The following is a 144,179-nucleotide window of genomic DNA, read 5'->3' on the forward strand; positions in this document are numbered from 1 at the left end:
GAGTTAACGCGCTGCGCTGCTGTGAATCAAATTCCACATCAGCAGTTCCATTGGGAAAGTATCCTGTATGAGCTCTGAAGTGCCAACTGTTCATAAAAACGGTTAAAGAAATGACAACAACAGCTAAAAGTGCTGCAGCACACAGCGGGCCGCCCATCGCGGACATGGTCGCTTCGCGTCGTGGGCTGTGGAAGACGCGCTGGAGGTACAGTCCACTCCACTCACGCGAAAACCTTCTTCTGACAGGACAATTAGACGGCAAGGTTGAGCTGCTTGTTTGCACCTCCCGGGGCACGCCCACCAGAGGCGTGTCTTCCCGTACATTGACGCCCCTTGAGTTATTCTGTAGCCGCAGCAGCATCGACATGATTTCACCAGATGTTTCAATAGTGGCCTAATGTAACAGTACCGAAGAACTAGAAGAAAAAAAAATGTTTCATCAAAGTTATTTATTAGACTTTTTTATTTTATATTTCATAAGTGTAAGACAAAACATTATTACACTATACATTTCTCTAAGGACTGTAGATATCAATAGACACCATAAAGTGACATTACTATAATTACTGTAGAGAGTATAGAAGACTACTGAAGTGGTTACCTACCTATTCTCATCTCTAAATGACCAGATAACTGAGGCTACAGTGAAGCGGCTCAAATTCGGCTGGACTCGCTGCCCAGCTTCGGTCATTGTTAGCCCATGATTGAGTACATGGTCAACCAAAGTTGTGCAGATTTCATTTGACATTAGCTGGCCTTCCTCTTCCTCCTCCTTCTCTTCCTCTTCCTGTTCCTCTTCCTCTTCCTCTCTGTTCTCCATGCTGCTCCATTTCCCCCCCTACACAGTAGAGGTCACCTGAGGCCTCTTTTATGTTCTGACACATGATTGAAGTGTTTTGCCAAATTAGTTTGAATAGATGAGATGTGAGTGAGACCAATTGGTAATTAGGGTGTGGCTTTTTGAACACCAGTGTTTTCCAGGTGAACAAAGTGTGCTAAATTATGTGATTTGTGCTTAGAGTTTTGCAAAAAATTTTTTTTTAGAATTGCTATTTGAGTGAAAACAAGCAAGAGTTTAGCAGTCTGGAGTCTTGTTGTTGATACATGATCTTCAAGTTTTCAGACTTGTGTGCATAGTTCCATTTTTTGTGTGTATACAACGGAGAAAAACTGTAAACAACACACAAAAAACAATAACACGCCTTGTTGCTTTCTGCTAACTACATCACATCAGTTAGCAGCGTCATGGCTTGAGGCTCCTCCAGTATCTTCTCCTCTATATTAGAGCGCATCTTCCTCCCAGTCCTGCGCTGCATGCAGACCAGAAATAACCCCTTTCCCTCGCTTCACGACTCACTGGGAGAGATCTGCCACAGGAAATTACCATGGTTGTCTGCTGAGAACCACCCCTAATCCAGTGCAGACAAAGCCTAGCAGGCAGGGAGGAGGCTGGGGCTAGGGGATGTATGGATGGAGGACAGGGAGGGATGGGGATGGAGGGAGCGGCATGGGGCATTAGCTAGCTACACTACTGCAACATGACCACAACTTGCAGGATTATCTTAAGACTGGATGTAGCGACAGTAGCCTATAACTCAATGCTAGCAGATAGGGAAATACAGAATGTAAAGACATCCGTGGGGAGGCTGGTGGAGGCAGAAGCTGGACAGCAGGCCCACAATTAGGCCCGAATTCTGCTTTAATTTGACAATAATTAGATTATTGTTTACTTTATCTCCTTATCATGTTCAGTATGTTATTCTGAATTATGAGCATATCACACAAAACTTCACAGCAGTACCTAAAATGGCATCCTGTTTTCGCATTTGATCATCATTTCTAATGTCATAAGCAGTTTAGTTTGGGCCTGGTTTTTAGTTCGAAATTAATCAAATAGAGCATTCAGCTTAAAAGGTTAGCTCTGCGTAGGTTTCCCTAAAAAATAAAACTGAGAGCAGAGCACAAGAGAACACATCAGGCTGCTACAGAGCTAAAATAGGATTTCTATTGTTTCCCTAAAACAGGGACTGCTTGGAACATCATGATTCATTCAAGATTCAAGATTCAAAGACAAGTGCTTGATTAAAGAGGCTTTCAGATGGTATAATCCTGAGACCACAGCGCCACCTCTGTCTAAAGAACCATTGATCATGTCTCCTCTTCCCTCTGACTGTGATAATGGATGAGAGGGCATCATTGATGAGGTGTCTGACCAGTGGAGGCTGGAGGCTGGTGGCGGCAGAAATCAGAGGACGGGCTCATTGTAATGCATGAAACGGAATGAGGAATTAATATGACCCCGTCCAATTTCTGCCTCCCACCAGCCTCCTGTCTGAGTGATGATTTATCAGACCCAGACCAACTGCTCCAGTGAAGGCTGGATGAGTCTTTATGGAGACTGAGTAGCAGCAGCACTCTCTCCCAGGTGTCCCGTTTCACTGGTTCTCTATCAGCAGATGGGCTTGGGTCACCTGATGGCTTCACTGCCTGGGAGCTGCAGCCATAGCTCTGTTTTAATGCACAAGCAACACCAGAGTATAGTTACCATCGCAAAACACTGATAGATATCACTGAGATCACTGTGTAAGTAAGTGATAGGTGAGTTATCATTTAATACATGGGCTTGCTCTGAATTTTTGTTCTAAACCTGTTAAATCTTACTAATGCAAAGGCTTAGGCCTATACTTACTGTGTCCAGAATCGTTATGTGACTGACAATACTGCATTTTTTCAGCTTTTATAAATTATTCAGACCTACAAGTTCATGCAATGCTGTCTCAACAACTGTCTTTAATTTGTCGAGGACTGTTCTATACTCCATTGTGTGTTTTTTGTGCTGCTGCAATTGCAACAGCTAATGGGGATTCTAATAAACTAAACAAAAACGGTCAGTTCAATGATAATCAATAGAGACATGTTGTTGCACTTTAATGGCCATAGTAGTACTACACGGTTACGCCCAGGTAAGAACAAATTGATGATACGTCTATCTTTCACCCACCCGCTAGAAGCACCGTCGGTGGGACAGCGACCGTTCTATTGGCGGGCAGTGTCCTCAACAGCAGAGGAGCGCATCACACCGCATCGACCAATAGGAATCCAGCTTGTGGTAGATGTACTCAAACATCCTTTTGTCGTTGAGGCATAAGAACAGATATCACAATTCCCCGTGTCGTGCACATGACTGTCATTAAAAGCATTTTCTATCTGGTGGGTTTTTTCTGAGGTGTTATCGGTGACAGAGGTGTGTAAGCGAATAGAGAATGGATGATTGTTCTATCACCGGGGAAAGCACCGATGCTATAGTCATGGATTCTCCTGCACGAGCTGAGAGACCTGCACAAGAGGCTTGTCATCAAAGGTACGTCTATTCGTTAAGTGCTAGTTATCCTTTTAGTGCAATAATTAGTCCGGTCAACTGATTTAATATTAGGCTACTGTATTGGAAAATATAAATGTATATATGGGGTTATTTATTCCACAAGTGTGGTCGCAATGTCTCTGGTCAATACATCAATCAATTGTTCTGTGTGCTTTATTTGGCATCTGTGTCAGTTGTGATGTTTTTGTTTCACACCATAAAATATCTGATTTCCACCTGGCATGATCAAAATCACGCACTTTTCTCACTGCTCTCCTTGTCTCCTATGGGATGTGAAACAAACAAGAGAAGCCAATCCCATATGCTGGAGAGGGATCTGTCTTGTTTTGCTTGTATTACTTGTTTGTGTACTGTGAAAATCAATGCATTCCCCCCCCCCCAGATATTAATTATTAGGTTTGCGTTCAAACGACTCCACCACATCAACAGCCATGTATTGATTAGATGTGTTGATCATAGTCACACATGATATGAATGAAGTAGCATGTGATTCGACCCGCAAAGAGAAACATTTCATCTTATCAATTCACCTCCTCTGTTTACTTTCATCCATAACCTCCTGGGATCCAGAGATGTTTGGTATTCCTAATCTCTCTCCTGCAGAACCTCTCAGTCAGCAGAACGCTGCTTCAGTGGGAGGTTGAATCCCCAAAACGCAGCCTCTCTCTACACTTCAGCGATTTTACATAGCAACAGCAGATAATACACATCAAAACATGACAGTTTGCTGACACGGCCGTGGGAGTTTATATCAGATGAAACCACAACAGAAGCCCACAAGAACCTCCACGGTGCCAGAGGCGGTGGGGTTTGAGCTGTCAACCTGTCAGTCAGTGTGTCCAGAGCCTTCTCCCCCAGCCTAGCGGTCTTGCAGGCAACAGTGGTCATAGGAGGTAGCTGGCTACAGTAGCAACAACAACAACAACAACAACAACAGTAAAGAGGCTGGGTCCAGCAGGCCTCACATGCCTAACCCTAACCCTGATCCTTCTGTATGTCTTCGGTCCCTGCGACTCTTGGCTTCATCAATACTTATTTGATCAATACTTATCTGATCAATACACACACAGTGCAGTGCATACAAGAAAATGACACAGTGTATGTGTAGTGTAAACATAGTATGGTAATGTTCAGTGGAGGCCGGTGGAGGTAGAAATCGGAGAACGGGCTCATTGTAATGCATGGAGCGGAATGAGGAACGGTATCAGACACACGTCGTTGTTGTCGTCATACCAATCCTACACAGTTGCGTTCCTCTGTGCCAGGCTCCTTTGTGTGGTTATCAGAGGAGAGAGAGAGAGAGAGAGCAGACTTCACTGAGCCAGACTGGCAGACAGGTGTCACTCGTAATCCCAGAACCCATGCACAGCCTCATCACAGCCTGCTACTCAGCACAGGCAGACTCAACAGCCTCCCTCTAACAGGGTGTCACATACACCAGGGGAGGCTGGTGGAGGTAGAAATCAGAGGACGGGCTCATTGTAATGCCTGGAATGGAACGTGGAATGGTATCAAATGTGACAGGGCATGGTTAAAAAGTCCTCAACTATTTTTTTCCGGATTATGAAAGGGTAGATTGTAAGCTTTAAAATGATGTGTCATACATTGAAATCTGAAACAAGTTGAAGAAGTCATGGATAGTTTAATGGTGATACCCCCTGAACCACCGTACTGAGATATCCAGCCTTCCAAGTCTTCAGACGTTTTTCACAGAGGTAATGGGTGGGAACAATAGCTGGTTAACTCCACCCTAATCACTCCCTCGAGACAACCACACCCTCAAGACAACCACTCCCCCATTACACTACCTGTCATTACCTACCTGTCATCTGTCAGTGGGGTTGTCAGCTAACCCTCAGGAAGCAAAATTGCAGGGCTGACACGTTTAAATAGCTAAATAATAATAATAATAATAATAATAATAATAATAATAATAATTCAAGATTCATGATTCATCATCATTTTATTGCCATGTGTGCCAAAAGTGTATTACATCCCATTACAAGTACAAGAGAGTAAAATTCATGGCAATGGAAAAAATTTGGCAAGATACAATTGAGCAATACAATAATAGAATGGTAAAAAAAAAAAATGTTGTCCGTGTGCATGCATTTATCATTATAGTCCATAAAGCATCTAGTGGGACTTCGGTGTAGTTCCTTCCCATCCCATCTGCGCATCAAAGCTGTAATAAAAAAAGAAGACAGTACATTTCAAATGATTGCCCACTGTTACCAACACCACTTTTACGAAATAGCCTACTACTATCTTCATAAAATAGAATTGCTTATACAATGACAATGACAAATACCTGAAGTGCTGGTGACTCATCAAGGTGTCATCTCTCAGAACCTCTCACCTCCTCATTCTGTAACACAAATTTCAGGTCAGAGGTGTGGACACTTCTCTAGTGTGGGTTTTCCATAGACTCAGTGTACTGTACTTAGCTAGTGAAATCATTTCAATTCACAGTATTATTCTACAGCAAATCTACATATCAATGAATTAATCATTATTTTTGATTCCACATAACATTACCGTTCATTACAAAAGCATTTACTTTTTCTATAATCTATTACATCTCTAACAAAGCTAGCTAGCTAGCTAGCTAACAAGCTAACACTTGTTTGGCTAGCTGGTACACACAAACACACTAAAATGGTGCATGAAACATACTCTGTACAGTATGTTGCATGTTTAGTAGGTCTGCAACAAATGTATTTATTCATTATGTTTTATCTTTGACAACCTATTTCTACCTCCCACCATCTCATTAGTTTTGTAGAGGGGTGGCATAATTGTGGTGAGCAGTTTCAGTGGTCTGATAACTGATGCTAACAAATCTACCTTACTCACAAAACAACAAATAACTGTTTGTCTATCCTAAGTAAACAACACAAAATCCTAGTAAACAACACATGTAACTCACTAAAACTTACCCAAGAACACAGCAGAAGGTCTGTCTGCAGACGACTGTCCCATGAAAGTGAAGTGCAGATCAATGTCTGAAATTCCGTTGTCATCTGTCATCGTCAGATTCGGAGTTCGGAGTTCCCGTTCGGAGTTCCCATTATGTATAGTCCAATATGAAGGAGTTCATTAATTGCCCACTGTCGATATTTCTGCCTGCTTATGAAATTCTGTTGATAGCATTAGCGAGAGGTTCAGCCTCCATTTTGTAAACTTGTAAACAAAGGCAGGTGGCTCCTTACATACAGCTGGGGTGGGCGTGGCTACACACACTGCCACACTAAAACGAATAATACCCCCCACCTGACTTTGCTAACTAAATGTAGGTATTTAGTGAATGTAAAACTGTTGGATATGATATCGAGTGGGTTCTTCATCGCTTCGTTTGTCGTCCTATGCCAAAAACCGGAAAACACATTTTTCACAACAAGACTTGTTTGGCTCGATTGTGAGCTTTCAAAATTGCCGAGATGGGGACCTATTAATCAAATCCTGTCACAAATGGTCCATTCCATGGATTACAATGAGCTCATCTTCTGATTTCTGCCTCCACCAGTCTCTCTGGACGTTCACTTAATAGCATTATTCCTAGATGTGATTTCCACGGTGAGGCCACTCATACAATAGTGATACTGATGATGAATAGGTGTTGTACTCCTCTGTGGATTAGGTAACTATCGGCAGATGATAAGATAAACACTTCAGTAATGACCTGCTATGAACTACTTGGATATCTCCTATACCTCTTGTTTTATTGTATTGTGGTTTATTTACTATTGTTCAGCACTTGGAGTTGCATTCAATGAATGACTTGTGCTACATCTATACAGTTTGATTGATTGATTGATTGATTGATTGATTGATTGGATATTAGAAGTGTTGTAATTGAGAGAATTAAGGAAAAGGAAGTGATTGAATTGATTGAATTCGGATTCAGTTAAAAAGGGAAAGGGATTCAAAGTTTGTCATTGCACAGAGTACAACGAAATGCATTTATGTTCTAGAGGGGGCATCTAGGCAATGGGTCACAGCCATTGAAGGCCACCCCGGAGCAATTAGGGGTTCAGTGCCTTGCTCAGGGACACTTCAACACATGGCCAGCCCGGGATTCGAACTGCTGCAAGCTGCCAACTTTGCTGGCTCTACCGGGTTGAGCCACAGCCGCCCGTAAAGTTAAGCTGATAACATGAATACAATTTGGTCTTCTGTGCTTTTATTTCCAGTGGTTAAGTGTGGCAAGAGAGAGGAGTTAAAGATAACCATGTTCAAAAGACATTTGAACCCCACATTTAATAGCATACTAATGTTGTGCTGTGGGTAGTGCTCTCCCCATGTTAACTCAGTTGTGAGAGAGGCTATTTCTGAGGTACTTATTTCACAGCTTGTGGGCAGCAACTTGATTACCCTCTCCGTGAGGTATTTTTGTACTGTTCCTTTCAATAATTAATCAGCTCCACAAATTGCCCTTTCTGTGCTAGTGTGCCGTGGCCCTATGAAAAGCTGTCATTGAGAAAAGCAATATTTTGGTTGAATGATACCTTCCACAGCGACAGAAGTAATGGCCAATGGCTAATAATATCTACCACTACCCCTGGAGTAACACCTGTGTTTAATTCTAGCACTTTCCTCTGTAGTAACACTGTAGAGTGAGACAGGTATTCAAGAGACGTCTGTGTGTGTGTGTGTGTGTGTGTGTGTGTGTGTGTGTGTGTGTGTGTGTGTGTGTGTGTGTGTGTGTGTGGGCGTGGGTGAGGGTGGGGGGGGGGGAGGGGTTCACACACCCCCATAACAAACCAGCTACTCCCATAGCAATCTTGATATGTTATTTTTTTAACCTTTATTTTGGCATTGAGTCCAATTGAAACCAAGGTCTCTTTTACAAGTGTCCTGGTTGGTGTGGTTGGAGTGGTAGTACTGGTTGGTGAGGTAGTCCTGGTTGGAGTGGTTGGTGTGGTAGTCCTGGTTGGTGTGGTTGGTGTGGTAGTCCTGTTTGGTGTGGTTGGTGTGGTAGTCCTGGTTGGTGTGGTTGGTGTGGTAGTCCTGGTTGGTGTGGTTGGTGTGGTAGTCCCCGGTTTGGGTGATCACGTTCAAAACGCGGCTAATGCAGGTCATTTCTAGGTGACACAGCAATAGCTCCATCATGTTTGTATGTTGGCTACAAATAGTAAACATCACTATAAATATAACTTTATTGCATTCTTTGTTGCTGAGATAATCAACAATCTCAGAGCAAACCATAACTGGTTAGAAAAGGGGTCTATATGTTACACTTTCACACAAAAAAGTCACACACTCTTGTTGTCTTGTCTTGCTGTGACTTTAATTTACCAAATTCATTCATTAAATTGTCTTGGGTTTGGTGTCAGTTTGGTAATACTTTCTCTACAAGGCACACTAATGCAACTCTTTATAATCTCTTCATAATAGGTTATGTCTATCTGTACAATGAATTTTCCATCTGATGGAAAATAAATGATAATGGCACCACAGATGATATAAGACATTATAATGCAGTTATTCTCATTACCAATATGTCGGATATGTAGCCTGGTCACCCCAGAACTGTTTGTGCTATTAAGCAACAACTCAATACTGTTGTGGTCATGCCCATCATGTAATAGGAGTTGGCTTATATTACAAACAGATTTGAGGGAACCGAGCTGAAGGACATACTGTATATTGCAATTGGAAAAACTCAAGGTGCCGTAAAACATATATATGTATAGCCAGCCACATTTGTAACCAAATAATTTGCCTGTGCAAATATTTTGTCTTTGCCTACGGTGGACATTGTGAAGTAAAGGGGTGGTATATCAATAGAGTTAGTTGGTCACAGAACCTCAATACCTCAAATTAACCTAGAAATTAAGAAAAACGACCGTCTCCCCTGTTCACTAGGCAGTCCTGTATCTCAGAAGGAAGATAAGGGTGTGATGTCATCAGTCATGTGATGAGGTGAGGAGGTGAGGTTAGGCTGCTAGGCCCCTGATTAGACTGATGAATACAAGGTTAAACAACAGCCTGGTCCTATAGATTAAAATATGAAGAAAGAGAAACATCAAGAGAATGTTCCTCTGACGTCCCTCAAATATGAAACAGGAAAAAACTACCATGTAAATGTTTAATGACTAACATCTAGTGGAAGGCCTTCATGTTACAGTTGGATGAATCTAGCTTTAAAATACAAACTAACTTTGCTGAGAAACTACACCACACCAGGTTTTTGAGATCAAATGTTTATGTAAGACTGTACCAAAACTACAGTCCTTGAACATGTTCTATAAGTGACTTCTCACTTCTCTGTATTCTCATTTCTGTCAATACAGTTATCTATCATACCTCATGCAAGGCTATAGCTATCTATTCTTACTGTAAAGTTCACTGTATGAAATGTACTATGTTTATAGACCTTGGCTAGAATGTTGGGACTTGTCAAAAAGTCAGTGGTATGTGTGTGTGTGTGTGTGTGTGTGTGTGTGTGTGTGTGTGTGTGTGTGTGTGTGTGTGTGTGTGTGTGGGTGTGTGTGTGTGTGTGTGTGTGTGATTGTTGATGCTTTGAACTTCTCAGAGAGAAAGGGACCCCTCAGGACAGTCCCAATGTCAATAGAAACCTGTTACCACAGAAACCTCCATTACCATTCCATTTCCATTACAATAACATAAACAGACAGTCCAATATGACATGACAGGTCTAACTAAATTGAAAGAAACAAAAAAAAAGCTTTGGAGGTAGAAATCTGAGGACGGGCTCATTGTAAGCATGGAATGTAATGAGGAATCGTATCAAATGTGTGTTCCAAAAATTCCTCATTCCATTCCATGCGTTACAATGAGCCCGTCCACCGATTTCTATCTCCATCAGCCTTCGCTGGTATGAGGGCAAGACTTCATGGCCCTATTGGAAACGGATAACAAAGAAACGTAACGGCACGTGTTTTTCCTGTGAGTGAGTCTGGTGAGGCAAGCTGCCGGCCATGTGTCACAGCTGCCTACCACAAGCAAGACACGTTGGTTCCCTGAGTCTAAACAAAACAGGCCATCTTGATGTGCTTCTGCTCATCTACTGTGTAGGATTGGCTTGTACATAAGCTCCTGGCCTGGTCCTAGATCTGTAAGCCTGTCTAGGGGAGGCTGATGGAGGTACACATCGGAGAACGGCTCATTGTAATGCATGGGACAGAATGAGGTACTCACCTCGTGTGTTGTTGGCTGTTGACTTCCACTATGCCAAAGACATGTTCCTTAACAACAATACAGCTCCCTCTACATCCCTGATGTGTGATGTCACTCTGTAAAGCTGTGAAGTGATTCACTGCTCACAGTTGATACTCTAAGCTAACCCGTTAAAATGGTAAATGGACTTGCCCCGCGGTGGTGTAGCGGTCTAAGCACTAGCCACTAGTGCAAGCTGCCCACCGGGGACTGGGATCGAATCCCAGCTCGCCAGACCCGGATATGGCCGGGGCACACACAGGGAGCGGCATATTGAGCGGCCGCTCCCGAGGGCGGTATAGGAATATTTCCGGACAAGGATCCGTCGCGCAACAGCGCCCCCGGGGTGCCGGAATAACGGTGCTGGGCTCGAGGAGCCAGTCAGCTAGTCTGCCTGGCGGTCTCCTCTGGGGCTGTCGGCCACGGGGTCGTGCGGCGGATCCTACGCAATAGGCAGGGGATAATTGGATGCTAGGTTGGGTTCAATTGGATACCAAATTGGGTGAAAAAGGGATAAAATCTTGGGGGGGGGGGGGGAAAGGTAAAATGCCTGACTTATATAGCGCCTTATTCCAAAGCACTTTACAACGGCCTCTCATTCACCTATTCACACACACATTCACACACCAATGCCGGCAAGCTACCATGCAAGGCGCCGGCCCCGCTCATTGGGAGCAATTTGGGGTTCAGTGTCTTGCCCAAGGACACCTCGACATGTGGCCAGCCGGGATTCAAACTGCCGACCTTGCAAACCGTTACTACACTATCTATTACCTTGTGGTGAGAGCTGAATACTGGCTACTGCTGCACTGCTCAGCCATCTCTCCTAGAAGGTTGGTTCAGTAAACAAGCGACCTGAGTGGCTGGTCTTATGGTCTGTGTTTACTTAATCGGTTGCTGTGGTGATAACGCAGGAAGTAAGCCTCGGTCCACCTGGCAGTGAAACAACAAAGCATGTGTCTGACCACGGACCCCCGTCATGTCCCTTTTAGACACAGATGACTGCACTACCCATAATGGCACTTGAACCTGTAATCTGTGACAACTGCAACTGCAATACACAGTTTTATTCCGGTTTTCTCCCCCCTTAATTGGTGAGTCATATTGAGATAACACTCAACACTCTGTGTGAATGTCTGGAACATTTCCAGTCCTGTTCTTGATAACGGTAATGCTCTGAAATTAATATTACTCATAGTTCAGTGAACAATGATGCTGATTCATTGCTGTTTCCTGTCGTTAATACAGTCCTGCTCATTAGTGGTGATGATTCAGTTCAGCTCAGCTCACTAGTGGTCCACATTAGTTCCAGAATAGAATAGAACATAATAGAATAGAAACCTTCTAAATCTTTACAGGCAATTAACACTATTATAACACGACACGAGTGGAGGTAGAAATCGTTCTAATGTATTGAATGGAATGGATTACAATGAGATACCATTCCCTTCCATGCATTAGAATGATCCTGTCCTCCGATTTCTACCCCCATCAGCCTCTACTCCATAATACACAAGACAGGGGCATACTGTGCAGTACATTAAAGCGTGAGGAAGAGAAGCACATATCCACACCCCCAAACCTCTCTGCTGTGCACTTCTGCCACAGTCTTGAGTCACCCTTGATCAGATCCACACTGTACACCCCCCCACCCGCACCCCCCCCCCTCCCCCCTCGTAGACTCTGTCTTAGTCTTATGCGTGTTGACAGCCAAGGCTGACGGGACCGCTTTATCTGCCTCTAATTGGGCCTTGGAGCACAGCAACAATACGCTACACAGACCCCATTCCTCAGCCCAATTAATTCTGTTTGCCTACTCGTGTCTGGGTAAGAAATGATAGCTATTGTGAGGGAGATGGTTGAAACGTTGTCTTGTCAGAAATATTGGGCCGCTTTTATACTGGATAGAATGACAGCTGGAGGTGAGCTCAGGCGTGTCACATAACCACCAAGGAAGGCTGGAGGTGGAGGTAGAAATCGGAGGACGGGCTCATTGTAATGCATGGAATGGAATTTGGAATGGTATAAACACACATGTTCTGTCTCCTCTCTCCCCTCCCCTGTCTCCTCTCTTCTCTCCCCTGTCTCCTCTCTCCCCTCCCCTCTCTCCTCTCTCCTGTCCCCTGTCTCCTCTCTCCTCTCCCCTGTCTCCTCTCTCCTCTCCCCTGTCTCCTCTCTCCTGTCCCCTGTCTCCTCTCTCCTGTCCCCTGTCTCCTATCCCCTCTCCCCTGTCTCCTCTCTCCTCTCCCCTGTCTCCTCTCTCCTGTCCCCTGTCTCCTATCCCCTCTCCCCTGTCTCCTCTCCTCTCCCCTGTCTCCTCTCTCCTCTCCCCTGTCTCCTCTCTCCCCTCCCCTGTCTCCTATCTCCTCTCCCCTGTCTCCTATCCTGCCTCCCCTCCCCTCTCCCCTGCCTTCTCTCTCCCTTCCCCTGCCTTCCCTCCTGTCCACTCTGCTCTCCATAGTGAGATCCCAGAGGTGTCTCTGTGCCCTCCTGACAGTGACAGCGTTTCCACCGAGGCCCGGGTGACTCTGATCCAATCGGACGGGGACCCGTCTGACAGCTGCAGCAGCCTTCCTCGCCCCTCCTCCTTCTCTTCCTCCCAGCTCTACCACCAGGTCGCCCAAGGCCACGCCTACCATTCACCGCAGCCCCGACGATGTCACTGCGGCACCCACCACAAGCCAATCAAAAGCAACGCCTATCCGGACTCTCACCCAATCGCGGCTGGGCCTCGGACGGACTGCTCGATCGGGGCCGGCAACGTCAAGCCACCTGGCGGAGGTCATAGCTGTAGCCCCACCCATGTGGCATCGTGTCATAATGCTGTTCGCTGCCATTGGCTGCACGGGTCACAAGAGGGCGGGGCCCATAAGCGGACGCAACGTCACATAGTGATGGTCAGGTGTGTGTTATTAACACAGTGAAGTTGCCCTCTTAGGCTACGTTCACACTGCAGTGAAATGTGATCCAGATTTTTTTGCCGACACGCGACTCAGGTCTGATTTATGCATGACCGTGGGAACAGCGCTAGTCACATGAAATCTGACTTTTTTAAATCCGACCTGGGTCGCGTTCAGAGGTGGTATTATATAAGATACTGTACATGTCTGATATTTAGCAACGCGCCCCCGTCTGAACGGTCAAGTCGCGTTTAATGCGACTTTTACGTCACTCTAGCAGGGTTGCCAGATGGGATTGACAATTTACAGCCTAACCAGCCCATAACCGCTAAATCCAGTAGCCCATTCGGCGGTAACCCGCCCCATCTGGCAACCCTGCACTCTAGACGCAATTGCTCATATTATACAGTATCTTGCTCATATCTTTACCGGCTTCCGCTGCACAAAAACTTGAAAATGAAACCGGTTGTAACATGTTATCCTATATACAGTATGTTATCCTATATATTATATATCATAAATCTAGATATACTTGCAGTATACAGAGTAGACCTGTATCCTACAAAGAGACTTAGATTTAGATTTAGTAATCTAAAAATGTATTAGACCCCTATACTTTCTTTTATTTATTTATTTGTTTCTTTTTATTTTACTACTCGATCTTTTCAGTTTGTAAAACGTCTTTGAGTGTCTAGAAAAGCGCTATTTAAGTCTAATGTATTATTATTATTATTATTATTATTATTATTATCCATGGTTACTTCTGTAAACAGTGCGCTGCGCGTGACATCCTGACGTCATTGTTATTGTCCTTCTGCGCATGCCGGTCTGTTCAGGGCCGTGGAATGTTCACACTAGTCAATGTAGGTCAAATATAGGTCACATTTTAAAAGTCATGTGAACTGCCAAACCAAAAAATCGGATCAGTGTAATTCGGAATTGAGCATCAAGACCTGCCGTGTGAACGTAGCCTAAGTGAAATGTTTTACTTCAATCAATGCACTATTGCTTGATCCATTTTCTAAGAGGGCACGAAACCATTGAATGTGAGGCTTATCTTCACTCCAAAGGCCCGTTAGGGATGAGCGTTAGATGAGTGTTAGAGAGAGCCTCTGGTTCTGGGGTGGTGGTAGACAGTAAAGGGCTCTGCACACAGCGTGCGATTTCTGTTGCGCATCAACGTTCCATTTTGAAGTTTGAATGGAAGTCTATGAGAACATCGCATTTACCCACACACGGCCCCGATTTTAATCGCACGGCGAACATTCGATTCCATTCATTTTGAATGGGACAAAGCACACGGCGTGCGAGTTTTGTCGCACTGCTTTGTCCCATTCAAAATGAATGGAATCGAATGTTCGCCGTGCGATTACAATCGGGGCCGTGTGTGGGTAAATGCGATGTTCTCATAGACTTCCATTCAAACTTCAAAATGGAACGTTGACGCGCAACAGAAATCGCACGCTGTGTGCAGAGCCCTTAAGGCCTACTACTAATGTATCCACATCAAATGTTCTACAGTACTTCAGTGCACAATGCTTCAACCATTTTCTTCAGAAGATGTTCCTATTAGGGCCATGACAGCCCTATTTAAGGATTATTAAGGATGTGTCACTGAGACCTCCTTCTTCTATGGTGGTGGTTCTAGTCTTCATCTTCTTCTTTTTCTTCTTCTTCTTCTTCTTCTTCTTCTTCTTCTTTTTCTTCTTCTTCTACTACTTCTTCTTTTTTCTTCTTCTTCTTCTTCTTCTTCTTTGTCTTCTTATGTGGTGTTGACAGCTACTCCCAGGTGATTGTGGGGCATCCCCTGACGGTGCTCGTGGGATGTGCGTTAGTCCTCCTGGGATGTTCCCTAGCCGGCCTGCTGATTGGTCCTCTGCCAGACTTCTCTGACCCACTATTGGTGAGTGTCTGGCCAGGGCCCCCTCTGTGTGCCAGATCCCTGTCAGACTCTCTCTCTCTCTCTCTCCGCCCCTTCAATAACCCTGCAGTTGTAACATTTTTCAAAATGTCATTTACGGTTCAGCTTAAGGTTTAACACTAGAACAGCCGTGAGGTGTTAAACAGCACCAGTGAGTACAAAAAAAAATCTACCTTTGCACTCGATCAAATTTCAGGACCCTCCTTTCATGACTTTTCCTAGATATGTGCGTTCTACCACCCAGCATCTTTACATTTTCAAAATCGAGTTAGTATAAAGCGATTTTGCAGTATTTCTGTGTGTGTCTGTGTATTTGCCTTGGGATTCGGCTGCCATATTTTTCTCCAAGGCTGCAATTCTCTTTTATATCAGCAGAGGTAGCAAGGGGGCACACACTGTGCTCAACCTTCAGGCTTCAGTGCTGAATTAGATACAGTGGATAAGACTGATATTTGTAACATAATGTGTTTATATATAGGCTATATATAGCAATAGTGATACATAAGATATGTATATGTACAGACAGTTATGAAAATGATAAACTGTACAGTATGACTTTTACAATCCCTTCAGATTTGTTGGAGCTGAGGTTTTTTTTTCACCCAAGTTCCATGCAATAGTGATAAGATATTATGATATGTGTAGCCTATGTACAGTTATGAATGATACACTGCACAGTATGTACCTATCAAGCTGTGTGGTATTACATAGGTACCACAGCAAAGTAGTTCATCAACAAATATTATATAACAAACGGATATTTATAATATTGTATATAATGTCTTTTTTGATGATTATGCCTGTACAGCGCTGTCAATGTTCAAATAATGCTATAGGCTATCGGAATTATCTTGCCGTGAAATGTGTACATCAAATAACATGATGTCGGCGATCTACTAGAACTGCGGGACGACTGCAATGTAGGCTACCATATATATCTGCCATATCATACCGTTTTATATTGAAAAATATGATGGTAAATAAATACATGTGGGACCGATGTATGATATGGCAGAGGTGTGGTGTGTATCAGTCTGTCTCGTTCCAGCGAGTCAACTCGTGTTGACTCAATAAAGACATGCGCTTGATGGGGGGAGTGTTGATGGCTGTCGATCGTTTCCGATCAATGAACAAAGACATCGGGTTCCCCCCGCTCCACCACGTTTCAACGGTGTGTTTCTGTAACCATTTTCTCCTCCTTGTTGCATAAAACAAATTTAGACCACTATATAAATATAGACCACTATGTATAAATAATAATCCACAGATCTCTTTTGACATCACAACAATGTCAACACAATCACAACAGAATCTTATTTTATCCAACCAGGTTTTATATTTTGATTATGACATCATGTCTTCCAACATTGTCACACTTTTCATTACACACATTAGCGGCATCAAAAATGATGTGCTGGGCGTGCGAGGGAGCGTGCTTATTCTGGCAGATTGTGAAATATTAAAACCAATAACATTCTGAATGATTTATCATTCTGTACTCTTTCTCTCCTTTCTTTCATGTATTTTCTTTTCTTTTTCTCAATTAGTAGTCTCCTAATCTCGCTACAGTTTGAGCGAGACTGTAACTGTCATTGTTTGAATGAATGAATGAATGGTCTTTATTTGTCATTGATATAGTACAGGTACCAAACAACGAAATTTGGGAGGGGGGGCTCCCCTGGTGCTAGGAAACTAGGTGCTAGGAACTGGTGCTATAACTGTGTTCATGTTATAATGTTTAGTGAACGAACAATTGTTAGGTGTTTGCCACAAATCGGAATTATCTTGCCGTGAAATGTGTACATCAAATAACATGATGTCGGCGATCTACTAGAACTGCGGGACGACTGCAATGTAGGCTACCATATATATCTGCCATATCATACCGTTTTATATTGAAAAATATGATGGTAAATAAATACATGTGGGACCGATGTATGATATGGCAGAGGTGTGGTGTGTATCAGTCTGTCTCGTTCCAGCGAGTCAACTCGTGTTGACTCAATAAGACATGCGCTTGATGGGGGGAGTGTTGATGGCTGTCGATCGTTTCCGATCAATGAACAAAGACATCGGGTTCCCCCCGCTCCACCACGTTTCAACGGTGTGTTTCTGTAACCATTTTCTCCTCCTTGTTGCATAAAACAAATTTAGACCACTATATAAATATAGACCACTATGTATAAATAATAATCCACAGATCTCTTTTGACATCACAACAATGTCAACACAATCACAACAGAATCTTATTTTATCCAACCAGGTTTTATATTTTGATTATGACATCATGTCTTTCAACATTGTCACACTTTTCATTACACACATTAGCAGCATCAAAAATGATGTGCTGGGCGTGCGAGGGAGCGTGCTTATTCTGGCAGATTGTGAAATATTAAAACCAATAACATTCTGAATGATTTATCATTCTGTACTCTTTCTCTCCTTTCTTTCATGTATTTTCTTTTCTTTTTCTCAATTAGTAGTCTCCTAATCTCGCTACAGTTTGAGCGAGACTGTAACTGTCATTGTTTGAATGAATGAATGAATGGTCTTTATTTGTCATTGATATAGTACAGGTACCAAACAACGAAATTTGGGAGGGGGGGCTCCCCTGGTGCTAGGAAACTAGGTGCTAGGAACTGGTGCTATAACTGTGTTCATGTTATAATGTTTAGTGAACGAACAATTGTTAGGTGTTTGCCACAAATCGGAATTATCTTGCCGTGAAATGTGTACATCAAATAACATGATGTCGGCGATCTACTAGAACTGCGGGACGACTGCAATGTAGGCTACCATATATATCTGCCATATCATACCGTTTTATATTGAAAAATATGATGGTAAATAAATACATGTGGGACCGATGTATGATATGGCAGAGGTGTGGTGTGTATCAGTCTGTCTCGTTCCAGCGAGTCAACTCGTGTTGACTCAATAAGACATGCGCTTGATGGGGGGAGTGTTGATGGCTGTCGATCGTTTCCGATCAATGAACAAAGACATCGGGTTCCCCCCGCTCCACCACGTTTCAACGGTGTGTTTCTGTAACCATTTTCTCCTCCTTGTTGCATAAAACAAATTTAGACCACTATATAAATATAGACCACTATGTATAAATAATAATCCACAGATCTCTTTTGACATCACAACAATGTCAACACAATCACAACAGAATCTTATTTTATCCAACCAGGTTTTATATTTTGATTATGACATCATGTCTTTCAACATTGTCACACTTTTCATTACACACATTAGCGGCATCAAAAATGATGTGCTGGGCGTGCGAGGGAGCATGCACGCGCTCCTGTGAGATCATTCAAGTTTAAAGTATTTGTCATTATACCAAATACAATTATATAATGTAATCAAAATAAAAAGAATGAACATATTCAGCCATTCCATATAATAACATATATTATAGCAGTTGCAGGGGCAGACAGGCTGACGTTACCGGCGAATTTCACGACAAATAAACAGACTTTATCACTGTGAAGCTCATAATTATGATAACACAATATTGCAATATTTATTACTATTCTTTTTTAATAATGATAATCAATCATCATTCATTAGTAGCCTAATGAAAACTCCTGCAGTCCGGATCAATCTCCTCTCCACTTTACCGTGCATGCACGCGCTCCTGTGAGATCATTCAAGTTTCAAGTATTTGTCATTATACCAAATACAATTATATAATGTAATCAAAATAAAAAGAATGAACATATTCAGCCATTCCATATAATAACATATAATATAGCAGTTGCAGGGGCAGACAGGCTGACGTTACCGGCGAATTTCACAACAAATAAACAGACTTTATCACTGTGAAGCTCATAATTATGATAACACAATATTGCAATATTTATTACTTTTCTTTTTTAATAATGATAATCAACTTTCATTCATTAGTAAAGCTCCCGCAGTCACAATCAATCTCCTCTCCATATATATAATTTCCCCACTTCTCTGCTTCTCTGCGCATAGGAACTTTATATGCAGGGGTGCACATAACTTTTTGGGGCCAGTGCTCAGAGGAGCACCTAGGGATGCTGCTTGGTGCTCCCCGAGCTCACGAGTCACGACCCGTCCCACAGGATGGATAAAAAAGGGATACATGGATAACTTATATTAGCAAAACGACATTTATTCATAAATAAAGATGAACGAACAAATGATTGTGTGCAAAACAAAATAAACAAATGCAAAATCAAATGACTGCTCTTTAAGCATGAAAGTCTGTCAGACTCCTTTAAACACAATGAAATCAACTGACATCTCTTTAAGCACTAACTGAATGTCTGTTCTTTAAACACAATGAAATCAACTGACATCTCTTTAAGCACTGCTCTGTTCTGTAAACACTGAAATCAACTTTTCAACAAAAAGTTACAGCCTAAGCATTTATTTATGCTACAAGCTTAATCATCATCATCACTGCTCTCTTGACTGCTGTAAGTTATCACTGTCCTCAATTTCAACCATGGTAGAGGATGTTGTAGGCTATCACTTTAAATAGCTCATTATTTTGATTGTGCAACAAAGTCTTTTTTTTCTTCTAATAGAATTCCCAACCATATTCCCTGGGTCAGGGGTCTAGGTGCGATAATGAAGCTGTAAAACAAATGTCTGAACGTTTGAAAGCTTCAGAGAAAAGAAACGTGAAGTCCCTTGGTGTTGTTTTTCCTTTTAGCGACGAGTCGTTCGGGACTGAATTTTCACGTGTCGGCGTGATAACCGTGCGATACGCGATACGCGGAATGAAAGTACAAGTTACGATACTTTCCGAATGTTTTCGTGAGGGGAGTCGCCGTGGTCGTTGTGATGGCGTTACGGGGCTTGCAGTGATGCAGCAGTCAGCAGTCAGCAGGTGGATTTTGAGGAAGTAAATTCCTCTCCCAGCGCTTCCAGCTGTTGGTGCGCAAGAGCGCGTTCATGCCGCTGATCTTCCGCGCAGCATGCATTTTGGCGACGCATGCGCACTGGCGCACCAGTTATGTGCACCCCTGTTTATATGCATTTTTAGAGGTAGCCTAGTGATCTTGTCATTTTCTCTTCTTGTGTGACATCGCCATCCAGCGATCTTTGTGCGTCAGTTCACACTCTCCCATTGTGAAGAGTGGTCGTGTGATTCGACACCTCGTCGCGCTAAAAGTAGGTAAAAAAACGTCGCTGTCCTAGTGTTAATCAACAATGTCACTAGCCCAACTGCAGTCTGTCTAATGAACCAAAATGGATGGTATTTACAGTGACTGATACTCTGAAATGGGTTACTTTACCATTTGTACAATATACTGCACATCAATACATACTGGATACCATACCATGACCCCCCCCCCCCCCCCCCAGAATGAACACTGCTTTCAATAAGGTGCACTATTATTGTCAATCCTCTCATTTCCAGAGCGTCCCTCTTAGTATTACATGTCATTAACCAAGCATTAGCATAAGCCCTCTTCATTCTCCTAAAATTTCCCAAACAGACTTAATTAATTTACACCACGCATTATATCCCACATGCTAATTAATTCAGCAAATTATTTTCCATGATTCCGTGGTTACCGGGAGAGGTTGTTGTTCCATGAGCTTTGATGTTTATTGTGTGTTTATTGCCTGTTGTGTTGCAGGGATTTGAGCCTCGGGGGACATATATAGGTGTCCGTCAGTCTGCCTTGACCAAGCTTCACCAGAACACAGGCCCAGGGAGAACACTTTCTCTGGTACCTCCACGGCTCAGAGACCGGGACAAGGCAGCAGTGAGGTAAGGCCTACTGCAGGGGAGGCTGGTGGAGGTAGACATCGGGGGACGGGGCTCATTGTAGTGCAATGTCTGTTTTTGTCCAAAACATCATATTTAAATTTTCTGTTTTTTGTTTTGTTTGTTTTTAGTTAATTTGACCCTAGTCCCTAACACCGTAGGTGGTGGAGGTAGAAATCGGAAGACGGGACTCATTGTAATGCACGGAACGGAGTGAGGAATGGTGTCAACCTCTGATTTCTACCTCCACCAGCCTCCACTGGTACAGTATGTATCCCAACAACATATAGAGCCTTTTCATTGTAGGCAGTGTCATGGCCCATGGGTTGGTATTGTGTAGATGCGGAGGACAACCCCTGGAGAGAGCACAAGATGGCAGCGACAACAAAGTAGAACCACAGGACACCACACACATCCTCTGCCCAGATTCCGTAATTACTCACTAACACAGGCAGGAATTTGGCACATTTCACAGGCACGACCACAGGCGGAGCATTCAAAGGCAAAAAAATAAGAAAAGCTTTATTGTTCCCACAAACATGGCTGCAATTGTATATAATCAATCTAGAATGGAAATAACCCAATAAAACATGAACCTAGAAGCGGGTTGTTATTACGCTGGCGTTCCCACACCGTGTCTTCTCCATGTGTTAGATGTGGTCAAACAGAGTCATTGATTTAATGAATTGTAAAGGCATGTAAAGCCTGCTGCTTCTGCTGTCATTGTCATGGATCTCTCTAACCTGAGCTAACAGAAGCTCTCTCTCCCCTCACCTCACCCCACCCCACCCTCTCTCTCTCTCTCTCTCTCTCTCTCTCTCTCTCTCTCTCTCTCACGCACGCACACACATCCACACACGCGCACACGCACACACACACACACACACGCACACACACACACACACACACACACACACACACACGCACACACACACACACACACACACACACACACACACACACACACACACTGTATCTCATTCTCTCTCACTCTACCTCTCTCTCTCTCACACACACACACTCTACCTTTCTCTCTCTCTCGCTGTTTGTGTGTGTGTATATACACGTCTATAAAGTTTTGGAGACGGTAGTGGCGGGGAGGCCAGTGGAACCCAGGACCACTCCAGACAGAGGCCAAGGAGGATGTTGGACAGAGACTCAGCTCAGGACAAGTTTCTCTGTGACACTCCAGGTAGGCTACCAACTAACAATCAAATCAAATCAAACTTTATAAAGCAGGCACAATTTCAACAAATCAACACTAACCCAGTTGGTCTGGTCCCTCACATCACAAGGGGCAACAACCCTAGTCATCATGGTCTTACACCAGATATCGTCATTTAATTGTAGCGTGACGCCGCTTCGCCTAAACTACTGTCTGGGCGAAGTCATGCTATCTGTTGGAAGACAGATGCCCTAGCCCCTCATGTTCATTTAATTTCCAGTTAAACACAGAACATTAGTTAATAGTCCCCACAACCTCCTTGTTTATATCTCAGCCCAGATAATTGAAGACAGTGTTTGCTGATGAATGTGTTGTTCTCCTTCTGTGGTTCTTATTCTGTGGTGTTATAGGGGAAGGCTACGCCCAGCTGGTCTTCCGCTCAGGGAACTCTGCTAGTCTGTGGAGTCTGAAGGCCATCTACTCCATGTGTGAGATGGAGCAGGCCAGGGTAGGTCCTCATCGGCTTAGTCAGCGCACCATCTGGCATACACAACACCACCATACCCGACATCACAAGCCAGTTAATGAAATCAGTGAAGGAACTGAACTAACTGAATAAATAAAAATGTTTGCTGCAATTGATGGGCCTTGGGTCTTTGGGTCTTTGATCTTTGGATCACACACTGATATTCGTAAAATATTTAAATGGTGTGCCAGTCTTTGTTCTAACATTCGTTAGTGAGTAGATCAAAACAAGTTGAATGTGAAATGTCAATTTTCTGATTTTTATTATTAACTCATTTATTAATGAACTAATCTTTTTCAAATGTGTTCAAATGCCTATAAGGGTCTCAGAGTTTTAATATCTATACATTTGAAAGATAACACAGAAATCTGAATACATTTTTTTTAAATATACTGTATATATATTCAAAGATTCCTATGCAAATCAGAGACCCTATAAAAACAAATATATGAATTCCAAAATTACATAAACTATTATTCTTACTTATTAAGATGGACTCAATTCAACTCATTGAGTGATTTGTTAATGACATTAGCATTTCAATTCAATTCAATTCAATTATACTTTATTTATCCCCGTGGGGAAATTCATTTTGCCACGCCACTCTCTAAAAACAACACATGACAACACAACATAAAGGACAGACAATAATACTGGGCCAGCCATGTATAGTATATAAAAAACAGTGAGATCATGATAGAAAAGTGGATAAAAAGATGGCTATAGTTATTATATTAAAATACTAAAAAGTGATGATGATGATTAAAATAAATAATAAATACAAATTCAGGAGCCTTGACCCCGACTATTACTTTAGTTGCCATTGAACAGTCTTAGTGCAGCCGGGATAAATTATTTTTTATATCGCTCCGTCCGGGAGCGTACCGAAATGAACCGCCCTCTGCGGCGGCTGCTGGTTTGGCCAGCGAGGACATGATGGAGGGGGTGGTTGGGGTTGTCCCTGATGGACAGCAGCTTACTCCTAGTCCTTCTCTCCACCACCGTCCCCAGAGAGTCCAGGCTCCTTCCCCCCACTGAACCCGCCTTTTTTACGAGCTTGTCCAGCCGTCCGGTATCCCTCTTGGTGATGTTTCCCCCCCAGCAGACTGCAGCGTAGAAGAGAATGCTGGCCATGACAGACTGGTAAAACATGGCCAGCATCTCTCCACACACTTCAAAAGACCTAAGTCTCCTTAGGAAGTACAGCCTGCTCTGGCCCTTCTTGTAAAGTGCCTCTGTGTTGGTGGACCAGTCCAGTTTGTCGTCCAGATGCACCCCCAGGTACTTGTAGGTCTTCACCACCTCGATATCCTCGCCCCGGATGTTAATGGGCAACTGAGGTGGCTTAGACCTACGGAAGTCTATAACTAGCTCCTTGGTCTTGGTTTGATTAAGGAGCAGACCATTCCTCTCGCTCCAGACGCTGAAGGCTCCTATCAGATCCCTGTACTCCCCCTCCCTTTCCATCCCTCACGCACGCCACTATGGCTGTATCGTCAGAGTACTTCTGTACGTTAGCAAAATGTCAATAAAGAATGGAAAAATCTAGGTGTTCTAAAACTTTTGACCGGTAGTGTATATAAATCTTTCTTCTCTCTTTTTCAGATCCGGTCCCAAGCCCACTTCCAGGACCTGTGCAAGCAGCACGTGAGGTTGGAGGTGGACGGGAGGATGATCAGGGGAGGATGCTGTCCTAGCTGGTCACTGGGGAACTACCTGGCTGTGCTCAGCAACGCCTCGTCTTGCCTCAGCCTGACCCCCCAGCACGTCACTGAGTCCCTGAGCCTCCTGCGCTATTGTGCCCCCTACTACCACGCCGGGAGCCTGGTGGCGCCCTGCACAGAGAGGCCCAAGTATGGCAACTGTGCCTCCGTGCCCACCAGGTGTAAACACTCCCGTGCTGTGTTCCAAATACTACACTACTTGGTAGATAAGGACTTCCTAGGCCCACAGACGATAGAATACCAAGTCCCCTCACTGAAGTACAGCCTCCTGTTCTTACCTGTGGAGAAAGGAGATCACATGATGGAGATTTATATGAACAACCTTGAGGGTCGCGAGCTGACGTATAACAACACTACCATCACAGGGATGGACCTAGGCATCAAGCAGAAGCTGTTCAAGTATTACCTGGCTAGGGACTCTGTCTACCCCGTCCTGGCTGTAGTTTCCCTGTTCTTTACCATGGCTCTGTATCTGCGCTCTCTCTTCATATCTACTCTGTCTATAGTAGCAGTCACAGGGTCTCTGCTGACTTCCTATTTCTTTTACAAAGTAGCGTTCCAGCTCACCTTCTTTCCTCTGCTGAACCTAGCAGCAGCTCTCGTCCTATTGGGCAGCTGTTCTAATCAAGCATTCACCTTCATGGATTTCTGGAACCTCCAGCTATCCCAGAATCCACCTGCTTCCCTGGAGAAAAGAGTTAACCGCGTTCTCCAGGAAGTTGGGTATTTGACGTTGGCCTCAGGCCTCACATCTAGTGCCACCTTCTTCTGTGGTTACCTGAGTAGCATAACAGCAGTCAGGTGTTTTGCTGTTTACCTGGGAACCGCGTCTTTAATCAGTACTCTCTCTTCCCTGGTGTGGCTGCCTTGCGCTCTCATCCTACGCGAGCGTCACGCAGTGGCATCCTCCACCTCTGTAGCCTCTGCTCCCGCCTGGAAGCCCTGCTGCACCAAAAGCCCTGGTGGATTCTGGGATACGAGCTCACGGAAGCGATGCCTTTTCACGGTGGGGCAGAAGCTGAGAGGATTAAAACGTGGGCTGTCCGACACCTCAAACCTACTCTTCCTGAAAATACTCCCTTGTGGAGTGGTGAAGTTTAGATACATCTGGGTGTGTTGGTTTGCAGTTCTGGCCGCAGGGGGCACGTATATCTCATGTGTTGATCCTGGTATGAAGTTACCTACTCTGGACAGCAGGGCGTTCCAGTTATTCCGCTCCAGTCACCCCTTTGAGAGGTACGACGCTGAGTATCGCCACCAGTTCATGTTCGAGCGGCTGAGGAACGGGGAGGATAAGCCTCTGACGGTGACCCTAGTTTGGGGGGTCATTCCTACTGATAACGGGGATCACTTCAACCCCAAAAGTAATGGTTCTCTAATGATGGACCTGGAGTTTAACATGAGTAGCCCGGATGCACAGGTGTGGCTTAGAGACCTGTGTGGGAGAGTTCAAAACCAAAGCTTTTATTCTCCACCGTTGTCCGAAGATGAGGGTTATGTGGACAACATGTGTCTAGTTGAGCAGCTCATACACTGGGTGTCCATACGACGTTGCTCAGAGAATGAAGACGCCCTCCATTTCTGTTGTAATGATATTCCCTTCCCCTACCCTCCCAGCACGTTTGAGCAGTGTCTCAGCATGATGGTAGCAGAGAGACATGCTGAGAGCCATCTGGCCAATAGAGGAGGCCTGTACTTTGAAGCTGATGGCAGGGTAGCGGCCCTAGTCATAGTATTGAAAACGATATATCTCTATAGCTTTAACTTCAGCCAAACCACCCATTTCTACAACAACATTGTCTCATGGTTTAATGGAGAGATTTCAGGGGCACCGCAGGGCCTGGAAAGAGGCTGGTTTGTGAGTGAGTTAACACTGTTCGACATACAGCAGTGTCTAAGCACAGAGACCCTGGTCGTCGCTGGCTTCTCTGTAGCATTAACATTTGCCTTGCTTCTCCTGACCACCTGGAATGTTCCGCTGACGGTTTACGGAACCGCCGCTGTGGGAGGAACTGTCTTTGTCACTGTGGGCCTCTTAGTCCTGTTGGAATGGCAGCTGAGTGGCGTGGAGGCTCTCTTCATATCCGCCGCGGCTGGGCTGTCGATCGACTTCTTAGCCAATTACTGCATATCCTACAGCTCAGCTCCGCACTCTGATAGAATAGGAAGAGTGGCCCACTCTGTGAAGAGGATGGGTTGCCCTGTAGCAATAGGGACCGTAGCCTTCTGCTGTGTGGGTATAATAATGCTGCCATCTACTGCCTTGTTGCTCAGGAAGCTGGGGATATTCTTCTTTCTGGTGAAATGTGTAGCGTGTGGGTTTGCCACCTTCTTTTTCCAATCCCTGTGTTGCTTTTTTGGCCCTCAGAAAAACTGTGGGAAGATAACTTTGCCGTGTTCCTCTGAAAAAGTTGCTGAAGGCATCTGCTCTGCAGTGGAACCAGGTGCCTCGACCTCTGCAGCTAACGGGGCATTCGGGAGGTCTAGAGTCCGGAGGAATTTCAATAAAGATGGCGGTGGAGGTGGTTTTCTTTACCCCAACCAACAGCGCCATAGGCCACGACATGTAGGGGGCGGTAGAGAACCTGAGCAGTATGAGCTACAGCCACTAGCATGTCAACTTAGCGATAGCTTTGAGAACAGCACCTGCACAAGTAAGCTCTCCAACAGACCCTCGGTCCTCTCTGATGATATCCAGTTCTGTGGGAGGGAAGTAGAGAGAGGTAGCATTGAGGCAGACACTGAGGAGATCTGTAACAGGCACCATAAAGGCTGCCACCCACCCCAAGCTTTCCAGACCTCGTCCCCATATAAAGAGAACACCTTACGGCCTGTAGCTCCCACAGGGGACTTAGCTAAAGACAGGCTGCTGTGTAAGACGTGCAGAGGTCAGGCAGACGGGGTCAAACAATGGACCGCATCCCTGTCCTCATCTTCCAGCATGGAGGGGACCATCATCAGCCAAACCTTAGAGACCATGGAGCAGCCTTCCATCTCCAAGGAAGAGAACACCATAGACAATATTCCCTCCCAGCGCCACCACCCCCACAAACGCCTGATGTCCTGCCAGTCTCAGAGCTCCTTCGATGGGCTGGAGGACTCCAACGAGACCTGCCTGAGTGACATAGAACCAGGACCCTCCAACGCAGAGACTTCTACTGATGCGGAGGCAGAGGCAGAGGAGGAGATAGAGCCACAGCCTGGGCACCTTAACGGGAGGAGAGACACCCTGCGACTGTCACTGAGAGAGACTGTTTACGAGACAGGCTCTCCGGGATGCGCGAGGGGGCGTACAAGCCAGAGTGAGGAGCTGGTGATCCTGCCAAACAGTAAGCCGGATCTGCCTGATGTGTGGATCAAAAGAGATGGGCAGAGGGATACGAGCTGATTGTGGCTTCAAAATAAAGATTGGTAAACCTTTACATGAAGATGCTTTATACCTGTAATAATGCTGTCATTACTCTTCTGAGATTTTATATATTAGAAGGAGGCTTTGATATTATATGATTATGTTGGGACTGTTCCCATTCACATAAGGAACAGTCCCTATCCAGTTAGTATGTTGGTACAAGAGTATTACAGTGTTATTACCAAGGTATAAGAGCAACTTAATTCAGAGAGTTGTTTACGTTTCTTTTAGCATGACTGTTCAGTTCCTTGTCAAAGTCCAATCTAAGCTTGATTCACTAGTCAGAAACTACCAGGTAAAGGACATTCATTCAATTACCTTTACTTTCATCCAGATCTATAAAAAGCCACTGCTTTACAGTTCAATAACATTTCTTTCAAAGCTGCATTAGGCAAGTCTGGAGAAAGCAAGTAAGCTAGTAAGCTAGCTAAGTTACATGGAAAGCTGACGTGGTCAGTCACTTTACAAACGTCATTATCCAAAATGTAAAGTTAATGAAAAAACATTAAGCATGTTACCAACAAAAAGGAAAAGGTTGCTTCTCCCTCACACTCCATGTGCGTGTGTGTGTGTGTGTGTGTGTGTGTGCTCTCTTTTTATCTTTCCATGTGTTCTGCCTGCAGACAAAACTCCTACGAAATTCTGAATAATAAAGTAAAAACATTAGATAAAAGTAATACTGTATCTCATTATTCGGGTACATCGCTGCTAGGGAGAGCAGAGAGCTGGCCAATCGGGAGGGCAGACTTTTCTGAGATAGCAATTGCAGAGCGAGGGGCAGTCATAGAAGCTGGATCTTCTCTCAGCACGTTTTACATACTGATAGCTGACAATGTGTGACAATTGTGTGACAGTTGTGTGACAGTTGTGTGACAATTTCACCAAACTATAATGAAAAGATTTGCCTACTGCAGCTTTAAGGTTATTTTGGGACCTGGTAATCAACGTGCATTGGTTTGACATGGTTACTACACATGCTTTATTCCTGCAGTGTTACTTTGTGCCTGATATTTCTCCTGTGGATTTACAACAACACTTTGCTGAAAATCACAACTACACACCTGAACTTGGACTTGAAGGAATGATCACTGTAGTTTTCGTCTCTTGGTATGGACTTTTCTGATCTATATCCAACTAGATAGATTCATGGACTTTAATGTAAATTGGACAGAAAAGATGAACACTTTATAAGACATTTTAGATACACGTATATGAGGGGGAAAGTGCTGTTTTGTTTGTAAACATTGTTTGTGCCTATAAGTATTTCATGCTGTCAGTGGAAACCACCACCATGTTAACAGGGGAGGCTGGTGGAGGTAGAAATTGGAGGACGGGCTTATTGTAATGCATGAAATGGAATGAGGAATGGTATTGTTTGATTGCATTATAATAGGGACTTAAAGCAGTGACAGTTGAAGGGATGGCTAGGGCGCATGTGCGATCCTGTCTCAACACTGGCTGTGTTCGAAATGGCATACTAGCATACTACATACTCAATGAGTATATACTGCATACTGCCTACTAAATTCATAATAAGTATGCCAATACCAGCCGACCGTTCACACTGAAGTATGCATCTCAGTATCCCAGAAAGCCTTTCGCACCGGCCAGCAGCGGGGAATTTAAACCTAAAAAATGTTTAGACCTCCATGGGCTAAAATCTGTTGTCATTTTGGCTCTACAAGTGTTAACATGTCATTTTATTTTTTTAAGTTTTAATATGTTTTCAGGCGAGAAAGTAACCATGTATATTCCCAAAATGTGGCCAGTTTATCAAAATAACCTGTTTATATATCTTATCTAATGTTTCTTTCCCACTTCTGTTCGCTACCTACATTACCGTAGTTACCGTAGATATCTTTAAAAACGTTGGAACATAATAGCTAAACAAGTTGTAAAATGATTTGGGAGCCAATATCTTTAGCTAGCTGTTGTCTTAGCAGTTGGTAAAAGAACAGGATTAAAATATATGAGCAATATCATATAGTGCGGCTTGCTGTAGCAAGCACAATAAAAACCAACTTGTTCCTTCAGAAGCTACAATACTGGGACCATTTGTGTGTGTGTGTGTGTGAGACACGAATAAAGAGAAAGATAATAAAAGTGGCATCTTTCTAATCATGACGACGTTGACATCTAAGAATGCATTTCACCATGTAAATTCCCAATATAGTGAAAATACCACCGCTCATCCGTGATCAGACTAACACCGGGTGCACACAGGGCCGTTGCGTTGCGTTGCGTTGCGTTGCGTCGTTCTGGCGCAACCTGGTGGGATGGACTTGACGTACTTCAACGTGCGATGCAGACGCAACAACGAATGTGAATGGGAAATTGTCCGAAAACTATCAATGATTTTAGACGATCGGACGCCAGCTGTCAAAACCAGGCTTAAATGTTTGAAACATTTGGCGCTATGAACATTATAAATAGCCTCGATGACTGTCTCTGATGCCAAGATGAGACCTACAGTATATGCTGTTTGCCTGCTTGCATAAACCATTGATTGTACCGAGAGCAATAGCTAAACGGACAGATCACTAGATGAACAGCTATGCCTATAGCCGACTGATTATATTTTAAGTTGTAATGTTATAACGTTTTGTACTTATAACGTTATGTACTTATTCCAGTTGTGCTTGGCTGTATGTGAATGGGAAATTGTCCGAAAACTATCAATGATTTTAGACGATCGGACGCCAGCTGTCAAAACCCGGCTTCTGACTATTTGGTAGGGCTTGCTTACTAGCTAGCTAACGTTCACTAATGTTCAGCTATGGTTCTATGATTAAATAAAATTAACAAATGCCAGGTTTGTAGTTAAGGTAGTTAACGTTCATGGTTAAAACTAGCTACTGTTACGTTAGCTTTGCTAGTTAGCCGAGGCGAGAGCTCCGGGCAAGAAACTACTTCCGGTTGTTTTGACGGATCCAACGCAACGCAAAAGCTGACATTTTTTGACTGATTGCCGCACCCTGACGGTCAAGAAACACAATGCAGAGCAACGCAACTGATCAACGCAACGGCCCCATTGAGATGAATGACTGATGAATAACTTCCGGTGCAACGCAACGCAACGGCCCTGTGTGCACCCGGCGTTAGCTGAGGTGCTGCAGCTGAAGAGTAACAAATAGAGTGCAAAAAAGCAGCATCCGCACACTCAAACCTGCACAAAAAATGTTTCGGTCGCCAGGCTCTCGGACCATGTAAACAACAGCTGTACACAATGTTGAGTAGGAATAGTATGCTCTCGACGCATACTCAGACATTCTGGATAATCTAGTATGCATACTAGATTTCTCGCATACTCAAATTTCACATACTATACAGTGTGAACGCACTGCATACTCAAAATCTACGTCATACCTAATATTAATAGTATGCTAGTATGCCATTTCGAACACAGCTACTGTCTCGACACACCCGCCATTGTAGCCCAACTATCCACTACGGGTGAACGATTTGCCGTACTCAGTAATACATCTACAACAGCAAGACGTGTTGCAGGAGGCGTCCCTTCAACCGCAGTTAGGCGTCCCTTCAACCGTCGTTGGTTAAAGTCCCTAATGAGCCTGTCCTCCGATTTCCACCTCCAACAATCTAACAACATCCAGGAGTGGTTTTGTATGCTATGGCCTTCAGTAACATCACTCAAAGTTGTACTTCAAACGTATTTGTGTTGTGTCATGATCAGTAAACATTATGTAACAATTTTTCAATGTCTGAAACTCATTGCTGTATTTGTCAATGCCAAAAAAGTAACATTCATTTGGTGGCTTTCAAGAAAGTTCTGTATGCACATGAATTATCAATGATCAATCAATCAATCAATAACCATAATTGGTAGATAATCCATATAACAGCACTGTGCTAAGGGAGTCACATTTCTTGCAGGAAAATATGATCAATAGTTCTTTACTAAGTGATAAAAAAATGTTAATCAACAAAATGTCAAGATAATGGTTTATAATGTGCAGCATGTGCCAAATCTTTGCAATTGTCTCTTCTTTTTACATGTCAACAATGCAAGCTTGTGTGTTTTTGTGTGCAAGAAGGGACATAATCCTTACTGTGAGAGATGAAATTGTTTTCAGAGATGTGTTTACGGTCTTCAATGCGGTGTACAGTACAGTCCAGTATGCAGCCCAGAGTAATCTATTTATAAAGAAAGAGAAAGAGAGAGAATGAGCTTTGATGCTTTGACCATGACGAGAGTTGACATGAGTTGTCATACAGTATGTGCCTAGCAGGGGTATTCTGAAGCTGTCTCACTGAAAGAGGTGTTTTATTATCAGCTGACTCTGTGATCATAAGTCTTGAATGAGCGTTCACTTTAGTCACTATATAAAAATAAAAAAATTAAAAAATTCATTCTAGGCTTTTTAAGACCAGAAAATCTGGAAGGTTGCAACCACTACATTTGAGCTAATGTTTATGTATATTGTTTTTGTTCGTTTTTTTAACATGGTGGAAAGTAAAAAATAAACTGTATTTTTCCTGCAGAATGGGGTTTAATTTGTATTCAAGGTCAGTTAAGTGTTAACATAAAAAGTCTGAATACAGTGCAAAACATTGCTAATGCTTGTTATCCTTTATTTATACAGAGATCTTAAGGTACATGGGGATACAGAGATCTTGGGGACATGGGGATAATAGAAAGACAATCACACAATATGTCAAATCTATAAACGAATGAATGGAAAAAAAGAGAAAAGAACAATGATAAGCCCAAGACAATCACAACCTAGATTCAAAATAGTTCATAGTTAATTCAATGAACAAATCCACTAAAATTCTCTCAAAATGGCCGAAAGTGACCAATGAATCCAGCTTTAGCTCCACCTGAACGCCATTCCAAGAAGATGGGGCATGAACGCTAAAAGCCGTTCTCTCAGCAGCTGTGATCCTTGAGTGATCATTTGTGACCTTCCAATTCAAAAGTAGGGTTAGGTATAATGGTGGTTTCTAGAGAAGTGCTAGTTACTTAAACTAATGTAAGCTAATGGCATGATCTTCGATTAGCCAGGGAAACTCAACCCACATTCTGGTATAGAGTACAATGATATGTGGTATACCTGTTGGTTATAAACTGGAGCACGCTGTGATATATAGCATCAACAGATTTTAATATGCCAGTGGGAACACCATAATCAATCACAGACAAAATTGTTCCTTGGGGCACCACCCAAAGTATATGCATTACTCAGATACATTTCTCTGAAATTGAGAAATTAATTGCATTCATTGAAATTTAACAAGGGCATACAGAAGACCCATTATTATTTATATAAATAGTCAAAAGGATTCCTTTCTTGAAGGCTCAGTTGTGGTTGGTTTAAGGATACCGATTGGTTCAGGGGTAGTGGTTTCCTGAGCAGGTGGAACAGGGGTACGGTGGAATGCCACAGTTAAAGCACCATTGCTGCTGATCAGGCAATGTGATCATTCTAACAGCCTAGGGCTGTGTTCACTCATTAACTGATGCACTTCTTTCCCATGATGAACTTGAATTTGTTTTTTAAAAAATGTAAACAGGGTCTGACACCCTATTGTTGTTTTACAAAAAGGAGAACACAGAACTCAGTAAAAAAGCACTTTATTGATCAATTTTGCACAATGACACTCCATCTCTCCACTTTAGAAGACAGAAAGGAACAGGGTAACAAATTATCATGCATCTTGTGAACAGACAATCATGGTAAAGCAAAGTCACTGGAAACAAATGTTTGATGCAAACAAAGTAATGATGCTGAAACAGTCGTTTACCAGTTCAAACTACTTGTGGAACTGGAACCTAGGCGCAATGGGGATCCAAGTGCTGAAAAGAGGGTTAACCAACCCGAGGAGCATTACCCTTAGGAGGTGGAAACATGGGCGGTCCCGCTGTAGGGTTAGGGTACCAGGGATAAGGAGGAACCATCTGTGGTGCCTCGGTTGTAGTATCTGGACTAGGTGGAAACATGTACCAGGGATAGGGGGCAGTAGGAGGTGGAATCGTGTACCAGGGATGAGGATAAGGAGTAGTTGTAGTAGTCTCTGGACCATGTGGAATTCCATACCAGGGATAAGGAGGATACGGCGGTGGTCCCGCAGTTGTAGTAGTCTCTGGACCATGTGGAATTCCGTACCAGGGATAAGGAGGATACGGCGGTGGTCCCGCAGTTGTAGTAGTCTCTGGACCATGTGGAATTCCGTACCAGGGATAAGGAGGATACGGCGGTGGTCCCGCAGTTGTAGTAGTCTCTGGACCATGTGGAATTCCGTACCAGGGATAAGGAGGATACGGCGGTGGTCCCGCAGTTGTAGTAGTCTCTGGACCATGTGGAATTCCGTACCAGGGATAAGGAGGATACGGCGGTGGTCCCGCAGTTGTAGTAGTCTCTGGACCATGTGGAATTCCGTACCAGGGATGAGGATACGACGGTGGTCCCGCAGTTGTAGTAGTCTCTGGACTATAATGTGGAATTCTGTACCAGGGATGAGGATACGTCGGTGGTCCCGCAGTTGTAGTAGTCTCTGGACTATAATGTGGAATTATGTACCAGGGATAAGGAGGAACTGTCGTTGGTCCCGCAGTTGTAGTAGTCTCTGGACTATAATGTGGAATTATGTACCAGGGATAAGGAGGAACTGTCGTTGGTCCTGCAGTTGTAGTAGTCTCTGGACTATAATGTGGAATTCTGTACCAGGGATAAGGAGGATACGTTGGTGGTCCCGCAGTTGTAGTAGTCTCTGGACTATAATGTGGAATTATGTACCAGAGATAAGGAGGAACTGTCGTTGGTCCCGCAGTTGTAGTAGTCTCTGGACTATAATGTGGAATTCTGTACCAGGGATAAGGAGGAACTGTCGTTGGTCCCGCAGTTGTAGTAGTCTCTGGACTATAATGTGGAATTATGTACCAGGGATAAGGAGGAACTGTCGTTGGTCCCGCAGTTGTAGTAGTCTCTGGACTATAATGTGGAATTCTGTACCAGGGATAAGGAGGATACGTCGGTGGTCCCGCAGTTGTAGTAGTCTCTGGACTATAATGTGGAATTATGTACCAGGGATAAGGAGGAACTGTCGGTGGTCCCGCAGTTGGAGTGGGGGCAGTATCCAGAGCAGGAGTTGAAGGAGGGATGGGGCAGGAAAGTGTCACTGGAATACCTTGCCAAACCATTGGTAGAACATAATTACCATTCTGAAAAGAGAAACACTTGGATCAGAGCTCTTCAGAAACAGGAATAACATCCAGGAAACAAGTTGGTTTGGAGGTAGGCCAAGAAATAAAATCAGTAGGCAGGCATTGTTGTAAACATTAACATCCTATGCAAGTTACTGTAAGAGCCAATTAAACAAGCCAAGCAAGCATTTCATGTACCTCTTGCACCATAATATTGCAGCCACCATAGCGTGCATTCAAAACCAGGCCAAGGGGGTTCCTCAACATAGAGTAGCCACAGTTAGCGGACACCTGGGCCAGGGAAAGGGGGGGTGCTCTTCCTATGAAAGGATAGAAAATAAACATGTAGTCAATAAGGTGCATACAACAATAGAGAGATTCACTCCAATTAAATTCATAAAAAGGTTCCCAGTTACTTTACCTTGATCCAGCTGTAATAGGGAAGCCCCAGATCCTGTAACTCTGAGTTGCATTCCACCTCCATTACACTGTAAGGATGACCCCATGCGCCTCCATGCTGTGTCAGCAGGGCTGGGATCTATAATACATTTCAACAGTAGAAGTATGTATGCCAATTTTCAGAAGATACGAGTATTTAGGACATTTCAAAAAACCCTTTAATATCATAGCGGTATCTGAAACATGGATTGATGCAGATAGGGGCTATTTTTTTTATACATATATATCGTTTTCATTGTACCAGTAGAGGGAATGGAAAGAGTGGGGGTGTAGCACTGTTTGTGGATGAATGACTCGCATGCAAGGTTGTGGGTAAGATGTCTATTCATAGCTTTCAGTCACGTGGTTTCTTCCCTAGCAACCACCAACCTGACGGGCAAAAAGGATCATAGCAACATCGCGCAACATGGCGAGTGGACGCAAACGGTTAATAAAATACAAAGGTTCCATCTCACAAAACATAATGGAATGTCAAAACTTTGACGCTCAATATCTCTGAATTACCCTAAACGGAGATAGAACCTTCTCATTCTAAACGGAGATAGAACCTTCTCATTCTAAACGGAGATCCTTCTCATTCTAAACGGAGATAGAACCTTATCATTCTAAATGGAGATAGAACCTTATCATTCTAAACGGAGATAGAACCTTATCATTCTAAACGGAGATAGAACCTTATCATTCTAAACTCACGAGTTATCTTCAGTTGATGGATTTGACTTAGGGGGCATTCATTTGAAGTAACGTAATGAACATACAAGTAACAACAACAGGTTAATGCAGCCAGCCAGCCAAGCAAAGACCATGACTATGCCCAGTTTATGCATTATAATATAATTGTTAGATTGCCAGGGTATTCGCTACAGGTTGTTGTTTTGCTCTTGATGCTTCATGCTTGGTTCAACAGAGCCTCAAGCCAATATGTGTCCCATATTCTAAATAAGAACACAGACCAGTGGCGGATACAGAAAGTGGCTGATGGGTAGGCCTGGAAAAATCGGGGTAGGCCTGAGTGAAACTCATCACCGCACGTTTTAGACCTATGTATGAGCAGCCAGATGGATGGAACACAACCGGGCTCGCGATCATAGGCGCCGATTTATGTTTCTGCCCGTGGGTGCTCGAAACATTTGGGTACGACCAACACGCATGCACACACACGCACACACACGCACATGCAAGCACGCACACACGCAACATATTTGCAGGGACTGAAGGAGATCACTATGCAGACCATGAAACGAACGGAAAAGAAATAAAGTACCTGTCTACCCAGAGAATGCAACGGACAGCCAAACAAGTTATTATAATACACACACGCAAGGCATTCAAGCGCACGCAATAGTCAATGAATTAACCAATAACCATCAACTATGGAGGACCAAGTATAGAAATTGTAATAAGAAATGCCTGTATTATCATTTGCAAGCTTTTAACTGTGGGTGTTGACAGTCCAGTGCAAACCGAAAGCTCAAAGTGAATCATACATGTACCTGGCTCGGACCAGTTGTGGTGATCCATCATTTTATTACAAAACCTAACGCTGCTTATTAGGGGATTTACGTAAACTGGTGTATACACATATATTGTTGTGTAAAGTTGTGTGCTTCTATTGTATTATATTATTATATCCAGTGAAGGCATACACAATGTTGTTCCACACAATGTTTCCCTCTTCGTTTTAATCTTGGAAAGTCTCATAAAAAATTATATTACAGCGCTATATTACAGAACTATTACAGCGCTGTCTCGGACTCGGTGTGCGTGTGGCGTCATCATCTGTTATTGTGAATAAATAAGATTTCTAGACACGGCCTGGTCCAAACTTTCATTATTTTCACTGACTTCCAGACGTGGCTTTTTAAGAAAGCGGGACAATGTTAGCTGTTTAGCCATCGTAGTGCGCACACTGAACAACTGGTCAAGGTCAACTGAACAATCAGAGTAAACGTAAAAGAGGAAGCAATGTAAACGTAAGAGAGGAAGTTGAATATTATTAGTATTAATACATACTTTTAATCATTTCCAAGACAAAACTATTCACATTACAGTTAGTGAAAATTAAACTTGAAAAATATTTTATTATAAATAAATATGTATTTTTATGAATCTGACTGGGTGGGCCAGCTGTCAATCTGGGTGGGCCTAGGCCCACCCAGGCCCACCCATAGATCCGCGCCTGACACAGACCCAAACAAAACGAACTCCTTTTAGGTTGAGTCAGTTTTATAAAGTGTGTGAGTGTGTGAGTGTCTCCTGGCCCGGTCAGCTGGGCCGTGTCCCTGGCCACATCTGACGCTCTGACTACCTGAACACTACCTGAACACTACAGTGCACTTGTCACTTTTGGTTCCGACAGCACGTGTAGGCTAGTCGCCTGGAAGCATGGCCAAAAAGCAGCGTGCGTCTGGGTCGCTATGTATCGTGATCTTAGAATTATAAGGTTCTATCTCCGTTTAGAATGATAAGGTTCTATCTCCGTTTAGAGCTTGTTAATTACACACAACACAACGCCACCACCAAACAGGTGGCTGACTCCTGCTAAATAGCCCATATCCTGATAACAAAAAGACATTTAAAAAAAAAAAGACGGAAAAAAACCACTTGAGTAAAACGCATAGACGTTGAATAAGTGTAAGCTTCGATGTCGATAATAATAATATAATAATAACATTTATTTGTATAGCACTTTTCCTGCAAACGTCGCAGCTAACAGGCACTTGGAATAATGTGTAGGCATGCATATTCAAGTGAAATGTAATTGACTCAAACCCTTACACGATGGTCAACATAAATGAGAACAGACTAATTAATCATTGGTTCGAGTAGTGCAATTTATTTGTAATCTCACATTGCACACACATCTAATACTGAATGCATAATTAGCTACAACAAAAACAGAGAGACAACATCGAATGACAATCCATACATTAATTGTGTCAATAATCATTTAAACCAGTTTAATATCAACCAGTCAGTCATGTTCAATCATATTTTCGTTTCATTGATTTAATGTACTCCTTGCTTGGGCTTGATCCTGACACGTGAGGGTGCGACACAGTTTTTCAACCATCACGATAAACCACCACATTAGAAAAGATGTATTGTTTTGTTTGATACACGTTTTGGTTTGATACAAGTTATTTTGTTTGACAACTTTGCTTTTGAATTCCGATCGGGGATAGGCCCGACCCAGAAGTGACGCACATACAAACAAACATTTACATACGCGTACATACCACACCACACTAACATAATATATTATATTACTTTCGTTTGTTACTTTTATTTGGACTTTGGATTACAAGACCACTTCAATTCATGGAAAGGTCCAGAGTCTTTGTTGCAAACGGAGGAACTACAAACAAACAGGTGCGTTGAAACCAACACCCACTCATGCCAGGACGATGGCTAATTTGATAATTTGACAGACATGATAGCCATCACATTAAGTTGAAAAACTCTCGCAAGTTGAGGAACTCGCGCAAATTGGAAACACTGGGAAACGTTCGCCAAGTTGGACATACCTTTCATGTTGTGTTTGAGACGAAGCAAGACTGCTCGTTTGGAAGGACATTGGATGCGTATGTATAGTCACTCATTAGTTACGTCCACAAGAGCACATACCACAACACAACACACATCTCACACTTATCATGGCCAAGCATGAATCTCTGGTGAGTCTCTGCCTCTCCTCGCCGGTTTGTACACCCGATTGCACAGCAACTATCTGGCATGATTGTTTTCTAACCAATGCTACTGTGTTTCCTGGTGCGGTATGAACGCCTTTTGCCCGTCAGGTGGGCGTTTCCACTATGCTGTGACGTCACGTGAAAGCTATGAATAGCCATTGATGATATTATGGAATGTATTACGCTGGAAATAAATGTGGAAAGAACGAAAAACATTATAAGCCATGTTTATAGAAAACCAGGATCTAACATGGACACATTCATGATCAACATGGAAAGGTTATTTTCCTCTTCAAAACAAAAGATTAACTATGACCTGTTAAATCCACACAAACATGGGAAAACAGATGAATTAATTGAAGCAATGTATAGTTTGAGCCTTTTTCCAACCATTTCAAGACCAAGCAGGATAACATCCGAGTGTGCCAGCCTAATCGATAATATATTGACAAACAATCTGGAAAGTAAGGCGATAAGTGGATTAATCAATGATATCAGCAATCACTTCGCTGTTTTTACGGTATGAGTAGAGAAGGTGGTTACTATTTAAGAGGGACTTTGAATCTAAAACAGCCTAGTGTTTGTACGAAAGTATGTGCATCTGTTTGTGGGGCTTCCCTTTGGAAAGGACTAGAATAGATACGTGTAAAACTGAGCAAAAATATGAATAAATTCAAAGGCCATTATAAACAAGTGTTTTTGGACATGTACAGAACAGAGGACTCTGTAAGGGTAAGTGACTGAAGTACCTATTTAATTTCTCCCCCAGGCAGATTTTTCTGTGCATGCCCCCACCCTGCCAAGAGGCATTTATTTGGTAAAATATTACAAATGGGCATCACCCTATTATCCACTTAAGCAATGCAATAGCTGAAGCACTTTCAGAGATAATGTTTGTATAGGAAGAATTATTGGCATACCAACCACTGTTCTCACCTGCCCAATCTGCTTGATAATCGTCGTCATCTTGGAGAGAGCCATTGCTTGATTTGGCAATGTGTTTTGACCCCTCTTGCCTCGATTGGAACTCCCGTCCTCCAAACAGAATCCTCCCTGCGCTGACGCCTGTGGAGGCACCTTTGGTTGCATTTCGTTCGACTCCTCCGTTAATAATTTTGAAGCCAATACATTGAAACCGGACCGACAAGGAGCATAGCAGAAGAAGAACTACGGAGGTATGTAGAATATAGTGATGTTTTCCTTCATGCGTCATTCTCAATACACGTTGGAACATGTCAGAATACGCGATTCTCTGACATTATATTGGGTCCTCTCTGCTTAGTTAGCCGGACAATAACTGTCTGGCCAATCGGATTTCACCGTTCGAATCATTTTCACCTGTTTTCTTAATTGAACAGAGAGCTGCGTTAAGCAACACACATTCACAGCTGTGAATAGAGGGTGCGTCCCTTTGTCATCTGACAGATCTAATAACATTTAACATGACACATATGAAATATTGCTTTTAGATGATCATTGTCTAACATAATAGACACTATAATTTCAATTGCGAAACTTATTTTGGTTAAACCAATTAAAGATAGAGATTAAAGAGATTTTCCAAATTGCGGTAGGTCTACTTTAGTTTTACAGTTTACTTGAGAGTAGACATGTTTTAGGGCTGAAACTGCCTTCCCCCCCCTGAAGTCTTGTTAGCCCCGTCCATTTACATTTTAGTCCAATAAAAACATCAATATTGGGTAAATCTGAATGAATTGTAATGTCCACGTATATACTTTTACATAAGTAAAACATTAAATCATTTTTCCTGCAGAATGGGGTTTGATTATATTCAAGGTCACTAATAATTGTTTAAATAATAGTCACACTTTATTTTATTCATAGGCACAGCTCAAAACAAAATTAAGATTCTTAGATCCTCAAAGCAAGACTTTGTCCAATGGAGAACATATTTTATTCCATCCAAAGCACAATTCAGAAGGACAATCATGTATTCTCGAACTGAATTCACAATTAAATGATGGTTACAAAGCAATCAATGCAAATTTAAAATATATATTCCACCAAGATTTAGCACCTAAACAGTACTTTTGAGTACATTTTTGGAGTGAGCATGTTGTTTCTTTAATACAAAGCATTCAACGCCAGGATCTGTCACTTCAATGACACTACAAGTGTAAATGTGACACATTGCATCATTTTGGCCACTTTTTCTCCCCTCTGATCAAATACAATTTGTATATCATACATGTTCCTCTCTAGTTGTGTTGAATCAATGAACACTACTGCCTCAATCCTCAACCCAGTCATCTTTAGCCCAATCAGGAAGGCGGGTTGAATATTCAAAGTCTGGTCCTTTATAACGTAGAGCATGGAGGTACATAATCAGCTCCTTAGCTGTGGGGTCTGGTCTCACCATCTAACACTCGCCACACAGAGGGTCTCGAACATTAGAAGCATCCGAGTCTTTAAACACAGTTTGTTCCACAATTGAATCCGGTCCTGGAGATTGTAGTTTCCTAGACGAATCACCACTAGGGCTGGAGTCCTGCTTGGGACAACTGTCTGCAATGCTGTGGCCCTGGGCTGCTCCGTGTTCTACCTCACTCAGTTTACAGATAGAAGTACAGTCTTGTGGGGTCACCTCTAATTTTAATTAAATAATTTTGCCATTTAGCAGACGCTTTTAATCCAAAGCGATTTACAATTACGAATTACTCCCCAGCCTTGCCCTCCTGTGTGACAGCGTCATCAGGCCCGCCCCAGCCTTGCCCTCCTGTGTGACGGCGTCATCAGGCATGTCCGGGAGGTGACGGTGGTGACTCGCCTTGGAACGTTCTTCCTCCAACAGAGCATTGAGCAGCTCCTCATCACTAATCCCCACCAGGCCTCCCTTGGCCCTGTTGGGCCCCCAGGGCAGATTTTAATTTTAAAATTTAATTTTGCCATTTAGCAGACGCTTTTATCCAAAGCGACTTACAATTACGAATTACAGGGACATTCCCCCTGGAGTAACTGAGGGCTAAGTGCCTTACCCAAGGGCACACTAGTAGTGGTGAGGCTTCAGGCGGGATTTGAACTCACAACCTTCCGATCACAAGTCCAACTCACTATCCACTAGACCACCACTACCCCAGATGAGCCGTAGATAATTAATAATAATAATTCATTAAATTAATAGCGCTTTTCCGAGGCTCAAAGACGCTGACAATATAGGGGATATGGGAAACACAAAAACAACAAGTAACATGGAACACAGAGTCAGCGAACGGGGAGGGGGGGACAGGGGAGGTGGTTAGGGGTAGGGGGGGCTGTATGCATATCAGGGGGGTGGCAGGGTTAGGGGAGATGGGTAGGGGTAGGGGAGGTTGTATGGGTGTCAAGGGGGGGGGGGGGGGGGGGGGGGGCGCCGGGATGGGGGAGATGGCTAGGGGTAGGGGAGGCTGTAGGCATGGGAGAACAGGTAGGTTTTGAGGTGGGATTTAAAAGTGAGAAGTGAGGGTGAGTCTCTGAGTGGTTGGGGGAGAGAGTTCCAGAGGCGGGGTGCAGCTCGTGAAAAGGCACGGTGACCGAAGCCTTTGAGTTTTGAGGGTGGGACAGTGAGGGGAACAATGGATGAGGATCGGAGGGTACGGGTAGGGCGGTGGGGGAGAAGGAGGTCAGTCAGGTAAGGGGGGGCCAGGCTATGGAGGGCTTTGTATGTGAGGATGAGGATTTTGAATTGGATGCGTTCTTTGATGGGGAGCCAGTGGAGGACAGGAGTGATGTGGTCACGGGAGCGGGTGTTTGAAAGGAGGCGTGCAGCAGAGTTTTGGACCATCTGGAGTCTATGGAGGGAGCGGGAGGTGATGCCGGTGAGTAGGGAGTTGCAGTAGTCAAGGCGGGAGGAGATGAAGGCGTGGATGAGGGATTCAGCAGCGGACGGGGAGAGGCAGTGTCTGGTTTTTGCTATATTGCGGAGGTGGAAGTAGGAGGTCTTGACGATGGAGCTGACGTGGGGATCAAATGAGAGGGTGGGGTCCAGGATGAAGCCGAGGTTGCGAGCCAGGGGGGAGGGGGTGATGGTGGTGTCATCGATGGTGAGTGTGATGGGTCCGGTTTTATTGAGGGTGGATTTGGTGCCGATGAGGATGACTTCGGTCTTTTCACTGTTGAGTTTGAGGAAGTTGTGTGTGAGCCAGGTTTTTATTGCTGAAGTGCAGTTTTCGATGTGAGTGAGGGGTGGGTTCTGGGTGGAGTTTGTGGTGATGTAGATCTGGGTGTCATCGGCGTAGCAGTGGAAGTCCAGGTTGAATTGGCGGATGATGTAACCGAGGGGGTGTGTGTAGCAGAGGAAGAGCAGGGGGCCGAGGACTGAGCCTTGTGGGACCCCCTGTGTGACAGAGGAGGAGGAGGAGGTGTGACCGGAGAGGGAGATGAACTGATGTCTGTTGGTGAGGTAGGAGGTGAGCCAGTCCAGGGCGGTGCCCTCAACACCCAGTTGGCGCAGCCTTTGAAGGAGGATGGAGTGGGACACTGTGTCGAAGGCTGCGCACAGGTCTAGTAGAACTAGGATGTTGAGGGCACCTGAGTCAGCGGAGGTGAGGAGATCGTTGATGACTTTGACCAGGGCTGTTTCAGTGCTGTGATGTGGGCGGAAGCCAGATTGAAGGGGTTCGTATAGTTTGTTGGATTGGAGGTGGGAGTGAAGTTGGGCAGCGACAGCGCGCTCTAGGGTTGGAGAAGAATGGTAGGTTGGAGATGGGGCGGTAGTTGGAGAGGTTGGCTGGGTCAAGAGTGGGCTTTTTGAGAATGGGGGTGACAGCGGCAAGTTTGTAGCTTGAGGGAACGTGGCCTTGGGATAGGGACTGATTGAAGAGGGCAGTGAGGTGGGGGATGAGGGCAAGGGGGCAGGCCTTGGTCAGGGTGGTAGGGAGGGGGTCGAGGGAGCAGGTGGTTGTTTTGGAGGCGGTGATGATAGTAGTGATGAGGGAGGAGTCAACAGGGGAGAAAGTAGTGAGAGGAGTAGGGGGAGGGTAATCAGGAGGGGGGAAGATGACAGCAGGGGGGGCGGGGGTGGTGGAGTTGGAGGCAGTCAGTGAGCTGTTGATGTGAGAGACCTTGCTGTTGAAGGCGTGGAGAAAGGAGTTGCAGAGATCAGGGGAGGAAGTTGTGTTGTTGTCCGGGGGCTGGAGTAGTGTCTTGACGGGTGCGGGGGTTTCGATTGGTGGTGTTGATGAGGTTGGAGTAGTAGGCAGATTTGGCAGCTTGGAGTGCGTCACGGTAGGAGGAGATATGGTGCTTGTAGGCTTCGGCATGGACAGTGAGGTGGGTTTTGTTGTGGAGTCTTTCTAGTTGGCGGCCGGTCTGTTTCATGGTGCGTAGTTCAGGGGTGTACCAGGGGGAGGAGGTGGTGAAGGAGACAGTGATGGTTTTCAAGGGCGCCAGTGAGTCAAGGGAGTCAGAGAGAATGGAGTTGAGCATGGTGGCATAGTCTTCCGGGTTGGTGGGAGTGGAGTCAGTGGGGAGGGCAGAAGATATGGACTGAGAGAGTGAGTGGGTTGACAGATTTTATGTTACGGAAAGAGATGGTGCGTTTGATGGGGTGGCGCGGTAGGGGCAGGGGGGCAGAGAAGAGGATGCAGTGGTGGTCAGAGAGTGGAAATGGAAGAGGGTGGGGGTTGGATATGGGTAGGGAGGCAGAGCAGACAAGGTCGAGTGTGTGGCCTTTTACATGGGTGGGGAAGTTGATGTGCTGGGTGAGGTGGAAACAATCAAGGAGAGAGAGGAAGTCAGAGGTGAGGTTGGAGTTGGGTTTGTCGACATGGATATTAAAGTCACCAGTGAGTAAGAGACTGGGAAGAAAGGGAAGAGGCGATGGTGAGGAGAGAGATCAGAAAGAAAAGAGGGGTGTGGCTTCGGTGGGCGGTAGAGTAGGAGTGCAGTTATGGAGTTGGGGAGTGAAAAGGCAAGGTATTCAAAGGATGACATGGGTGGGAGGTTGAGGTCCAGTATAGTGACAGTTAGGGAGTGTTTGTGGAGAGCAGCGAGACCACCCCCTCGCTTAGAGATGGGGTCATTGAGGATGGGGGAAGCCCAGGAACTGGAGGTGGACCCGGATCTGGTGGGTGCGTCCAGTGACCGGGAGGCAGCGGACTATGCTGGAGGTTCCATTGTAGTTGAGTCTCTGGAACACTGTGCGACAGGCCTTCCCTTTGGGGTTTGACACCCTATTGGTGTTTTACAAAAAGGAGAACACAGAACTCAGTAAAACAGCACTTTATTTATCAATTTTGCACAATGACACTCCATCTCTCCACTTTAGAAGACAGTAAGGAACAGGGTAACAAATTATCATGCGTCTTGTGAACAGACAATCATGGTAAAGCAAAGTCACTGGAAACAAATTAAATGATGCTGAAACCGTCGTTTACCAGTTCAAACTACTTGTGGAACTGGAACCTAGGCGCAATGGGGATCCAAGTGCTGAAAAGAGGGTTAACCAACCCGAGGAGCATTACCCTTAGGAGGTGGAAACATAGGCGGTCCCTCTGTAGGGTTAGGGTACCAGGGATAAGGAGGAACCATCTGTGGTGCCTCGGTTGTAGTATCTGGACTAGGTGGAAACATGTACCAGGGATAGGGGGCAGTAGGAGGTGGAATCGTGTACCAGGGATGAGGATAAGGAGTAGTTGTAGTAGTCTCTGGACCATGTGGAATTCCGTACCAGGGATAAGGAGGATACGGCGGTGGTCCCGCAGTTGTAGTAGTCTCTGGACCATGTGGAATTCCGTACCAGGGATGAGGATACGGCGGTGGTCCCGCAGTTGTAGTAGTCTCTGGACCATGTGGAATTCCGTACCAGGGATAAGGAGGATACGGCGGTGGTCCCGCAGTTGTAGTAGTCTCTGGACCATGTGGAATTCCGTACCAGGGATAAGGAGGATACGGCGGTGGTCCCGCAGTTGTAGTAGTCTCTGGACCATGTGGAATTCCGTACCAGGGATAAGGAGGATACGGCGGTGGTCCCGCAGTTGTAGTAGTCTCTGGACCATGTGGAATTCCGTACCAGGGATAAGGAGGATACGGCGGTGGTCCCGCAGTTGTAGTAGTCTCTGGACCATGTGGAATTCCGTACCAGGGATGAGGAGGATACGACGGTGGTCCCGCAGTTGTAGTAGTCTCTGGACTATAATGTGGAATTGTGTACCAGGGATAAGGAGGATACGTCGGTGGTCCCGCAGTTGTAGTAGTCTCTGGACTATAATGTGGAATTATGTACCAGGGATAAGGAGGAACTGTCGTTGGTCCCGCAGTTGTAGTAGTCTCTGGACTATAATGTGGAATTATGTACCAGGGATAAGGAGGAACTGTCGTTGGTCCCGCAGTTGTAGTAGTCTCTGGACTATAATGTGGAATTCTGTACCAGGGATAAGGAGGATACGTCGGTGGTCCCGCAGTTGTAGTAGTCTCTGGACTATAATGTGGAATTATGTACCAGAGATAAGGAGGAACTGTCGTTGGTCCCGCAGTTGTAGTAGTCTCTGGACTATAATGTGGAATTCTGTACCAGGGATAAGGAGGAACTGTCGTTGGTCCCGCAGTTGTAGTAGTCTCTGGACTATAATGTGGAATTCTGTACCAGGGATAAGGAGGAACTGTCGTTGGTCCCGCAGTTGTAGTAGTCTCTGGACTATAATGTGGAATTCTGTACCAGGGATAAGGAGGATACGTCGGTGGTCCCGCAGTTGTAGTAGTCTCTGGACTATAATGTGGAATTATGTACCAGGGATAAGGAGGAACCGTGGGTGGTCCCGCAGTTGGAGTGGGGGTAGTATCCAGAGCAGGAGTTGGAGGGATGGGGCAGGAAAGTGTCACTGGAATACCTTGCCAAATCATTGGTAGAACATAATTACCATTCTGAAAAGAGAAACACTTGGATCAGAGCTCTTCAGAAACAGGAATAACATCCAGGAAACAAGTTGGTTTGGAGGTAGGCCAAGAAATAAAATCAGTAGGCAGGCATTGTTGTAAACATTAACATCCTATGCAAGTTACTGTAAGAGCCAATTAAACAAGCCAAGCAAGCATTTCATGTACCTCTTGCACCATATTGCAGCCACCATAGCGTGCATTCAAAACCAGGCCAAGGGGGTTCCTCAACATAGAGTAGCCACAGTTAGCGGACACCTGGGCCAGGGAAAGGGGGGGTGCTCTTCCTATGAAAGGATAGAAAATAAACATGTAGTCAATAAGGTGCATACAACAATAGAGAGATTCACTCCAATTAAATTCATAAAAAGGTTCCCAGTTACTTTACCTTGATCCAGCTGTAATAGGGAAGCCCCAGATCCTGTAACTCTGAGTTGCATTCCACCTCCATTACACTGTAAGGATGACCCCATGCGCCTCCATGCTGTGTCAGCAGGGCTGGGATCTATAATACATTTCAACAGTAGAAGTATGTATGCCAATTTTCAGAAGATACGAGTATTTAGGACATTTCAAAAAACCCTTTAATATCATAGCGGTATCTGAAACATGGATTGATGCAGATGGGGGCTAATTTTTTTATACATATATATCGTTTTCATTGTACCAGTAGAGGGAATGGAAAGAGTGGGGGTGTAGCACTGTTTGTGGATGAATGACTCGCATGCAAGGTTGTGGGTAAGATGTCAATAGCCATTGATGATATTATGGAATGTATTACGCTGGAAATAAATGTGGAAAGAACGAAAAACATTATAAGCCATGTTTATAGAAAACCAGGATCTAACATGGACACATTCATGATCAACATGGAAAGGTTATTTTCCTCTTCAAAACAAAAGATTAACTATGACCTGTTAAATCCACACAAACATGGGAAAACAGATGAATTAATTGAAGCAATGTATAGTTTGAGCCTTTTTCCAACCATTTCAAGACCAAGCAGGATAACATCCGTGTGCCAGCCTAATCGATAATATATTGACAAACAATCTGGAAAGTAAGGCGATAAGTGGATTAATCAATGATATCAGCAATCACTTCGCTGTTTTTACGGTATGAGTAGAGAAGGTGGTTACTATTTAAGAGGGACTTTGAATCTAAAACAGCCTAGTGTTTGTACGAAAGTATGTGCATCTGTTTGTGGGGCTTCCCTTTGGAAAGGACTAGAATAGATACGTGTAAAACTGAGCAAAAATATGAATAAATTCAAAGGCCATTATAAACAAGTGTTTTTGGACATGTACAGAACAGAGGACTCTGTAAGGGTAAGTGACTGAAGTACCTATTTAATTTCTCCCCCAGGCAGATTTTTCTGTGCATGCCCCCACCCTGCCAAGAGGCATTTATTTGGTAAAATATTACAAATGGGCATCACCCTATTATCCACTTAAGCAATGCAATAGCTGAAGCACTTTCAGAGATAATGTTTGTATAGGAAGAATTATTGGCATACCAACCACTGTTCTCACCTGCCCAATCTGCTTGATAATCGTCGTCATCTTGGAGAGAGCCATTGCTTGATTTGGCAATGTGTTTTGACCCCTCTTGCCTCGATTGGAACTCCCGTCCTCCAAACAGAATCCTCCCTGCGCTGACGCCTGTGGAGGCACCTTTGGTTGCATTTCGTTCGACTCCTCCGTTAATAATTTTGAAGCCAATACATTGAAACCGGACCGACAAGGAGCATAGCAGAAGAAGAACTACGGAGGTATGTAGAATATAGTGATGTTTTCCTTCATGCGTCATTCTCAATACACGTTGGAACATGTCAGAATACGCGATTCTCTGACATTATATTGGGTCCTCTCTGCTTAGTTAGCCGGACAATAACTGTCTGGCCAATCGGATTTCACCGTTCGAATCATTTTCACCTGTTTTCTTAATTGAACAGAGAGCTGCGTTAAGCAACACACATTCACAGCTGTGAATAGAGGGTGCGTCCCTTTGTCATCTGACAGATCTAATAACATTTAACATGACACATATGAAATATTGCTTTTAGATGATCATTGTCTAACATAATAGACACTATAATTTCAATTGCGAAACTTATTTTGGTTAAACCAATTAAAGATAGAGATTAAAGAGATTTTCCAAATTGCGGTAGGTCTACTTTAGTTTTACAGTTTACTTGAGAGTAGACATGTTTTAGGGCTGAAACTGCCTTCCCCCCCCTGAAGTCTTGTTAGCCCCGTCCATTTACATTTTAGTCCAATAAAAACATCAATATTGGGTAAATCTGAATGAATTGTAATGTCCACGTATATACTTTTACATAAGTAAAACATTAAATCATTTTTCCTGCAGAATGGGGTTTGATTATATTCAAGGTCACTAATAATTGTTTAAATAATAGTCACACTTTATTTTATTCATAGGCACAGCTCAAAACAAAATTAAGATTCTTAGATCCTCAAAGCAAGACTTTGTCCAATGGAGAACATATTTTATTCCATCCAAAGCACAATTCAGAAGGACAATCATGTATTCTCGAACTGAATTCACAATTAAATGATGGTTACAAAGCAATCAATGCAAATTTAAAATATATATTCCACCAAGATTTAGCACCTAAACAGTACTTTTGAGTACATTTTTGGAGTGAGCATGTTGTTTCTTTAATACAAAGCATTCAACGCCAGGATCTGTCACTTCAATGACACTACAAGTGTAAATGTGACACATTGCATCATTTTGGCCACTTTTTCTCCCCTCTGATCAAATACAATTTGTATATCATACATGTTCCTCTCTAGTTGTGTTGAATCAATGAACACTACTGCCTCAATCCTCAACCCAGTCATCTTTAGCCCAATCAGGAAGGCGGGTTGAATATTCAAAGTCTGGTCCTTTATAACGTAGAGCATGGAGGTACATAATCAGCTCCTTAGCTGTGGGGTCTGGTCTCACCATCTAACACTCGCCACACAGAGGGTCTCGAACATTAGAAGCATCCGAGTCTTTAAACACAGTTTGTTCCACAATTGAATCCGGTCCTGGAGATTGTAGTTTCCTAGACGAATCACCACTAGGGCTGGAGTCCTGCTTGGGACAACTGTCTGCAATGCTGTGGCCCTGGGCTGCTCCGTGTTCTACCTCACTCAGTTTACAGATAGAAGTACAGTCTTGTGGGGTCACCTCTAATTTTAATTAAATAATTTTGCCATTTAGCAGACGCTTTTAATCCAAAGCGATTTACAATTACGAATTACTCCCCAGCCTTGCCCTCCTGTGTGACAGCGTCATCAGGCCCGCCCCAGCCTTGCCCTCCTGTGTGACGGCGTCATCAGGCATGTCCGGGAGGTGACGGTGGTGACTCGCCTTGGAACGTTCTTCCTCCAACAGAGCATTGAGCAGCTCCTCATCACTAATCCCCACCAGGCCTCCCTTGGCCCTGTTGGGCCCCCAGGGCAGATTTTAATTTTAAAATTTAATTTTGCCATTTAGCAGACGCTTTTATCCAAAGCGACTTACAATTACGAATTACAGGGACATTCCCCCTGGAGTAACTGAGGGCTAAGTGCCTTACCCAAGGGCACACTAGTAGTGGTGAGGCTTCAGGCGGGATTTGAACTCACAACCTTCCGATCACAAGTCCAACTCACTATCCACTAGACCACCACTACCCCAGATGAGCCGTAGATAATTAATAATAATAATTCATTAAATTAATAGCGCTTTTCCGAGGCTCAAAGACGCTGACAATATAGGGGATATGGGAAACACAAAAACAACAAGTAACATGGAACACAGAGTCAGCGAACGGGGAGGGGGGGACAGGGGAGGTGGTTAGGGGTAGGGGGGGCTGTATGCATATCAGGGGGGTGGCAGGGTTAGGGGAGATGGGTAGGGGTAGGGGAGGTTGTATGGGTGTCAAGGGGGGGGGGGGGGGGGGGGCGCCGGGATGGGGGAGATGGCTAGGGGTAGGGGAGGCTGTAGGCATGGGAGAACAGGTAGGTTTTGAGGTGGGATTTAAAAGTGAGAAGTGAGGGTGAGTCTCTGAGTGGTTGGGGGAGAGAGTTCCAGAGGCGGGGTGCAGCTCGTGAAAAGGCACGGTGACTGAAGCCTTTGAGTTTTGAGGGTGGGACAGTGAGGGGAACAATGGATGAGGATCGGAGGGTACGGGTAGGGCGGTGGGGGAGAAGGAGGTCAGTCAGGTAAGGGGGGGCCAGGCTATGGAGGGCTTTGTATGTGAGGATGAGGATTTTGAATTGGATGCGTTCTTTGATGGGGAGCCAGTGGAGAGAGTGGAGGACAGGAGTGATGTGGTCACGGGAGCGGGTCTTTGAAAGGAGGCGTGCAGCAGAGTTTTGGACCATCTGGAGTCTATGGAGGGAGCGGGAGGTGATGCCGGTGAGTAGGGAGTTGCAGTAGTCAAGGCGGGAGGAGATGAAGGCGTGGATGAGGGATTCAGCAGCGGACGGGGAGAGGCAGTGTCTGATTTTTGCTATATTGCGGAGGTGGAAGTAGGAGGTCTTGACGATGGAGCTGACGTGGGGATCAAATGAGAGGGTGGGGTCCAGGATGAAGCCGAGGTTGCGAGCCAGGGGGGAGGGGGTGATGGTGGTGTCATCGATGGTGAGTGTGATGGGTCCGGTTTTATTGAGGGTGGATTTGGTGCCGATGAGGATGACTTCGGTCTTTTCACTGTTGAGTTTGAGGAAGTTGTGTGTGAGCCAGATTTTTATTGCTGAAGTGCAGTTTTCGATGTGAGTGAGGGGTGGGTTCTGGGTGGAGTTTGTGGTGATGTAGATCTGGGTGTCATCGGCGTAGCAGTGGAAGTCCAGGTTGAATTGGCGGATGATGTAACCGAGGGGGAGTGTGTAGCAGAGGAAGAGCAGGTGGCCGAGGACTGAGCCTTGTGGGACCCCCTGTGTGACAGAGGAGGAGGAGGAGGTGTGACCGGAGAGGGAGATGAACTGATGTCTGTTGGTGAGGTAGGAGGTGAGCCAGTCCAGGGCGGTGCCCTCAACACCCAGTTGGCGCAGCCTTTGAAGGAGGATGAAGTGGGACACTGTGTCGAAGGCTGCGCTCAGGTCTAGTAGAACTAGGATGTTGAGGGCACCTGAGTCAGCGGAGGTGAGGAGATCGTTGATGACTTTGACCAGGGCTGTTTCAGTGCTGTGATGTGGGCGGAAGCCAGATTGAAGGGGTTCGTATAGTTTGTTCGATTGGAGGTGGGAGTGAAGTTGGGCAGCGACAGCGCGCTCTAGGGTTTTGGAGAAGAATGGTAGGTTGGAGATGGGGCGGTAGTTGGAGAGGTTGGCTGGGTCAAGAGTGGGCTTTTTGAGAATGGGGGTGACAGCGGCAAGTTTGTAGCTTGAGGGAACGTGGCCTTGGGATAGGGACTGATTGAAGAGGGCAGTGAGGTGGGGTATGAGGGCAGGGAGGCAGGCCTTGGTCAGGGTGGTAGGGAGGGGGTCGAGGGAGCAGGTGGTTGTTTTGGGGGCGGTGATGATAGTAGTGATGAGGGAGGAGTCAACAAGGGAGAAAGTAGTGAGAGGAGTACGGGGAGGGTAATCAGGAGGGGGGAAGATGACAGCAGGGGGGGCGGGGGTGGTGGAGTTGGAGATGGAGGCAGTCAGTGAGCTGTTGATGTGGGAGATCTTGCTGTTGAAGGCGTGGAGAAAGGAGTTGCAGAGATCAGGGGAGGAAGTTGTGTTGTTGTCCGGGGGCTGGAGTAGTGTCTTGACAGTGGAGAAGAGGGTGCGGGGGTTTCGATTGGTGGTGTTGATGAGGTTGGAGTAGTAGGCAGATTTGGCAGCTTGGAGTGCGTCACGGTAGGAGGAGATATGGTGCTTGTAGGCTTCGGCATGGACAGTGAGGTTGGTTTTGTTGTGGAGTCTTTCTAGTTGGCGGCCGGTCTGTTTCATGGTGCGTAGTTCAGGGGTGTACCAGGGGGAGGAGGTGGTGAAGGAGACAGTGATGGTTTTCAAGGGCGCCAGTGAGTCAAGGGAGTCAGAGAGAATGGAGTTGAGCATGGTGGCATAGTCTTCCGGGTTGGTGGGAGTGGAGTCAGTGGGGAGGGCAGAAGATATGGACTGAGATAGAGTGAGTGGGTTGACAGATTTTATGTTACGGAAAGAGATGGTGCGTTTGATGGGGTGGCGCGGTAGGGGCAGGGGGGCAGAGAAGAGGATGCAGTGGTGGTCAGAGAGTGGAAATGGAAGAGGGTGGGGGTTGGATATGGGTAGGGAGGCAGAGCAGACAAGGTCGAGTGTGTGGCCTTTTACATGGGTGGGGAAGTTGATGTGCTGGGTGAGGTGGAAACAATCAAGGAGAGAGAGGAAGTCAGAGGTGAGGTTGGAGTTGGGTTTGTCGACATGGATATTAAAGTCACCAGTGAGTAAGAGACGGGTAGAAAGGGAAGAGGCGATGGTGAGGAGTTCAGAGAGATCAGAAAGAAAAGAGGGGTGTGGCTTCGGTGGGCGGTAGAGTAGGAGTGCAGTTATGGAGTTGGGGAGTGAAAAGGCAAGGTATTCAAAGGATGACATGGGTGGGAGGTTGAGGTCCAGTATAGTGACAGTTAGGGAGTGTTTGTGGAGAGCAGCGAGACCACCCCCTCGCTTAGAGATGGGGTCATTGAGGATGGGGGAAGCCCAGGAACTGGAGGTGGACCCGGATCTGGTGGGTGCGTCCAGTGACCGGGAGGCAGCGGACTATGCTGGAGGTTCCATTGTAGTTGAGTCTCTGGAACACGGTGCGACAGGCCTTCCCTTTGGGGTTTGACACCCTATTGGTGTTTTACAAAAAGGAGAACACAGAACTCAGTAAAACAGCACTTTATTTATCAATTTTGCACAATGACACTCCATCTCTCCACTTTAGAAGACAGTAAGGAACAGGGTAACAAATTATCATGCGTCTTGTGAACAGACAATCATGGTAAAGCAAAGTCACTGGAAACAAATGTTTGATGCAAACAAAGTAATGATGCTGAAACCGTCATTTACCAGTTCAAACTACTTGTGGAACTGGAACCTAGGCGCAATGGGGATCCAAGTGCTGAAAAGAGGGTTAACCAACCCGAGGAGCATTACCCTTAGGAGGTGGAAACATAGGCGGTCCCTCTGTAGGGTTAGGGTACCAGGGATAAGGAGGAACCATCTGTGGTGCCTCGGTTGTAGTATCTGGACTAGGTGGAAACATGTACCAGGGATAAGGAACCATCTGTGGTCCCCCAGTTGTAGTATCTGGACTAGGTGGAATCATGTACCAGGGATAAGGAGGAACCATGTGTGGTGCCTCGGTTGTAGAGGGGGCAGTAGGAGGTGGAATCGTGTACCAGGGATGAGGATAAGGAGGAACCATCTGTGGTTCCTCAGTTGTAGTAGTATCTGGACTAGGTGGAATTCTGTACCAGGGATAAGGAGGAACTGTCGGTGGTCCCGCAGTTGTAGTAGTCTCTGGACTATGTGGAATTATGTACCAGGGATAAGGAGGAACTGTCGGTGGTCCCGCAGTTGTAGTAGTCTCTGGACTATGTGGAATTATGTACCAGGGATAAGGAGGAACTGTCGGTGGTCCCGCAGTTGGAGTGGGGGCAGTATCCAGAGCAGGAGTTGAAGGAGGGATGGGGCAGGAAAGTGTCACTGGAATACCTTGCCAAACCATTGGTAGAACATAATTACCATTCTGAAAAGAGAAACACTTGGATCAGAGCTCTTCAGAAACAGGAATAACATCCAGGAAACAAGTTGGTTTGGAGGTAGGCCAAGAAATAAAATCAGTAGGCAGGCATTGTTGTAAACATTAACATCCTATGCAAGTTACTGTAAGAGCAAATTAAACAAGCCAAGCAAGCATTTCATGTACCTCTTGCACCATATTGCAGCCACCATAGCGTGCATTCAAAACCAGGCCAAGGGGGTTCCTCAACATAGAGTAGCCACAGTTAGCGGACACCTGGGCCAGGGAAAGGGGGGGTGCTCTTCCTATGAAAGGATAGAAAAGAAACATGTAGTCAATAAGGTGCACACAACAATATTTCAAACAATGGAGAGATTCACTCCAATTAAATTCATAAAAAGGTTCCCAGTTAATTTACCTTGATCCAGCTGCAATAGGGAAGCCCAAGATCCTGTAACTCTGAGTTGCATTCCACCTCCATTACACTGTAAGGATGACGCCATGCGCCTCCATGCTGCCTCAGCAGGGCTGGGATCTATAATACATTTCAACAGTAGAAGTATGTATGCCAATTTTCAGAAGATACGAGTATTTAAGACATTTCAAAAAACCCTTTAATATCATAGCGGTATCTGAAACATGGATTGATGCAGATAGGGGCTCAGATTTTGTTATACAGGGATATAGTTTTCATTGTACCAGTAGAGGGAATGGAAAGAGTGGGGGTGTAGCACTGTTTGTGGATGAATGACTCGCATGCAAGGTTGTGGGTAAGATGTCAATAGCCATTGATGATATTATGGAATGTATTACGCTGGAAATGGATGTGGAAAGAACGAAAAACATAATTGTAAGCCATGTCTATAGAAAACCAGGATCTAACATGGACACATTCATGACCCAAGATGGCCGCGCGCTTAGTCGCTGCAGCTGGGGGGGCAACCACACTGGTGTTTCATTGTGTTTTTAAGATCATTTGTATGTCCACTTTTTTTTTAGTACTTATAGGGAACAGTTGTGTATATAGTACCTACAGCAGGCTCGACTTATTAGAAGTCGGCACGCAAAACGACAAGATAGTTACGGCGGAATTCCTGGAGCAATACAGAATTGACGAGGACATCGCCAGGCTACCGGGAGAGCCCTGGTTCACAGTCCCCTCCCTGAGGCGGAAACGCCGGCGGCGAGACCGTAGGAAACGGCGAGGCCGCCGGGGAGGCCTGCTAGCAAGGCTGAGGAGAAGCCCAAACAAACCAGCTTTGCCAAGCATTTTCCTCTCTAACGTCAGATCCCTGACGAACAAGATGGATGAACTGAGACTACAGGTGGCCAAAAACAACATCGTAGGGGATAGCTGTGTGATTATTCTGACCGAAACCTGGCTAAATGACAACATTGTGGACGCTACTGTTAGCTTGGAGGGGCGAACGCTGCACCGCGCTGACCGAACGCTGCTTAGTAGATGTAACACAGGCACAGATGATGCAACCTCAGCCATGGTGCACTTCATATCTAAGCACTTAGAGGACCCTACCTACTATGTCCGACTCCTATTTGTTGATTTCAGTTCTGCTTTTAACACGATACAGCCGCACCTTTTAATTGAGAAGTTAAATGGGCTTAATGTCCCCCCCCTCATTATAAAATGGTATCACTCCTTTTTAACTAACCGCACACAGCGGGTCAGTGTTAATGGCACTCTTTCGGAACCCAGAACCATAAGCACTGGTGCTCCACAGGGTATAGTCAGTTCCCCCGTGCTCTTTACTTTATACACAAACGAGTGCAGAAGCACCTACCCTAGCAACCGCATCATAAAATTTTCGGATGACACTGCCATCCTTGCTTTAATCAAAAAGGACAGTGACCTAAATGACTATTATTCTGAAATCCAGAGGTTTGTTAAATGGTGTGATGTTAACTGCCTGGTTTTAAATGTTAAGAAAACTGAGGAGATGGTGTTCGACCCCAGAGGTGTTGGGGACCACAGGCCTGTGGTCATCCACAAACAATCCATCTCTCAGGTCGCCTCTTACAAATATCTTGGGGTTTTCATTGATAACTCACTCACCTGGAGCACTCATGTAGACAGCCTTTGTAGCAGATTACAACAACGACTACACTTCCTACGCCGCCTTAGAGTTCATGGTGTTGACCCAAAATTTATGCTACTTTTCTACCAGTCTGTCTTAGAGAGTCTCATCAGATACGGCATTACATCTTGGTTTGGTAACCTATCTGTAAAACTAAGGTCCAAACTGGTCCGACTGATACAGACTGCATGGAAGATCATAGGGGTGAAAGACCACTCATCCCTGCAGTCTATTTTTGAACAGGCTACTCTCAGACAGGCTAGTAGAATTCTCATGAATCCCTCCCATGTCCTACATGCAGAGTATGAACTGCTGCCCTCTGGGAGGAGGTTCAGAGTCCCCCGCGCTAGATTAAATAGATTTAAAAATTCTTTTATTCCCGTTTCTGTTAAACTTTTAAACTGCACCAGATGAATGTAACTTATCTTGCTTATCATTTTATTTCCACTCTTGTTTTAATCAGGTCTGCCTTCTGTTTATGTGCTAATATCCTGTATTGTCTGTTGCTCTTTGTTGGCTGCTGTGGGGTGTAAGCCCAATACAAATTTCCCAGTGATGGGACAATAAAGTGACTCTTGACTCTTGACTTGACTCTTGACTTGAGTGAGAAGACCCGCGGAGGCGGCCTCATTATATCTACGAAGGACAGCTGGTGCTGAAACACGAAAACTGTAAGTAGCCACTGCTCCCCAGACCTGGAATACTTGACTGTTAAATGCCGACCCACATACCTCCCTAGGGAGTTTAACGCGGTGCTAATTACATGTGTGTATATAGCGCCTAGCGCAGACAGCAGAGTAGCATTGGCGCGACTATATGAAGTCATCAGTAGCCAACAAAGCACTGATCCACAGGCTATTCACATCATAGCGGGGGACTTTAATCATGTCGACCTGAAGGCAGTACTACCCAAGTTCTATCAGCATGTGAAATGTGCAACGAGAGGAGAAAAAACACTGGATAAGGTATACACCAACATCAAACGTGCTTACAAGGCTAGTCCGCTAGCTCATCTAGGCATGTCTGACCATGTGTCAATCCTCCTGATTCCTGCATACACTATAATGGGGAAAAGTGCTCCCATCACCACTAAGACTGTCAGAACCTGGCCAGAAGGGTCCGCTCCACTGCAGATCTGCCTAAATGACACCCTATGGCAGGAATATGAGCATGAGGACCTGGAACAGTACACGTCGTCGGTTCTGAACCACATAGTGAACTGCACCAACTCAGTCACCGTGGACAAACGGGTCCGGGTCTACCCCAACACGAAGCCATGGATGACTGGGAAGGTCCAAAAACTGATCAACGAGAGGGACAACGCCTTCTTCGCAGGGAAGAGCACACCGCTGTACAGCTCCACCAGGGCCAACCTAAAGCGCGGCATCAAAGCGGCCAAGGCAGAGCACAGAGAGAAGATTGAGGAATGCCTCCTGAGCAACGACTCCAGGCGGATGTGGCAGGGGGTTCAGCAGATGACAAACTTCAGAGCCAACAGGCTCACAGCCGCAGAGGACGACCCCCTGCTGGCGGGAAAGCTGAACACCTTCTACGCCCGGTTCGACGAGGGGCGAACGGAGGTAACCGCAACACAAACACCACTCTCTCCAGCTCTCAGCAGCCTCACCCTCACAGAGCATGAGGTGAGACGCGTACTGAAGGCGGTGGACCCCAGGAAAGCCTCGGGGCCGGATGGCGTCCTGAGACGGGTGCTGAGAGACTGCGCCGACCAGCTGGCCGGGGTTTTCACCAACATCTTTAACCAGTCCCTGTCCCAGGCCACCGTCCCACCCTGCCTGAAAACCTCAACTATCATCCCAGTCCCGAAGAAAAGCACGGTGAGCTGCCTAAACGACTACCGCCCGCTGGCACTCACACCAATCATCATGAAGTGCTTCGAGAAACTAGTCCGGGCCCACATACTCACACGCCTCCCGCCCAACCTGGATCCATACCAGTTCGCCTACAGAGCCCACAGGTCCACAGAGGACGCCATAGCGACGACTCTGCACGCCACTCTATCCCACCTGGAGAGGGGAAACAGCTACGCGAGACTGCTCTTCGTGGACTTCAGCTCCGCCTTCAACACCATCCTTCCAGACAGGCTAGTGACCAAACTACTAGACCTGGGTCTATCACACTCTATATGTGCGTGGATCAAGGACTTCCTGACCGACCGCCCCCAGAGGGTGCGGGTGGGCCCCCACACCTCCACAGCCCTCAGCCTCAGCACTGGGTCCCCCCAGGGCTGCGTGCTAAGCCCCATCCTCTACAACCTCTACACCCACGACTTCACCCCCGTCCACCCCAGCAACTACATCGTAAAGTTTGCAGACGACACCACCGTGGTGGGATGTATCTCGGGGGGGGACGAGGCGGCGTACAGGGATGAGGTAGAGCAACTGAGCAAGCTGTGCAAGGTTAACAACCTGCTGCTAAACAAGTCAAAGACCCAGGAATTCATCGTAGACTTCAGGAGGAAAAAGTCCGAGATCCAGCCCCTGCTCATCGACGGAGAGAGCGTGGAGAGAGTCTCAACCCTCCGATTCCTGGGACATCACATGCGGGATGACCTGGCCTGGAAGGACAACACAAAAGGCACCATCAAGAGGGCACAACAGCGGCTATACACCCTGAGATGCCTCAGGAAAGAACACAACAAGCAGGAGATACTGGTGGCCTTCTACCGCGGCGCAGTGGAGAGCATCCTCACCTACGGCATCTGCAACTGGTTCTACAGCTGCACAACAGCGGAGAGAAACGCGCTACAGAGAGTCGTGAGAACAGCACAGAAGATCACCGGCGCCCCCCCTCCCCTCTCTGGAAGAGCTGTACAACACACGCTGTCTCAGGAAGGCCTCCAAGATCTCCAGGGACCCGACCCACCCTGGGCACGTACACTTTATCAGGCTGCCCTCGAAAAGGAGGTACAGGACCCCGGCCGCTAAGACAAACAGACTGAAGAACTGCTTCTACCACAGGGCCGTCAAGGCCCTGAACACAGCAAAGGCCTAAGTTCTGGGCCCAGGACAGTCCGGACGGATTGTATGGCAGCTAGTGCTGAGGCACAAACATGTACATTTCAAGCCTGCAAACTGTGACACTTTAGATTACGTGAAAAAATACTTTTGTGCAATATGACAACCCTAGTTGACTATCTGTGCAGTATAGTACAGTGGATTGTGTACATAGCCTTTATTTATGTAAACCAGCTCCTTACCTTCTTGTGATTTTATTCTTTTTCTAAATGTGTTTTTTTCCCCTTTCCTAACACCAGGGGAGCCACCCCTCCTAAATTTCATTAACATGGAAAGGTTCTTTTCCTCTTCAAAACAAAAGATTAACTATGACCTGTTAAATCCACACAAACATGGGAAAACAGATGAATTAATTGAAGCAATGTATAGTTTGAGCCTTTTGCCAACCATTTCAAGACCAAGCAGGATAACATCCGAGTGTGCCAGCCTAATCGATAATATATTGACAAACAATCTGGAAAGTAAGGCGATAAGTGGAGTAATCAATAATATCAGCAATCACTTCGCTGTTTTTACGGTATATGAGTACAGCATTGAGCAGCCCCTCATCACTAATCCCCACCAGGCCTCCCTTGGCCCTGTTGGGCCCCCAGGCAGATGAGCCGTAGATGGGGTCATTGAGGATGGGGAAGCCCAGGAACTGGAGGTGGACCCGGATCTGGTGGGTGCGTCCAGTGACCGGGAGGCAGCGGACTATGCTGGAGGTTCCATTGTAGTTGAGTCCCTGGAACACGGTGCGACAGGCCTTCCCTTTGGGGTTTGACACCCTATTGGTGTTTTACAAAAAGGAGAACACAGAACTCAGTAAAACAGCACTTTATTGATCGGTTTTGCACAATGACACTACATCTCTCCACTTTAGAAGACAGTAAGGAACAGGGTAACAAATTATCATGCGTCTTGTGAACAGACAATCATGGTAAAGCAAAGTCACTGGAAACAAATGTTTGATGCAAACAAAGTAATGATGCTGAAACAGTCGTTTACCAGTTCAAACTACTTGTTGAACTGGAACCTAGGTGCAACCTAGGCGCATCTCTCCACTTTAGAAGACAGTAAGGAACAGGGTAAAAAATTATCATGCGTCTTGTGAACAGACAATCATGGTAAAGCAAAGTCACTGGAAACAAATGTTTGATGCAAACAAAGTAATGATGCTGAAACAGTCGTTTACCAGTTCAAACTACTTGTTGAACTAAAACCTAGGCGCAATGGGGATCCAAGTGCTGAAAAGAGGGTTAACCAGGCCAAGCATTACCCTTAGGAGGTAGCAACATAGGCGGTCGCTCTGTAGGATTGAATGCAGTGGCTGGTTCAGGGGTTGCGGTGGGAGTAGGGAATCGGAGGAACCATCTGTGGTCCCCCAGTTGTAGTAGTGGGGTAAGCGTCCTGATCAGGTGGCATTAGGTACCAGGGATAAGGGGACCACAGAGGGTGCATCCCAGGTGCAGCGGCTGGTTCAGGGTTTGTGGTGGGAGTTTGGAAAGCAGGTGGAAACATGTACCAGGGATAAGGAGGACCCATCAGTGGTCCCTCAGTTGTAGTTGTGGGGGTAGTACCCGGACTAGGTGGCACCATGTACCAGGGATAAGGAGGAACCATCTGTGGTGCCTCGGTTGTAGTATCTGGACTAGGTGGAAACATGTACCAGGGATAAGGAGGAACCATCTGTGGTCCCCCAGTTGTAGAGGGGGCAGTAGGAGGTGGAATCATGTACCAGGGATAAGGAGGAACCATCGGAGCTCCCTCAGTTGTAGTTGTGGGGGTAGTACCCTCAGGAGGTGGAATCAGGTACCAGGGAGGATGAGGAGGAACCATCTGTGGTGCCTCAGTTGTAGTATCTGGACTAGGTGGAAACATGTACCAGGGATGAGGAACCATCTGTGGTCCCCCAATTGTAGTATCTGGACTAGGTGGCACCATGTACCAGGGATAAGGAGGATAAGGAGGAACCTGTGTAGTGTCTACTTGAATACCTTGCCAAACCGGTAGTTGTAGTAGTACCTGTGGTGCCTCAGTTGTAGTATCTGGACTAGGTGGAAACATGTACCAGGGATAAGGAGGAACCATCTGTGGTCCCCCAATTGTAGTATCTGGACTAGGTGGCACCATGTACCAGGGATATGGAGGATAAGGAGGAACCATCTGTGGTCCCCCAGTTGTAGAGGGGGCAGTAGGAGGTGGAATCGTGTACCAGGGATGAGGATAAGGAGGAACCATCTGTGGACCCTCAGTTGTTGTTGTAGTACCCTCAGGAGGTGGAATCAGGTACCAGGGAGGATGTGGTTCCTCAGTTGTAGTAGTACCTGGACTAGGTGGAATCAGGTACCAGGGATGAGGATAAGGAAGGCCCATCTGTGGTCCTGCAGTTGTAGTAGTATCTGGACTAGGTGGAATTCTGTACCAGGGATAAGGAGGAACCGTGGGTGGTCCCGCAGGTGTAGTAGTCTCTGGACTAGGTGGAATAATGTACCAGGGATAAGGAGGAACCGCGGGTGGTCCCGCAGTTGTAGTAGTCTCTGGACTAGGTGGAATTATGTACCAGGGATAAGGAACCGTGGGTGGTCCCGCAGTTGTAGTAGTCTCTGGACTAGGTGGAATTATGTACCAGGGATAAGGAGGAACCGTGGGTGGTCCCGCAGTTGGAGTGGGGGCAGTATCCAGAGCAGGAGTTGAAGGAGGGATGGGGCAGGAAAGTGTCACTTGAATACCTTGCCAAACCATTGGTAGAACATAATTACCATTCTGAAAAGAGAAACACTTGGATCAGAGCTCTTCAGAAACAGGAATAACATCCAGGAAACAACTTGGTTTGGAGGTAGGCCAAGAAATAAAATCAGTAGGCAAGCATTGTTGTAAACATTAACATCCTATGCAAGTTACTGTAAGAGCCAATTAAACCAGCATTTCATGTACCTCTTGCACCATATTGCAGCCACCATAGGGTGCATTCAAAACCAGGCCAAGGGGGTTCCTCAACATAGAGTAGCCACAGTTAGCGGACACCTGGGTCAGGGAAAGGGGGGGTGCGCTTCCTATGAAAGGATAGAAAAGAAACATGTAGTCAATAAGGTGCACACAACAATATTTCAAACAATGGAGAGATTCACTGCAATTAAATTCATAAAAAGGTTCCCAGTTACCTTACCTTGATTCAGCTGCAATTGGGAAGCACCGGATCCTGTAACTCTGAGTTGCATTCCACCTCTATTACACTGTAAGGATGACCCCATGCGCCTCCATGCTGCCTCAGCAAGGCTGGGATCTATAATACATTTCAACAGTAGAAGTATGTATGCCAATTTTCAGAAGATACGAGTATTTAGGACATTTCAAAAAACCCTTTAATATCATAGCGGTATCTGAAACATGGATTGATGCAGATAGGGGCTCAGATTTTGTTATACAGGGATATAGTTTTCATTGTACCAGTTGAGGGAATGGAAAGAGTGGGGGTATAGCACTGTTTGTGGATGAATGACTCGCATGCAAGGTTGTGGGTAAGATGTCAATTTCCATAATTGATGATATTATGGAATGTATTACGCTGGAAATAAATGTGGAAAGAACGAAAAACATCATTATAAGCCATGTTTATAGAAAACCAGGATCTAACATGGACACATTCATGATTAACATGGAAAGGTTCTTTTCCTCTTCAAAACAAAAGATTAACTATGACCTGTTAAATCCACACAAACATGGGAAAACAGATGAATTAATTGAAGCAATGTATAGTTTGAGCCTTTTTCCAACCATTTCAAGACCAAGCAGGATAACATCCGAGTGTGCCAGCCTAATCGATAATATATTGACAAACAATCTGGAAAGTAAGGCGATAAGTGGATTAATCAATGATATCAGCAATCACTTCGCTGTTTTTACTGTATATGAGTAGAGAAGGTGGTTACTATTTAAGAGGGACTTTGAATCTAAAACAGCCTAGTGTTTGTACGACTCTGAAAAGTATGTGCATCTCTGTTTGTGGGGCTTCCCTTTGGAAAGGACTAGATACGAGTGTAAAACTGAGCAAAAATATGAATACATTCAAAGGCCATTATAAACAAGTGTTTTTGGACATGTACAGAACAGAGGTTCTGTACAAGTGACTGAAGTACATATTTTTCTCCCCCAGGAAGATTTTTCTGTGCATGCCCCCACCCTGCCAAGAGGCATTTGGTAAAATATTAGAAATTCAAACTTTTTGCAATGGGCATCACCCTATTATCCACTTAAGCAATGCAATAGCTGAAGCACTTTCAGAGATAATGTTTGTATAGGAAGAATTATTGGCATACCAACCACTGTTCTCACCTGCCCAATCTGCTTGATAATCGTCATCATCTTGGAGAGAGCCATTGCTTGATTTGGCAATGTGTTTTGACCCCTCTTGCCCCGATTGGAACTCCCGTCCTCCAAACAGAATCCTCCCTGCGCTGACGCCTGTGGAGTCACCTTTGGTTGCATTTCGTTCGACTCCTCCGTTAATAATTTTGAAGCCAATACATTGAAACCGGACCGACAAGGAACATAGCAGAAGAAGAACTACGGAGGTATGTAAAATATAGTGATGTTTTCCTTCATGCGCCATTCTCAATACACGTTGGAACATGTCAGAATACGCGATTCTCTGACATTATATTGGGTCCTCTCTGCTTAGTTAGCCGGACAATAACTGTCTGGCCAATCGGATTTCACCGTACGAATCATTTTCACCTGTTTTCTTAATTGAACAGAGAGCTGCGTTAAGCAACACACATTCACAGCTGTGAATAGAGGGCGCGTCCCTTTGTCATCTGACATATCTAATAACATTTAACATGACACATATGAAATATTGCTTTTAGATGATCATTTTCGAACGTAATAGACACTATAATTTCAATTGCGAAACGTATTTTCTTTAAACCAATTAAAGATAGAGATTAAAGAGATTTTCCAAATGTGCGGTACTTTAGTTTTACTTGAGAGTAGCCGTGTTTTATGGCTGAAACTGCCTCCCCCCCCCCCCTGAAGTCTTGTTAGCCCCGTTATTTACATTTTAGTCCAATAAAAACATCAATATTGGGTAAATCTGAATGAATTGTAATTGTAATGCCCACATAAACCCCTCAAAAGAAGTTAGGAAACGTTATTTTGGTCGATTATTCCTCCCCTTTAATAATACCAATTGGTATTGTATTTTATATCATTGGAAAGCCTGATTAGTCACCTTTACAACGAGGTACTAACTTGTCAGGATCATGCATTCGTGGAATGAGCAACACAGCTAAACGAATGAATGAATGACTTTATTGTCATTGCTACAGTACAGGTACCAAACAACGAAATTTAGGAGGGGTGGCTCCCCTGGTGTTAGGAAAGGGAAAAAAATAAAACTTTTAGAAAAAGAATAAAATCACAAGAAGGTAAGGAGCTGGTTTACATAAATAAAGGCTATGTACACAATCCACTGTACTATACTGCACAGATAGTCAACTAGGGTTGTCATATTGCACAAAAGTATTTCTTCACGTTATTTAAAGTGTCACAGTTTGCAGGCTTGAAATGTACATGTTTGTGCCTCAGCACTAGCTGCCATACAATCCGTCCAGACTGTCCTGGGCCCAGAACTTAGGCCTTTGCTGTGTTCAGGGCCTTGACGGCCCTGTGGTAGAAGCAGTTCTTCAGTCTGTTTGTCTTAGCGGCCGGGGTCCTGTACCTCATTTTCGAGGGCAGCCTGATAAAGTGTACGTGCCCAGGGTGGGTCGGGTCCCTGGAGATCTTGGAGGCCTTCCTGAGACAGCGTGTGTTGTACAGCTCTTCCAGAGAGGGGAGGGGGGCGCCGGTGATCTTCTGTGCTGTTCTCACGACTCTCTGTAGCGCATTTCTCTCCGCTGTTGTGCAGCTGTAGAACCAGTTGCAGATGCCGTAGGTGAGGATGCTCTCCACTGCGCCGCGGTAGAAGGCCACCAGTATATCCTGCTTGTTGTGTTCTTTCCTGAGGCATCTCAGGGTGTATAGCCGCTGTTGTGCCCTCTTGATGGTGCCTTTTGTGTTGTCCTTCCAGGTCAGGTCATCCCGCATGTGATGTCCCAGGAATCGGAGGGTTGAGACTCTCTCCACGCTCTCTCCGTCGATGAGCAGGGGCTGGATCTCGGACTTTTTCCTCCTGAAGTCTACGATGAATTCCTGGGTCTTTGACTTGTTCAGCAGCAGGTTGTTAACCTTGCACAGCTTGCTCAGTTGCTCCTCATCCCTGTACGCCGCCTCGTCCCCCCCCGAGATACATCCCACCACGGTGGTGTCGTCGGCAAACTTTACGATGTAGTTGCTGGGGTGGACGGGGGTGAAGTCGTGGGTGTAGAGGTTGTAGAGGATGGGGCTTAGCACGCAGCCCTGGGGGGACCCAGTGCTGAGGCTGAGGGCTGTGGAGGTGTGGGGGCCCACCCGCACCCTCTGGGGGCGGTCGGTCAGGAAGTCCTTGATCCACGCACATATAGAGTGTGATAGACCCAGGTCTAGTAGTTTGGTCACTAGCCTGTCTGGAAGGATGGTGTTGAAGGTGGAGCTGAAGTCCACGAAGAGCAGTCTCGCGTAGCTGTTTCCCCTCTCCAGGTGGGATAGAGTGGCGTGGAGCGTCGTCGCGATGGCGTCCTCTGTGGACCTGTGGGCTCTGTAGGCGAACTGGTATGGATCCAGGTTGGGCGGGAGGCGTGTGAGTATGTGGGTAGCGTGTGGGTAGCGGCCCAAAAATATTTGCCAAAATTGCCTATATTCTTCTGTGGTATTCACTCTCGTTTTGAGTTGCTTGGTGGATTGGATGATTGCACTCTCCCACAGTAATAAGGAAAAAACAACACATATTGGCAATTTTTACACTTTATTAATTTTACACTGTCAGGGACCTCAGTAGCGTGTGGAAGATCCATACGCAGTCACAACAGCTTGGCACCTCCTCCTCATGCTGGTCACCAGCCTGGTCACACACTGCTGTGGGACTGCATCCCATTCCTCAACTAGGATTTGCCGCAAGTCAGCCAACATGGTTGCGTTGGTCACTCTGCCACGTACAGCACGCCCAAGCTGATCCCACAAGTGTTCAATTGGGTTGAGGTCTGGACTCACGGCAGGCCATTCCACCCTCTCCACTCCCAAATACTGGAGGTGCTCTGTGATGATCCTGGCTCTGTGGGGGCGAGCGTTGTCATCCTGGAGGATGGAGTTAGGTCCCAGATTCGCCACTGGCCCCAGAATATCATTCCTGTCAATTGGTGCCATTCAGGTGCCAGTCACACACCTGTGATAGGGCTTTCACACCGGCAAAGAACCATGCCGGTTCGCGTTCGCGTTCGGAAACCTCTGAACCTTGGTGCTGTCTGGCGAACGAGCCCGCGTTCATACCAGTGTAACCTGAACCATCCGCGTCATCAACGCTGGGTGATGAAGGGGCGGGATAAACAAAACAATTCACAACTAGATGGCAGCTACTTCACTGGAAAAGAGGATAATATCTTCCACTACTACAGTATCTGAAATAAACACAATTTTCTGTGAAACAAAACAAAAGACACTTTCTATATGCGTTCTTTTAATCAGCTGCTCCATTACTGGAATAGAAATGGCTTACGAAATTCGCGTTCGCGCATGTCCGCGTGCGTGTGCGTGTGTGTGTTTGCTGAGCATGTGAGGAAGATAGAGAGAATAATGACACTTTTGATATTGTTTTTGATCACTAATGATTAGATTTAGATTAGATTACATTTTGTCTACTTCCTCCTTGCTGGTCTCTGCAGCCTAGAATAGGACACACCCACTGACGACGTGACTGTTCTACGTTTTGGTTCGCGCTTGAGAACCACTATTTTTTGGTGCCCGCTGCGAACCAACTTTTCAGGTTCCGAACCAATTGAGCTTCGGTCTGAACGCGCCGGCCGGTTCCAGACTTGGTTCGCGAACGCGAACCGGCACGGTTCTTTGCCGGTGTGAAAGCCCTATGACTGACATACACCTGCCAGCACTTGAAGCTCAAAACGAGAGTGAATACCAACAGAAGAATATTGCAGGGGATTTTGTCAAAAAAAATTGGGCCGCTACCCACACGTTTAGCTGTGTTACTCATTCCACGAATGCATGATCCTTACAAGTTGTACCTCATTGTAACGGTGCCTTATCAGGCTTTCCAACGATATAAAATACAATACCAATTGGTATTATTAAAGGGGAGGAAGAATCGACTGAAATAACGTTCCCAAACTTTTTTTGAGGAGTTTATATACTTTTACATAAGTAAAACATTAAATCATTTTTCTTGCAGAATGGGGTTTCATTTTATTCAAGGTAACTAATAATTGTTTAAATAATAGTCACACTTTATTTAATTTATTTTAGTTTATTCATAAGCACAGCTCAAAACAAAATTAAGATTCTTAGATCCTAAAAGCAAGACTTTGTCCAATGGAGAACATATTTTATTCCATCCAAAGCACAATTCAGGAGGACAATCATGTATTCTAGAACTGAATTCACAATTAAATGATGATTACAAAGCAATCAATGCAAATTTAAAATATATATTCCACCAAGATTTAGCACCTAAACAGTACTTTTGAGTACATTTTTGGAGTGAGCATGTTGTTTCTTTAATACAAAGCATTCAACGCCAGGATCTGTCACTTCAATGACACTACAAGTGTAAATGTGACACATTGCATCATTTTGGCCCTCTGATCAAATACAATTTGTATATCATACATGTTCCTCTCTAGTTGTGTTGAATCAATGAACACTACTGCCTCAATCCTCAACCCAGTCATCTTTAGCCCAATCAGGAAGGCGGGTTGAATATTCAAAGTCTGGTCCTTTATAACGTAGAGCATGGAGGTACATAATCAGCTCCTTAGCTGTGGGGTCTGGTCTCACCATCTTACACTCGCCACACAGAGGGTCTCGAATATTAGAAGCATCCGAGTCTTTAAACACAGTTTGTTCCACATTTGAATCTTTTGACATTGGTCCTGGAGATTGTAGTTTCCTAGACGAATCACCACTAGGGCTAGAGTCCTGCGTGGGACAACTGTCTGCAATGCTGTGGCCCTGGGCTGCTCCGTGTTCTACCTCACTCAGTTTACAGATAGAAGTACAGTCTTGTGGGGTCACCTCTGGTTCCTTTGAGGCACTGTGCACACCCTTCCCTGTTTCAGAATGCGCTGCACTTACATCAGATGCGGGAACACTAGTTGAGATGACGCACTGTGCCTCCTTGCCATTGACCCCAGCATCAAGCTCCCCCCCAGCCTTGCCCTCCTGTGTGACAGTGTCATCAGGCATGTCCGGGAGGTGAAGGTGGTGACTCGCCTTGGAACGTTCTTCCTCCAGCAGAGCATTGAGCAGCTCCTCATCACTAATCCCCACCAGGCCTCCCTTGGCCCTGTTGGGCCCCCAGGCAGATGAGCCGTAGATGGGGTCATTGAGGATGGGGAAGCCCAGGAACTGGAGGTGGACCCGGATCTGGTGGGTGCGCCCAGTGACCGGGAGGCAGCGGACTATGCTGGAGGTTCCATTGTAGTTGAGTCTCTGGAACACGGTGCGACAGGCCTTCCCTTTGGGGTGCACCCTGCACAAGCCCACCTTGAAGGAGACCACCAGGATGGGCTCCTCACATACCAGCTCGCCTTCAGGGAACTCCCCCTCCACCCGACATACATACTCCTTTTCCAGCTGGAAGAGGGGACGCATCGTAAATATATTTGTCACGGTGTCACTGAGACACAGTGATACAAAGACCACACAGAGGAAGTTAATGTAGAGTGCATGCTGTAACCAGGTTTTCCATAAGTATATGAAGAGTTCATCAGTGGAGTCTGGTTAAGTTAGAAATTCAAAGGACAAGCTTATTGTAGGCTAATACATGGCATGGTTTCAAACACACAATGAGCCCGTCCTCCGATTTCTCAGCCTCCACACCAGCCTCCTCTTATATGGATCCGAATGTTCATTATTGCTTCAATAACAATAATAATAATAATAATAACGCATTTATTTGGGAGAGCGTGCTGGATTCTATGATGTGGAGTTTTCTAAAGAGTAACGCCCGATTTATGCTTCTGCGTCGAATTTACTCGCGCCTACGCGTGGGCTCTCCAAGTTTATAGTTCTGCGTTGGTCCGCGGACCACGGACCGCGTCGGTCGGTGTACTCATAGTGGCATAATAGCGATCAAAAAACGTATTTTTGTTATGCTTGTTGTAAAGAAAATGTCTATAATGCATTGAAATGACAGTAAACTAAGATAATAAGATGCTTAGCATCATTTTTCAAATCTTTATTAATAAGTTATTACAGAAAAAGTAAATGACATTTCTGTCATGACTTCAGCATTTACGAGAGAGTCGGAATGTGACGCTACCAAGCGGACCAATCACAGTTGTTATAGATAACTTTACATTAAATATGTCTATCATAAATATAATTTAAACCTAACGAACAGCCATGGGGCTCCCTGTAACTAATCATTTATTTCTAAATAAACAGGATTGTACATCTCGTAAATGTGAATCGTGCTTCTTATAGGAAGGCTGTGCCTGACGCTTCCATAGTGCGCTCCGTTGGAACGGTACTCAAAGCGGCATAATAGCGATTTTTTAGGTTGTTATGCTTGTTGTAAATGAAAGTTCTATGATGCATTGAAATGTCATTAAACTAAGATAATACGATGGTTATCATAATTTTTCAAATCTTAATTAATAAGTAATTACAGAAAAAGTAAATGACATTTCTGTCATGGCTTCCGCATTTTGGCCGATGAGAGAGTCGGAATCATATCGGAATCATGTGCTACCAAGCGGACCAATCACTGTGCTTACGGTTGCGTAGAAATTGCAGCGTAGTTACATTTTTGGAGAGGTGCGCGTCAATCTACGCGGGCCTATTTTACGCAGAAGCATAAACTGGGCTTAAGAAGAGGAACATAAGAAGAACTATGAACATAATATTGTTAGTCTCACCTGTCTGTCTCGCACCAGCTGGTCCAGCTTCTGAGACACTTCTAGCGTCCGAGCAAAGAGCAGCACCCCAGAGGTGAGGCGGTCCAGGCGGTGGACGGTGTGAAGACCAGAGATGCCTCGCTCCTTCCCCAGGATGAAAATGACAGTGTTGTGGCGGAAGCGTCCACAGGGATGAACGGGCATCGAGGCGGGCTTGTCAACAACCAACACCTCCCCGTTGTCCTCCAGGATCTCCAGGGGCTGACCAACCACAGGCGGCTCGTGGCGGTGGACAGTGTTCTCCATGTGGTCGTTGTTCTGAAGGGAAAAGCAGGGAACATTTTTGTTGTTGTTGTTCAAAAGCCGAAAATCATTGCCATAGACCACATTCAGTATTAGGACTGTCTTATTTAAGTTCTACTAGCCACACCAGCATACCAGTAGTAGTGTGTGCATATTGGAGCACAATGTAACTAACCCTGAGCGTTATGGTGAGGTCATCAACAGGCGTCTCGTTCAGTCGGATGCGTCCAATCTTGGCCGCCTCTTTGTAATACTCCAAAGGCTCAGCCCGGAATTCACTACTGAAGACTTCAAGAAGACTTTTCCCAATCCACCGACCCTTGCAGTACGTTTTGAACTCAAAGTAGTATGGGCGCACTTTGCGCAGACCATCCTCAAAGTAGTAAGTTGTCTCATTAAAGTGCTCCTGGCTGAAGCTAACCCCAGGGTTTCGTTTCTGCGGTGGGGGGATGTATCTCTCTCCCGGACGTTGGTTCTTCCCACCACCTCCTCTCCGTCTCTTTCCTCGGGTGCTTTTCTTCTGGTCCTCCACGTCTTCGTTTTTACGTTTGCACGGTTCTTTCACGTCGCTGGCAGTGGTAGCGATGGCTGTCTCGCCGGGGGAGTTTGCCTCTGATGCCCCGGTTTTACTGGACTCCATTGCGCTGTGCGCGGTGACTGCTGTGAGATGTTTATGAAACCTGGCGGCAGAAGAGATCGCGGTCACTGTATGATTAAGAACGTGTTCTTGTATCACTTCGTAGATCGCATCTCCCTATTTTTTAACAGTTGTCAGTGGAGTACATTCACAGCGAGTTATTTCTCACCTGTCTGATTGAAAGACTTGGCGAATAGACACATTTGTCTTGAAATAACGTAAAAGCTAATTCATGAGCGATTCTAAAGCTTGCTTAGGTTTATTCTTTATAACCACAATTTGTCCGGTAAAAGATAAGGAACATACTCTGGAAACACTCACATGCATCTCCCTGTGGGTCTGTCAAGAAAAACGTCGTTGCAGTGAAATCGACGCTTATTGATTGCGTCACAGTGTTGTCCAATGTATAGCTGTCCATCCTAACGCCTAGTAAATGTGGTAATCTAAATAAATGTTATGCAAATGCTTTGAAAAGCATCGAACGTTGAGGAAAGCCAAATCCAAATCTGATGTCACACTAAACTGAACTGGCCCATGCATGCCTCTATGATTAAAGCAACAGGGTCATTTTTTTTTTTTTATACGGTGCCTTTTCCGTCCCCAGTACTAAATCATGTTGTATTTTGTCTAAATTTGGACAAATACTAATTCCATTAGGTTTGTCATGTATAGTCAATTGTTATTTATTATGAATACAATGATATGGGCTTCTAAGTTGTTGTTTTCTACATTTTAAAAGCTTTGGTTAAAGATGTAAATTGGATTTTGCATGGGATTTGGGATGTCCCCAGTGTTGTTCATTCAACTTCAATCCAACAAATAACTATTAAAAACATATACATTTCCAAATACAGTATGTTATTATTATTTCATTTTCCTGATCAATCAAATTGAATAATTTCAAAAAAAAAGCATTTAGTGCAAATTAGATTCCTCATCAAGTATTCATGGTCATTCTAGGCATTATGCTAACACAGGCAGGCTAAAGGCTAACTTTAACTCAAAATGTCCACCCTGTTATGTGTCCACTCTGTTCTGGAGACACTCGCCCTATTCAACTACAGAGGGTATTCTAAATAAAATAAAATGTAGGTGCCTGAGCTCGACCACTATGTTTTTCAGCAAGCTAGATATGTCCTTTATATAATAGAACATTAAAATATAGATAAATCAAAATGTATTTTTCACAAGTTATGAAGTCCAAATGGCACCGTATTAAAAAAATGACCCAACATCATCTGCAAACACTAAAGATCACTTGCCGGCCATCACAGTTGCATATTATGTAAATAATTGTATAGACCTTGGTACTTTGATTCGATACATTTTATTAATAAACAATGGTGTTATTGCACATATCATAATTTCGATTATTTTTCAAAATAAAGTGCAACTAGAAAATATGAATGAATGAATGAAAGCTTTATTTCGAACATGTGAAAAAAGAAATAGTTATAACAAGAAAAAAAAAGAAAACGATTTACTAAACATGTCCGAAAAGGAGTAGGAAGAAGCATAATCTTATTTAATCCTACCCCTTCTCCAATACTCAGAGATTAATAATTAATAATCTGCAGTTAACTTCAATATTAATATAATATTTTATTTATTATTATTAAATCAAATGTATTTAAGTATTTACATATTTACCAACAATAGAAAACAAATAATGTAAATAAACAAATAATCTGTGAAAACAACTGGTGACTGTCAAAGCCCTTCTTCCTCCTCGTACCTGGTGAAAACCATGTTTTTATACCGCTTTTTGAACTGGGTCATGCTTGGACACCGCTTTAGCTCCACACTCAATCCGTTCCACAGCTTCACTCCACATATAGAAATACAAAAACGTTTTAACGTTGTACGTACATAAATGTTTTACATTTAACTCCCCCCTCAAGTTATAACTCCCATCTCTATCAAAAAACTATTTTTGAATATTCCCAGGGAGTAGGTTGTTATTTGCTTTATACATTATTTGTGCTGCTGGAAGGTGGACCAGATCCGTGAATTTTAATGTTTTTGATTTTAAGAATAATGAATTTGTGTGATCTCTATAACCGGAATTATGAATTAACCTTATGGCTCTTTTTTGCAACATTAATAGTGATTGTAGTCTACATTTATAAGTATTGCCCCAAACCTCCGCACAATAATTTAAATATGGTAAAAGCAGTGAGCAGTAGAGAGTGTGGAGAATATTGTTCTTCTGTTCCAGAATCACAGGGTGGTCATAAGAGAAAAAGGTCAGACTACATTTAACTAGATTCACAACAAACATTAGAAATAAATTCATTAACTTGTTTACTTTTCTTATCAAGACAAGACAAGTTTATCTTATTAACCTTGCATATGGATATGCATGAATATCCCAAACTTTCAGTCAGAAATATGAAAAATAATCTTCCACATGGCATACAATTCTGAATACATTTCCTCCATGTATAAAACATGAACCATTTAGGTGACCACGGACTCTTTAATCCCTTGACAATGACAAACCTTGACACTAGAACAAGGATCATCTGTGGTCCAGTTTCAGTCAGTAAGCGCTTGGAAGGTGTTCTATAAGGAAGAGTGGCGTCAATGAACAGGTCAATTATCTATTGGCCAATGCCAATTAGTTCCTTTATGTTACACCAACGGAGGATGTTGCAAGGCAACCAGTTGTTCAATAATCAATAATATATAGAAAAATATCAATATCAATATTTGGGTAAATCAGATATATGGAACTATGTGAAGCTCATTGGCGCCGCTCTTCTAATACACCACTCTGGGCAGAGTGAGAAGCTGTCACAGAGCAGGCTGCTGCTGCTGCTGCTGCTGCTGCTGGCATGTTGCTAGGCAGCAGGAAATGGTGGAGGTTCTACAGGACCCCAGAGCTGCTGCAGCACCAGCGCCACCTCCTGCAGGGGCAACCACACTGCAGTCAGAGCTCGCCCCTGGGGAAGGAGACACACAGCAGCTCTTAGGAGAATCAACTCTGATGCGTGATGATGAACTTGAAAAAGAGATTATAGATTATATATCTCAAAGGAGACTAAACATGGATAAATGCATTCTACTAAATAAAAATAGAAGAAATTGTCATCAAGTCTGCTGTGTGATCATGTCAATTCACATAGATGGAGGCTAGGTCTTGGTCTGGCAAAAACAATATAATTTATTTGACAAATAAACAATATTCCCCCATTTATACACTTACTACAGCAAGATCTATGTCTGTTTCAATACCTACCCAGGCCACTGGCGCTGCTTGTCAGTCAAAGGAACGTAGACCACTCCCATGAGAGCTTTCCTGAGGAAGGTTCCGTCATTCTGCCTGTCATACTGTTCTAGAACCTGGCTTCCACCGTCAGGACCCACGGGCAGAACCAACCTCCCTCCAGGCTTCAGCTGCTCCAGGAGCTGTGGACATGACCACACAGGGATGGATGGAGAGAGGGAGAAAGAGAGAGAGAGAGAGAGAGTCAGAGGGTAAAAAAAAGAGAGCAAGGGATATAAAGACAGAGAGAATATCGCTGGATCCCTTGGCAGTAAACCCCAATCAACTCAGTAATACTATAAGTAATGATTATGCTTTTATAGAATCGCTGGACAAATGACCAGAAAGGCAAGTGTGCACATTGTGTGAACAAGACCATTCTCATTCTCTTGTAATCTATTCAGAATGTTCAAACAACACTTTTTCTTTAACAGTTTAACACTTAAACAGTATCAAACAGAAGAGTCCTTACAGCTTTGGGGAGTGTAGGTGCGGCAGCCCCAACATGGATGGCGTCATACGGAGCTCCTTCTGGGAAGCCCAGCCGGCCATCTCCCGCTGATGGGAAAACCCCACCACAGACCGTTAAACACAGTTGTGATGTCACCAACAAACACTCATGATGACTAGCCGGTGGCAGTATGAAGTCAACCCAACTACACTTATCTTTAAGTGTTTTATCACTTAACTATAGTATTTATCAGTCTCTTTATGGACTGAGTCACTGACCCAGAATTATTTCTCTCAGATTACGTCTCGATTTTATACTGTGTATTGTATTTGCGTACAAAGTATTGAATCTTGAATGCTGCCACCATTACCCCAATCATCACCCACATAATAAACCTCTCCATCAAACAGGGACACGTCCCCCTTGACTTTAAAATAGCAAGGGTAACCCCACTGTATAAAAAAGGAAGCAAATTAGACCCAGGCAACTACCGACCTGTTTCTATTCTTAATTCCATCTCGAAACTTATGGAAAAAATAGTTTATGAACAGGTCGATAGGTACCTTACCGAAAAAAATCTGATGTATGAATTTCAATCAGGATTCAGAACATCCCATTCCACTGACACATGCCTTCTCTATTTGAACGACCACATCAACCATGAGGTGGACTCGGGCAAGTACTGCGGCATGGTCATGCTGGACCTCCAGAAGGCCTTCGACACAGTAGATCACCACATATTGTTAGATAAACTGAAAGCAATTGGGTTCGATAGAACATCGGTGAGCTGGATGCAATCCTACTTAGAGGGGAGGGAACAGGTGGTTAGTGTGAATGGAACACTGTCCCCCCCCCTCCCAGTGACCTGCGGCGTTCCACAAGGAAGCATATTGGGACCTTTACTGTTCCTAATATATGTGAATGACATGTCATCAGCATGTAATTGCAATTTGTTCCTGTTCGCGGATGACTCGGCTCTGCTGGTCTCTGACAGGGACATATTGCAGGTGGAAAAAGCGCTAAGCACTGAACTGAGTAGAATCTGCATCTGGCTAGCTGACAATAAACTATCAATACACCTAGGTAAAACTGAAACCATCCTATACGGATCCCCATCTAAACTCAGAAAGGCTGAACATTTTAAAATAAAAGTGGGTAACATTAATATCACAAGAAAAGAGGATATTACATACCTGGGCTCCATCTTAGAGGCAAATCTTTCCGGAGATAAAATGGCAGCAAAAGTAATCAAAAAAGTGAACCATAAAACTAGATTCTTGTACAGGATATCCTCACTTGTCAGTAAAAACACACTGAGGACCCTATCAGGAGCTCTCATTCAATGTCACTTCGACTATACCGTAACATCATGGTACTATAGAACCACAAAGGCCCATAAAACAAGACTCCAGACAGCCCAAAATAAACTGGTTAGGCTTCTGCTAGGCCTCAACCCTAGGACACATCTAACCGCTGCTCATTTTTTGAGCCTTGATTGGCTACGAGTAGTTGACAGAGTGCAGCAGCTTGCACTGGGCCTAGTCTTCAAGATACGCTACACCACAAAGACACCCAAGTACCTGTCAACATACTTCCAAAAAGTGAACAACGTCCACACATACAACACCAGAGGAAGCTCCACGAACCACGTTCAACCGCGTTGCACCACAAACAAGGGTTTAAACTCGTTTGCAAACTATGCAGTAAAGATGTGGAACGCCCTTCCTATAATCTTAAAGGAGTGCAAAACACTGCCCACCTTCAAAACCACTCTCAAAAAACATTTACAGGAGGCCGCAATCCGTAACTGGACCCTCTAAAACAAAAATCAGATTAAAAGACCCGAACTACCCACTGTACATACTTTGTGTTTTGTCCCCCGCCCCCACCTGTGGTGTATGTCCCCACCTGTCCTACCCGCTGTACATACCTTATGTTTTGTTGTATTGTTCTTCCCATGATGGATGTACGTTTATCTTGTAGATAGTAGTAGTTATTTGTCTGTATTATCATGTAGATAGTACTAGTTCTTTTCTTATGTCTGTCTTACATGTAACGATGAATTGAAAATCAAGGACCCCAATTGAAATAAGCCAGTGGCTTTCTTGGGTTTTTATCCTTTTAGTTTGACCTTGTATGTAATATGTACTTTCATGTACCTACTTCTGCAAACATTCTAATAAAGTTTTCAATCAATCAAAAAAATGTCGGCCATGCATTGTCAGCGCAGTGGTATATGCTAGTGGGGACATTGAAACACAGACTGTTTACTACTGGCACACGTTGATGACACAGCCTTGAGGTCACGTGACTCACTGAGGAGTCTGATCCGTCCTGAGGAGAGCAGCTCTGAGTCGTCAGACCGGACATTCCTCACAGATGTCTGCACCAGCGCGTCTATGTGCTCTATCCCCACCACCTTCCCAGAGGGTCCCACCTGCAGGACATGGAGGCAATAAGAAGAGAATACTGTAACACGTGGGAAGGAAGAAGTAGCTGGAAGACCTGCCTCTGATGTAGCTACAGCCAGGATGGGCTCATCAGTAGATGCTGTATCGTACATCTGAGGTAGGGCAGGGCTGGTGGAGGTGGACTTCAGAGAATGGGCTCATTGTAAATGCATGGCATAGAATAAGGAATGGTATCAAACACGTCCTCCGATTTCTGCCTCCTCTAGGATCCCCTGGTAGCTACCATACATCTGAAGGTCTCCCAATATATATATAGTCGTATGCAGTATTTTAGTATATAGGAACTCTTTTGTTCAATATTGACATTCAACAACACCTCAAGTAGGACTAGATTCTGGAACGTACCATCCTAGCGAAACAGGCAGTGAGATAGCCACTTCCTGATCCCACGTCCAACGCAGACGCCCCGTCAGTCAGCTTCTCACTCAGCACCTCCAGAGCATGGGCATGCTAAAGAAAACACAACATCCATAATCCATAATAAGCATCAAAATAACTCCTATTTCAAGTCAAACTAGCTCATTCTGTTGTAGTGGAGGTGATTTCGAATCATGTTCTCGTGATGAGGTAGCCATGGAAACTCAAGTGTCACCCTTGGACCTTGAGGGTGACCTCTTGGCCACGTGTCACACTGGGGAGCCAGTCCTATGTGCTGAGATGCTTACCATGTGTGGGGCACTGATTGTCGCCCTGTACCCTATGAAAACAAAGAACATCTGTGAATACCGGGCTTCTCCTTTTTTTTGGCCTTCTGTCTGTACTTTTTTTATTACTTTATTTAATTGTATTATTGACTGTCTTCTCCATGGATGTGAAGTGTCTTTGAGTACTGAGAAAAGTGCTTTACAAAATAAATGTATTATTATTATTATTATTATTATTATTATTATTAAGATCACAATAGATAGAGGTCACCTTTCACAATTCTATATGTTGCGCTGTAAGCAATTACTAAATAATGATATAACAATGTTAATACAGTATTGTTATTTGTGTAATTATTCCACAGGTATTAATTAGGTCGACATTCTAAATGTAGTGTTCTTGAATACCTATAGACTGAGGAGAGTCTGCATAGGGATAGTCTCTGGAGTATATCCCTCTGTCTGTGGCCAGCATGGCATCAAACACCCGATCACTGCGGATCACCCCATGTTCTGTGGAGCAAGATGATCGTTAGGATATTTGACACGGTCAAAGAGAACAAACTTAAAGGCAGTTTCCCAAATACTGATTATGCCAAATTCTGGGCTAAATCACACTTTCAATGGAGATTCTTAATTTAAAAAAGATTCTCCATAGAAAATGCTTTAGACTCTTTAGTCCAGGACTTGGCGTCATCCAGGTCAGGGGAACCACTAGCCTTGAGACTGTTCATACATCTGACGGTCCTACCCCTTAGTCGGCTGATGAGTTCTGGGTGTGTCTTGCCGCTGGACACCCACGCCATGGTCCTGGACAGCAGCACACCCATAGGGACAGCCACTAGTGTCAGTCGCAACACCGCTTGCATCTCTTACACTGGACCTCCCTAACACAGTCAATGACAAAATGATACGTCAGGTAAGGTACCCATCATAGATTCACAGTGACTGATTTGTTGTTGATGTTTTTGACTATAGCTAACTAACTTGATAATGTATCTGTCTATCATGTGGCATAGCCTACTGCTGGTGTTTTATGTTCAACCAGAGATTCAGTTCTTCTAACCTCTGAATTGAGAAAGGTTTTACTAGCTAATGGTAGAAATACAAGCCAGCGTTGACAGGTGTTGGCTACTGAATAAGGAAGTGTTTCACATCAAAGTGTGACTGCAATGATAAGATCCCTGGCTAATTCTGAAACATACCTGGGTAAGCACCACCATCGGTCTCCACAATTTCCCACAACTACACACTTCCTGGTACCCTCAGAGGACAACCTGATCTGACCAATGACATTCTGAGAACATGACAGACAGCTACTAAACACCAATCACATCTCAGAATGAATTGTGCCATCCAATCAAATGGCTGTAAACAAGGAAAAGGGATTTTCCCAGTTAGATTTGGTTGTGCTTCGATTAGAATGGATACAGTTAGCTAGCAAGCTTTGCTATTAAATCTTTCTTTCTGCTTGCTTCGACGATTTACTTTATTTTACTTGTTGGAAGGTAACGTGCATACATGACACATTTTGCCATAGTCAAAATGCTAGCTAATACTGACTATCATTCATTGCGCTCACTCACTAATATACGTCTGTAGCTAACAAGCTAACTATGTAACTAGCTCACAAGCTAAGCGTTTGATATATATATATATATAATATATATATATATATATATATATATATATATATATATAGCTCGTAATTAATGCTTTTTGTATGTTTCGTTCCTAATTCGTCAGACCAACCCATAGTCTGCCACCTAATTGACCTGGCTGTTGTCATATCAGTGCTTGTGCACACGTCTGTCTTTCTGTGTCTCTGAACAGAGAGAAGCCACATGTCTTTCTCTGTGTGTCTCTGAACAGAGAGAAGCCACATGTCTTTCTCTGTGTGTCTCTGAACAGAGAGAAGCCATTGCACGAGGATGATCGACGACTTTGAGAACCACGAGGCTCGCTCCAGTGGAGACCTGTGGTCCGAGATCTGCTCGAGCCTGCCCGAACCTCTGGTGCAGGAGGAGGAAGGTCAAGGGGACGATGATGATGATGATGATCAGTTCAACGATTCATTTCAGCCATCGTCACAAGCTGTAGTTCAGTCAAATCATGGCATCTCTTTAAGTTCTTCACATACCAAATGGGAACCCATGGAGGACTCTGATATCTACATTGCTAGTTTAGGTAATGTTTCATTATTCAATCTATTCCTACATCCCCAATGGTGTCTACTGACCTGTTTTGCATACTGGAACTAAACGTCCTTTCTTTCTTTCTTTCTTTCTTTCGTCCTTCCTTCCTCATTGAGATAAAGGGAAAAGATTTAGAAAGGTTCCTGTGTTGTTGATCCCATTGTTGACATCATACTGCACATATTTAAAGATGGTGTACTTTGTATCTTTCAGAGAACCGTCTAAAGAGACTAAAGGGCCAGTCCAGTGAGGTGACATCGAGAGAGATGCTACGCTCCTTATCTCAGGCCAAGAAGGAATGTTGGGATAGATTCCTCCATGACACTCAGACCTCTGCGCTGTTCCAGGAGGAGGGAGACTTCGACCAGAGGTGAGCAAAGAGCAGTGAAGACTGGTGGAGGACGGGTTGTAATGCATGGAACGGAATGAATAATGGTATCACATGTTTGATACCATTCCTTATTCCATTCCATGCATTACAGTGAGCCTGTCCTGTGATGTCTACCTCCATCATTCTATGGGGTGATTTCTCAGACACAGATGAAGCCTACTGTCCCTGGACTAGAAAGCTTCACTTTCAATGAAGGTTTAGGCCTCGGCTTAAACTGGGTCTGGGAAAATAGTCCTCTGTGTTTTCTGTTTAGTTTAAACAATTTACAGTCATGTAAGCAGATATCAGTACCACAGATGACTAGAGGCACCTTTTTATTTTACCTTTGTTTATCCAGGGTAGTCTTATTGAGATAAAAATCTATTTTTCAAGAGAGACCAAGTTCTTACAGAACAGGACCCAGGCAATGTAGCAGGATGTGTAGTAACTAGCTTCCTGCCCCTCACAGTGCCCTGGAGCACCTGAAGCGCTGGCTGGTACCAGAAAAGGTTGCCATCAGCGCTGAGGAACTAGAGTATCTGCTGCTGCCATCCCACATCCGAGAGATGACCACCACAGACCAATCACAGAGTGAAGAGATGACCACCACAGACCAATCACAGAGTGGAGAGATGACCACCACAGACCAATCACAGAGTGAAGCAGCCGGAGACACGGAGTCTCAGAACCCAGAGGAGGATGACACTCACACACCTGAGAAATGAAATGTTGAATGAGACAATATGGACGTTACTTTATTTTTTTCATATGTTTTTTCCTGTTGGTCCAGCTCCTGTTAAAAAAACGTAATAGCCTTTTCTCAATTCCTAGGAACACGACTGCTGGAGTACTCTCTGTTGAAATATGCAAGGGGAGGGACCTAGATCTTCTCCTCCAATGTAATTTCAGTTGGATTCAAGTGGAGGACGGAGGAGAGGACACAAGGAGTTGTGTTCCTAACAATTGAGAAATAGCCAATGAGTGTACTGTAATACTCTCCCTCAATGAAACATGTCCAGACATTTTAATACCGTGTCATAATGCATTATTTAACAGGAACATGGTTTGGTTTCTCCTGTTTTCATTATCACTAGAGGTTATACAGTAGTATGTTTGTCTGTGTATTGTTGTGACTTGTATTCAATTAGTGGAGAACATTCTCTCTGACATATCATTGCAAACAATGCAACTACATTTTAAATACTTTGATTGTCATGTTGATTTTATAGTGAGACTCAATAATAAAAAAGCATTTTAGTGTTGGGAAAATATCTCCCAGAAACTAGCTGAATTTATTATGTTACTATTACTACACTGTCATACTGTGTGTGTCCTGAAATCAATAGTGTTGTTAGCTAATCAGTAACCATTATACATGTACAGTATATTGTAATGTAGTGTACATAATGTACCACACAAATGTTGTTGTAATATGTGTACAAGTAGGAGGAAGAGGAGGAGGTGTTCATATGATGGAAGGAAGCTTTTGAAACAAAACCTGTAAAGGAACTTTAAACCTTTTGTTGTAAGGACTGAACAGGGATGTCATTTACCATGGCCATGTTATAAAGTTTACAAAGCAGTATGCGAGCACCTAATAAATGCCAACATGTCATACTAAATTGTCCTTCTCAAACTAATGTATGCCTTGTATACAGTAATTGCACAACGATTGGAATAGTCACAGCTAGGTGGCAGCATAATGACAGCAGAAATGTATTTGACATCTGTTGCACCTGTGCGACACCATAATCAACTACAGAAGCCCCCAATGATATATCCTTCCAAATGGGATGTAGGCCTACTATAAACTACTTTTTCTGACTATATTGACCATACAAGCATTGACATTGTTTTAAAACGTCACTTTCTTTGTAGTAAGCTTATACTGTCGTCACCTGGAATCGAAATGTGTGCCTCACATGAAGTTGAATTTGAACAATTGGTCCGATTTAGCTAAATTTTGTTTGCGCCTTCTTTATAAGCGAAATAAACGTTTCTTAAATTAATAAACAATTAACAACTAATCCACAACAACATTACACATATTTGCATTCAGTTTGAGGACTTATGTATCCAACTTGCAATAATCTGAATTCAAAATATGACGAAGATTGTTATTGTTAATTCAAGGACATTTCTAAGCCTAATGGATAAAACATTTGCATAAAATCAAGTTTGTGTGAGTTGCTCATTTGGAATCCTTCACTCTATTTAGAATAGTCAGGGGTCCTCCTCTCTAGTCCAGCTCTTCTAATCCTCCTCTCTAGTCCAGCCCTTCTAATCCTCCTCTCTAGTCCAGCCCTTCTAATCCCCCTCTCTAGTCCAGCTCTTCTAATCCTCCTCTCTAGTCCAGCCCTTCTAATCCCCCTCTCTAGTCCAGCCCTTCTAATCCTCCTCTCTAGTCCAGCCCTTCTAATCCTCCTCTCTAGTCCAGCCCTTCTAATCCTCCTCTCTAGTCCAGCTCTTCTAATCCCCCTCTCTAGTCCAGCCCTTCTAATCCCCCTCTCTAGTCCAGCCCTTCTAATCCTCCTCTCTAGTCCAGCCCTTCTAATCCCCCTCTCTAGTCCAGCCCTTCTAATCCCACTCTCTAGTCCAGCCCTTCTAATAATCAGAGGTCCTCCTCTCTAGTCTAATCCGCCTCCTCACCACTCATCATTTCACGGAGACACCTAGCAGCCTAGAGGGTGTACAACTTCACTGACCGAAAACACCTTTATCAAGGGAAGGCAGGAATTCGTTACTCAGGTTAAACCCTTTTAACGACTGGCCTGACATGAGACGCACTCTTTCATTATCACACACTTAATGTCAAGTCACCTGCTGCTCGGGGTGATGTTTCCCACTTTAAAAGGTTTCTAAAGATGTAACGTTTTTTTTCCCACCGGCGGCCAATCTCACCTTCAGTTGAAACTCTGTACCTGATTTAGGATACAGACGAAAGCAGAGCGACAGAGATTGCTTACGGGCAGAAGACGAGACAAATAACATTGGGCGGACAGTTTAGCCTACACGTTTCTATTAAGGACTCCGCAACGGATCTAAATTGGTCAACTAAAATAGGTAGGCATCCATATGTTGTTTTTAGTTTTGATTTCATATGATGCCTAATGAAATTAAATTAAACAATGGTGTGTTAAAAGGTGCCTTTTTGTCAATATTGATAGAATTGCACATAGGATACATAACTGATCATTGAACAGTATATGTACATTTATTTATGAATAGCATAACTATTTGATCCAAATACTATGAAGTGAGTCCTCAACAGCCTAGCCATAAACCATCAATTCACATTATAAACCTATGATCTATCTAGCCCATAAGAGGTATGTTTTCAGACAGTTATGCTGAATCAATGCATGTTACAGTTCCTATTGTGAAAGAACTACATGGTTAGTTTCAATAACTAGGCATGTACAGCACATGTCATGCTCCTGAAGAGAATCCTAATTTCCACGAATGAGCATCACTCCTCCATTCATTATCACCTCTGTTTCTTTTATCACACATCCTAATATCACACATAACATGATTGAGATTTTGTAAGATTCATACTGCTGTTTCACACAGAAGCCTGATCACCACATATATTATGTTTATTCAACAAGCTCAAAGAGATCCTTATCTTAATGGATTAACATCTATGTACCAGGGGAGGCTGGTTGAGGTAGAAATCGGAGGACAGGCTTATTGTAATGTATGGAATGAAATGAGAAATTGTATCAAACACGTTTCCATTCCATTCCTGTAGAGGCTGGTTGAGGTAGGGTTAGGGCTGGAGTTAGGGTAAGGATTGGAGCTAGGGTTAGAACTAGGATGGAGCACACCTGTTTGATAGCATTTCTCATTCCATGCATTACAATGAGCCCATCCTCCGATTTCTACCTTCACCATCCTCCCCTGCTAAGTACTAATTTAACTGCTCTTCTTTCTCTAATAGATAAATAGTTTCTGGGATCTGTTTAGCTGTGACTCAAATATGGACAGTCTACGGCAAAGCTGAGCATAATTACATTGAATTAAAAATGTTCATAATGCCGTGAGCATGGTCAAGTCAATCAAGTATGGCTTGATAACCCCCTGCGTCCGTTCCATATCCTCTCTCAACCACATTTCTCTGAACATGCACTTGTTGACTTTTCACTCCCCGTGGCATTAACCGAATGCCTGTTCCCTCTCACCACCATAGAAAAGATAGGGGTCTGAATGTAGAATGTAGAGATTCAGAACAAAATTAATTAATCATCATTCCTTCCACATGGGACCTACAGACTGTCATTATCCCGCTAAGATGCAGCTCTTTGTTCAGGTCAGGTCATTGACATCAATACAGCCTGTACTACTGGAGCGGTCCCAGAGCCAGATCCATGCCAATCATTTTACTCAATCAATGAAATAGAGGAGAGGTAGAGCTCAGTAGAGGAGGGCACTCATTGTTAAAGGTCTTTCCATTTTAATTTTAATTTTAATATCCATTTTAATTATGGGAGAGACCCTGAGTCTACTCATTCGGAAGATGAGGATAGTGAGCTTATTAGCCTGTTCAGCCTCCAGTCATACTGCGCCATGGAACTGTAGAATTGTCACCTGCTTAAGATATCACTGTAACACCTTGATTGAACTGAGAGTGACAGGTAAAGCACACCTTAAGATGTAATCATAAACCCTGGATGATCACACAACATTATATTAAACCGTCTGCTTGAGTTGGGACACACAATCCACCCTTTGCTTTTGTTGTTTTAACCTGTTTGTTGCCCTTTGTGTTTGTGAACAGAGATGGACGGCAAGTTTCCTCTGAACGATTCCTGGGAGAACGCATCTCTCCTCTCCTCCTCCTTCTCAGGGCTGAACCTCCTTCTCGACCTCAAGCCCCTCTTCATCCCTCTCTACTCCACAGTGGTGATGGTGTCCTGCTGTGGGAACCTACTCCTCCTCTTCCTCATCGGCCTTAACAAGAAGAGACACAGCACCACCAACTTCCTCATCGGCAACCTGGCGCTGGTAGACTTGGTCATGTCTATCTTCTGTGTCCCCTTGACAGCCTCCTACGCCTTCGACGAACGAGGGTGGATCTTCGGACACTTCATGTGTCATTTTGTGACCCTGATGCAGTCCGCCACGGTCTACGCGGCTGTCCTGTCCCTCACGGCCATCGCGGTGGACCGCTACGTCGTCGTGGCCTATCCCATCCGGAAGCGAGCGGGCTGCCAGTTCTGCTGGGGTCTCGTGGTGTGTATCTGGCTGTGTGCCCTGGCGCTGTCCACTCCTACGGCTCTCCACACCAGCTACCTGGACCTGAGGACCACAGGCCTACAGATGGCCGTGTGCGAGGAGTTCTGGTACGGCCAGGAGAGAGGACGTCTCATCTACTCCTGCTTCATCCTGCTCTTCTCCTACTTTGTCCCCCTGGCGGCCGTGTCCGTGTCTTACTGCGCCATTTCCTGCCACCTGAGACAGAGGAGCATCGCGGGGCTGGTGGCGGGCCCCACTTCCCGCCATCGGGGGACCTGGGGGAGGAAGAGGAGGAAGACCTTCTGTCTGTTGTTAGTGTCTGGGCTCTGTTTCGCCTTCTCCTGGCTCCCCCTACAGGTGGTCAATCTCATCCGCGACCTGGACACCGACTTCACCATCCTAGGTTAGTACGGAAGGTCAACCGCCCACAATTGGCATGTCATGTGCGTGTACTCTACGTGTGCTATACATGTCATTTACATGTGTATGTAGTATGGGTTACATGTTTTCAACATCTTCTTCTTCTTCCTTCTCTTCACTTCTTCTCCTCTCCTAACAGGTAAGAACCACGTCAACGTCATCCAGGTGTCGTGCCACCTGTTGGCCATGAGCTCAGCGTGCTGCAACCCTTTCATCTACGCTTCTCTTCACAACAAGTTCCTGTCCTACCTGTGTCATCACTTCCTGCCCCGTCACAGAGGAGGAGAGGGGGGTCGGGGGTCCGGTAGCCTCACAGCGTTCACCACATCCCACCGCCTCACCCGCATGCACACCTCGTCCACCCTGGCGGACATCCCAGCGGCCATCGGCAACAAAATACATCAGGACCCCTCCTGACGACGGTAGAGCTGTGTTTGTATCATGAACACAAGTGATTCCTATTCAGAGACATATCTCTGTGACAAGGGAGCGCTGGTTAAGTTCTACGTCTGGGGCAACCTGATAACACTCAGAATTACCAGTTTGAATCACGGTTACTGAGTTGGAAGTTGGGAGGAGACTTGTTGTCCCATATTGACGTAACACAGCAACACATTTCCCCATGTCCTCGATGACAATTGTTGCTATGACAATCTGCACAGGTGTTGTAATTCAAATGTAATTTCAGACGTCAGCATGGCTAAAGGAAATGTTGTGTAAATGTATGTGCACTTAAGTGTTGTTGCTGCCCAACATGGATTTGATGCTCAATTCATGTTCAGCTGTTAGCTGTTCAGCTGTTAGCTGGTAAGCATGGGCCAACTGCAACCAAACAATCTGACTTGCAGATTAGCTGAGTGCTTACATCTGGTATCAGACTCACGCTCTGCTAGGGTTAGGGTTAGGGTTTGGGTTTGGGTTAGGGTTGGGGTTAGGGTTGGGATTGGGGTTGGGGTTGGGGTTAGGGTTAGATTTTGAGAAAAGCTGTTTTGGTTTTACTCCTGAATGTTGTTCAGTAGTTTGTAGTGTACGCTATAGTATGTGGTTGAAGCTTGTCTACTCAGTAATTCTGAGAATGTAAAACATTCTTTTTTTATGAATGACACTTATATAGCAGATATATACCAGAACTGTATGCGAAAAAGACCTCCGTCAATACATACAATACACAAATATATGTATATATATTTAAAATGAATAAAGCTTAATGCATTTTGGGGCTGTACATTGTTTTTACATTAATATTTATGACAATCCATTGTTTTGTTGAGTAATGACCTCGTCATGTATACTGTAATTGTTGCATTCTGATGATGGCAGAGTCTGGCTCCTCCACCTTGACCGTAGCTAGGAGGACTACAACAACCATGACCCCTGGGCAGAGTCTGGCTCCTCCACCTTGACCTTAGCTAGGAGGACTACAACAACCATGACCCCTGGGCAGAGTCTGAGTCCTCTCCACCTTGACCTTAGCTAGGAGGACTACAACAACCATGACCCCTGGGCAGAGTCTGAGTCCTCTCCACCTTGACCTTAGCTAGGAGGACTACAACAACCATGACCCCTGGGCAGAGTCTGAGTCCTCTCCACCTTGACCTTAGCTAGGAGGACTACAACAATGTCCATGACCCCTGGGCAGAGTTTGATGGACCTCTCCTTCAACATGAAGTGCTGAGCTGGGAAATCTGCAGTAAGGTCAGAAGGGGAGGCTGGTGGAGGTAGTCATTTTCCATATTCCGTTCCATGCATTACAATGAACCTGTCCTCCGATTTCTTCCTCCACGGGTAATTGTAGTCATACTGACATCTGAACACATCTGCCATCTGAGTGAATAGAGGCGTCCTCGGAGTTCTAATGTAGTGAATAATACCAGCTAAATGACATCCTTCAGCCAGATGTCTCATGAAATTTCACTTCACTTATGACATTTAATGTGTCAGAATGTAAGTTTGACTCACTCTAATTATGTTCTAAGCAAATGCAAATGACTTGAAACGCTTTGGCTGTAGTTTGAATAATGAAGTAGTCTGTTTAAATGCATATTATTTAAATGAGCTAGCAAGTCAAATCACCGGCATTTCTTCTCACTTTATACTCATTTAGGTCCACTTTACCTGTACGACTAGATTTACATAAAAGATTAAACTGTGGATTTAGACATTTTCAAATTAAGTGTATGCCTTGCAGTGTGCTACAGGCAATAGCACACTTAAGAACATTCAATATCAAGTGTCACAATATAAGGTATCAAACATCCAATATCAAGCACTCCCTTACCCACACATGTCTTTTCTCACACTTCTGATGGTGAGGGGTAAGTAGTCATCCCGAGTCATCCGTATCTAGTGACTGATCGTTATGCAATTTCCTCTGTCCTTACAGATACTAGCATATGACGGAATAAGATAAGACATTACTTTATTAATTCCGAAGTGTGATGATATCAGCCAATGTGATTGCACCAGTCAAACCAGCCACAACAACTAGCTGCTTGTTAAGTCGTTCACCCAGGAAGCGTTTGTGGATGATGACTATAGAGCAGTGGAGGCTGGTGGAGGTAGAGATCGGAGGACGGGCTCATTGTAATGCATTACACTGAGCCTATACTCCACCATCCTCCACTGCCATAGAGGTTTAGATGCTATGCATACAATCTGAGAAAAAGGTGCAACCTAATACACAAAAGGGTTGTTCAGCTTGTCCTTGTCCTTGTCCACACGGAGACACTGATTCATATGCTTCTTCTGTTCTGGATTACATCGTCACATGTGTCAACAATGTCACCACCCACAAACGGATATGAACTTTCCCCAACCGGAAGCCTTGGATGAACAGTGAGATCCGCTTACTGCTGAAGGCTCGTCACACTGCTTTTCCCTCCGGCGATGCAGAGGCCTACTGCTCCTCCAGGGCTCACCTGAAGAGGGTCAGCAGGAAGGCCAACCACAACCACAGCAGTTTAAGAGTGTCTTCGACCCGCAACGCATGTGGCAAGGCATCCAGGCCACCACTAACTACAAGGCCAAAAATACAGCCAGCTCTGCCTCCCTACCCGACAAGCTCATCCACTTCTACGCTAGCTTCAACTGGGATAACTAGTTACCAGCCATCAAAGCTGTGCCCCCCCCCCCCCCCCCCCCCAAGATGACCAGCTCCTCACACTCTCCACCATTGATATGTGCTGTGCACTGAGCAAGGTGAATGCATGCAAGGCTGCTGGCCCTGACGGCATCCCTGGCCGTGTACTCAAGGCGTGCGCTGGGCAGCTGACCGAGGTCTTCACTGACATTTTTAACCTGTCACTGGGCAGGCAGTGGTCCCCACGTGCCTCAAGTCAGCAACCATCATGCCGGTGCCTAAGAATTCTGCTTCAACGGGCCTGAATGACTTCCGCCCCGTTGCGCTCACCCCGATCATCATGAAGCGCTTCGAGAGGTTGGTCCTGGCTCACCTCAAAGTCCACCTACCCCCCACGTGTATGGCTCTAACACCATCATCAAGTTTGCAGACTACATCACGGTAGTAGGCTTAATCAGTAACAATGGCGAGTCGACCTATAGAGGGGACGTCCAGCACCTGTCTCCCTGACAAACTGCATTACAGGGTGGTATGGGAGATGCTCTGTCTCCGATCGGAAGGCCCTGCAACAGGTGATGAAAACCACCCAGCAAATCACCGGTGTCCAATTCCCTGCCATCGAGGACCTCCAGGAAAGTCAGTTCTGCGTAGGGCACGAGGCATCGTTAGGGACACCACAGTCGGTTTGCCCTCCTACCCTCCAAGAAGCGGTACAGAATCCTCAGTACCCGCATCAGCAGGCTCAAGAACAGCTTCTTTCATACAGCTGTCACTCTGCTGAACAAGCCCCCCCCCCCCCCCCCCCCCAACAAGACGAACATTATCAGTGTACCATCCCCCCATACCTCTACTGGCTGCACACTCAAGACTTCAATTTAGCTTCTGCATGTACCTATTTATTATGTTGGTTACTAATTATACATCTTATATGTAACATTCCCCAAGACCTATTTCCCTTGTACTGTACATATCATACTGTACATATCATATCATAACTATACATACAGTATATCTCAAAAGTGAGTACACCCTTTAGATTTTTGCAAATATTCTGTCATATCCTTTCAGGGGATAACACTATCTTAATGAAACTTTGATACAAGTAGTCAGTGTGGTGCTTGAATAACAGTATAGATTTATTGTCCATTGAAAATTACTCAGTACACAGCTGTTAATGTCTAAACAGCTGGCAACAAAAGTGAGTACACCCCATAGTGAACATGTCTAAATTGTGCCCAAAGTGTCAATATTTTGTGTGACCACCATTGTTATCTAGCACTGCTTTAACCCTCCTGGGCATGGAATTCACCAGAGATGCACAGGTTGCTTCTGGAATCTTCTTCCACTCCTCCATGACGACATCACAGAGCCCACGGATGTTGGACACCTTGCACTCCTCCACCTGCCTCTTGAGGATGCCCCACATGTGCTCAATTGGGTTTAGGTCTGGAGACATACTTGGCCAGTCCATCACCTTAACCTTCAGCTTCTTCAACAAGGCCGTTGTCATCTTGGAGGTGTGTTTAGGGTCATTATCATGTTGGAAAACTGCCCTACGGCCCAGTTTCCGAAGAGAGGGGATCATGCTCTGCTGCAGGATGTCACAGTATATATTGGAATTCATGTGTCCCTCAATGAAATGCAGCTCCCCAGTGCCGGCAGCACTCATGCAGCCCCAGACCATGATGCTGCCACCATTGCTTGACTGTAGGCAAAACACATTTGTCTTGGTACTCCTCACCAGGGTGCCGCCACACACGCCGGACACCATCTGACCCAAACTGTTTTATTTTGGTCTCATCAGACCACAGGACATGGTTCCAGTAACTCATGTTCTTGGATTCATTGTCTTCAGCAAACTGTTTGCGGGATTTCTAATGCATCGGTTTCAGAAGAGGCTTCTGTCTGGGGCGACGACCATACAAACCGATTTGATGCAGTGTGCGGCGTATGGTCTGGGCACTGACAGGCTGACATCCCACTTCTGCAACCTCTGCAGCAATGCTGGAAGCACTCGCACATCTATTTTTGGAAACCAACCTCTGGATATGACGCTGAGCACGTGGACTCAACTTCTTTGGTCGACCCTGGCGAGGCCTGTTCCGAGTGGAACCTGTCCTGGAAAACCGCTGTATGATCTTAGCCACTGTGCTGCAACTCATTTTCAGGGTGTTGGCAATCTTCTTATAGCCAAGGCCATCTTTGTGAAGCGCAATAAATCCTTTTTTTCAGCCGCTCAGAGAGTTCCTTGCCATGAGGTGCCATGTTGTCCAGCATTCAGAGAGAATTGTGCCCAAAACACCAAATTTAACAGCCCTGCTTATCATTTACACCTGAATCCTTGTAACACTAATGAGCACATGACACCAGGGCGGGAAAACAACATCTTTGGGCACAATTAGGACATGTTCACTATGGGGTGTACTCACTTTTGTTGCCAGCTGTTTAGACATTAGATTGAGTAAAAACAAAGGACAATAAATCTATACTGTTATTCAAGCAGCACACTGACTACGTTAAGTTGTATCAAAGTTTCAGTAGGATAATGTTATCCCCTGAAAGGATATAACAGAATATTTGCAAAAATCTAAAGGGTGTACTCACTTTTGAGATATACTGTATATATCATAACTAAATATATTGATATTCATCTCATTTAAAATGTATTTATACTCACCGTAATACCTTATACTGTAATACCATGCACTGTCTACATATCATCATATCATACATATCATGTCTTTTGCCCCATGCCACTATCTGGTAAGATGCCGAACTACATTTTGTTGCCTCAATACTTGTACTCTGTGCAATGACAATAAAGTTTAATTTAATCTAATCATATAACACCTGCCAGATAGATCTAATCCTGAATCATTCTGATGGAGATGAACAGTTTTTAAATACTAGGCCCTGGTTGTTAGAGGTAGGGACATGGATCTGGTATCTCTAAGCACCAGAAGATGGGACCACACTCCACAGAACGATGAATCACCTCCTGCTGCAAAGACACCGTTCACCTCACATACTAATGAACGAAGGCGGTGACTAATGTCAGGTACTCAGTGAGTGAGTGGTCGACACAGCCCTTTGATGAAACCTGATTACAAAGTGTTGATTAATGAAAGTGCTTCAACTCACTTCTCTGTGTATTTGATGTATTTGATGAGCCCGTCCTCTGATTTCTATCTACACTATCTCCACTAGCCTTCCTTGCTGTACCCACAATATGGTAAGGCTGGAATCTGGCAAGAGAGACTAGCTTTGTCCTAACCCCTGTCAAATAATATTTCAGTTATGACAAAGCTAGTCTCTCTTGCCAGATTATGCTCAATATGTTTGACAACTGACATCTGCAGCTGCTTGCTTTTGCTGAATGGTAGACTGGCAATCAATTCTACTCATGAAGGACAAGGAAATAGCTTACCTGTAATTTACCCCAGGGTCTGGGAATAGTTCAAATTGGCAGCAATCAGATACAGCTATGATTAGATGGGGGCCTGTGCATGTGTGCGTGTGTGTGGGTGTGTGTGTGTGTGTGTGTGGGTGTGTGTGTGTGTGTGTGTGTGTGTGTGTGTGTGTGTATGGGTGCATGAACTAAATACTGAGTGAAAAGAACTACAACTACAAATTGAGCTGATCAAGAGAGAATGAACTTGCTAAATTGCTAAAAGCCTGCAGATGTACTCCCCACCCCTCCCCTCCCCACCCCTCCCCAAGGCTGAGGTACCGGGGATGAATAACAAGGCTGAGGGACAAGAAGGATGGATGAGGACGCAGAGCCGCACACACACACACTCTGGGCAGCGAAGGGAAAGGGCCTCTATTATCTCCTCGGCCTCCCACTCTCTTCTTCCTGTGATACTGGTCATTACCCAGCTTTGTTATTATGCAATTGCCAGTGGCCAACTAATTACGTTACGCAATTTACAGTTGAAGGGCAGAGAAGATGAAGGTTCAGGTGTTAACATAAAGGTTAATTTATGCTAATACCTATGGTCAAGTGTTTAGCTACACAATTGTCATTTGAGGGGCAGGGGAGAGAGTGGGAGGCACGGATGGATGTTCATAGTCATACAAATTGGCCCCACAGGTTTAAACCATCCATGTTGAAACTGTCGAATGTTAGAACACGTTAGATATGGTATTTCTTATGTCTGTCTGTTTTGTTGGATGTTTGAAGTGTGAAACACGGGAGTCATCACGGCCATTCAGTTTCCCATTAGTCAGACCCAGGAGAGGTTGGTGGAGGTAGAAATCGGAGGACGGGCACATGGTAATGCATGCAAGGGAATAATGAATGGTATTATACAGTTTTCCTCATTCCATTCTGTGAATTACCAGGAGCCTGTCTTCCCAATTTTACCCCTACCAACCTCGACCCTGATCCGTATCAATTTCTTTGGCTGAGTGGAATGATTTTGTGAGCAGGAGCAGCCTTCCTTATTAGACAGGTGAAGCAGCAGTTAATCTGACCAACAACAACAGGAAAATCTCCCCATCTGTTTTTTTAATCACCAGACCTGTTGCCTAGTGCGAGCAAAGACCTCGACCAATCATCTTCTCTGTCTCTCCAGAAAGTCAATGCATTTGTAGTGTTCGTCGTCTTCTATCTATTCACAACACAAGGCTGAGTCAAATTGGATGGGGAGAGTGTCATGGAGGTCTGGTCTCTGAGACGATAAGCCTGAGCAGTTTACAAGACAAGACATAACATGGCATAGCAGCCAAGTAAACACTTTATTTTGTTCAGTGTCTGGCAGGTTGGCATCGACAGGCTCATACCAACAACCACCATGCCATTGTTCTATTTCAGACGTAAATAACAAACCAATCAACATGTATACCCTTGTCTAGAGCCATCCCGTTCACTGAATCGACCTGTCTGTATTAGTCAACATGTCTTCTCATGCCCACCTCTCTCTCTCTCAGAGCTGCATTTCAGACACACACCACCTAATGCCTATTAGGCCAGAGACTGCATAACTGCATAACTGCATCTGTGTGTTCACGTTAGACAGAAGAAGAAAGAAGGGTGTCATACAGTGGCTACACCTGTGACTTATCCTCCATACTGTAGTAGCAATGGTCTGGAATAATGAGGATGCAGGAATATTGGGTCGGGAGTATGAATGAATGAATGAATCGTTTAATGACCACACAAACTAGGTCGGTGGAATTTGTTTTCGGTACAGGTGGAAAAGCTCAATACAGCAGAGTACAGAGCACTGTGACAGAAAATCTATCTAATCTACTTGTGTCAGTCACCCTAAAGAGCTGAGAGGGAAGTGGTTTGAATTGTCTGGCGGCCACGGTGACGTAATACCCTGGGAAGATTGTGGTAATTGACAGATAGTGGAGAGTATAAGTCGATTGGAGCTGAATAGACAAGACAAGTCAAGCGAACCAAGGTGGCAACAGTCGACTTAGCCAGAAGAAAGAAGGAGGGTATTGTCAGTATAGATGAACAGGGTCACGGGTTAATTATCACAACGGGGACAACACACCATCGGAAAGTCCCATTGTTGACAGGTCTTTTTGATTTTGGTAGCAGCCTCTGAGTTTGTATTCCTCTCTACACACACACCCTGCCCCTATACTATACGAGCGTTGACACTTACAGCCCTGTCCTGATTGCAGTCCTGATTGCTCATGTTGAGCTAACTCTGAAGTAGCTCCTTGAAGAGATGGCTTTTTTCCCCTCCTTTTTAAAAAAATCTGTTCTTAGGGCATTTCTGCTTTATTGGGATAGACAGTAGAGATTGACAGGAGGGATGGGTGAGAGAGAGGAGGGATGACATGCAGGATAGAGACAGTAGAGATTGACAGGAGGGATGGGTGAGAGAGAGGAGGGTTGACATGCAGGATAGAGACAGTAGAGATTGACAGGAGGGATGGGTGAGAGAGAGGAGGGATGACATGCTGCAGGATAGAGACAGTAGAGATTGACAGGAGGGATGGGTGAGAGAGAGGAGGGTTGACATGCAGGATAGAGACAGTAGAGATTGACAGGAGGGATGGGTGAGAGAGAGGAGGGATGACATGCAGGATAGGTTGATGACATGCAGGAATCAAACCAGGGACCCTGCAATTACATGGCTGACGCCTTAGTGTGCTACACCACCAAGCGTCCCAGGTTTCTAACAAACCGAATAACTTTCCCTTTATTATTGTTCAAATAGCTGTCATTAGACACTCCCTTTATCAGACATATTATTTCCTAGATTGGAAAAATCTAGTGATTATGATAGATGACACAAAACACATGTCTACTTGCATGAGCCAGATGACATTTTGAGCATTTTGTTCTCAATCCTGCTAAATCTGTGGACTAATGTCTCCAATATGACCACTCCATGCTTTCGAATTCAAGGAATCTCAAACTTATACTCCTTTACCTTTGACTACCTAGTAGTCTGTATAATCCACCTGGAAGAGAAGCTGCAGTCCCAAGTAAAAACAGAACTGATTTAATAAAGCATAAGTGTCTCTAGGGCTCCGTTCAGTGGAAGATTGCTCAGAACAAGGTGTATGGCTTCCCGCAGAGAGTAATTCTAGGAATAATCTATCTTTCTAAATTTGGTCAGCAGGGAATGTACTGTTACCTTTTGGGATTGACATGGAGGAATGGAAGGCACGCACGCACGCACGCACGCACGCACGCACGCACACACAAACACAAACCCTTTCCCACCAGCATTTGTTTATGCACACAAATGAAGTATAAGAAAAATTCTATTATGTTTTCAATTACAACAGAACAACATATGCTTCCGCAGAGGAACCCTCTTTTAAAACTTTTAAAGTAACTCAAGGACATCTGAAAGTAGGGTGAGTGAGTGTCCTTGTAAGTGTATTTCTCAAGTGTCTGCAGGTTCCAACAGTAATTTACTCATCACAACACCTGCGTTGTCCATGAATAAACACAGAGAGAACAACAAGAGTTCTATTTCCACTGAAGGACAACTCACCAGCAACGCTGCCTCTCAATGTGAACCAAACTCATTATCTGGACAGAGGCAAAGGAGGATCCTCAAGGTCTTGAGTTTGTCTCAGGTAGGGCTACTTCATAACAAGTGCGTGATTCCAAACCACCTCCACTACACAAACTAGCATCGAACCGATTGAATATCTTCTGGATCAACGTGAGTTGTATAATCATTTCATTGGCAACTGGGAGTATGGCTAAATGTGGTGAGGGGTAATAATGGTGTCATACACACACACACACACACAATAGATTGCCTGGCTGGAGCTTAAAGAACTTTACCGGTTGTAGGCTCTCATCAAACACATGCACATTTTTAGACACACCGATGTAACCATGGCATTATGGCATGGTTGTGTAGGGAACGACACTCATCAATATTCATGATGGCCAACTGATTAATGAGATGCATGAGACTCTTTTCAAGAGGCGTCTTTAACTCCATCCACACCACTTAAAGTCAGCTACAGCAGGGGAGGCAGAAATCGGAGGATGGGCTCATTGTAAATGCATGGAACATTATGAGGAATTGTATCAAAAACATGTTTGATACCATTCCTCATTCCGTTCCATGCATTACAATAACCCCTTTCGCCCTATTTCGACCTCCACCAGCCTCCCCTGACCAACAGACAGAATTATCTCAGACAGGGCTTTAGCAGAGGATTATGATGTGCGTCAGGAATGTCAATGGTGGGTTCAACTTTGATAGGTGTTTAACCTAATTGGTCAGACTTGATCACAACCATTCTGGTTAATGTTCCATCAGTCATGACTCATAATGTGTGTTCAATATTCAATCATTGTGAAGTAAAACATTAAAGCTTTTGTAAACCCTGGCCTAACATGAGTCTGTCTCACTGAGGGTCTTGCAGTATAACATGAAGAAACTGTGTGAGGATCAACAAGTTATTTATATTCAAGAGTACTGTTTCACCTCCACTTAAATAAATACAACTTATTAGAATTACAACCAAATACTGACTTCCGTTCACCTATGATGACAGACTTGTAATGAAACATAGAAAGTAAACCTAGCCTGCCCCCATGTGGTAGGCTAGCCTTACTGCAGCCTGTTTCCCCTAGCGGGTAGGGTGTCCAAAACAGACCATAATAAATGCATGTTTTCAAACTCATATATTATTTATTCCATTTAAATAAGTTTTCTTATATTACACAGGTCCATGTTAAATAATACAAATTCTCTGTGCTATGAATATTATATCCAAGAAGTCTCAGAATCTTCATGCTAAGAGTCGTAAACATAAATAAATTCACATCAGAAGAACAAAAAAAAGAAAACTTGGAATACAGAGTTTTATACACCTGGGAATGAGCTGAATGTGACCTTTGACTCCCTCTTCTCTCCCCTTTTTGGTACATACATTTCTTAGCATTAATACAAGATCAAATCAATAGAATTACCAGAAAAAAAGGCATTTTGAAAGAAGACATGAACAATAACAGAAAGCCTACTTCCCATGGAAAATGATGAGACACATGAAGTCCATCGAGTCAGGCAGGCACAGCAGGCCATGTAAGACAAATCTTTCACATCTTGATTTTACATTTAAAGGAATCTAGCACGTCAGAGGGTCCCTATCAGGGGAGGCTGGTGGAGGTAGAGGGTAATAAGGGGCTGTACTGTTGCTCATCTGTCTGATAACATTTGGTTTACTCAGTTCGGCGGGTGAAGGGTTTGCAGGGTTTGGAGCTTGCATTTTATCAATTCTGAATTCCAAATGGGACCCCTATTCCCCAGGCTCACCTGTACATCTGAAAGGACTGGATGGATAGGTGTATCCAATATGGCAAACATAATACCAAGCCTACTATAGCAAAAGGCAAAATGAGCCTTGAATGAAGCACACTGCTTACATCGATCAAATCCTTTCCGATGTACCTGTCTAGGGAAAGGGGTCCGGGCTGATTTGGAACTCAGCCTAAATCTCAACCTGGGGGGACATAAGGCAAGATCACTGGCTAATGGCAGGGCGGACGTTGCGTTTCATTGGTCAGTTCAAGGCAGGGTAGAGGCAAACCACTTGCATGAAGGGGGCCAGGGAAACCCCGGGGAGACCGCAGGGGCATCTGGTCCTCCAGTGGTTTATATGCTGCATCCCATTTCTCCACCTTTCTCCTGAAGGATGCAAGGAGTGGACTTTCCCAAATGAATCTGAAAGCATAGGATTGGTCTAAGCATAGTCACTAAGCATAGAAAGTGTACAAGCGCATACTTCAGGAGAAGGGTGGAGGCATGGGACCTGCATCACCTCATCTAAGACAGTGCAGCTATAGGGAGTCAATGACGGCATCACCTCATCTAAGACAGTGCAGCTATAGGGAGTCAATGACGGAGAAAGGCCTGGAAACTTTCAACTAGGAATGAAAATCCTCGTATAATCTTCTCTCCTCGCTCTTAGAAAAATTGATATCCACTCTTAAAACTTTACTTTAAAAAATAAATTACATATTCTCCATATAGAAATAAATATTTCTTAATCTCTACGCACGTAAGCTAATAGGTCAAACTCAGGAATTAAATCGGTACAGATACAAATGTTATGCTAATTTATGAGTCATCCCGTCAACACAAAAAAACAGGTGCCTCTAACTGACACAATCTGCAAATGCAATTCATACGAAATAGTCATCCACATAGATACAGTATATGCAACGTCTGGGATGAAGCTTCACAGATAAAAAAAAAAAATGTTGGCAAACTGGTTTGGTTCAAATAAAGGGCTTGTGCTCCGGATGACAAAAAAATCCACTTCTTGTTTTTGTAAATGTAGAATTGTTCACATAGAAAAAGGTTGTGTCGCTGGCACTGGTGTGCCAACTAGGCCGGACTCAGAGGGACTCAGACAGACACGCTGCCCTATCTTCTGCTTCCGTCTCAAAGCCGAGCGGGGCCGCCTTCTAACCGTCCCCTTGTTGAGGAGGTCATACAGCAGTGAGGCTGGTGGAGGTAGAAATGGGGAGGACGGGCTCACTGGAACACATGAAACGGAATGAGGAATGGTATCAAACACACCTCATTCCGTTCCATGGGGCGTGTCCTCCCCATTTCTACCTCCACCAGCCTCCCCTGCCTTATAGTCTCTCTCTCTCTCTCTCTCGCTCTCTCTCTCTCTCTCTCTCTCTCTCCCTCTCTCTCTCCCTCTCCCTCTCCCTCCCTCTCTCCCTCTCTCCCTCCCTCTCTCTCTTTCTTTCTCTCCCTCCCTCTCTCTCTCCCCCTCTCTCTCCCCCCCCCCCTCTCTCTCTCTCCTCCTCTCTCTCCCTCTCTCTCTCTCTCTCTCTCTCTCAGCTGCTACTGAAGGTTCTTCAGGATGCGTCCGTAGCGGAAGTCATAGACGTGACGACACACAAACACCATGTCAGGATCGATGTCGGTGGGCACAGAGCGGTGGGCGGGGGGGGCGTACTCTACAGAGGGGGGGACCAGGAGAGGGGCGCTGTCAGGAAGGCCTGCCCCACGACGCTTCACCAAGGCACAAAATCTGGAACCAAAGAGACATGCAGGTGAAGAAAGATCTTCTAGAATAGTTATTGTTTTAGTCTTATTTACTAAAATAAACACATAAAAAATAAAGAATGGAATAGAACTTTTTTTTTTCTCAGAGACAACATTAAAGGGACACTTCACCCATTTTTAACATCACATTCTCCAGCACCATATGTCCAATGTATTAGTTTCTATATATATTATTATATTATATTCTACATTCTATTCCTACTGGCTGGTGGTTTGTAGTTTCAGAAAAATATCGGAATTTCTTTTTTTATACCCCCAATGACATCATAGGGCGTAATTTCTTTAAAGGGCGTAAAGACTTTGGGCCCTATAATGCACTTCTTAACTTGCCGTCTTAAGTGTTAATTAAGACGCACCGCCAGGTTAAGACCTACCGCCACCCTTATTATGCGCTTCATACGCGCTACTGCTATTATGCAGGTGTCGATAGGCGCCCACACATAAGACGTAAAACTCCCGTGCATATATTGCTCATTGTGGGAGTGTTCATATGTTAATGAAGTGCACTAGGCGCCCCTGCTATTATGCGATCTGACTTTGTTCCTATCGCTAAGAAGTGGTTTGAAAAGTTCTTAAGTTTAGACTTCATGCACGTTTTGAAACACGAGCGCGCCTCCGCGGTTTGCGCATGCATGTGGGCACACATGAACACGCACGTGGCTCCACGGCAAGACGTCAATTACGGTCACAGTATAAATGCCACCACTGGCAAATATTAAGCCAGAGAGAGAGAACAATGGAATATATCCTAGGAAGGAATTATGATAGACGAAGACGGCGCGCCGAGTGCATATACCGGCAACGACTGTGTTACCTCGGGCTGACAGGTAGGCCAAATCTCCAATCAATCCTGGATTCGTGATCTAAGCATTTTAGCGCTTTCAATTGGTGATCCAACTGTTAATAATGCTATAATATATTGCAATTACAATTATATTATAGCCTATTATTAAAATATGTATAATATAGCCTATATATATTATTTTATTCTGTTTACAGAGCAGCAATGCTTGTATGAGCTGCGCTTCACCCGTCAGGCACTAACTGACATATGTCGTTTGGTCAGCAATGACCTCATGCACGAGCGTGTTACTTTCTTCTGCAGAGAAGCGCGCTGACCTCCTTCTCAGGACTTCCATAATAGCATAGCGCTAATGACTCAACGCAGCCGGTTCTTAAAGGGAATGGCACCTGGCACTAGGGCTGCAACGATTAGTCGACATAATCGACGACGTCGATCATAAAAACTCGTCGACGTGGAATTTTAGTGTCGACTAATCGTATTATAAAAAAATAAAAAAAACGTTTTGTTTTTTTTACGGGAGCCATGCAAGAATCAGCTGGGTAAGTTTTAGCTAACGTTGTTAGCCAACTGGCTAACGTTATATTGTTAGGGTCGTAATGTTTATGTTAGCTTTACTGTTACATGTTGGAAAACAACGTCCCATGGACAGGGCTGTACATGCTATGAGCGTTTGTGCTATTAATTTATTTGCCCTGTGGCACGCGTGTGACAGACAGAGGCGCTTGTATGTAACGTTACGTAGCAGGGGTTTTCCATGTTGAAGCCAGGAGAACGCGAGATGAAATGAAGTGAGGGGTGGTCGCTATTAAAATACCAGGTAGTCATGGTGGATGATCATGAATGATGCTTGATAAGTGAATGCTATTTCAATTATGTTGAGTCCACCAGCGAGCTGTCTGTAAGATAAACAGAGCCAAGCGTAGCCTACTAACGTGAGCTGTCTGTAGTCTAGCCAGCAATGCTAGCTAGCCAATCAACTAGCTCTGTGAGCAGCTGTAGCTTGGCGTAACGTTAGGTTAGATAGCTAGTTAAGCCGGATTTATGCTTCTGCGTCGCCATTTACGTGCAGCGAAAAGCCACACGACTAATAGAAAAAATAATCGACAGATTAGTCGACTACCAAAATAATCGTTAGTTGCAGCCCTACCTGGCACGCTGATTGGGTTGATTGAGAAGACGCCCAAAACACACCCATGACTAATTTCTTTGCTTAGCGCCGGGTTTTAGGCGCCCACTACAGCACGCATAATAGCAAAGTGGCCTTGACCACGCCTCCACGTCTTAAGTTTAGATCTACCGCCTCGTCTTATTGATGAAGTGCATAATAGGGCCCTTTGTCTCATATCTCTTTGACTACAGAACGTAGAAAACAGTTTTCACTATGTAGACACTGGTATGGTGCTGGAGATAATGCATGTGATGAAGTGTCCCTTTAAGCAGTGTAAACAATTACAAATGATTCACCACCTGTGGTTCCCATGATGCATTGCTTATCAAACTACCTGGACTTTTACAAACAGACGTCACCTTACCTACAGTACTGCGCTAGCGTCAACACGTAGCACTTGTCTTCAATACAGGCCACACTGTTCTCATCCTGGTGCCGGGATGCAAATATCTCATTCTGAAAGAGAGAGAGAGAGAGACACAGAGAGAGAGAGAGAGAGAGAGAGAGCGACAGACAGAGAGAGAGAGAGAGAGAGAGAGGACGACAAGGGGAAAACCAAGCATGAATTTTGATATGAACCAAAACAAATCCTTCACATAATCCAAGACAGAGTCGCGCTCTCTCTCTCTCTATCTATCTGATGCTATTATCACTGGGACCAAAATCCTACCAAGAAATCACACACAGTCACAGGAAATCGTAAATCTCATGCAGTCAAATCTTAATTTAATCCATGTTGGTCCTCCCCCTCCTCCCCCTCCTCAGACCGACAGAGCCTGTAGAACACCAGAGCGGCAGCTAGCTGTGTTCTGCGCTGCTCTCTCAGGCTGCTGGGGAAGGAGGGGGGGGGGGGCAAACAAAGTGTGTTTGTTCCTGGGGGATATTGACAACAGGAAGCCTGTCCAGCCTATTTCTCCAGGAAATACATAATTAAAGGAAGCAAGAGCCCTGTGTTTGCCATCTCGTTCCCAGGCAGGGGCCGGAGTGAGGCGGGCGCTGGGAAAACATTGGGGGACGACAGGGAGAGGAGTGGCGTGTGTGTGTATGTGTGTGTGTGTGTATAGTTCCCTCACCTCACAGTGTGTGCTGGGGTTGCGTCCTCCCTGCGTGTGCTCTGGCCGGTAGTACCAGAACAAGCTCATCATCATCTCTCCTGGGTAAACACACGGAGGCAACGTTAGGAGGGTGGGTTACTGGGGAGGCTGGTGGAGGTAGAATTCGGAGGACAGGCTCATCGTAATGCATGAAATAGAATGAGGAAAAGTGTCATATATACTCTTCCACCTCCACCAGCCTCCCCTAGGGAATTATAGGATAATTCTCCCTTCAGGATATCTCGTATACATCAGTGCTCTGGTCAGATTTGATGTCTCATTGTCAACTGAGAATCTGTACAAACAATCACGCTGTACACCTCAAAGGTTGTTATTAATAAAAAATAATAATATTTAAAACATATTCAAATCAAGACTGCATCCACATGTGAGAGATAAAGCCTATGTCTATACTGTATTCTGATGCTCTCTAGTCACATGGCTTATGTTCTACTTCCATGCGTTTCATTTCAGTCTCATCTGAAATATAGGTGATGTACAGCCATGTACATGGGTGACATGAGGGGAGGCTGTCATTGTATTACATGGAACGGAATAAAGAATCGGATCACATGCGTGTTTGGTACCATTCCTCATTGCGTTACAATGAGCCCATCCTCCGATTTCTACCTCTGCCAGCCTCAGGCCTGAGAGATCTTCTGGATGCTGAGAGCAGCGTCGTCGTCCTACCTGACTCTGGCTCCTCCCAGAAGGCGGAGACTTTGGCAACGTAAGGGAGAGACTTCTTCCTGGGTCCTGACCTCAGCAGGACCGTGTCCCTGACCCTGATGACCTCGCTGTCACGCTGGACGCCCTCAAAACACTTCCTCAACACCGGCGACTCCTCCCCCTGGAACACACCCAGAATGCAATTCAATACACTACACAATAAACTCTGAAACACACAGGAAGTCCCCCAGTCCCCACATTATAAATGATGGTTTATTGTCATGGTGCACAACACGGCCAGCTAAGAGTTGCAGTGCACAGTCCATACTTAATAAATAAAAACATAATAAATACATAAATCCAGTGATACATGTTCTTGGGAGTAGGAAGAGAGGGGGGGAGCAATGAAACAATGGAAGTTCCCCTCAGGCGGACAATAAAGTTGTTAACATTGAATTCATCTGCATGTGATAAAACAGTGGGTTTAAAGGACGTGAACTGCCATGTCATCCAACAAATATTTAGGCAGAGATTAGAGCTAAAAATATCCAGTATTTTGGTTGATTAATCAGATTTTTAAAATGTGCGACTACATTGCTTTTTCAAATGCTTTAGTGATAAAAAAGGTAAAAGATGAGGCTATAGCCTTTGCAGCTTAGAACCACTGCATACAGTGCTCTGCGTAAATAATGGGACGGTGAAGCATTTTTTTGCTTCTTTTGGCTCTACACTCCTAGTTTGGATTTTAAATCAAACAAGTACCATCAGGTTAAAGTAGAGATTCTCAGCTTTTATTTGGTGAAAAGGGGGAACGAGACTGCAACCGACCAAATGTGACAGGGTTTCATTAAAAGGTCCCCATCTCGGCAATTGTGAAAGCTCGCAATCGAGCCAAACAAGCTCTTGTCACCTTGAATTCCTCCTCCAAGGATTTGAAGGGCAGTTGCAGTTTGTTGGTGTTCCCATAGAGTGCGGTGCTGCTCAAACTCCTTGGTAATCCAAGCCATCTCCGGAGGTGGTTGCTGACCCTCCTCTCTAAGGTCTCCACTGTTGAGATAGGGACCGCATAGACAAGGAGAGGCCACAGGATCCTGGGAAGAATGCCATGTTGGTAAACCCAGGCTTTAAACTTCCCGGGTAGGCCTGACTTGTCTACGGATTTCAGCCAGCCATCCAACTCAGTGCAGGTTGACTGGATGGATAGTGTATCTCTCAGAGAGCAGTCAAAAACCTTGCCCAAGCTCTTGACTGGCTTCTCTGTGATAGTTGGGATGGCTGTGCCTGTGATGGTAAACCGGAACTTGTCCTCCACTTTCCCTTTCCTCAGCACCATCGATCTTGATTTGGCGGGTTTGAAACGCATCCGGGCCCACTCCACTAGCTTTTCGAGTCCCTTCAGAATCCACCGGCAGCCTGGGACTGATTCTGTCGTGACTGTGAGGTCATCCATGAATGCCCTGATGGGTGGTTGCCGTTGTCCGGAATTCGTTCGGGGCCCTCTGCACTCTGGCTCAGCAGACTTGGTGAGCATGTTCATGGCTAGGGAGAACAGTGTCACAGAGATAGTGCACCCTGTGATGATACCGATCTCCACCTTGTGCCAACTGGATGTTATTGCTCCTGAAGAGACCCTCATCCTGAAATTGCTGTAGTAATCAGCGATGAGGTCTCTGCACCTGCTGGGGACATGATGCTTCATCAAGGTGAACTGAACCAGTTTGTGTGGAATGGAGCCGAATGCATTTGCCAGGTCAAGCCACAACACTGACAGGTTGCCTTTGTTCTCTCGGGCCTCCCGAATGAGCTGTGTCACCACGCCGGTATGCTCCAGACAACCTGGCATTCCTGACACACCGCCCTTCTGGACGGATGTATCGATGTAAGTGTTCTTTGCCAGGTAGGTACACAGCCGTCTGGAAACAGTGCTGAAGAAAACCTTTGCCTCAACACACAGCAGGGAGATGATGCGGAACTGGTCTAGCTGAGTGGAGTTTTCCTCCTTCGGGATCCAAACCCCTTCAGCCACTCTCCATTGTTCAGGTATCCTCCCCCTTCTCCAGAAGACTCGCAGGATTTTCCATAGACGCAGCAGGAGTTTGGGACAGTTCTTGTACACTTTGTATGAAGTGCCACTCTGTCCTGGAGCAGAGCTTGCCCTTGCTTTGCGGACAACCTCCCTGACTTCCTTCAGCTGCAGCTCCGACATGTCGAATTGCTCTTTCGGTTCAGGGGGGTCTATGAGGATATTGCACTCTCCCAACTCCTGCTCTCTTGCGGGATCGCTGTACGTCTGCTTCAGATGATGGTCTATGTCTTCCTGCGAGGAGGCCAGTTTGCCACTGCGCTTCTGCCCGAGCAAATCCTTCATGAACTTGAAGGGGTTGGCTATGAATGCAGCACGTTTACGTGCCCTCTCACGCCGCCGCCTCCGATGCCACTCAGCCCGTCGGAGAATCCTGATGTTTTTCCGTAGGATGCACATTAGCTGGGCCAGGCCAGTGCGTTCCTCCTCTCCTGCCACCTTGTACTGGGACTTCAGCGCTTTCATCTCCTGCCTGATGTTATGGATCTTTGCAGCTCTTTGGTTCTTTATGTAAGATGTTCCGGAGCTTTTCTTCTCCTCCACGCCGAACCGTTCAGCTGCAATGCTGACAATGATTGTTGTCATCGCCTGTAGCTTCCTGTCAGCCTCGCCCTTCACCGTTACCTCCAGAATTTGGTCGACATCGTCATCGAACTGCTTCCACAGTGAAGTCATGCTAGCTGCTGGCCATTTGATCCGCCTCCGGTCGGACTTGATGCTCGAGGGGTTAGACTGCAACACTTGGAGGTTCTGGGCACTATGGGGTGACTCCGGGCCTGGCACCTCCTGCGTCTCACCAGGTTGAACACCTGTGCGTTGTGTTGCTTCTACTCCTAACAGGCATTTCATCCTCGCTCGGTGGATCTTTAAGCCATGGATGTTCTTGCAGATTTTACCGCATGTACACTGCTTGCTCATAGTTGTTTGTCCATTGCCTAAGTCTGTTGCCATTGTGTCCGTCCGACTGGGGTGCTCATCCTCCCCCCCTCTCGGGCACCCCTGGGGGTATTTTTCCATTAAGTTCATCGTAGCTTTTTTGGGGTCCTCCTCTCAGAGGACACAGATTGGGTTGCCAGCCCGTTCTGCCCCCGGTCGCCGTCTCTCCGAGCTGTCACTGACTCTCCAGTAGTCACCACACTCTTCATGGTTGTCATCCAGTCTTTCCTGGCTGTCACTGATGACTCAGGGGTTTCGCTGTGTACATGCATCTACTGATGCCTCTGGACACATCTTCAGTGATGTTCCTTACATACATCTTTCAGAATAAAAGTCAGAACATTTGGCTGGTTGCCGACTTGTTCCCCCTTTCACCAGCTGCCGTCACATATTGGTTTCACCATTCAGAAATTACAACACATTTTATGCATAGTCCTCCTATTTTATGATACCCAAAAGTAATGAGAGAGATTCATCACATGTTCAAATTAAGCACTCATGTTTAGTATTTGGTCGACAATCTGTTGCATGCAATAACTGCCTGAAGACTGTGACCCATTGACCCCACCAGATGCTGGGTATATTCTCTGGTGATGTTCTGCAGGGCCTGTACTGCAGCCATCTTCACTTGTTTGTCATCAGGAAATTAAATGCATGTTCAATTGGATTTAGCCATTTGGCCAGTCAAGACCTTCCACCTTTTGGACCTGAAGAAGTCCCTAGTTGCTATGGCAGTATGTTTTGGGTCAATGTCTGACTGTTTGAAGCACCATCTAATGAGTTTGGAAGCATCTGCTTGCAAGCCAAGATGTTTCTGTGCATTTCAGAATACATTCTCCTGCTGCTGTCAGCAGTTACATCATCAATTAAGACAAGTTAGCCAGTTCTAGTGGCAGCTATACAACGACCCCTGCACCATGTTTCACAGATGAGGTGTTATGCTGTAAATCTTGGGCATATCCTTTTTTCTCCAAACTTTACTCTGGTACATGATAATATTAACCTGATCTGTCCACAATACCTTTTTCCAGTCCTCTGTCAGCTTTTTTTTAGCTAAATGTGTGTAAACATGTGTGTTGACAGACACCATCAGCAAACTCCAAAGACAAATGCAAAGCCTAGAATCAATACTAGACGGTGGCAGCTCTCTTATACCTCCACAAATGATGTGACGGAGCACACATGAAACACCTGTCAAGACCATTCTCCCATTGCTTTTGGGTACTTTAAAATAGGGGGACTATGCATAAAGTGTTGTAATTTATGAATGGTGAAACCAACAAGTACACAAATACCATAAAATAAAAGCTGAGAATGTCTATTTTAACCTCATAGTAGTTGTGGTGTGTAGAGCCAAAAGTAGGAAAAGTGCTAGGTGTCTATGATTAGAATCAGAACATTGTTCCTTCCTGTTCTCAATATAAAAATAATCTTTGCCAGTTTAGAATGAAATATAAACAGGTGTCACTTTCAGAACGCTGCATAAAAACGTACTAGCAAAAATAGTCATAAAAAAACTCGAGGCAGACAATTCAAATTCTGATCTCTGTTCCTGCAGTATTTTAATATCACTCAGCAAAATCAGAAGGTCCACAACACGACTAGTATCCTTAGTACTCTGCTACGTACCACAGTGAAGACTTCCTTCTCAAAGGGGACCCCGGCGGGCAGCCATCCGTTGGTGGCCCTGTGCCTGCTGATCCTCTGCTGCTTGGCAGCTGAGCTGGTGATGCCCCCCTGCCTGCCCAGCTGCAGGGGCTTGTCCTTCACATGGGGAGGGCACGCTGAAGAGCCTCGCAATCCAGACCCAGAGCGAGACCCGCTGGGAGGCTTGGCACTCTGGGGGCACTCCTTGGCCACCTGCAGTGGCACCTGGGGTTGGTTGGGGTCTGAGAGGGGCGTCTGGAGGTGGGGCACCGACTGGGCAGAGGTAGGCACACTGGGCACGGGGCAGCCCGAGAGGGGCCGGGTACGGGCGGGGGGTGCTGGGATGGAGGGGGGGCCGCGGTCGTCTAGGGATGAGTAATCCTCTGTGGATAGAATGGCGTGGGTCATGAACTGAACTAGTCATTGCCATGAACACACACACACACACACACACACACACAGAGACAGAGAAACACACACAGACACAGACCCTCTCAATCCCTGTAACTATGTGCCAGTCATTCTCTATAAGCCCAGTAATGGTGCAGCTGCATGAAGAAGACAGAGAACACTGGATACCATCTGTCTGTCTGTCTGTCTGTCTGTATACGGTCTGTCTGTCTGTCTAGATACTGTCTGTCTGTCTGTCTGTCTGGATACTGTCTGTCTGTCCTCTCCGACAGACAGACAGGGCCTTGTAATTGACATGTGTGGTCTAGATACTGTCTGTCTGTCTGTCTGGATACTGTCTGTCTGTCCATCTAGATACTACCTGTCTGTCTAGATACTGTCTGTCTGTCTGTCTAGATACTGTCTGTCTGTCTGTCTAGAATATACTGTCTGTCTGTCTGTCTAGATACTGTCTGTCTGTCTGTCTGTCTGTCCGTCTAGATCAGGGGTGGCCAACCAGTCGGAGACTAAGAGCCCAAAAAAATGGTTGGGGTACCAGAAAGAGCCACATCATACATGCGGGCTCACAAAAGCTCTCACTCTCACACACACACACACACACACGCAATACATTTCCAATAGGCTATGAGACCAGTGTTGTCATTTCAGCAAAGGCCAAGGTATGGCAAGGTACAGAGTGGGGGGGTTGAGGGGGGGTTCCCCCCCTTGGTGGATTGTTTTGAGCCAAATCAGTTGTGCAATAGTCCATTTTGGTGAGTTGTTTCTATACAATTGACTTATGTGACATTAAGGTAATGAATAAAGGAGACAACTACAGTATGTAGGTGGTAATCTACATCTTTCCTAGCAGGCAGACTGGTTCGATCTCCTTAGAAACAAAACATTACAGATTTAGCTATTCTCAACTCTAAATTAACTGCACTGTTAAAACACTAGTATTGTGAGACCTCACCTGTGTCCCTGTACTTGTCTCTGCTGCCCTTTGACCAAAAAAGGTCTTTAGCTATGTCCATTTTCCTTTTTTCACTGGCATATTTTTGTTGCAGCTCACCTACTAAAAGTGAGAAGATTGACAATATCAAAACATGCTTGCACACACATATAACTTACACACAAGTTAGTGTTACTGGCCCCAATTTGGTACAATTATTACTGAAATTATTGAGAATAGAGACATTGTTGACATACGTAAACTAGCTGTTGTAATCTTTAATGTTCGCTAACTAGCTTGTTAGAGTTAGCTTCACAATCGCGGGTGACGTGAGCAGGGGCGCCGCTAGAGATTCTGGGCCCCATGACAGAATATCATTTTGGGCCCCCCCCCGACCTAAACCACCCATCAACCTAGACAACAGGCACGTGCCGTGAGCTTTTAGATTGGGTAAGCATAAGATATAGAAATACACATAATTACACATACACGCTATCAGTGAACGCAGTTTCAAGGAAATGCAATTTTGATGCCCTAGAACCCGCTAATAAACTGTAGGGTCACTTTGTGATCAGATTACCAAAAACAAAAAAAACAGTTGCCAGTTTCGACTATATCAGGGGTGCTCAAGATCTTTTCAAGTAGCCAACCTGCTGAAATCTACAAGTCCAGTTTCAACATCGCAAACGCACACACGCACAACACAGACACACACCGTTTCCATCCTCCATAGTAAACTCACAACACACTTTCTTTTCACACTTTTGTCACACAGGCACTTGACATCACATCACATCTCTATCTCTCTCAAACACTTTTGGTCCAGAACCACTGGCACGGACAGCGACATTAGGCCTATCTCAGCGATTGATTAAGCAGGTCTCTCTCCAAACACAACGGCACAGGCCTACATTCAAAGGTAAAAGCAGAGGAAGTCTTAAATAAGGAGCCATAACCAGCAGTACAGCAGTACTCAAACCATATAAACAAGCACAGATCGCCACCAGCCTCGCGAATCATATAAACCGCTCATACGATACCAGGCTTGCTGTAACCCCTAGCGACTCTCCCTTTCTGGGTGTGAAGATCGGTGAGTGGTGGCTTCGGGCGGCCTTTAGCCAGTAGTTGTGTTTTTCCAGTCCAGTCCAGTCTACGAAATCCCTTTAGGTCGCTGACAGTAATGTCCATATTCACAAAATCAAGCAAGTTATCCTTATTGATTATTATTATTTAGATTGTTTGAGCTAGCTGGCATAAGCTTTTCTGCCGGGCGAGAGAAAGTAAGGTGAAATGTTAAGTGAACTTGAAAGTGATAAGAGCCAATCAGTAGCTCTTATCGGAATGAACGAACTACTGATTGGCTGGTAAGCATGCTTACCCTGGCCACATTAAACAGTGGGCTGAGGCATTGAAGAAAAAAAAGAAGACATTTTCACAGAGAGACGCAGACATTACATTATGACATTTCAGCAGAGAGAGAAGTGCTTATAATGCAACGCAATGCAAGCAAGGAGAATAGCGAGTGCTTACTCCTGCAGGTGGCGCCAAAATGAATGACTCCTGCTGCCCTGGGACCTAAAATACGACTCTTTTAATGAAAACAAACAAACGGTTACATGCACTTTTATTTTAATATTTTTACTGTCCTTTTTTATTTTTTCGTTGGGTAAGCACTGCTTACTATGCTTATATGGGCGACACATCCTTGCTAGACAACCCAGTTGAAGTTGATGAACGAAATCCAATGATGGACATCTTTTGTAAATGTAATTTAAAATTACTTAATACAGGAATCAACAATTCAGCAAAGAAATCTCAACATTCTTTAACTTATTAAATTAAGACTTGAACAACAGAAGGACAAAAGTATAATTAAATGAAGATTTGAACCCAATTATAAATGTATAAATCACACAAAAAGTCTAAATATAATTTTAATGGGGTGGTATTGTGTCTAAATACATTTAGATCTTTTAAAGATCAGTTGGCCATAATACTGTCAGGATTAGATCAATGAAGAATTACAGCAGAGATATTTACTGACTCAGCATTGCTTGTTTCACACAAAGACAAAAGTGTTTTATACAAGAGGGACAACACAGACATGGTGCCAGCGAAATTGAATAGGTAATTTTTACCCACTGCGGCAGTACTGTGGAATAGTATACCTGGAGAGCTAAAAACTATATCTAGCCTAATGCACAACGATTCAAGATAGGAGTAAAGAGACCAAATCAAAGCTAAACTCTGGGCCTTCTTAGTAGCAAAATCTTTAATAAGATCCTTGAAATCTAGTGATAAAGCCAACTTGCTGTGCTGCTGTCATTGTCCTTTGTTACTTCTTGCTCTACATAATTCATAATATGTCCTATAATAGTATTAACATACTGTAGTAATACATACATTACACCAGATTAGCTAACTTAAATGTTATCTAGCTAGCTAACAATAATATTAAGATGCCAGTGGTCAATGTTATTGCAATTACTGGAAGAACTATTAACTAAATATGAATATTAGCTAAAGTTGTATTCAATGCTTGCATGGTAATGCAGCATACATTAAAATATTCAAAATCTGTTTGTTAACCCCAAACTCCTACTGCTCACCTCCTTCTCCTTCAACTGGGAGGCTGCATCTGTGCATGATGTCATTAGCATGTAACCTTATACTAGTTAGCAAGCTAGCTAGCTATAGCAAGAGTGCATAGCTGCTGAATTCACTGAGCTCTAATAACCTATATTTGGACCAAAATTGCCCTCATCTCATACATTTAACTGAAATGATACTGACAGTGTACTGTAAGTTAACTTTACTTGAAGTTAATGTTAATTAGCTGTAGTGAGCTAACTAGGTCATCCACGCAGTGATTAGCTAGAGCTAAACCACACAATGTTGGCTAGGTAGCCTACATGTTATGGACCCCAAAAGAAGGTCTGTGAATGAATACTTTTTTTTTTTTTTTTACTTTGTGACTAGCTGTCGCCCTTTTTTGTCACTCTCCTCGTTTTTTACTTTTACTTTTCTCTTTTGAGACCCTTACCTGACTTTGGCGTTGCCCACCATGACCACATCACCCCCATCCTTGTCAGACTATTCGCGGTAACGTTCCTCTCGCGCGCGGTGGACTGAACCATGCAATGAATAAATAGAGGGGTAAATAATAAGGCTTAATTTTGTCAAACATAGAGAAACAAAACTCCAGTTTGTTTCTTTTGTAACTTTTTTTAATACATAGAATTATAAGTCGGCTACATTAACTTCCTTATGATAATAATAATAATATTATTATAAATATAATATATTTTTAAAAAGATTCTCTTGGGCCCCTGTCAGTGCTGGGCCCTTAGAATCGTCCTAACTTACCCCCCCCCTTAGCGGCGCCCCTGGACGTGAGGTCCGTTTTTTCACTAAAATAACATTAGAACATGTTTGACAGAACATGACATGAACTTGTTCATTAATATATTACATTTGAACCAACAGTATTATGGCGTTTATACAGTTTGTTTAACCCACCTGACAGGGCTTTCACACCGGCAGTTCCGAACGCCGGTTCGCGTTCGCGTGCCGAAACCTCTGAATGTTGGCGCTGTCTAACGAGCCCGCGTTCATACCAGTGTATCATTCGCCAGACAGCGCCAACGTTCTGAGGTTTCGGCACGCGAACGCAAACGAACCGGCGTTCGGAACTGCCGGTGTGTAAGCCCTATGAATGAACGAGAATCATGGACAAGATTTTAACATGAACGTTACTTGTGGCTTGTTTATTGAGGAACCGATGTCGCTCCACCAGTGTTGCCAGATTGGGCTACTTTTGGTCACTGTCTGGACGGGTGAATTCGGCAGCTTTTAGACTGGTTGGGCTGGAAATGGTCAAATCCCGTCTGGCAACCCTGCGCTCCACTACATCGCCTGGCTGGTAGGGTGAGATGGAGCCGGGAGGATTTTGAGTTACCGTTGTGTGGAGTGGATAAAATCACCAAAATGACACAACGTGATTCAGATGACATTTTCTGGGGATTTATTTTTATTTTTGAATCCAGGTATGGCGAGTGCCATATATTGCCATACCAAAACAATGTCTATCGAGACACAGAGAGTGAGCCACGCACTTTTAATGAATGGATTAAAGAGCCGCGCACAGACAGGTGAGCCGAGCCGCGGGTTGGCCACCCCTGGTCTAGATAGATACTACCTGTCTATCTAGATACTGTCTGTCTAGATACTGTCTGTCTGTCTGTCTGTCTAGATACTGTCTGTCTGGATACTGTCTGTCTGTCTGTCTAGATACTGTCTGTCTGTCTAGATACTGTCTGTCTGTCTGTCTGTCTGTCTGTCTGTCTGTCTGTCTAGATACTGTCTGTCTAGATACTGTCTGTCTGTCTGTCTAGATACTGTCTGTCTGTCTGTCTAGATACTGTCTGTCTAGATACTGTCTGTCTGTCTGTCTAGATACTGTTTGTCTAGATACTGTCTGTCTAGATACTGTCTGTCTAGATACTGTCTGTCTAGATACTGTCTGTCTGTCTGTCTAGATACTGTCTGTCTGTCTGTCTAGATACTGTCTGTCTGTCTGTCTAGATACTGTCTGTCTAGATACTGTCTGTCTAGATACTGTCTGTCTGTCTGTCTAGATACTGTCTGTCTGTCTGTCTGTCTAGATACTCTCTGTCTGTCTGTCTAGATACTGTCTGTCTAGATACTGTCTGTCTGTCTGTCTGTCTGTCTAGATACTGTCTGTCTGTCTGTCTAGATACTCTCTGTCTGTCTGTCTAGATACTGTCTGTCTAGATACTGTCTGTCTGTCTGTCTGTCTGTCTAGATACTGTCTGTCTAGATACTGTCTGTCTGTCTGTCTGTCTAGATACTGTCTGTCTGTCTAGATACTGTCTGTCTGTCTGTCTAGATACTGTCTGTCTAGATACTGTCTGTCTAGATACTGTCTGTCTGTCTGTCTAGATACTGTCTGTCTAGATACTGTCTGTCTGTCTGTCTAGATACTGTCTGTCTGTCTGTCTAGATACTCTTCATCCCAGCTGACCCAGTAGAACTCTCCAGAGACTCAGAGGACCATTTCATTCTCATAGCTGGATGAGCTGAAGACAAGCAGTGTGAAATAACAGAGCTGAGATGTTATGGGTTAGGAGAGACCATTACGGACTGGGGGCCCAATTTGCATGTGCAAAAACTGGTGCAATTGTGGCAAAGTCAGCCATCTTTACCGTAATATTTCTAATAGGCGCAATGAGAAATTATCCAGTGGGAGTTTTGAATATGATGATATAATAATTTCCATGATATGCAATGCATTTTCAGGCAAAATCAATACTCATGAGTATTCTAAGTTGTAAGGTATCTGTTGCTCTGCTCATTACTATTTTCTCAATCAAATGCGGTGTGATTTGTCCCCAGGGATGGTGGGACCCCCCCTCCCGCCATCTGCTTTTCTCATCCCTCCCTCTGATCAGTCTCTTCTCTCCCCACTTCTGATATGCTTTTGTTCATTCATTCCCAGAACAGATCCTAATGCCTAAACACAGCCAATTAATTCCTATTGTAATGTTTTAGCCTAATTAGTGTTGTTAATAGTCCGATGATTTCCCTCTCTTTTGAAATCTCCAACTGGCGCAGCAAAGTGGAACTCGGCCTTGTCGTTGAAAAGCTACACTGTTGCAATGTTGTCTGAGGCGCCCTGTTGATAGGTAGTTTCAATGCAGAGTGTTCAAACATTGTTTCAATGTTCTCCATGCAGAGTGTTCATACATTGTTTCTAAGCAGCCTCCACTGGACCTAACATATTGGAAATAGCAGTGTTGTGCGACATTGCATGATTGCGACAATGATTGACAATGATTTGGCCCACCTAAGTTTAAAATATTTAAACAAAACAAAGATTCTGAGAATAGACGTTTGTTTCAAGTTAAACTGTCTATAGCTATATAAGTGTTTTAATGATTCATATGTATTGGCTCACTTTAAATACATTTCTGGCATGTTTTGTTTTTCCCAAATTGCGCTCTGATTACAGATCACACCTAAAGAGAAGGAGAAACTGTATTTCCATCAGGAGATACTGGTAGAAATAGGAGAAAGGCTCATTGAAATTCATGGAATGTGTCTGATACCATTCCTTCTTCCATTCCATGCATTACAATGAGCCCATCCTCCGATTTCTACCTCCACCAGCCTCCTCTGATTTACATGATGACATCATAGATCGACCTATAGGCTTGGTACATAAGAAGGCGACCTAGAGATACTAAGAACCAGCTCCTCATACTGATTGATTCTTCCGGGTGCAAAGAACAGCAGTGTATGACTGGTGTGTGAGTGTGTGAGTGTGTGAGTGTGTGTGTGTGTGTGTGTGTGTGTGTGTGAGTGTGAAGAGCAGTGTATGAGTTTTTAAGTGCCCCTGAGGAGTTAACCACAGCAGTGTAAGGTAATAGCACTTGACCAATAAGGCCAGCTAAAATGACAGCTTTAACAAGATTACATCATAAGACACTCGTCCTCAATCTCAAAGATCGCTGTAGCAGAAGAGACAACAGAGAGCTCAATCACTTCTCAGGGGGAGAGGGGTCAATCTGGGTGTCACTCCAGAGGAAGGCAGCGTGACAGAGGCCACCAGAACAGGCCACATACCAATTTCCCACGGCTAATAGCTTCGCTAGCGCCCTGAGAGTGCAATGATAGACCATCATGATCTGTAATGAAGCGCTGTAATGAGGTGGAGGCTAAAGCGCCGCCCAGCTTAGCTCAGCTGTGGACCTGGACACACAGACTGACTGGCTACAGACTGACTACAGACTGACTGACCGGCTACAGACTGGCTACAGACTGACTACAGACTGACTGACTGGCTGACCGGCTACAGACTACAGACTGGCTACAGACTGACTGACCGGCTACAGACTACAGACTGGCTACAGACTGACTACAGACTGACTGGCTACAGACTGACTGACCGGCTACGGACAGACAGACAGACTACAGACTGACTGACAGACTGACTGGCTGACTAAATGCTAACTGACTGACTGACTAACTCTTGACTGACTACTGACTGACTGACCAGACAGACAGACAGACAGACTACTGCCTGACTAACTGACTGAGTGACTACAGACTAACTGATCAGACACGATAAGGGACAAAATTATTGTTGACATCCCTAACACCTATGCAGCACAGACAGAGCTCCATACACAAGACCACAGGCCAGTCGTCCTCCATCTTGGCACCAGGAGTTCCATGGAAATAACATTGTAATGTGCAATCTCCAACAGAGCTCGCCAGACTGTCTGTGGTCGTGCAGACAGACTGACTGACCACAAAACAAGCATTGATTCCCTCCATAACAGAACGAACCACAGACCAGCTGAGAGTCTTTTATGCTCTTTGAAATTGTTCAAATGAAAAGCACTTTACAAATCAAATGTATTAATATTATTATTATTATTATTATTATTATTATTATTATTATTATTATTATTATAATAATTACAACCATAGCTGAGAAAATAGAAGCTCCCTCTGAGCTTCTAACTTGCAAAACTGCAATTCCAAAAATGTAAATTCAAAAGGCCTAATGTGGCTAATGAGTGTTCTTAGACGATTGCAGGTTTGACAGACTAAACAGACCACAGAGCCATCTCACCCAGGCGGTGAACACTTCCACTATCATCACTGCACATTAGCATTATCCCTACATGATCAAGTAGTTTTCTTCTTACCCATCTTGATGTTGTGGCTGCAGCTGGGGCACCCTGCGCTGTAGCACCCCCTGTTGGTGATGGTTGGTACTGCTCTGTAGGCGTAGCCACTGATCCGGCAGGGTTCTCCATAGCAGGGTCCCACTGAGCTGCAGAACACTGGGTGGGGGATCATCCCTGAGGGGTGAGGGGATGGCTGGGGGGGCCGCAGCTTGGGTCTCTGGACCCCCCCGGGGCACAGCGTGATGGGGGGCACAGAGGAGGCGGGGTAGGGCATGGGGCCGGCGCTCATGGGGGGTGAGGAAGGGGTTTCGTGGTGGGCAAAGTGGACGTAGTAGCCAGAGAAACAGGGGTACGGGTGGGGGCCGATGGTTAAGGCTGGGTGGGGGTGGGCCAGGGCGTGGGGGGAGGGGAGGTACTCCCCCTTGGAGACGGCGTGTCCCTCAGGCTCCTCCCCCTGGTAGCTCTTCTGGTCCAGGAACAAGGCCAGCCGGTGGCAGTACTCCACAGACCTCTTCTGGGAGCAGCAGTAGCAGGGGGTCACCTCCGCCTCGGCCTGCTCCTCCTTCACAGGCGTCCGGGGGGGGTAGCCCACCCCCAGCATGGACCTGCACTGGAACCCAGGTCTGATGAACCCCCCCTGGCCCCCCCTGGGCGGCCCCTCCCACTGAGCCTCGGGGTGGAGGGACCCCCGGTGACAGAGACTGCAGCACCGAGGGGTTGGGGGAGTCAACGGAGGCTGGGACTGACTGTGGAGTTTCAGCTTCTGTTTGGTCAGTCTGGAGCGGGGCTGGTGCTTCCCAGCTTTCCCCGCGGCGGCGCCGCCCTGCTGCTCGGAGGCACACGCCTGCTTGACGTCCGACTTGGCCCGCCGTTTGCCGCCAGAGGGGGCGCTGGTGAGCTTGAGCAGGGCGGCGGCGGTGAGACCCGCCTGGCGCCGGGGGGTGGGGGTGTACAGGCTCGACAGGTCGACGTCCTCGAACTCCATCTTGGCCCTTTTCGGTTTCTTCGGACTTCCGCAGGTGTCTGATTTCAGGACTTTCGGTTCCCTGGGTGGGGTGTCGTTTCCCTCTATCGAAACATCTGCATCCTTCGCTGGGCCACCATTGGTTTGTTGTTGTTGTTGTTGTTGTCGTTGCTGTTGTTGTTGTTTCCTTGCGAGTCTGGATGAGTGAGGCTCCTCTTTATGTAACAGTAAACTGTTCACAGCCTCGGCGTTGAGCGAGGCTAGCCTCCGTTTGCGAGGCTCAAAGACAGGTGATGTGCATAAGGCGTTTGATTGTGTGTGTTTTGGTCGTGGTGCTGGGTGATTATAGGCTTTGCTAGCGGTCTTCTGTCTAGACTTGGAGGGCTGGGTCTTTCGGTGCACCCGGTGGTTACAGCTCTGTTCATCTTCACTCCTCTCCGCGCACCCCTTCGCACACTTCCCCTGGCGCCTCTCTCTACCCTTCATCCCTCTCTGCTTTGCGCACATCCCTCTGTCCTTACTTCTTTTCAACCCCCTCTCCTTCGTCCCCCTCCCCCTCTCTTTCAACCCCCTCCCCCTCCCCTTCTGCTTCATCCCCCTCCCCCTCTGCTTCATCCCCCTCCCCCTCTCCTCCCTTCCCTCCTGCCTCTTCTCCTCCAGGCGAGTCAGTAGAACTCGACAGTCCAGGGTCTCTCCCTCGCACACACTCAGAGTCCTGGTCCTCAGTGGATACGGCTTCCTCTCCTCCTCCATCCCTCCATCGTCCCTCCTCTCCTTGACTCGGCCTCTATTTGTCTTCCGTGGCCTCCCTCTCTTGGTTGGGCGATCAGGCTCCAGGGTTCCGTTCATGGTGTCGGCGTGCGACAGACCTCTCATGGTCACCAGCTCCCTGGGATCACTGTGACGTCTGCTCAGAGCGTCTCTCTGCCACGCGTGGGTCATCACACACCTCCATACAGGCCCTGCAGGGAAGAGAGACACAGAGGTCATGGGTCATCACACACCTCCATACAGGCCCTGCAGGGAAGAGAGACACAGAGGTCATGGGTCATCACACACCTCCATACAGGCCCTGCAGGGAAGAGAGACACAGGTCATGGGTCGTCATACATGCATGAGTAACCTTGTGATGAGTAACCTTGCCTTGTAAACCCGAAAACGTCACCCCAGGAGGATGGGGGCTTCTTGGTCTAATGGTAGACGCTTGGGTTGGGCGAGTAGAAGACCTGTGTTCCATCCCTGTCATCAGCACAACCAAAGCCTCTTTAAATTCACCATCTTGTCGACACCTCTTTGAAGGCTTATTTTCAACAAGGGGACCGAACTGTGGTTTGTCAGACAAACGGGAGGGCAGGACAAAGACTCCACCAGAACATTTCAAGCACTCATTTGATCATTAAAAGTCATTGTAGTGGCTTAAAAAGTGACTTTATTTGGCTTTAGCCTTCCTAGCCTCCCATTCTCCCATTCACACGTTGCTAGGGGAAACGGCAGGACAAAGACACAATCCTAGCAGAACTGTCAGTAACTATCTATAACTGTGTGATAATTGGTCAGAAACGTATCCCCAAGTGTGTCTGGCTCTGCCTTCCCTGCCTCTTGCAAAACCAAAAGTAAAATCAAGGGAGTGGCATATATCTGTAGTACAACCTCTGGCACAACTGAACTGAGCAACCCAACCTCAAATCCACCTCAGACGCCCTTCTCCCTTCTCCCTAACCACTTGTGGATCTAAGAACATAGAAGTCTGATAAACAAGTCTGATAAACATGGAGGAGTGGCCTTGCTTGCAGCAGGGAAATCACCTGTGGAAGATCCTTTGTCGGATGGACAGGTTGTTTGTTTAACACAGGTACCTGGTGAAGTATTTGAGTGTTCGGGGCTCTATTCATTCTATACTGACTTTTCTCTGCCCTGCAGCCCCACCAAAGGATGTACTCTTTAACCATACAGGACAAGGATGTACTCTTTAACCATACAGGACACGGATGTATACAGGACAAGGTGGAGCTATTACCTCAATGCATGCTTACACCCATCCAATCATCTCAGTTCTACAGGAGCGGCTAATGGATAGCCGCAACCAGGTGCTGACGTGTTTCCGACAGACGCTGACATGCTGACATGCTGACATGCATGTACGTGTGCCTGTTAACAACGTTAGCTTCCATAGGGATTTCCTTATGGCCGCAAGCGCAGCATCTAATCCTCTGTGAAAGCCACGGGGCTAGCCTGACACACTGCACAACTGGTAATTGGCTTAAAGATTTAGCTTGTAGAAACCGATTAACATGAACAAAAGGGATATGTGCTGTATGTGTGTCTGCCTGTATGGGGTGTACGTATGCATTTTCAATAAGCCACAAGGTCAAAAGTGTAAAACTTCCACATCGTACTCTACTGGAGGCTCATCTGAACGGAGGAGTCCTCCCCCTCAGGTGGGAACACTGCATCATTCATCAGCGCTAATCGCCCCCCCCCCTCCCTAGCAACTCCTGTAGATTAGAGACGACTGATAGGTGGAAGCAATATGGCAATATTTCCATCATACCAATCAGAAGGCAAGATGAAGCTACAACTGCTTACTACACATAGTCCAGTGGAGGCGGGTGGAGGTAGAAATTCAGAGGACGGGCTCATTGGAACGCATGGAACGGAATGAGGAACGGTATCAAACAAATGTGTGGTGCCTACTGCCTAGGCTCTAGGGTTGTAGCAGCAGTTAAGATCCCCAGGAGAGGGGCGCTTAGGTGGTGTAGCGGATTAAGCGTCGACCATGTAACCGCAGGGTCCCCGGTTCGATTCCGGCCGGGGACATATCCTGCATGTCATCCCTCCTCTCTCTCTCACCCATCCTTCCTGTCATAATATATACTGTACTGTCAATAAAAATGAAAAATATGAGTGGGACTGCCCCACTCAGGAAAAAAATAAAAAATAAAAAAAAGATCCCCAGGAGAGTGGTTAGAGAGTAGGGGCTCAGGGACTGATTTGGAATTCAGCACTGACAAATGATACAGTGCTTCCACCTAAGGGGATTTCGAATTCAGAACAGAAAAGTACAGTTTTGATAGGAATGGCATCAAACAAGAATGGTATCAAGCACGTGTTTGATACCATTGCTCATTCCATGCATTACAATGAGGCCGTCCTCCGATTTCTACCTCCACCAGCCTCCCCTGCTATCCCAATGGTGCGTACCCAATCATGGTCGAGTGACTCATCGTTTGTGCTTCATTTAACCAGATTGGTGTGCATAAACACTTGTTACACAATTGCCTCTTCAGTTTCCATGCGAACAGACTGGGAACGGTGACTGAGTGTCTCTCTCGCCTGCTTGGTACTCAATGGGGGAAAATGCTTCAGGGACGTTCTAATTCCTGAGAAGAGGTGTGAAATGACAAGCTTACACATTGATCTTCTTTAACTACATTCTCAGGAGGTCAACAATTCTTGAACATCTACTGAGGCATAGTAGAATGCTAAATCCTGTGCCCTCTCTAAGGATGGGCACTACAGTCATTAGCCTATAGAATCATTGAAATGTTAATGCTCTAGCAAACGCAATTAGACCAGTGGAGGCAGGTGGAGGTAGAAATCGGGAGGACGGGCTCATTGTAATGCATGGAACGGAATGAGGTATTAACATGAGGTAAACATGTTTGATACCATTCCGTTCCATGCATTACAATGAGCGTGTCCACCGATGTGTTGCAATGAGCCCGTCCTCCGATTTCTACCTCCAACAGCCTCCTTATGATGGACACTCTAGAGAAGTGCTGCTTCAGCTGGTGAGCTCGCTAAGCTTATAAAACCTGAATTGATCAGGCTATCACAATGCTGATGAAGTCCTAGTCAATCGGGATTCAAATTGTGTAATCTTTTTTCCAATACTGATTACGTGGCAATTGTGTAAAAGACTGATATAATCATTGCCTGATCATAAACATCATAAAAGAAGATCTTAATGCCTTTTGGAGCGTTGAGGTGACTGAACAGGTTCAAACCCAGGACATCCACGCACAATAAGCCTTTGTTAGCTTGCTGAGCTAAAGCCAACACAATACCTTGATAGCTAATGGCTCGATAGCTAATGCATGTCTTTACAGTAGGTCCCAGGAAAAAGGTTACTCATTATGCAAGTGTGGTTCACCAAAACATCAACTGTCAAACAGAAGAAGCCCCCCCCCCCCCACTCACCAGATGACTGCATTCCTCAGATGCCTATCTACCTGCACCAGTTCCTAACCATCATACTTTCAGAACGAAACAACAACCTTCTTTAACCTCCCCTCGACAGAGTCAAGATGAGAGTAAGGCCTGACTCATACTGTATACATGAACACATGACTGTGGGACTTCACAGACACAGAATACATCACATATCACATTATCATCATATGACTTACAAGTGGAACTGTTTTGTTTACAGTCTAGCCCATTCACAACATGGCACTGTAACCAAACCAAACTACACCTCAGGGGTGGACACTGTAACCAGACCAAACTACACCTCAGGGGTGGACACTGTAACCAGACCAAACTACACCTCAGGGGTGGACGATGTTTCTCTATAAACTAGCCCACAATCTTAACAGAAAGCTTCATTTTGTTCAGCTTTGTTATTGCAGAAGCTCATTTCTACATGACTACATGAGTAGTCATCTGGCTTGATACTGGACAACATTTTCAGCCTGCCTGCCATTTACAAACATCCCACAACTTGGTTGGCCATCATTTCTGGCCAACTCGGTGAATTATGATATGCAATAGGCCGAAATGAGAGACAAATTTAATTTACAGATAACAAGAGAACAGAAGGAGACACACATTGAGTTTCTCAAATCATGTTGCTTGAATTATATAGGAGAGTATAGGGCCTATTATCAATAAAACGTGTAATTGGAGAACATTGTATTCCACAGAAGTACTGTATTTTGTACTGATATTGTTTGTTCGTGCCAATTAAGCCAATTGAATTGAACTGCATGTCTTCTTTGCTGACAGAGTCTGTTTGTGTGGATATACACAAACAACCATGTACAGCTTTTCCAAATTACGTTTTTCCATTGGAAATCAAAAGAACTTCTAAGAGTTTATAGACGTTTTTCCAATTCCAAGTATAATGCCTGGCAGAGGAACAGACCATACATTGAGAATAAAGAGGTGAATAGTTACCCTTTTGAAGCTGGAGATATTATCAAACATGTAAAATATATATATATATATATATATATATATATATATATATATATATCTGAGTGTTTACAGAGACAACATTTTAAACAATAAGCACGTTGGTGATTATGAAGACAACATTTATAGGAAGATAAACTATGTCAATACCCTTTGTGTTTAGTGCATTCAGACCACAATATTAGATGCGCACAAAATGTAGAGTTGTGGTTGCCAGGCACACTACGAACAAAGTTAAACGAATTTAGTTTATCTTAGTCCATCAGACTAAAAGTCGGGTGCGTGTTGCGGGGAAAATATCTGCGCTCTTTGAAAACGATGACAAACACTATCCGAATCGGACAGCTTGGACACGACTGATGATAATCTATCTATGAGAAAGGGCACCATGTAAACTCTCATACGAATAATACAGATGGGAGAGAGGCGGACGCACCATGGATATGATGACAAAATTAATATTGCGTTACCGTTCAGCTCTCATAGGGCGTATCACTGAATCCAGATTCGCTCTGAAATCAGAACGGTTTGCCGGACCAATTCACCACCACCACCACCACCATGAGCACGAGGCACAATGAGCCCCGAATCACATTAACAATTGATTAACTCCCATTAACGGTTCAATGAGCGATCAGTATCAGCTCACCAATTAGTCGAATACATTGTATGCATTAGGCGGGTTAATAATTAAGCCAGGATCGACTATACATTGTAATTGACCATGTACAGCAGCGGCTGAGCAGCCTACGGATCTGCTCTCAACCCTTGAGTTCTGCATCGAGGTGGTGGAGGACTACAGCAGGATGGTAGGCTGGCTACAATAAGAAGTAACGGTCCGAGAGGACGACGACCAGCGACCAACAGCCACACCACGGTCACTGTGGCGACGAGCGTAATAAAGCGGTTATAACCTAGTTAATACAACACATTTAAATCCAACAGCCTACGAGTTGATAGAATACGGTTTACCTTGCGTCCCGTTAGATGTTCGTCTCGGATTAAATAAATCCACTCTTCATTCAGATTACAAACCTCTCGTATAAATGATAGATTTACCAATGTGTCGACGTTTAATTGAGAAATAAAACGCGGACCAAACACAGCTGAGACGCGGCATCACGGTAACACGGTGGAACGGTGACCTAGTTCCGAAGTGGCATGTTGGAGATAATAATATGCATGCGCTGCGTTCGCGCTGGGACATCGAGCAACAACACCGTCTCGTCAGTAAACATTTCTACATTATCGGAATCTATCGAAGTTATGCGGTAAAATAAATTAACGGCCCATCAAGAAGAGACTCTCCGTATCATCACGCATCTCTTCAAACGTTGGGGTTTTCTCCAACTACTTGGTCGACCAAAACTTGCAGCATCAATCACCTGACAGCGTCATAACAAAGCCAATACTGGATAAATCGATAGCAAGATAAAACTTTGAAGCAACTCAATTATGTAGAATTAAAATGTGGTACCGTACCCTCTTCCTGACTCGACCCTCATCGGAGCAACTCCGGTTTAACTCAACTGAATGTGGTGTAATTTAAACCAATGGCAACGATGGTATTCCTGTCTTGACATCTTGTTCATCCAATGAAAGCACGTTTATAACGCCTACCCAGAGGAGCAAAACTCAGTTAATGATGTATTGTATTCAATATCCATCCATCAATTATTTGAAGTCCATATGTCCATACATTTAATCCATCCCTCACTGTTTGATTCCATTGCCTCTGAATTGCGACGTTGGGATCATGCGCTCCTAACCACAGTCCTGACCACCCTAACTCAACTGACAATCACAATAATAGGTTTCATAAATATTTGTTATATATTTCATAAATATTTGACAAAGCTTAATAGAACCACTATTAATCAAAACACTGTAGCCTACCCAAGGTAAGATGAGCAAATGGACATGAGCCTCTCTGTACAGTAACATATTTGTCCAATGCACCTTAAAATTAAATTTTAAAAAAGTGATTCCCAAACAGAGATTCAGCATAGCAAATAGCTTGATCATTACTGAGTGAAAAGTATGCAATTTGATGGCGATTTCACATATTTTGAAATATTTTTTTTCATATTTTTTTTAATAATGTCAAAATCCCACTTATGAGGTACTGTAGCCCTTAATTAGCCTCATCAATATCAACTTTGGGAGTGTGTAATTAACATCTGTAAACTGCCTGTGTGTCTGACTTAATGGAGCATGAAACTGGTGGAAGCTAAGTAGGCAGGCTAGCGGGAGTGTGACCCCCTAAACTCACTGACTCAGCACCGTAATTGCATTCTGTGCATTTGGCTCTTCTCTTAGCAAGACATCTAACACTTGGGCCCTATCCTTTCTGAAATCAATGGAGAAGGATTCATTTGTGCAAATGTGCGGTCTCTTAATCTCTGCCATTAGTGATGAGGAATACACTTTTCCTCGCAACAGAATTCCTCACAAACATATTTGATGGATCTTGAATTTTACTATTCTAAAATCGATCTATTTCAGATTGAATGAATGAAAAAAGAAACAACTAGATGAGATCCAACAAGACATTTAAAAAGCTTATACAATGCATTGGAGTACAATGTTATTAAACAGAGCAACTTAAGTGCTTCCGAAACAGCAATCCCTTAAACGGTATGTGGCTTTCACCAAAGCAGACAGGCGGCAGACGTACTCTCATTCTGCCGTACAGCTCTGGAGTTGACAGTTCACAACGTCAGATCAGACGAGATAGAAGACACCACAGGAAGTCTAGTTCGCTGCTGCTGTTGCTGCCTTGGCTTCTCTTCAAAAGAGAGGAGAGGAGAGAGAGAAGTAGAGAGACAGAGAGAGAGACAGAGAGAGAGAGAGAGAAGGAGAGAAGGAGAGAGAGGGAGAGAAAGAGAGGAGACAGAGAAGGAGAGAGAGACAGAGAAAGAGATAGAGAGAAAGAGTGAGACAGACAGTGTCACAGCTTTTCTCTCAGTGATCTCGCAACAACAGACTCTAAATTCATGCCTTCAATGAGAGGAGAGAGCAGAGAAGAGAGGGAACCCAAGGCAACATGCCAGGGAGTCTGACAGAGAGAAAGAAGAGTCTTCAACAAAGCACTTTGGATCTCATTGAGTTGCAACGGTGAAACTTTAAAAAAAAAACACCAGAAGGCAATTTCTCCCCATCAGTTCCAATCCGGTTCCTTTCCAATCCCAGTTCACTTGACTGGTTCTCTGCTCTAGAACTTTGAAATGCGCTCTCTCACAGATCAGGGAACAATGACCCACCGTGGCGCTCTGCCTCCAGACACAAGATGTGGCCGGAGGTGCCGGGTTTTAGTCATGCTTTCAGCATCTGTCTCACTGAAGGACACTTAGTGCCATGTGCTCCGCACCTCTCGTGACGCCACCCCGTCACCGGGAGGGATCCATGCCTCTCCTAACCAGGATTTACTGCCCCTCCTCAGAGTCAACAGTGGCGTGTGATAACAGAGGCAGGAGCCCCCCCCCACCCTCCTTCTCTCTAATCTTCACATCTTCTGCAGCTGTGGATCTACTGACAGCTGATGTCTGTGGCTGGTCTCAGGGACTGTTCTCTTCTCTTCTCTCTCCCTCCCCTCCCCTCCTTCCTCAAAACAAGACCAGTACATTTCACAGCTGTGGCCCCCTGGCACTGAGCCAAAGAGTGCGGCTGGATGGCTGATGTGTTGGTGGTTCTGAATGGCCATATGAAACAAGTTACATTCGACAAATCATAGGAGAGCTGAATGTGTTCAAGACGGAACACTTCACATGTGATTTATTGTAGCCACTCGACACAATAACCTTTCTGAAATGTCAGAGGCATTTATAATGCCATCATTACGGTGATGCTGACTTTATTGAGGTGAAAGAGGGGGAAAGGTTAACAACATGTTGTTGTTTTTTTATCAAGTAGTATCTCTCACACCAAAATGTTTTGAATACTGTATCCATGACTTGAACTTACAGCAGAAGGGTCAATCAAGGTTTAGCCCTAGAAGAAGAATGATTCTATAATTAGAATTCTATGGTTTTACCACAGAGACAGAACTGTGAAGTGCTCTACATCTCAGGGTTCTCCGGAGTCCTTCTCCTGACGCATTAGTATTCCACCAGGACTCCAGTATCCGCTGGCATTCATAAAAGAAATGAGAGGATCTGTGGGTGGTCACATTAACTCAAGTGAGATTTGAAGAGGATAAAAACGTCGCATTAACTGATGAGCAGACGGAGCATGATAATATTGTCGACATACTCTGTAATTGAGGAGAACATCTTGCAATTGAGGAAAAGAGATGAAAATACAACAGGCATGACATGTCCATGACATGTCCTCGGCTTTTCTCTCTCACTGGGAAACATGTATGTATCTGCACATATTGTGTTTCAATAGAAAACGGATTCAATAGTCAAAAGAACCTCATTCATTAGGAATGGAGGGTGTCGGAGCAGGCGCTGGTGGTGAGGCTCAGGCCATTCATCTGGCCACAGTCTCCATACTTCATACTATCATCACACATTTGTTCCATTTCATTCAGATGTTTATGTACATCGAAAAGCAGTCTGAACATGAGAAATAATAAACACATGTTCAATTCAGAACTGAAAACATCTACTTACGGTAATAAAAGTATGCAGTACACAAAATCAAAATCCAAGATTTTTTACCTGTCGGACGAGCAAGTTATCATCATGTAGTGTAGGGCAGAAACTGAATTTCGTTTTTGTTACAATGCATTAACCCTGTAGGGTTACACTTGATATTGATACAATGTTGAGTGTTAACATTAATACAAGGTTGAGTGTTAATATGGACACAATGTTGCAACCTGTAATAGTACAAAGGTTGCCACGGATCGAGTCGGGTCAAAGTGCTTGTTCAATATGTAGACGACATTTGCCTACGACACATGCGTTGTGAAGATGTGGAGGACTGGAATGATGAGCTGATGAAATGAACGGACCGTACTCACCATCAACCACCAGGATGATTGCGCACCAACGTGAACCCTCGGAGGAGTCAACCTGTCAAGTGTCGGCTGAGTTGATGATGACACAGCTGAAGCAACTCCTCACCCAGTGTGACAAAATATACTCCAAAATGTAAACAAATAACTTACAGTCACTGGCCTTACTGTTAGTCTGGTTTCTTGTCCTTGTCAGACTCAGGCAATAAGGAAAACGCAATAAACTCGGTGCGCCAGAACTGCGCAAAAAGTGTCAAAAGAAACAGGCAACTAAAACAAAAAGACCGGTAATGAGAAGTCCATATAAAAGTGCGATTACAGTAGTTATTCATACGACCAAAAAGACCGTGTCAGGTGTACTGACTGAGCCCATCTGTCCGCATGTAATGTATAGGGAAAGCCTACAGTAAAGCACCGTGGAGTTGCGTAGAGATCTAGTTCCATCCAGTTACACAGACCCTCTGTAAAATTGTGAAGCGGCGACGGACAGCAACCCACATAACTGCTGCCTATTTGGCATTTCTACTCAGATATTAGCGGGAGAAAGAAATTAAACAGAAGAGCATTTTACCTGCAGTTCAACGGACCACGACTCACTTTTGGCTTCTATTTTTTACATAACAGCATCATCCGCTTTTTATGTTGACGCATCACATGTTGCGAAAACATGGAGTTTCTTAAAGGGCCACGGACATTTAAACGGGATGCATCGTATTGGTCCATTCTTGTAATTGATTGGTCATCGGTCGGGGGGCTCACTCACTCACCTGGTGTCATTGGTCGACAGGATCGGAATAAAAGGGAATAAGAAATGGAGCTGTAATGACTGTATTGCATAGCACTAGTGTATGACTACAGGAGTAACATTAGTAAATGTCAAATGTTTAAAGGTCCAGTATGTAACATTCAAGTTTTCTAAAAGCTTTCTAATGGTTGTAATGACTATGTTTAATCTGTAGCAATCAGGGAATGACATCCCTTGAAATAATTATTTAGGCTACACATGCTGTTTTGGTCCTGCAGAAGTGCTTTCTAAAATTGAGTGTCCTACCAGATACTCGGTTTGTATACAAACATGTTGTTACTGGCCAGGGGTGTTCTAGGGCAGTGGACTCACCGATTGTCACCTTTCTGTCTCTGGTGGCTACCTCTTAGGGTTAGAATCGTGCACACGTGCAGAAACACAACAGCTTATGTCCAACACTGCAAATCCATTTGTGGGGTTTACAGTATTATTAGGGAAGATGTTTGGAACTTGAAACTAAATGTCTTAGAGGTGGCAGATTTCCAACAAATGTACACCCTGCTACTTTAAAGGCAATCTGGGATTCAAAGCGGTCACCCACCACTTTTGTGTTAAATATCTGAAGAATGGGGCTGTAGAAATGTCATCACTCTCAATTCATAGTTGGGGCTATGGAGGCAAGGACTGACTATCCATGAGATCAAATGTTTTGACGCTATAGAGCACTTATTTACAATGTAATTGTTTACAGATTACAATATAGTAAAACATACTTATATTTTGGTTTTCTTTGAACTAAGCTCATAAGGCATTTATAAGTTATATCCTTCAAGAATAAATGGTTATATATCATTAAAAGTAAAAAAAATAATAATAATGGATGTATCAATTTCAGATTGTCCTTTAACATACAATCTCCTTTCCATCCCCCTAAAACTATGTTCATATAAAGCCTTTTGTTTGTGGTAGTAGAGGCTGTATCTGTTTTAAGAGACCATCACATTTTATGGTACATATCAGCCTAATTAAGCAGATAAGTCTCCCATTTAAAGAAAAGTTGTCTGCTTATCAGCTGTGAGTGGCAGCAGGGACCTACAGTACAGTGCAGGCTGAGGGCAATCTCAACCTGTTTTTTTCTCCTATTGGGACCTTATATAAAGAAATCAGAGTAAAAGGGTAAACAAATAAAAGTTGAGACAGAAAAAGAGAAATTGAAATAAAACACAGATGAAGGCAGTTTCATGTTCAGTTCTGTTTTTTGTGTTATTTTATTATTTTAAAAAATTGAAAGGAAAAGCTTAGTGAATCAAGCCCCTGAGCCTGTACTTCTTACACATGCAGATGAGGGTATGTCTCACCCTGAGGGAGAAAAGGTGGTTTGGTCGGATGTCTCAGAACATACATAGACCAGCGGTTCAAATCAGTGGTTCAATCAGTGTTTAGCACCTGGGGGGACTCCAAGGAGGAGGAAAGCACTTTTCCAGAGCAAATCAGAATTTCATCTCTCAGAATTTTCATTCTGTGCCAGGGATAAGTCAAGTCATGATAGCCTTTCCGAGCTGAGAGGGTTGGGAGTTATGGGAGCAGTGGGAACACGCTGACTCTCTCTGATTGAGGCAGGTGTAAGTAGCAGGACACCATTACTGATGGACAGAGCACTTTCCTCTGTTCGAGAACGCTGAGAGAAGCACAAAGGAACAGACGCTGGTCAAAGGCTTGTGTAATATGAGAGGAGAGGATGTAAGGCAGGAGAGAGGGAGGGCGGAGGGAGGGAGAGAGAGGAGTGAGAAAGAGGGAGAGAGAGAGAGAGAGGGGGTGAGGGAGAGAGAGGGGGGGGGGGAGTAGGAGATGGTAGGAAGGGAGGCAGCAAATTCATTTAAAATCTGGAGGATACTAGCTGTGACTGTTTCAGCATTCCTCAACTTCAGCTTTCCATGAGGAGAGGATGTACGAACTAGGAGTGAAAGAGAGGAAGGGAGTGAGTGAGAGAAGGAGAGAAAGAGATAGTGGGAGAGGGAAGGAGTAGGAAAGGGAAGGAGTGAGGGAGGGAGTGGAAGAGGGAGTGAATGAGGAAGGGAGTCAGTGAGATAGTGGTAGAGGGAGGGAGTGGGAGAGGGAGATGGTAGGGAGAGAAGCAGCAGCACAAATCATGTAGAAGGTGTAAGTTTACTACTGTGGCTGTTTGGGCTAGACTCAACATATAACCTTCACATGTCACTTTATATTGTTATAGAATCATCTGTCTGTCTAAAATTACGAATGATCACATTGAACATGTTCAGTGAGGATAACTGCTGATTTGACAAAGCATTGATTACAGTATGGACAAATGGAAAAAAATATTACACTTCTGTCAGATAATGCACCACTTCTCCCAGAAATTGTTGCAATTACAAATGCTTTGGTATTCACATGTTTATTTATTTTCATTCCACACAGAACTCTGAATGGACTGGACAAAATGATTGGCACCTTTTTAAAATTCTAAGAAATAATAGTATTTCAAGCATGTAAAGCTCCTTTAATTTGTATTTAAACTACGGTAACCTGTAGCAAGTTACAGGTACTGGCAACATAGAAATCACACTTGGAACCAGTTAAAATGGAGAAAAGTTGACTCAACCTTTGTGTTGTGTGTCTGTGTATACCATACTGAGCATGGAGAGAAAAAAGAGCAAGAAGAGCAAAGAATTGTCTGAGGATTGGATAACCAAAATGATGGAAAAGCATGTATAATTTCAAGGCTACAAGCCCATCTCCAGAGATCTTAATGTCACAATGTGCGCAACATCATCAAGAAGTTTATAGCCCATGGCACTGTAGCTAACCTCCCTTGAGGACAGAAGAGAAAAACTCATGAATGATTGCAACAAAGGATTATTCGAATGGTGGATAAAAAAACATGATCAACTTCCAAACAAATTCAAGCTGACCTGCAGACACAGGGTACAACAGTGTCAGCTCGCACTATCCGTCACCATCTGAATGAAATGGGCCGCTATGGTAGAGACCCAGGAGGACCCCACTGCTGACACAGAGACATAAAAAAGACAGACGGGAGTTTGCCAAAACGTACCTGGGAAAACAAAATAATTCTGGGAAAACGTCCTGTGGACAGATGAGATCAAAATAGAGCTTTTTTGATAAAGCACATCATTGTACTGTTTACAGAAAATGAAATGAGACCTTCAAATAAAATAACACACCCTACAGTCAAACATGGTGGAAGTTCACAGATGTTTTGGGGTTGCTTTGCTGCTTCTGGCACCGGATGCCTTCACTGTGTGCATGGTATCATGAAATCTGAAGACTACCAAAGAATTTTGGGGCGCAATGTAGGGCCCAGTGTCAGAAAGCTGGGTCTCCGTCAGTGGTCATGGGTTTTCCAGCAGGACAATGACCCAAAGCATACTTCAAAAAGCATGTACAAATTATTTAAGACAAAGTGCTGGAGAGTTTTGAAGTGGCCAGCAATGAGTCCAGATCTAAATCCCATAGAACACCTGTGGAATGATCTCAAAGCAGAAGTTGAGAGAAGGCACCCTTCAAATGTGAGAGACCTGGAGCAGTTGGCAAAAGAAGATTGGTCCAAAATTCCAGTAGAGATGTGTAAGAAACTCATTCATTGTTACAGGAAGTGATTGACTTGAGTTATTTTTTTGTGTGCTACCAAAGTTGTTTATTAAGTACATTTTTCTGTGTGGAATGATATCAGATTTGGCTTTTTTTCTCTGCTTTTTTGTGTTGTTCCAATCCAAACATGGAAATACCAAAGTATTTGTAATTGCAAGAATTTTCTGGGAGAAGTGGTACATTATCTGACAGAAGTGCAGTCCAATATTTTTGGCCATGACTGTAGTATATACATTATGTATATGGTTGAAGTAACTGACATGCTTATACACACCACACGGGGGCAGAGGTAGACAACTAATGTCCTTCTCATATCCATAACAATGACAATGTGATACCATTCATCTCTCTCAATTGTAATAAAGATTGTCATCTCTACCTATAATTATAATTAATATTTTCTTTTCAGGTCCTTCAATTAGGGGAGGGTGGAGACAGGGGGAAACAAAGGGACTAGAAATGATTCAAGCAATGCTATTGGATAGAACTTACATTTGATTTACTCATTTTAAAGCTGACCTATCCCTCAAAAAGAAAAAAATGTCAAAAAACATTTGATTGTTATCTCATCTATGGAGGCAGGAGGGCTGTGGTCATTAGGAAGACATTACTCTAGAACACATCCGGGATGTGTCAGTGAGGATAATAGGACATTCCCAGGAGATCAACAGACTCAAAAGGTGACACAATTCAAGTTCTTTTATTCTACACAAACAAACAAAACAAGCAAAAACAAATTCCTTTTAAGAGTTGACAAAACTTTGGAAGAGTTTTCTCCTCCCCTGTAAGGCAGTTTTCAGTTGGTATAACAGTTGAATATGTTTGATGCCAAAATGAAACTAACAGGTCCTACAACAGAAATATATTAGTAATCAGTACCAGCACACTGCTGCTATCGAAACATTTGTCACTTTTATTCATGGAAGTGGTTTTCTACACAGCTCAACACCATCAAGGTGAATAGACTAGGGAAATCCATACTGTTGACAGGCAAAGTTATATACAAAATCCAAAGTTTACAATGATGAATCATGGAAAAGATAAAAGGTACAGTATATCATTAACGCTAACACCACGTAAATATACCGCAGGAAACCAATAGAAGGCAAGAGCTTAGAAACGGAAAGCAGGTAGAATAACCCTAAATACATATGGCTGTATTCAGTTATGACTGGACAGTGATTAGAAAGAATCGTCTATCTTATATTTTACTGCTTCAACAGAAGCCGTTTTATGATTAAATTCATCCACAATTTGGACAAAGTATGGGTATGTCACTATATATGTACTATATACACTGTTGATAATGGTAAAATAATACATAAATAAAAATGAACAATACAAGATTTCCTATTCTTTCCATATGTGATTGCTTAATGTCATTGTTTGCTGGCAGGTGATTGGCCTGTTCATGACATCTACACTGAGCTGAACCAATCCAGGTCAGACAAATCATCCTTCATCTTTAACAAGAACTGTTCTAGGTTGAGTCTTCCAAAAGCGTCATAGCACCAAGATCATCTTTCCTTTATCACCTTCAATGAGTTTGATACTATTCTTCATTCAATTCCATTCATGCCCTCCTCCAATTTCTACATCCAGCTGCCTCCCCTGCAATGGGCTTACAGTACGGTGATCTTAGCTCTACAAATCTTACTGGGAACTCCTCAGTGCTCATCTTGACTACAGCTGTAGCTCATGTACAGTAAGGCCTTGGTGGGTGAAGGTGTGCGTGCGTGCCTGTGTGTGTGTGTGGTGATCCAGTCAGTCAGTTAGTTTGTCTGCTCTCTACTCTCCTCTTCAGCCAGTCTCCGCCTACTTGTACATGGCGTTGAAGGCCCGACCAATGATGATCCTGCGCACCTCGCTGGTGCCCGCTCCGATCTCGTAGAGCTTGGCGTCTCTGAGGAAGCGGCCCATGGGGTAATCGTTGATGTAGCCGTTACCACCTGGAGGGAGAGGAATGTGGTGGTTTAGGAAAATGTTGTCACGTCAGAAAAACGTAATAATCCATTCACAAACAAGCCTGCCTCTTCCCACCGTTCAACACTCAGTTGGCTCTATACCAACATAGTAACCCGTGTAGTTGATACTCCAACAGAGTAGTATACAACAGTGTAACATTGCAGTTTGCAATGTGTGTAGCACTGTAATGGTTTAGTGTTTTATGTTATTACACGCATGGAATGAATAAGTCCCAACAGCGTTAATACAAAGAGATCCAGCAGGGCAGACTTGAGCGTCCTCAAGATATCTCAGGTTGGTGTTTCTATGTGGCGCATGCAGGGAGGGGGTTGCTTGGCACTCACCAAGACACTGAATCCCATCCAGGGCGACTTGTGTGGCGTTCTCAGCACAATACAGGATTACACCGGCGCAGTCCTGCAATGACACCACAAATCAATACTGGCCTGCAGAACATCTATCAAGAGAAATCACACAGAACGGCGGTTGAGAGTTCAGACGACTGACCATGGAGTTGAAGTGTCCCTTGTCACAGGCGCGTGCCACGTTATACAGATACTGCCGACAGGAACTCAGCCGCGTGTACATGTCGGCCATCTTGGCCTGCATCAACTGGTGGGTTAGAGGAGAGAAAAAAGAAGTGTGAAATAAATGAGTGAATTAATGAATTATTCAGGAAAGGAGCACCAGAGTCCCATCTCTTTAGTCAGAAGAAACCCTTGAATGTTTCAGTTATCCTCCCCCACTTCAAATCTCAGTCCAAACCATAATGAGACTGCGGTCTTCAACGGCCTTGTAATTCTCAGGGTAAAAACATGAATTGGGTTTCTCACCTGGAAGTGTCCGATCTTCTGTCCGAAAGCCTCTCTGACGTGGAGGTAGGGAATAGAGAAGTCTAGCACAGCCTGCATGATGCTGCAAGAAGAAAGCATTTTCCATCAGTGAAGAACACAGAGCTACAAACAATAATGCTCACAATCTGGCATCTTTTAGGGACCCAAAAAGACCCGATATGAATAAGGATTAACCCCAACATGTGAATGTTGATTCAAGAATATTGATTTACCCGATAGGTCCAGCCGCGAGTACTAATCTCTCCATGTCCAGGCCACTCATCAGCACGTAGACGCCCTTGTTGAGAGGACCCAAAACGTTCTCCTCTGGGATCTTACAGTCCTCAAAGACCAGCTCACAGGTGTTGGAGCCCCTCATGCCCAGTTTGTCCAGCTTCTGTGCCGTGGTGAAACCGGGCATGTCCTGTGGGGTACAAGACAGGGAGGAGAATTAGTCATTTCCAGCACTGTGCATAAGAAAGGGAAGTGTAAACTGGGCCACGTCCACAACTGGTGATGTCCTTTGTAACCCAAATAAGGAATGTGTTTGTTTCAGGTCTGGTTGCTCCATTCTATTCCATGCATTACAATGAGCCCCATTTGAATTTGAATTTGCCATTTAGTAGACGCTTGTAATCCAAAGCGCCTTACAATTATGATTTACAGGGACATTCCCCCTGGAGTAACTAGAAGGCTAAGTGCCTTACTCAAGGGCACACTAGTGGTGGTGTTTCAGGTGGGTTTTGAACTCACAACCTTCCGATCACCAGTCCAACTCACTATCTACTAGACCACCACTGCCCGATTTCTACCTCCACCAGCCTCCCTTGTTTTGGTTTCATTTCCGATGGCAAATACTTGTGATTCTAGAGACTTCTCGTCATATAGGCCTTGCTGCTGAAATGTCAACAGTCTCCATTCTATGCCCTTGCCCTTGTCCTTCTATACGATAGCAGATACTTGCCTTCTCTACGATGAACGCAGTGATGCCGCGGGACACGGCCTCTGGGTCTGTCTTGGCGTACACAATCAGGACGTCTGCGTCCGGACCGTTAGTGATCCAGAACTTTCCACCGTTCAGAACGTAATGGTCTCCTACAGCAACACAGAGAGAAGACCCACCGTGTCAGCAGACGCCAATCAAAGGTCAGAAACTAAAAATGTCAACATCAATAACTCAATCAACCGTCTGATCGATCAATCAATCGATAAATCGATCAATCAATCCTCTGTGTTTGGCAAGTTTCTAATATCAGAACCAGGGACTAAGGTAAGGTGGTGCTGAAACAAACACTTTTAAATAGTGGCTCATACACAGAAACCATCAGGGCAAGGGGGACATAGAGACATAGGGGGTACATAGGAGAGACTCACCCTGCTTCTTGGCCCTCAGTTTCATGGAGACGACGTCAGACCCAGCGTTGGGTTCACTCATGGCCAAGGCTCCTACATGCTCCCCAGTGATCAGCTGGGGTCAGACACACCAAGCGTGGGGACAATACAATAAGGGTGGGAAGTGAACACATTGGTTACATGACCCTCTGTGACTGACTGTATGTTGTTGACTCCAAATGCATTTTGGAAGAGTGCAAACTGTTTAAGAGCACCACCAGTCCTAATTCAATCATTTAGGCCAACAGTGATTGTGAGAACAAAGAAACACTTTGGTTAAGGCCCTCTTTGACTGTCTGTTGACTCCTGATAAGTGTATTTCAGATGAGTGCAACGTCTGTTTAGAAGCAATACAATGACTAATGACTAATCAATGACTGTACTTTATAGTATTAATGTGTGCAGCATTAATGTGCAAAAAGAGACATGAGTGATTCTCACTTTGGGCAAGTATTTCTCCTTCTGTTTCTGGGTGCCATGGCGAACCATCTGATTGACACACAGGTTGGAGTGCGCCCCGTAACTTAGGGAAACGGCCGCTGATACACGCGACATCTCCTCCAGCACAATCACATGGTCTAGGTAGCCCAATTCTGAGCCACCGAACTCCGCTGGAAGAGAAATACAATTATGAATATATTGTACTAATCATTGAAAGACTCTTCAATTGCTATTGCTGAACGGATACACACTTACGCACAATTTTATTTTCTCAAAAGAGCATTTAGAATCACACTGGCAAGGAAAGTTTATTTGTATAGCACATTTCATACAACAGGGGCAATTCAAAGTGCTTTACATACAGCATAAAAAAATACAGCAAGAGGAGGATAGTAAGAAAGAAAAAAAGGACAAACTGTATATATATATATATATATACAGAGAGAGATAGAGAGAAAATAAATAGATAAACATTTAACAAGATAATAACCATTGAATGAAAAGGCATAGGCACAGGCTTAACTTAACTTTGCTTAACTTAAGAGAAAATGCAATATAAGAATGATGACTACTTCAACTGAATACAATGTCCTTGTAATCTTGCACTTTAAACCAATCACTTACCTGGCGCAGTGATGCCAAGAAGTCCCATTTCACCCATGTCCTTCCAGAATTGCTGCATGACAATTGACATACAAAGTCTATTTACTTTCTTACCCTGTAAACATGATCAACCTAAACTAAACATCACAAACAATCACCTAGGTTGTCCTGCTTGCAATGCAGGTCTAGCCCACAGGTAGGCATATGCAAGTGTATGCAAAGTATCGAGTATCCCTAAACCAGCGGAGGCGGAAATCGGAAGAGGGACTCATTGTAATGCATGGGATAGAATGAGGAATGGTATCAAACACGTGCGTTATACTGTGCTCCGACTTCTGCCTCTACCAGGCTCCCGTAGCCTCCCCTGACCTAAACATGTGCATTCTTAGATACATTCAATAAACCATGTGTTACAGTAGGATCAATGTTCGCTTGTTTTATGTCTTGAGACAGCTTTAGCAGTTATGCATTTAAAAGTATTGAAGACAAGTACTGTAGGTTTCAGCATATTACCCACCCGCATCCCTGGAAACTCATTGCTCTTGTCAATCTCATCAGCGACAGGGGCCAACTTCTCTGCACAGAACCTCCGCACTGTGTGTCTGAGCTGGACAAGAAAGAAGACAACATCAATATAATTCCGACAGGTGAATCAATCTGAATATTAGCATCAACACTTTCATATTATTCTATTATGTTTAGAATACTACTAAACACAGGAAATTGCCTGCCACCAACAGGTAATGATGTAATATGTAATCTCAATAAAAACAGGCTGGGCCTACTTTTACTTACTCCAGGAAATGTAACATTTTGTTCAATGACCCTTTTTGTTGAAACATGTCATTGTTTTTCCAGACTGTGTTTTATAATCTTGATTTTTTGGGGGGTAATTGTTGTAAATAATGTGTATTCAGGGCTCCCTCAAAGAGACGTTGGTCTCAATAGAACTCATGAAGTTAAAATAAAGGTTAAATAAAATAGCTTTGAACAGGCATTATTGAAAGATTACAAATGCTAGGAGTTTGTCCTTATGGCCAATAGCCATTTAGAGGAGAACGGCGTCACATCACCTTTTACCCAATTAAAGACCGCATACGCACCCCACCCCTCGTCCCGCCTCCAGTCCACACGCTGCGTCTCTGACCTCACCTAACCTTATGTCCCATGACCACACTGTCTGTGGCGCTGCAGGTAGAGCCGGCAGGTCTAATGATCGCAAGGTTGGCAGATCGGCGGTTCGAGCCCCGTCTGGCCACATGTCGAGGTGTCCTTGGGCAAGACACTAAACCCGAAATTGCTCCCAAAGAGCGGGGCGGCGCCTTGCATGGTAGCTAGTTGGCCAAGCCAAACTTGGCTTTAGTTTTACACATAATGCACAGGCTGTCAGATAATAACGGGCTGCAACAGTAGCAAGTATGCCATCTGCTAGCCAGCTAGCTTCTCGCGTCCTTTGACAACCTTCTGATTAGTTCATTCATAACTTCCCACAGAAAGCCTTTGAGCGGTGTTTGTTGACTGACAACGCATTTACCTGTTGACCTAGTCCCTCCCGCTTTCAGAATCATTGAACTGTCACACTTAGCTAGCCAGGCTAACTACCTGCATCTGCTCCTCGGTGAGCCCGTTCACGACGTCGTCCACCGGGATGGCGTTAGCGCATCCCCGCCTCGACACCGCGGAGAGTCTGAAGCCGAGACGCAACGCACTCCTCACGGCCAACATGGCTCTGGTTTACTGCAGAGCAGGGGGGGCTCGACTGGAGGTTTGGTTTGGTCAAATCCAACAAGGTCGTGTTATTACACAATTGCCTGGCTAGTGCGAAATGTAGCTCCAAACTGTTGTGATTGCCAAGACTGTTCGTCTACGGTGGGAAAATGGATCTACTAGCGGTTACATAGTAGTCTACCGCCGCCCTGTGGGCCGGAGTGGGAAATACAAACGGTACATTCCATGACAGGTGCACAGGTGGCTTGGGGCCAGCGCTGTTGAGACTGACACATATTCGTCTGGAATGCATATCATAACTACAAACTACAAACATAGTAAAAAGGTTGTTCTTAATATAGACTCTATGGCAGACTAGACGTAGGCTACTCCTTCCCATGTATTTAGTTTCTGGTAGCCTATGTAAACCACAACTAAATGTATTGTATGTAAACGACGTTTAACGTAACGTTGTCTATCTTATGTTCTATATTTTGTATCAGTTTGATAGATAGGCCTACTACACTACAGTTAGTTATATACAGTTATATGTAGAAGGTATCCAAACAGCTCCTCGGTCCGTTTTGAATCTCTATTTTATTAGATTTATTCCTTCTTTTGACAGAATGACTCTACTTCAGCTCCGCTGAGTTGCTTCAGGGGTGTGTATCATAGACGATATCATATCATTCATATCATATCATCGATCAGAGCCGGTGCCGTCTTCCATCATCTCTGCTGCTGCTGTGAAGCAGCTTGCTGTTGATGCGCAGTTGATCAGAGACACCCAGGGGCATACATACTGTACACAGAAGTGCCAGACTGAATGAGGAAGTATATCAAAAACTCAAAGTAAAAGGCTTAGGTCGGCCAATTGCTATTATTCAGTCAGGAAGCGAGGCGAGGCGAATTGCAACCAATGCGGAAGATCAACCTTGTTATGTATGGTGAACCGCGCTGACGCTCGGTAGGGTTGGCGAGGGCTTCCCCGTAGTAATCCACCAGACAGTCAGCACGTTGGCTGCGATCGCCGAGTGCGTCTTATTGGTTTCTGTCTCTAACTCGGGGGGAAAAAACAGAATCGATTTGATTGCAATACTTAGAAATAATTTGCCCACATTACATCTCATCTAAAGTATAGGGAGGGAATGAGATGACCAGATTTGGCCGCGCGCGGTAGAATCACATTTGGATAATTCCGAGACGACTGCGCTCCATCACGCGCTCATCGCCAGTCCAATGCCGAAGGAAAGGAGAAAGTCATCCAAGGAGGCTGGACTATCGGGGGCTGGGATTAACGAAGGATCAATTAAGGAGCGTAAAACGACCCGCACAGTATCAGTGATCTGCAATGAACTCTCCGTCCAGGTGGCGCCGGGACAAGTCAGCCCCTCCGTGGCGGCGGTAGTACAACCTGCGTTCAACTCAACTCCAACTCAGCCTGCTGCCATGGAGGTGCGCTGCGTGCCGCAGGTGACCCTCACCCCGGAGGGAGGTGGCTGCTCCCGGGTGATCCAACAGGAGGAGTGGGGTGATCATGTGAACCGTCCCCTGCGACGGAACCTGTCCAACTCCAGTATCTCCTCAACGGGCTCTTCTATTGTAGAATCCGAGGACGATGTCCTCAGTGACAACGAGAGCAAGAGCAAGGGCAACATCACTTTAGAACATTTGGGGGATACTTCGGAAGTGAGTATGCTTAGTTTGAATGCTGCATGATTAGGCTCTATCTATGTCTATTTATGCATATGCCTATTGGTATAGACAGATACTGGTATTAACTACACAGTAATTACATTGTAATAACAGGTAGCTGTAGTTACATTGTAATTACACACACATCCTCCAATGTGAAAGAAAGCTAACTCTAATCAGTTTGAGACCACTGCTGATAGGCCAAGGAACTATTTGTATGTATTATTATTATTTTACCGATGTAGTCTGAACTGATCAGCTTATGGTGATTGAGAAAACTCATTTTACTGTAAATAAATAAATAAATAAAAAATAGACAGTAATAATGTACATAATGCTGTTTGGAGGACGAACTGTAGTATGTCACAGCCCTTGAAGTTGAAAAATAACTACATTGATTATTTCATCTGCAACTGCAGACTAATCGGATCAGAAAACATCCTAAATGCAGGATGGCAGTCTAGAGGGGAATGTCTCTGTCCATTACTTGTACATACCAGGTGGTTATTTGATCACAGATATTGACCCATGGCTTTCTCGGTGCTCAGCACTGTCTGCTGCTGCATTCAGGCAGGAGTCTGCCTCACAGTACTTAGATATGACTCTCTTTCAACAACGTCAGACCGCCTCAGAGTGTCAACTGTCTCACACAGCCTCATAGTGTCAACTGTCTCACACAGCCTCATAGGGTCAACTGTCTCACACAGCATCATAGAGTCAACTGTCTCACACAGCCTCATAGAGTCAACTGTCTCACACAGTCTCATAGAGTCAACTGTCTCACACAGCCTCATAGAGTCAACTGTCTCACACAGCCTCATAGAGTCAACTGTCTCACACAGCCTCATAGAGTCAACTGTCTCACACAGTCTCATAGTGTCAACTGTCTCACACAGCCTCATAGAGTCAACTGTCTCACACAGCCTCATAGAGTCAACTGTCTCACACAGCATCAGAGTGTCAACTGTATCACACAGCCTCATAGAGTCAACTGTCTCACACAGCCTCATAGAGTCAACTGTCTCACACAGCCTCATAGAGTCAACTGTCTCACACAGCCTCATAGAGTCAACTGTCTCACACAGCCTCATAGAGTCAACTGTCTCACACAGCCTCATAGTGTCAACTGTCTCACACAGTCTCATAGTGTCAACTGTCTCACACAGCCTCATAGAGTCAACTGTCTCACACAGTCTCATAGAGTCAACTGTCTCACACAGCCTCATAGAGTCAACTGTCTCACACAGCCTCATAGAGTCAACTGTCTCACACAGCCTCATAGAGTCAACTGTCTCACACAGCCTCATAGAGTCAACTGTCTCACACAGCCTCATAGAGTCAACTGTCTCACACAGCCTCATAGAGTCAACTGTCTCACACAGTCTCATAGAGTCAACTGTCTCACACAGCCTCATAGAGTCAACTGTCTCACACAGCCTCATAGAGTCAACTGTCTCACACAGCCTCATAGAGTCAACTGTCTCACACAGCCTCATAGAGTCAACTGTCTCACACAGCCTCATAGAGTCAACTGTCTCACACAGTCTCATAGAGTCAACTGTCTCACACAGTCTCATAGTGTCAACTGTCTCACACAGTCTCATAGTGTCAACTGTCTCACACAGCCTCATAGAGTCAACTGTCTCACACAGCCTCATAGAGTCAACTGTCTCACACAGTCTCATAGAGTCAACTGTCTCACACAGTCTCATAGAGTCAACTGTCTCACACAGTCTCATAGTGTCAACTGTCTCACACAGTCTCATAGTGTCAACTGTCTCACACAGCCTCATAGAGTCAACTGTCTCACACAGCCTCATAGAGTCAACTGTCTCACACAGTCTCATAGAGTCAACTGTCTCACACAGCCTCATAGAGTCAACTGTCTCACACAGCCTCATAGTGTCAACTGTCTCACACAGCCTCATAGAGTCAACTGTCTCACACAGCCTCATAGAGTCAACTGTCTCACACAGCCTAGGTGGTTGTGCAGCCCAGTGTGCTGGACATAAAGCCATATGAAGTAGTGAAAT

The 144,179-nt window shown here is 44.7% G+C and overlaps 9 protein-coding genes across 11 annotated transcripts in view; 4 read left to right on the forward strand and 5 right to left on the reverse strand.

Annotated features, from left to right (window-relative positions):
• The window catches only part of pkdccb (protein kinase domain containing, cytoplasmic b), a gene marked incomplete at both ends in the record, with an annotated part of 7,368 nt that extends 7,001 nt beyond the window's left edge, over positions 1 to 367 (reverse strand). Inside the window, one exon of the mRNA XM_080523444.1 lies at positions 245 to 367. Coding sequence (XP_080379570.1) covers positions 245 to 367 — 123 coding nt within the window. The remainder of the gene's footprint in view (positions 1 to 244) is intronic.
• Positions 368 to 3,263: 2,896 nt separating this feature from the next.
• Positions 3,264 to 27,949, forward strand: disp2 (dispatched RND transporter family member 2; the record flags this gene model as incomplete). The annotated part of the gene is made up of 7 exons (XM_080548673.1): positions 3,264 to 3,361; positions 13,026 to 13,484; positions 15,244 to 15,367; positions 21,016 to 21,149; positions 22,223 to 22,338; positions 22,722 to 22,819; positions 24,443 to 27,949. 7 exons carry the CDS (start codon positions 3,264 to 3,266, stop codon positions 27,947 to 27,949), a joined length of 4,536 nt encoding a protein of 1,511 aa, XP_080404799.1.
• A 40,424-nt stretch (positions 27,950 to 68,373) lies between these two features.
• On the reverse strand, positions 68,374 to 72,217 carry rpusd2 (RNA pseudouridine synthase domain containing 2). The gene is made up of 4 exons (XM_080548683.1): positions 72,192 to 72,217; positions 71,424 to 71,928; positions 70,967 to 71,263; positions 68,374 to 69,680 (listed from the first exon to the last, which is right to left on the reverse strand). The coding sequence occupies exons 2-4, from the start codon at positions 71,886 to 71,888 to the stop codon at positions 68,757 to 68,759; spliced, it is 1,686 nt and encodes a 561-aa protein (XP_080404809.1). The 5' UTR covers positions 71,889 to 71,928; positions 72,192 to 72,217; the 3' UTR covers positions 68,374 to 68,756.
• A 987-nt stretch (positions 72,218 to 73,204) lies between these two features.
• On the reverse strand, positions 73,205 to 79,960 carry pcmtl (l-isoaspartyl protein carboxyl methyltransferase, like). Of its 2 annotated transcripts, none has more exons than XM_080548694.1 (9): positions 79,925 to 79,960; positions 79,471 to 79,606; positions 79,128 to 79,232; positions 78,741 to 78,772; positions 78,421 to 78,525; positions 77,921 to 78,041; positions 75,626 to 75,711; positions 75,127 to 75,296; positions 73,205 to 74,794 (listed from the first exon to the last, which is right to left on the reverse strand). In XM_080548694.1, the coding sequence occupies exons 2-9, from the start codon at positions 79,586 to 79,588 to the stop codon at positions 74,755 to 74,757; spliced, it is 777 nt and encodes a 258-aa protein (XP_080404820.1). In that variant the 5' UTR covers positions 79,589 to 79,606; positions 79,925 to 79,960; the 3' UTR covers positions 73,205 to 74,754. The 2 variants fall into 2 exon arrangements, with proteins under 2 accessions (XP_080404820.1, XP_080404821.1); XM_080548695.1 differs by having other exon boundaries at positions 73,205 to 74,830.
• A 172-nt stretch (positions 79,961 to 80,132) lies between these two features.
• Positions 80,133 to 82,887, forward strand: ccdc32 (coiled-coil domain containing 32). Its single transcript, XM_080548714.1, has 4 exons — positions 80,133 to 80,227; positions 80,631 to 80,906; positions 81,128 to 81,284; positions 81,754 to 82,887. The coding sequence occupies exons 2-4, from the start codon at positions 80,651 to 80,653 to the stop codon at positions 82,007 to 82,009; spliced, it is 669 nt and encodes a 222-aa protein (XP_080404840.1). The 5' UTR covers positions 80,133 to 80,227; positions 80,631 to 80,650; the 3' UTR covers positions 82,010 to 82,887.
• A 3,179-nt stretch (positions 82,888 to 86,066) lies between these two features.
• Positions 86,067 to 87,359, forward strand: prlh2r (prolactin releasing hormone 2 receptor; the record flags this gene model as incomplete). Its single annotated transcript, XM_080523454.1, has 2 exons — positions 86,067 to 86,925; positions 87,082 to 87,359. The coding sequence occupies 2 exons, from the start codon at positions 86,067 to 86,069 to the stop codon at positions 87,357 to 87,359; spliced, it is 1,137 nt and encodes a 378-aa protein (XP_080379580.1).
• Positions 87,360 to 100,322: 12,963 nt separating this feature from the next.
• bahd1 (bromo adjacent homology domain containing 1) lies at positions 100,323 to 119,459 on the reverse strand (the record flags this gene model as incomplete). The annotated part of the gene is made up of 6 exons (XM_080523462.1): positions 100,323 to 100,512; positions 102,885 to 102,976; positions 103,594 to 103,673; positions 104,305 to 104,464; positions 108,932 to 109,332; positions 118,028 to 119,459. The coding sequence occupies 6 exons, from the start codon at positions 119,457 to 119,459 to the stop codon at positions 100,323 to 100,325; spliced, it is 2,355 nt and encodes a 784-aa protein (XP_080379588.1).
• A 14,735-nt stretch (positions 119,460 to 134,194) lies between these two features.
• ivd (isovaleryl-CoA dehydrogenase) lies at positions 134,195 to 140,581 on the reverse strand. The gene is made up of 11 exons (XM_080543145.1): positions 140,347 to 140,581; positions 139,262 to 139,351; positions 138,766 to 138,817; positions 138,142 to 138,311; positions 137,683 to 137,776; positions 137,273 to 137,403; positions 136,542 to 136,732; positions 136,309 to 136,390; positions 135,983 to 136,087; positions 135,820 to 135,892; positions 134,195 to 135,459 (listed from the first exon to the last, which is right to left on the reverse strand). The coding sequence occupies exons 1-11, from the start codon at positions 140,467 to 140,469 to the stop codon at positions 135,326 to 135,328; spliced, it is 1,245 nt and encodes a 414-aa protein (XP_080399271.1). The 5' UTR covers positions 140,470 to 140,581; the 3' UTR covers positions 134,195 to 135,325.
• Positions 140,582 to 140,726: 145 nt separating this feature from the next.
• Positions 140,727 to 144,179, forward strand: part of itpka (inositol-trisphosphate 3-kinase A) — a 16,189-nt gene continuing 12,736 nt past the window's right edge. For both annotated transcript variants that reach the window (XM_080543129.1, XM_080543130.1), the window contains exon 1: positions 140,727 to 142,140. In XM_080543129.1, the coding sequence (XP_080399255.1) occupies positions 141,691 to 142,140 (450 nt within the window). In that variant the 5' untranslated portion in view covers positions 140,727 to 141,690. The remainder of the gene's footprint in view (positions 142,141 to 144,179) is intronic.

The sequence above is a fragment of the Nansenia antarctica genome (genome assembly GCF_963989245.1).
Source record: "Nansenia antarctica genome assembly, chromosome: 1".
NCBI classification, from domain to species: domain Eukaryota; kingdom Metazoa; phylum Chordata; class Actinopteri; order Argentiniformes; family Microstomatidae; genus Nansenia; species Nansenia antarctica.

Excerpts from the sequence above, each read along its gene's own strand:
- ccdc32 (XM_080548714.1), top strand. The coding sequence starts at position 80,651 with ATGATCGACGACTTTGAGAACCACGAGGCTCGCTCCAGTGGAGACCTG. Across the intron at positions 80,907-81,127 it reads TATCTACATTGCTAGTTTAG|AGAACCGTCTAAAGAGACTA; the intron begins GTAATGTTTCAT and ends TGTATCTTTCAG. Across the intron at positions 81,285-81,753 it reads GAGGGAGACTTCGACCAGAG|TGCCCTGGAGCACCTGAAGC; the intron begins GTGAGCAAAGAG and ends TGCCCCTCACAG.
- ivd (XM_080543145.1), bottom strand. The coding sequence starts at position 140,469 with ATGTTGGCCGTGAGGAGTGCGTTGCGTCTCGGCTTCAGACTCTCCGCG. Across the intron at positions 139,352-140,346 it reads TCACCGAGGAGCAGATGCAG|CTCAGACACACAGTGCGGAG; the intron begins GTAGTTAGCCTG and ends TTTCTTGTCCAG. Across the intron at positions 135,460-135,819 it reads GGATGGGATTCAGTGTCTTG|GTGGTAACGGCTACATCAAC; the intron begins GTGAGTGCCAAG and ends CTCTCCCTCCAG.
- rpusd2 (XM_080548683.1), bottom strand. The coding sequence starts at position 71,888 with ATGGAGTCCAGTAAAACCGGGGCATCAGAGGCAAACTCCCCCGGCGAG. Across the intron at positions 71,264-71,423 it reads ACCTCACCATAACGCTCAGG|AACAACGACCACATGGAGAA; the intron begins GTTAGTTACATT and ends TTTTCCCTTCAG. Across the intron at positions 69,681-70,966 it reads AGCTGGTGCGAGACAGACAG|CTGGAAAAGGAGTATGTATG; the intron begins GTGAGACTAACA and ends CCCCTCTTCCAG.
- pcmtl (XM_080548694.1), bottom strand. The coding sequence starts at position 79,588 with ATGCAAGCGGTGTTGCGACTGACACTAGTGGCTGTCCCTATGGGTGTG. Across the intron at positions 78,773-79,127 it reads AGACTCTCCTCAGTCTATAG|GGTACAGGGCGACAATCAGT; the intron begins GTATTCAAGAAC and ends TTGTTTTCATAG. Across the intron at positions 74,795-75,126 it reads AAGCAGCGCCAGTGGCCTGG|GAGGTGGCGCTGGTGCTGCA; the intron begins GTAGGTATTGAA and ends TTGCCCCTGCAG.